Source organism: Mastigoproctus giganteus, chromosome 2, assembly GCF_048544385.1.
Source record: "Mastigoproctus giganteus isolate SK-2022 chromosome 2, ASM4854438v1, whole genome shotgun sequence".
In the NCBI taxonomy this organism is placed as follows: Eukaryota; Metazoa; Arthropoda; class Arachnida; order Uropygi; family Thelyphonidae; genus Mastigoproctus; species Mastigoproctus giganteus.
Window position 1 is genome coordinate 191,475,829 of NC_143576.1, and position 121,896 is coordinate 191,597,724.

Sequence of the window (121,896 nt, forward strand, 5' to 3'; positions counted from 1 at the left end):
TCTCGCATTGTTTCAGCCAACAGGAGAGCGGCAATGACACAAATCACCGCCGACTTCAACAAGGGAGATACCAGAAGCGTATCCACCAAATTCATCAGTCGATCATTAGCTGCAATACGTCATGGGAGCCGCCGACCCACCAGATTCTCATTGCTAACAGCAGGAGACAGGACTCTATGCCTCAATTGGGCGAAAGAACATCGACACTTGACCTTGGATGATTGGAGACAAGGTTTCCTGGTCCAATGAGTCCTGTTTCCAGTTATTTCGAGCGGACGGGAGAGGGCGTATCTGGTGTAAACTACAGGAAGCTATGCACCGGTCATGTCAACACGGAACTGTTCAGGCAAGTGGAAGGTCGGCAATAGTCTGGGGTGTGTTCAGCTGGCACACGACGTTAATACGTCTAGACGCATCTCTGAATGGTCCGTGTCCATCCTTTCAGACTAACTGCATCCCTTTATGGTCATTGTGCACCCACAGTGCAGTGGATTCTTCCAGCAGGACAATGTGCCTTCCTACAGAGCCATCGTGGCTAGAACATGGTTCGACGAGTATTCTGCAGATTGTACCACCATGGAATGGCCTTCCCGTTCAGTGGACACGACCCCTGTGGAGCATTTTTGGGATGCTGTGGAAAGGTCCTTTCGAGCTTTCGATCCTCCACCCAGGAATGTGACGGAATTATAGACAGCGTTGCAGCAGTGTGGAACGCGTTCGTGAATTAATGGACCCATTGCTTCGTCGTGTGGCTGCCCTTATCCGGGCGAAAGCTGGGTTTCTGTTCCATGATTTCTGTCCACTCAGTGTATATCATATCGACGAAAACAATAAATAAAAAAAAATAATAATTTTCTGTTTATACTCCGGGACAACCACACGGTCAGACGAGTTTAAGATATATATACAAGAAAAAAGAGATATATAATACAAGAAACAGCACCGTATTTAGTGATTATTATTATTATTATTATTATTATTATTATTATTATTATTATTATATTATTAGCCATATAGTACAAGGAAGCCTGAGGCTTATGCTGCATTCAGAAAAAAAAATTCCGAGTTACCCTGAGAGAGAGAGAGAGAGAGAGAGAAAGAAGTAGAAGAGAATCACCAAGAAAGATAAGAATGATGATATCCAGCTCAGAACCCGGTGTGTGCCACGCCCATATTCACCAGATGTGGCCCCTGGGGTAAACACGCAGGCTGGAACAATGGTCACTCGAAGCTCGTGTATTTACTTTTTGCCTGAAACGTTGAATCGATAAAAATATCGAATGGATTAAATCTGACAGTAGCTTTGGTGCGAATTTTGTCCTATATTACCATAGGTTGTAGGTTCTCAAACTGTCCTGAACTCACTCAATGATCTATTGATCTTTAAATTACAAATTTATTGTATATAAATATATATATATATATATATATATATATATATATATATATATATGAACTCACTCAATGATCTATTGATCTTTAAATTACAAATTTATTGTATATAAAATATATATATTCCCCCCCCCCCCCCCGAAAAATGTCTGTGTCTTAGCTTGGAAGGTCTAATTGCCACTGATCAGCCGCAGTTGTTCACTAGGAATAGCTTAAAAAATTATTATTAAAAAAAAATAATATATATATATATATATATATATATATATATATATATATATAGAATTTAAATATAAATGAAAAATATGGCAGTCATATATGCTTCAGAGTACTGATCTGGGAATAAAATTTTCATTTTCTTGGCTTCTGTGTTAAATTTGGATTATTTCTATTATTTTTTATAAAATGCAACCACATTAAAAGATGTTAGAGACCTGGCGAAGCAGATAAATTGTGTGATGTAGAGCACAGAGTAGTACTCTGTGGTGTAAAGTTGAAAGATTTTAGTGTGGTGGAATGAATTCCTTACAGAATGACCACCGGTCTCTGCGATAGTAAAGAAAAAAATATGGCTCTAAAGTCTACGTGATTTTTTGCTTATGCTGCACTTTGTTTATATATATGTATGCGTGTGTGTATATATTTTGAATTTTGATTATTCAGGTTGTTTGCTGTATCCATCGTTGATGTCAATTGCGTTTTCCTTGCTATAATGTTTGAGTGAAGTCGGTATTTAGACTTTTGCATTCGGCCAGTTAAAAACAGATAATTAATATCCCACCCACCCGCACCAAAGAAAAAGATTTGGGACCACCAGTGAAGCTGGGATATTTCAGGTAAATAAGGCCTGTTTTTATTATTTTTATTTTTTTCGTGTTTTTAGCAATTTATGTAAACTGGGTTGTAGTGAGTTTTGGTACTGCTCAAGGAAGAAAATATTTTTAATTTCATCAAGCTCCTCTTCAATTCTGGCAGGACTGTGTTAAAAGAATTGCCACCCATTTTTAGAAAGTTTCAGATTTGAATCCCTGTGTCTGGTGCAATTTTTTTTTTTTAGGGGGATTTTTTGTAGTTATTTTCATCCTGTAAACTGATAAACAAAACACATACATACAAACTCATAAATGGTTTATCTTATACCATTGCTATATTATGGCATACTGAATTACTGCCATTCATCTTCCAGCCAAGCTAATCACTGAACAATGCATCTGCAATGACTTTGTAATGAATATCCTTGAGACAAAGGGTGACCCAAGAAAATTAGCAGCTGCAGCTTTGCCCACCCAAGAAAATTAGCAGCTGCAGATCCTTAGCTGGATATCATCATTCTTCTCTTTCTTGGTGATTCTCTTCTACTTCTGACACTCTCTCTCTCTCTCTCTCTCTCTCTCTCTCACACTCACAGGGTAATTCAGAAAATTTTTTTTGGCTGGTGCAAAAAAAGCCTCAGGCTTCCTTGTACCATATGGCTAATAATAATAATAATAATAATAATCTTTGGTAATCAAAATCTTATATGAATACAAATATCTTTACTGTGTATCACTGCATAAGGATTTACATGGTAATGTTTTTAGACACATTAGCTGTATGTGTGAAGTGCTTATTGTCTTCACCAAGTCCATCCATGTCTATCTGTTTGCAATTAAAAATTTGATTCACAGTGAATGGATTTACCTGAAATTTTTATTGTTTGTATTTTTGGAAAGATTTGTTGGGCCATCCCCAATTTTATTAAAATAGAATTCTGGCATTTATTATTTCTTTTTTTCATACACACCATGTAGCCTGGATGTTATGAAGCACTGAATATTATGTTTGTTGACATGCACTGATTGGAGGAATGAATAAGCAATGTGGCCGATGCACAGAAATGAAATGTTCTCAGTTTGTGCACAAAAATTATCTTTTGTTTGTTTTTTATATTAGTTCACTAAATACATAAATCATGAATTATTACTGTTTGTTTATTATGTTAATCACAGCAGAAATTTGCTAATTCCCACTGTGATTGTTTAATTTATTAAATCATTTTATTAATACAGAGTAAACAAACGAAAACTATGGGACATATTGAGTAATAAAAGATACCCAAAGCATCTTACAAAAATAAGAGTTTATATCAAGGAATAAAAATAGTAATAGACACAGGTAATAAATTAACAGAAGAAATAAATCAAGGAGTTAGACAGGGATGTAGCTTGTCACCAATGCTGTTTAACATATATATCGAGGATATTATATGTAAATGGAAAGAATGAATTAATGCAGGTATATATTTAAATACAAAGAATAGGATTAATACACTGTTATTTGCGGATGATCAAGTAATTATTCAAGATAGTGAAGATAATTTACAAAGAGCAGTATTTAAATTAAATCAAATAACAGAAGAATATAAAGTTAAAATATCAACGATGAAAACTAGAACAATGGCTTTTAAAGGGAAAAATACGGTGAGAACAAAAATAGTTATAGACAATAAAATATTAGAACAAGTAAAACATTTTAAATATCTAGGATGTGATATAACATGATGTCGAAGAAGATATGAACCAGAAATTGGCGAAATTTCAAAATATATGTGGAACAATAAAAAGAACTCTGTCTAAGAAAATAAGGAAAGAAACACAATTGAAATTTTACAAAGTAATGGCAATACCAACACTTCTTTATGGTTCTGAGACATGGATACCGAAACAAAGAGACATTAACAGAATACAAGCTGCAGAAATGAAATTTTTAAGATATGTTAAAGAATGTACAAAATTAGATAAAGTACCAAACGTAAATATTAGAAAGGAATTAAAGATTTACTCAATGGAAAAATTATAGAATATAGACAAAGATGGAAAGAACATGTAGAAAGAATGGAAGATAATAGATTCCCTAAATTAGCTTATACATATAGAGGAAGACCAAAGAAAAGATGGACAGACCTCTTCGAAATCGGAACAGGCGGATCACCTAATCCATGAAGGAAGATAAGGTTTTATTAATAAATTAAATCATAGTGCTTGAAATATGTGTTGCATTTCATGTACGGTTGATTATAAAGTATTACAAAATGTGGAGTGAATATTAGGTTGGTAGGTTATGTATAGTGAAACTTTTATTATTAGTTAATCAGTTAGTAATTATGTAGCATTTCGCTATTTTTATATTAATTATGTAGCTTAAATATTTTATTGCATATATTGGTAACAAGATAATTAATTACCATATTTGTCAGACCTAAGATGCACCCAGCATTTAGAAGGCGAATGTGGGAAAAAATATATTTAGAATTAGCCATATAGTGCAAGGAAGCCACAGGCTTTTGTTGCACCGGCAGAAAAAAAAAAGTGGATAAGAAATTTTATTGCATATACTTTAAATACATATTCACAAATAAAGATATAATTTTTCCCATTGGAGGAGGCCCAAAAGTCTTTCAACTGCCATATTTCCATGTTCTTTGTCATAATTAACCATTTTGATTTGAACACAACAGTGTATGAAAACCTCTTCTGCCTTATACCAATTTGTCAGAACCACAAATATATAACAAATTAAAACTATCATACTGCAAGAAATACAGAAACATAATCTATTAAATAGATGATTTTCTCTCACCACTGGCAAATCATTGATTTGTACAAGAAATTATTGATTCTCGAAGGTAGTAGATGATGGCAATCAAATAAATGCAGATGTTGGTAGTACAGACTGATAGTTTAGGTCTCAGTGAGAAGAAGTAGGATGGGTGGGGAGGGGATGGTAGCTGTGTCTCATATATTAAAGATAAGGAAGAACTATGTGGTAATTCCCTATAACCTGAAATCCTTTCCAGAAAAAAGCTAGAAGGAAGTAGTTTTTTTATTTTTTTGTAGAAACAAAGGATAAGTTCTAGTGATATTCGATAGATCTTATTTTTGTAAACTAAGCAATAACTGGAAGTGGCCATGCTTTTCCTGTAGCATGCCACATATTATGTTGAAAATGCAACACATGTCGCTTAGGGGCTTATATACTACTACTTCATGCCAACAAATGTTTTTTTACTAACTACATAATGAAATTATTGTATATGCTAAGTTCTTGTAATAAAAAATTAAGTAATTTTACATTTCTACAATAAATTTAATATAGGTTGATGAATAAATATTTGTCTTTACGGAGGCAATGTAATGAGGAGGTCACTAATCTGCAACAGGATGTAGAAAAGTGGCAATGGAAGTTTAACATTGCAAATGCAAAGTACCACACATATGGGTAGCATTAACCCTGGAGTAACGTACCAACTGTGTGGTACTACACTCAGGGTAGTGGAAGAACATGGGAGTAATTGTACAGTCAGATTTGAAGTTCTCTGAGCAGTGAAAACAGGCTGCCAGGAGAGCTCGTTGAGTTTTGTCAATGATATAGAGGAATTTTTCTAGCAGGGATAAGGAGGTAATTATCCCTTTGTATAAGGCAATGGTCAGGCCACACCTTGAGTATTGCATACAGATCTGGAGGCCTCATTTTAGGAAGGATGTAGAGCTCAACAAAGGAACAAAGGGTGCTCTTACCAAAAAAGGCTTGAATTCTGCAAATTGCAACACCTGGAGACTAGGCACTTGCGAGGTGATCTGATTGAGGTGTTTAAGACTAGGAATGGTTTGAGCAACCTGAGTGCTGATGGTATTCTTCCCCTTGTCCAGATTACCCACTTGAGGGAGCATAAATTCAAATTGAGGAAAGATGACTGCTGAATAGATGTGCAGAAATTTTCTTTTAGCCAGCGAGTGGTTGATTGCTGGAATGAACTGCCATCTGTCGTTGTGGAAGTTGATAGCTTAAATAAATCCAAGGAAGAAATTGATATCGATGGGTTGACTGTTGATGATCCTGCTCGGATTAGTAGGGAAAAGGAGGTGATTATCCCTTTGTATAAGGCAATGGTCAGGCCACACTTTGAATACTGCATACAGGTCTGTAGGCCTCATTTTAGGAAGGATGTAGAGTTGTTTTAGCATGTATGGAGAAGGGCAACAAGGTTGGTGAGGGGAGAATGAAGGGGTCCTATTACCAAGAAAAGCTTAAGTTCTGCAAATTGCAGTGGCTGGAGACTAGGCACTTGTGATGTGATCTGATTGAAGTGTATAAGGTGTATGGGTTGAGCACGCTGAATTCTGATGGGATTCTTCCGCTTGCTCAGATTGTGTACCTGAGGTGGCATAAATTCAAATCGTGGAAATAAATTGTAGAATATATTTGTGCGGAAATTTGTCTTTAGCCAGCTGGTGGTTAATTGCTGGAACAAACTTCCATCTGTCATTGTGGAAGTTGATAGCTTAAATAAATTCAAGTAGAAACTAGACAGATTTTTAGAGGGAATGGATGTGCAAAATTGTTTTTTTTTTTTTTTTTTTTTTTTTTTGGCTGATGCTACATAAATTCACACACTAGCTTTCTTGCATCACATGCCCCATTACTACTACTACTAGAATTATACAAACTTTTGTATAATTATGGTAATCTGAAGGTGAAATGGGAATTTCACCTTCGGATTACTAGGAATTTTTTTTTTGTTGATGCTGTTTAATTGCTTGCTTCCTTGCATCTTATACCACTACTAATGCTAATACTAATGCCTCATGTGCAATAAATTAACTTTGAAAAGCAATGAATGTGAACAGTGGGTTTCGTTCATGTTGAAATCTGGGTTATAATTTTTGGCAATAGAAGTGGAATTTAAACTGTTTATTTGTTTCTGATTTTTTAGTGTTTTTTTTAAATTTTTCTACATTGGTAAATGTGTCATTAACATGAGCTGCATGCTGCAGAGTTTGTACCCATGAAGTATGCAGTCTGATTTAAAAAAAAAAAAAAAAAAAAAAAAATTGCTGTATGCTCCTAATATAAGTTCAAATCTAAGATGCAGGGTATTGTTAGGCAATATTTTCCAGGAAACATTAATTTAAAGTGGCACACTATGGCCATAGAAATTTTTGAGAGAGAGAACAAGGATCAGAAGTAGAAGGGAATCACCAAGAAAGAGAAGAACGATGATATCCAGCTCAGGACTGTGTGTGTGTGTGTGTGTGTGCGCGCGTGCGTGCGTGCGTGTGCCAAACCTATGCTCACCAGATGTGAGCCCCTACTTTTCAGAATAGGATGACACATTTCTGCTTATCAACCTCTTTTCTACTGTTTGATTGTTTTGCTCTCTGCTACAATGATAATGAAGTGGATAGTTTAGCAATAATTTCTTTATTTTTTTATCATATTTTTTATTATTCTTATTTTTCTAATCCTAATTAGTTCTCATCTTGTTTTCGTTATATTCGTAAGGAAAGATAATCCTTCCTCACCATTAGACGAATTGAAAACATGTCAAGATATAACAGTACCGTCCAATGTGGTGCTGTCAAGTAATGTCAGATGACACCCACAGACCACACTAACCATCTTTTCTGAGAATGTGTTTCAAGGAAATTCTAGGATGCATATGTCAGAAATTAATTATTCTGGAATGAAATTAAATGCTTTAAGCATTTAAATTTCTCTTCTTTCTCTTTACCTGTACTACAAAAATAATGTTCTGTTATTGAAAATAATAAATTTCAAACTACATAAATAAATCTGTCCATAAATTTGCACAAGCAAATTCCAAGAAAGTTCCAGTTCCTGATGATATTTCTCCACTTGTTCTCAAAACCTGTGCTTCTGAGTTTACCCTGTTCTGTGTCACCCTTTTTCACTTTCTTATTCCACAGATTTTCCCTTCTGCTTGGAAATTTGTTCACATCCAGTCAGTTCCTAAAAAGGGTGACAAATCCCTCCCATCCAATTATCCCATTGCACTTTTACATTTTCTAAAGTAATGGAGAAATCAATAAACCAATTCTTAAACTATCTAGAAACCTTCCATCTGATCAACGATCACCAGTATGGATTCCATCAGTGTCACTCTACTGGTGATATACTGGCTTATGTTACCAATCTCTGGACAGATCAATGGAAAAGTTTTATGAAACTCAAACAGTGGCTTTTGATATTTCAAAGGCTTTTGATCATGTTTGGCATAAAGGTCTTCTAAATAAGCTTCCATCTTATGGTTTTCCAACTGTTTTTTGTAATTGGTGATCCATGGTAGATGGCTTTCTGTCTTCTAACTTGTCCGCTAATGCTTCCCAAGGTTCCATTCTTTCTCCTACTCTTTTCCTCTTGTATATTAATGATCTTCTTCCATTGACCAGAAATCCTATCCACAGTTTTGCTGATGATAGTATGTTGCATTCCAGCTTCCAGTTTGAGAAGCCTTGCTCTGCACAAACAGCTTCAACTTCTCAAATGTCCACTGCCAATTCCTTAAATGCTGATCTCCAGATTATACTCCATTTGGGCAAATCCTTGTAAAACTCAGTCCTGTCATATCTTGCAAAACAAATTCTTCAGCTCCTATACTTATCTTTGATGTCACACCTGTTTGTTTTAACTTTTGTTCCATGGAAAATAATGGAGTCACTGGTGAAAGAAGCATTGTAGGGTCATATAGACAAGACTGCAGTTATAGTTCAGATATACCATGGGTTTATTAAGGGGAAATTTTGTCTCACCAATTTGATTGTATACCACGATGTAGTCACAAAGGAACTGGATGCAAAAAATAATTTTGATATTGTATACAATGGAACCCTGATAAGAAATTTTCCCAGCAACTGGAGGTTTAGAACTTCTCACGAGGGAAAACTTCTTAGAAGGGAAAATGACCTAAGGTTATGAAATATTAACTACACAAATACAAATACATAAGTTAAAGATGATTTTAAGTACTATTTCAGAATTTATAAATATTTTACTCTGCCTATGGGGAAACATTTTTAAACTGAGGATTTATAAACTTATAACCGAGTTGGAAGGATGAACTCCAAAGAGTTCATCCTTCCAACTATAACCCTTCAAATTAGAAAAATATAATATAATTAGTATAATTAATAATTATTATACTCATATAATCAGTATAACATAATATAATATAATCAGTATAATTAATATTTGTAGTGTTAAAATAAAACTGCCAAGGAGGGATGAATAATTAGGGTCAAAAATATATGGTTATTCTTTAAAGAAATACCAAAAATACTAATGATAATCTACAGAAATAAATAAAGTATTATAAATTCAGCTTTCAACGTACCTTAAAAGGTCACAATTACAATAAGACACAGCAGAAATCCCCTACGTACTTCCGAACTGTTCAAAAAACCATCAGCACTTAATGGCAAATGCTTCACATGGTCGATGATATCCAATTATGGATATCGATGAAACAGTTGCAATATGTCACTTCCATTATATCAAAATCTTTATACTAAAAAGGTTTTAGAGCTGAAAGCCTCAGACTATGGAAAATTCACTAATTGGACAAATTAGTGCATAACATTATTTTAGTTCATAGTAAATCACCGAAGTAGGTGAAATGGCATCGTTTTTGTTACATCTCATATTGTGAATGACTTCACAATGAGTTGCCCTGATATTGCACTACCTTGAATAGGCAATGTTTCACCAGTAGAGAAGACTGTGTTACTTATTCTCTGTGAATACCACCACCCAGGGATGGTGGTGGTGGTGCTGGTGGTATCCGGTGGTATCCTTCACAACGAGTTGCCTTCTCTGCTTCACCAGTGGAGAAGACTAATGTTACTTATTCTCAGCAGATACCACCACCCAGGATTGGGTTGTTGGTATTTTGTCTTAATTGTCATCATCTGAATCTTCTGCGGATTTCTCCCTCTTGAAATACTCTCCCTTGAACTTTACACACTTTCACCACTATCATACCCACACATTAAATGCTTCTTGCAAGTCATTTTTCAAAAGAATACGAAGTGAATACTAAATGATGAGCTACAACAGAAGCACTTCACATTCATCATTGTGTCGGACGTGAAACACTTGCCTTTCAGATTCGCTAGCACCTATGGCAGCGAACACTGCCTGCACAATATTAGCTGTATGGGGCCTGGTATTGTTTTGATGGAGAAACCACTTCACACCAGAAATTTCAGCCACACTGGAATATGGCCATCCTACCAAGGCACTAATGACCATAAGCTTCATTCATCTCTTTAACTGTTTCTGATGCATTTAAGCCCCATCTGACACAGTAACAAATCACATATTGCTGTTCAATCTTTATGTCTGACATGACACTTGCTTCAAAACAAATGTCAGTAGCACAGATAAAAAAAAAAAACTCTTCATGCAACACTAGCTTGACAAGTACTGGCATGCACATGCAGAATCTGCTCAGTAGCAATTAGGGAGAGTGCCTCTATTATTATTAGCCATATGGTGCAAGGAAGCCTGAGGCTTATGCTGCATCAGCCAAAAAAATTCCCCGAGTTACCCTGAGAGAGAGAGAGACGGGGTTGTTGTTGTTTTTATTTAGGAGCATTAGCAACTAAGGCCATATTGCTCCGGGGATATGCTGTGGTCATTCCTGACCTTTCCACATCCTCCATATTTGGTGGCTCACAGGCTTGAACCCCGGTCTAATCAAGAAGCATGTGCTATGCACTGCTGCTCCTGCCCACCTGGCTACAGAGGCACCTAGAGAGAGGGGGGGGAGATGGGGAGGGAAAGTAGAAGGGAATCACCAAGAAAGATGAATGGTGATATCCTAGCGGCAGTTATGGAAAGTTCGTGCAGCAAACATAAAATTTTGCCCCAGTCTGCAAATTAAATGATCACCCCTCATTATGTTTAACATAATGAAATAGCAAGCCTAGTATATAAATGATACTGCATTATTGTCAACATTTTGGATCCAACATTGGATATCCATTGTTAAGACAGTTGAGCAGGTAATATGACTGAGTATTTCACATAGTATATTACATAAACTACTAGAAGGGCACTTAAGTTTTATTTTTATTATATTTTAATAAAAACGAATACATTTATTATTATTTTTTAATAAAACTTCATAGTGTGCAAATTAATTTGTTAAAAGTTCATTCTTGAATGAACATTTTATCTTAAAGTTATGTTTTTTTTTTTTTTTTTTTCTTTTCAAAAAGTGCATCATCTCGTACTATGTATTGTTTTCGAGTCATTCATAAACATATCTAAATGATGAAATCGACAATTAAATATTCAATGACAAAAGAGTTCTGTTAAACTTCAATAGCTCTGACTGAGTTCTGCCAAAAGCCTAAGGCAGGAGTGTCCAACCTTTTTTTTTTAACTAGTGTGAGAAATAGCAAAATGCTGAAGGTTGTAGGCCGAATGAGTTCTTAAGAAGAGCAAGTAATGAGCTGCAAGAACAGTTCTCATCACCAGTTATGCATTTTTCAAAATAGGATTTAATTTTTTTTATCAATGTTTATAATTACAGTTTAATTTTTTACATGTAAAAAATTAAACTGTAAATTACGTTAAATACAACATTGTTATTATACTAAAATTACATGACACTAGTAACCTTATGGTTGGTTGGTTGATATGTTGTTTAATGGCACAAAGGCTGCTAAGGCCATATTGTGCCTTAGTAACCTTATGTGGTTGTAATAATATTGTTAAATATTATTACAACCACAATAATATTAATAAAAAAAATAATAATATTGTTAAATATTATTACAACCACAAGGTTGTAATAATATTTAACGTAATAATATGATGTAGTAATAATTTAATGTAATAATATAAAGATATTACAACCACAAGGATGGTATACAAATATGTATACCATCCTTGTGGTTGTAATATCTTACAACCACAAGGATGGTATACATATTTTGTGTATCCATATTTATAATATGTTTTATATAATAAAGCAAAACCTGTGTAAAACAACCCAGCTAACTTTAAATTGGAATTACCAGTAGTTGAAACTGATATTGCTTTGAACTTTGAAAATGTCTACTTTGAATTTATTGATGCAACTAAACAAAACAGAAGTTAAGAATAAATGAAATTGATATTTTTCTGAGGTTTCCTGGCCATACTACTTCTGCTGTTAAAGTGCATATCAAAAAATGGCCTGTTGCACGTATTTGAGAAGTAGATAAGAAACATTGTGAGAAGTGAATTACATTATTTTAAAAGGAAGCTGTTCTGAAAATTCAGATTCAGAAACAGGTACATTCTTAGAACTTTTTAAATATCCCTTGCATGTTATTCAAAACATTTGAAGTTTACATTGAATATATATGGTCTGTTTTCTATATTATTATCACTTATTCTCTTATTTTTTAAAGCCATGGATTTTTCAGAATCTTGGGATGATACTTGTTCTTCGGTTGGACATGCTGCTAGAATTGGGAGTTTAAAGGATTTAAAATATCTTATAAATAGTGGATATCCTGTTGATGCTAAAGATAACAGAGGTTGGAGGCCAATACATGAAGCTGCAGCATCACATGATTTAGAATGCTTAGAGGAACTTATTAAACATGGTAATTTGTAAAAGTATATATTGTTATTAGTTTTAGTTCTTAATTTAAATCAGAGTGGACAACCATATAATAATTCTAGTTTTTCTTTCTACTCAATTCAGACATATTCACATTTAATTTGCTGATCTGGAGCTTATTAGAACACTCATGCCAAACTTAATCAGATGCCTTTGAAATATTAAGAGCAACCGTTTGTTTCACCAATCTTTATGTTGAAATTTGTAATTGTGCAAGAAAATCCCTTGAAGATTAAGTGACATACCCATTCTGGTAATCATAAATTAGATTAGTTTTAAGGTGATGTAAATTGGCTGGTAATGTAAGAGTCTGTCAAAAGAAACGTTTGAATTTTATACAGCGATTACAAATTCTAGATTACAAATTTGGATTCCTAATAGTAAAAGAAATTTGAAATATTCTTAGAAATCTTTCAAAAATGGCATAGTTTTTAGGAAAAATGATGTTAAAGTTTTGAGATGCTGTTTCCAGTATCAGATAAATGGATCCAAATGACACAATTGTACTGGAATAAAGCAAATAATGTGAAACACACACACACACACACACACACACACACACACACACACACACACACACACACACACACACACACAAACTTGACATGAATTCAGAAAATAAAATTTATTAAAAAGAATTTTTTTAATTAATTTTGATTTTGAATTCAAATAAATTTATATTAATGTAAAATAAATATATGTGTATATATTAAATTATTTATTATTACTTATTTATATTAACTTATTAAATTAATACATAAAATTTGTTGGCTACAAACCTCATGTTCTGTGACATTATCAACTTATCTTTATCACAGCCAATGCTTTATATACTTTACAAAATAATTGATTGTCATTCTACTAGAATCCAATTGGAAACACTGAAATTAAAAATTTGAGAGCTGTAATGAGGATCTTACAAGTTTCCATCTTCCTGCTGACTGTGGCTGAAACATTTTAAGAGAGTAATTTAAGTAACCTAAGGAATGTTGTGTGTAAATTTCCTAGTAGATGTAATTTCTTGACTCTGAAAGTGATGCATTTAAATTCCATATTTTTGAAAATTGATTCAGTAATCAGACATTTAATAAGTTCATTTGGTAGTACTATTGACACTATTGATTTGCTGATTGTTTGTATAATTGTAGAGAGTTGATAGTTCTGTTTGTAATGAGCTGTTCCTAATGCTGTTTTTATGGTAATAAGTTCATATGTGTGTGATGGTTTCCATTCTGAATTTACACAATGTACTACCAGTATAAACATCATGAACGGTTTACCTGGCATGATATTTTATAAACTATATTATTCCTGTTCCTGATGTCCACTCATGATAAGCTGTATTATTTGTATTCCTGATGTCTACTTGCGATAAATTTTGTACCTGTCAAACATAGCGTGTAACTTATAGAATGAAAAGACAACATGAATTTCAGTGTCTTTGAATACTTTTTTGATTCTATCACAAATTGATTTTGGAATGGAAATCATGTTTCATAGGTGTGAATTCTGTAACTTATTTTTTACTTTTTGAATAACCTGAGTTTATTAATTGGGCGGGATATAGTCTGTTTTTATAACACTAAGAGCTAAACTTAGTGTTATAAACCTGGTTATGTAATACTGCTTCTTTCATATTGAAAGAGTGATGTGAATGAAAATGTAAATATCTACCACTGTGCATTTTTTCCTCCCTGAGAATATTAGTTTGCCGACTGTAATTCTCATTCCAAATTTTAAGGTTTAAGAAAGATGCTGAAAACCATAAGGGGCACTATGATTTTAATCGAATGTGAAAAAAGATTTGTATAGGCAGGACTTATGTGATGTCACTGATCTCAGGGGTTGGTCTGGTTTATGAAGCTTCACTCTCCCAAAGATGCATGGCATTTTGAAATAGCTTATTCCTGTCCTGGAACAGGAGAATAATATTACCTTTTTACCCTTAAATTGAGAAAGAGAATAACAGTGTGAAGACTAGCATTTTCAGAGAAAGAAAATGCATACAGACAGATATTTAATTTTAAATTGTAGTAGCCCTTTCAGTGTGTAAAAGGCAGTATTATGTAACCAGGTTTATTAATGCTATTAAGATTAGCTCAGAAAACTGTGGTTGACAAGCAAGCTGAATTATATTTTTTATGTAAAACCTTTAAAAATAGATTATATCCTGCACACAGTTAATAACTCAAGATTATTCAGTAAGCAATAAATAAGTCATTTGCCACGCACAGGAATTTCACTTTAGGAGCATGATTTCTGTTCCATACCACAATCATGTGCACATAGAATTGAGCAGGTATTCAACGATACCAAATTTTGTTTTGTACTTTCATCTTATAATAAGTTACATGCTATGTTTAACAGGTCTTAAAATTTGCCAGGAGTTAGACATCAGGAATATGAACATTGTCATTCATAAAATATTTTGTCAGGTAAACTGTAACACTGTTTATATTTGTATTACAGTGTCCAAATTTGGAATGGAAATCATCTCAGCATGCAAGTTATTACCATAAATAGAGCTCTCAATTCATTGTCATTATATAAAACATAATCTGCAAATTAATAGAGGAAATTGTAATGATTATGTATTCAGATTTGATATTAAATGTTTGAATTGTTAGTTGTTTCTTGGTATAAGCTGCATTACTGCCAAATGAATTTGTTAAATGTCTGATTACCAAGGGATTAAAAAAATATGGAATTTATAACTATCACTTTCAATCAGTCATAGAGTCACAATGACATCTACATACTAAGAAATTTCCCGACATCTCTTAGGTCATTTAAATTACTCTCTTCAAGACATGGTCAGCATGGAAATTGAAATTCAAAAGCTTGTCATTAGATTCCTGATTATTTTTATTTATTTATTGTTTTTGTTCCAGTGTTCCAATTGGATTTTAGTGGAATGGCAGTTTAAAAAGGAGCACCTTCATGAGGGGTGGGGGGGGTGTAGATTTATGATTCATAGTTTCTTTACATTCTTACATCAAGTCAAATTGAATTGGAGGTGTTTTGTAAAGTATATAGAAAGTGTTGGCTTTGGTAATGCTAGATTAAATTAAATAACATAGGTTAATAAAAATAAAAAATAAATTAAAAGACTATTAAATAAATAAATAAATTAGTATTATTTTTAACTCTATTCATCCATGTTATTTGGACCTAATATCAAAAATCTGGAGTTCCCCCTAACTCTTGTATTCTTGAATTTGACCCATCTTAACCCTTGTATTCTTGAATTTGATCCATATTTCTCAATTTTGTTTTTTTGCTTGCACATGGCTTGTCTTTATAAGTAAATAAGTAATATTAAAAATGATAAGAGCTGCTTTTTAATATTTTATTAGTAAGACACAATAACTAGCAGCCATTGTGCTGTGATTAATGTCGGTATAGTAAATAACATAATTTTCACTTTCTTGCTCTTTCTTTCTTAAAGATAAAGACACTGCTACTGAATTCAGTTGCATAGCAAATATTAAATTTTAGGTATAGTAGTAAAATAAGTGGGTTACCTAGCTTTTTAAATGGGGAATTAATTGAATAACTATTTATTTTTTTAATTCAATGAGTGCACCAAATTGTCTGGCCATCAGTGTTTTGTGCTTCCATAAACCATTGCCATTCTGTCTTCTTGAAAAGATAAGATGTGCAAATTTATTTAATAATTCACTTGATCTTTATTACAGCATGATTTATTACAGGTGTACACATTTTATTTCCTTCTTTTTTCTTTCTTATTTTAATTGCTACAGTGCATCAGTAATGACAGCTATCTTTGCTGGGTGGAACAGTATTATGCAAGTGGTTATGGTATTCATTATTTGTAAAATAATAAGAGAAGTTTACCTCAATATAATACATAGAACACTTCCATATGATACTCACCAGCAATTAAAACGAAAAAATTGAAAATCTTACATTATAGTAAAAAATAATTAAAAATCAATTGAACGCAATTAAAAATCAATTTAATGTAATTAAAAATTAAATAAATTAATTAAAAGAATTTTAACGAAAAAATTGCAAAACGATTTTCCTTCTGAAGCTGACAACGCTTTTCGACCATATTTCGTGATCACAGGAATGAAAATTACCGAATGCAGGAAAACTTAAATAGGGATTATTTGTCTTCGCGTGTGCACATAAAAACCCAGAAATCAGAGATTAGATGTGGCCGGCGAACATTAACATAATTCTCATGTAATTTTACAAATATTGATATCAACGTAGAATGTATTGAGCATTACAGCTCTGGTTCATACTATCAGATATTCATTATATATTATTCAATAATATTTTTGGAAAAAAAAAAAATAGTAAAGAAACTTTAAATAAAAGCAGTGGCTTATTTTTATTTCATTATTTTAATGTTCTATTTATAATTGTTCCCCTGGAGTTTGTCATGGAAATTTTTTTTAGTGACGATAGCTAGTAACATTACTTAGAAGTCTAACATGCTGATAGAGTCTATATTCAGGTTGCACTTTGTCAAGTGTGATAAACTTTGGAAAAGTCTATAAGTGATTTTGTGGCAGCAAAATAATTCCCTGCATGTAACTTCATGCTGGTAGTTCTGTTAGTAACTTGGTATATTTTCCATGTGCAAAGTCGCATAAAGTTGTTGTTGTTATTTGGTTTTTAGGAGCATTAGCAACTAAGGCCATATTGCTCCAGGGATATGCGGTGGTCATTTTCTGACCTTTCCGCATCCTCCGTATTTGGTGGTTACGGGCTCGAACCCCGGTCTGATCAAGAAGCGTGTGCTACGCATGGCTGCTCCTGCCCACCTGGCTATGGAGGCGCCTCACATAAAGTAACATGAATGCCTAGTATTGCTGGATGTAACTGCCCAGGTGCAAACTATCGTAAGCAGAGTTAAGTTGTATTTTCCATACCTCACAGAGAAATGGCTGAACCCAGATAGTAAATGATTCTCATCACCACTTTGCTTAATGGAGGCTTGAAGTGCTCAAAATTATGTTTAGCTAGAGAAATCTTTGATATCCCCCCTCACCTCCCATCTCTTCTATTGTGAAATACAAGTTACGTTTTTAGGGGGTATAGTGGGTATAATGGTCCAATATTCCTTATGTTACAAGGGTACAGCTTAACAACAAATTTTCACACAACCAACAACATGATAGTGCAATACATCTAAATAGTGTTTCTAACCTTAACTGGCATAACCTTTTAACATTAGCATTAGTAGAGGCATATGATGCAAGAAGGCAAGTTTATACAGCATCAGCCAAAAAAACCCCTTCCCATTTCACCAATCCATTCCCTCCAAAGGTTTGTCCAGGTCTGCCCTGAATTTATTTAAGCTATCAACTTCCACAACAACAGATGGAAGTTTGTTGTTGCAGTCAGCCACCTGCTGGCTAAAGGAAAATTTCCGCACATCTATTATATAACTGTCTTTCCTCAGTTTGAATTTATCCTCAGCTGTCTTTCCTCAGATGGTTAATCTGAAAAAGAGGAAAAATCCCATCAGCATTTAGCTTGCTCAAACTATTCAAGACCTTAAACACCTCAATCAGATCACCTTACAGGTGCCTAATCTCCAGATACCGCAGTTTTCAGAACTTAAGCCTTTCTTAGTAAGAGTAATCCTTTATTCCCCTCCCAATCTCATTGTCCGTCTCTGTACTCATTCCAGCAGCTCTACATCCTTCCTAAAATGAGGCCTCCAGACCTATATGCAATCTGTGTGGCCTGACCATTGCATTATACAAAGGGATAATCACATCCTTATCCCTGCTAGCAAAATTCCTATATATCATTGACAAAGCAACATAAGATGCTCTGGTAGCCTGTCTGCAATGCTCAGAAAACTTCATATCTGTATGCACAATCACTCCCCAGGTCTTTTTCATTCTCCACTACCTTGAGATTAGTACCGCATTTATCAATGTTAAACTTTACTTGCCACCTCTCAGCCCATCTGCCCAACTTTTCTAGATCCTGTTGCAGTAGCATACTGTCATTAACATCCTAATAACCTTCATATCATCTGCAAACTTGGACATTAAGCCTGATATACCTTCATCAATATCATTGATAAATTCAGAAAACAACAATGGGCCCAACAACGAACCCTGGGGGACTTCACTGATAACATTAGTCCCCGAAGAGCAGTGTCCATTGATTACTACTCTCTGTCTTCACCCACTCACCATCGTTTCAACCATTGTAGCAACTTGCCCTTACTGCATACTTATCCAATTTCAAAAGTAGTCTTCCATGTGTAACATTATCAAAAGCTTTCCTATAATCCAATATAGGATTATAGGAAATAATCCTATATTGGATTATAGTTTACGAACACTTGATTTACAAACATTTGCTATAACAAACGTCACCATTCATTCAAAATATCTTAAAGGCCCCAATAGATAGAGTTACTTATAAAACGAAATGCCAAATGTATATTGAACATAGTAGTAAGATTTAAAAAAATAAACATTTTAAAAAATATATTTATTACAATAATTATCAAAAAAATATTATATGATAATTATACTGAACTGTTCTTGATTAATAAAACTAATCTAGCCAGTAAAAAAAACATTGGTTTACATGCCACGCCGAGTAGAATGTTTTCTCGTGAGAAAGAAATCGGTGATTCCCCCCATAATGAACCCCTGTCTAATCAAGAAGCATGTGCTATGCACTGCTGCTCCTTCCCACCTGGCTATGGAGACACCTAAGTCCTCAGTGCTCCTACTCTTAATGTCATTAGTGCCAATGTGTACAACAGTATCACTGTTTGTGCTCTGCTCTATGTCATCAACTTTTGTCCCTGGCAGACATACCCTGGTGCTATTCCAGCTATTCTTTTTGCACAACTTATTTCATATTTCCCTGACAATTGAGCCCCCGGACAATAACTAACTCCCATGGGAGTTAGTTATTGTTGGGGGCTCATTCTGCCTTGAAAATTGCCGCTGTGTTGCCTGATGCACAGGAGTGATTTGTGGCATTCAGCTTGGAAGCTGAGAGCTTGATGGGCCCTCCATTTTAATTCCTTCAAGGGCATATACCCTACTCTTCAAACCCTCATAGATGGCCATCAGAACATTGAGTTGTCACCTAATTTCTCCACATTGTGTTCACTACAATACATAATGATATCCTCCTTGGCTAGATAATGTCATGTTCCAGAAAGTCTGCAAACATTTCACAAGTTGCACATTTTTTTAGAATGTGATGCATCAAAGGATCGCCCCCCCTTTGGTTCCCCCCAACCCACAGCACTCACACTGCTTTGTGTCCGTTGCTTTGCTGCTCTAGTCTTGGGCATGATTTCTGTTAAAATTCAATTTAATTGATTAACATTGAAAATGAATAAGATTTATAAATTTAATTGATTAATTGACAATACTACGCTAAGTTAACAGATTCCTAAGTGCAGTGATACATGTTACGTTATCTAATTTTATGTTATTCCTTACACTATCAAGTTTGAGATATATGTTACACTATACCATAACAATCACAATGTTAAATTAGTTATATCCTTTAGCTGAACACAAAAAATATATATATTTTTTGGAATATGTATTAGGTGGTACCATTACACTTGAAAGTTTTTTAATTTAATTAAAATATATACAAAAAAATATCCTACTAACTCCAACCTACGTGATCCAAACTTTAGAGATACGTATTTACCACAATTAAAAAAATTGAATTTCCTCTTCCAGTCACTCTACAATACTACAATAATGGTGGCAAGTTTTGAGTGATAGAAAGGTTCTACGTATATTAAGTAGTAACCTACAAAATCTCTAACTATATGATAAGTGGAGGGGAATTTACCGTGGGGAACAAAATTTTTAAATAAACTAGATGATCATTATTTGTACCTGCATGTTAGAGAAAATACTAGGGGAATACCCACGAATATACCCACAAATTAGATGACCATCATAGAGCTTGCAGTACAGGAAGCATTGGCAGTAGTGATCATGTTAGTTGGAAGATGGGCCGACCGGGCTAGCCAGTGGGAAAAGTGCCTGCCTGACAACCCAAAGGTCGCGAGTTCAAATCCCGCCTCGGGCTTGGATCAGAGTAAAATGCGAAAACTTTGGAAGGTGCATTATTGCCACAGAAGCTGATGCGCCAACAACTAACAGAAAAAAGGAAAAAAAAAAAGTTGGAAGATGGTAAAGATATTGCAGTAGTTAAAGGTAAAGGCATGGGTTTTAATTCCAGAAACGGGGATTATGACAGTTTAATGTGCTACATGGTATCTATCAATTGGGCAGATTGTAGAGGAAGGTGAATACATAGAATTATGGAATATTTTTTAAAGCAATAATCACAAGAAGCCATGAATGTATATATACCATTAAGAAAATATAGTGTGAGGAGGATGCTAAGATGGATGAATACAAGCTGGCCAGTATAATAGTGGCACACTATGGCCACTGAGAGGGATTAGTAAAATGAATGAAGGCAGCATTTTCACTGTTAATAAAGAATTCCAGAACTTGGGGCCATAAATTCAAATTACAGGCAAAGAGATTGTCTAGATTGTAGGAAGTTTTCTTTTAGTCAGAAAGTTGTTGATTACTGGAACAAGTTGCCTCCATAGGTATTAAGGCTGACATTTTGAAGAAATTCAAAGGATAACCAGATAGTTACCTTTAGATTTCTTCAACTGGATGGTTACTTTTGAATTGTGAGGAGGGAAGTGCATAATTTGTCGTTTTTTTCTTATGTATTTTTTCCTTTTCTTCTTTTTTTTTTTGGCAGGTGCGGCAAAAGCCTGTGACTTTTTTTGCACTATATGGATAATACTAATTCTGACGTAGGGAATTGCATACCATTGGATGTTAATAGAGGAGTTGCAGCACACAAATCAAGCATTACAGCATGCAGTGCCAAAACTCACCTTAATTGGTGAGTTTTGAAATTCAGAAAACCTTGTTACAGAGTAATGAATAATGGTGATCGGTTTTCTGATTTGATGGTGGATACTGGGAGAACATTATTTACCACAGCATGCTATCCCAGTAGTGATGCAGTTACTGCCTAGGGTTGTGCCTTGTGCCTTAGGCTTGGACAATTGGCCATTTCTCCTGGAACAATGAATACTATGTGGTAAATTGGCAATCTGCATAATTTTGTTTTTCCTACACTGGGCACTATGGGGAGACCCTTTGCTGTTTCAGCATGACAATGCACTATGTTATACTGTAATTATTGTTGAATACTTTTGGGATGAACTGGAATGTCAGTTTCAGGCCAGGTCAACACACCTGCAGTCAGTAGCCAAATTGACCATTGTGTTGAAGGCAGAATGGATTAAATTATCAGCTTCCTGTTATCAAAAATTGGTTTAGAATGTGCTGTTGAAGATACAGTGTATAATTAAGGCCAGACATGGGAAGACTATTACATTTTTTAACAATAAAAGGTTCTTTAAAAATGTAGGTGCTCAGTTACTTTTTGCAATATAGTATATGTGTTCATGAGAACTAAGTTTTTATAGACCTTTTTTCTTTCATTTAAGGTTATGTGCAAGGACTTAAGATTGGGATTAATATTTAAAACAGTAGTATTATAATTTTTGAGAATGATATTTGGATATCATTCTCATAACTTTTGGATCTCCTTTGTATAAAAGCAAAGGCATGTGTTACAATTTTTACATGGTGTGTAATAAGTAGAATTGATATAAGTTTATGAATATTTGTAGAAAAAACAGATGTTAATTGGCAGACACATGAAGGAGAGACTCCCTTACTTCTGGCATGCAAAAGAAGATGTGGAACCAATGCTTATAATGCAGTTGAAATGCTTTTGCAACGTGGAGCTAATCCAAACATTCCAGATAACGAAGAAGAAACTCCTCTCTTAGCGGGTGAGATTATATTTTATCAGAAGTCATGCCCCTTCTGCTCTGTTTTGGTATTAATAATACAAAATCCTGATAGTGTTATAGGCTATGCATAAATACAGAATTAATGGCCATAAAGATTTATTTTATTCCAAGGTACCACTGAATTTCATTATTTATGGCACTCTGGCCTGCACCTTTTTTTATTATTCAGTGGAGCTTGGATAATTTGAAATTGCATAAATGTGAAATATTGGTTATTTTTAATAATTTTTTGCCCCTTCAATGTCTTATTTATATAATAAAAAAAATGTCTATATATGTTTAAGGTGGTTATTCGCATTAGGCATTTTCTGCATTTATAATTTCTAAACATGAATTTGCCATTAAAAAAATAAGCATTCTGTTTCTCTGTGAGAGAGTGTTGGTAAACATTGTAACAGTATTTGCTAGAATTGAGTGCATACTCACAAAATGTCTAAATGTTGTACCTACATAAGTCTAAATCTTATCAAAAAAATAGAAGTGATTAACGAAATAGACAAAGGGGAATTTGGGTATCACTTTGGCATTATGCCAAATGCAATATTACCTTAAGAAAAAGGAAACAATCATGGAATACACAAGATGGCAGATGGTAGACATGATATACAGAGGCTGCACACCCTAAGTCATGAATTCAGGTTATTTTTTATTGAATTCTTGTAGATTACAATTTTCAAGAAATACATTTGAAGGCAAGTTGTTCCAGAAAATGAAAATTGAAGGAGTGGTTCCTTTATCTGCAGATTCTTAATGCATGAAGAATTACTACTAATAATCAGATCAAGAGTATTACTCCCTCTAGTTGCCTCCCGAACATGCTGATGTAGAAAATAATCATCTAATAAATTCACAAAAGTCTTGCTAGTGTGTGAGTGACCAACCCATAAATTCCAGTCAGTATCTGGGAAATTAAAATCCCCCATTATAAGACTCTCTGATTTACTGGCCCACTCTATTTCCCTGTACAGTTTCTTATTATACTCATCAGAGTCATTAGGCCTATAGTACACTCCTACTCTCAATTTTGATCTCCCAATGCTTATGCCACACCAAACTGACTCAACACTGCACTGTCCAGCGATGTCGACTGGCTTCACTTCCTTGGATTTTATGTGTTTCTTAACTAATAGCATAACCCTTCCTCCCTTCCTATCCTGTCTATCCTTTCTGTAGATGTTGTACTCCCCAAATTCCAGTTCTGCATTACTTATATCTGTGTGACACCACGTCTCTGATATCCCAACAATATCTGCCTTTGATGCTTTGAGCAATACCTTAAAATTCATCAAATTTATTTACCAAACTCCTAGCATTGGTGTACATGCAAGTATACATGCACCTGTTCTTTTTCTTAGCTACCCTAACACAACCCATGTGTTTACTTGTACCCCAATGACTCCCAGCAGTCTCTGAAATATCCTGCATCTTATTTTCCAAGCTGCTGCTCATTCCAATAGAAGCAGTGCAAGAATCACTTTCACCTCTGCCAGTGGCTACTGTTAATCTATTAGTCCTTGCATCCCCCCAATCTAGCAGTTTTCCGACCCACCTAACACTGCCTCGATAGCATCAGCAAACATTCTTGCACCCTTTCTATTTAAGTGTATCCCATCCCTGTAGAAGCAGTCTCACCTGTTAACAAGTACAGACCAGGCTGAAAAAAATTCTACCCCTTGAGCCTTGCACAATCTTTCCAGGGCCGAATTGATCAACAAGGCTCTCATCATATACTCCTTCCTATCGTGTCTGGGCAGAATTGCAGACACTTTCAAATTCAACCCTAATTCACGGCTTTTTTTCAACAGTGACCATTTTAAGCCAGAAAAGATTGAAAAGCGGAGATTCCAAATTATTAGGTCTCAAATATATGCACAAGTACCACCCTTGAAGAAAAAGGAATTGTACAGTGAAAAATTAGAACAGCTGAGATGACCAGTCGAATCAACTGAAAATTGGGATTCTGTCAGAAAAAGTGTTCTTAGCAGACTGTAAGTGGAAATGGACATAACTGAGATTGGAACTGAGACCACATATATTTGTGAAATGAATGAGAAAGTGTTTTGGAGGTTTAGATCTTTTTGCAGATAAATTTGTTCTGTTAGTTTGACTCTCCATGATGCATTCAGTAGAAAGAAAAGGTATAGAGGACATAACGTATGAAATAATGAAAATTTTTGGATATGGCATACATACAACAAGAATATACCCTGCTCCTTGACATAACATGTCCTTGATAATGACCCTTGCATGTACACTACTCAGACTACCTCCAGTCATTATATGGTAGAGTAGAGGCATCGAGATATACACTAGCTGATCCAGAAGCCTCCTAGAAAGTTGCCAATCTAGCGGCTGGCCTGTGAACACTGTTCTATAGCTGTACTCTGAAAATGTAAGGAAGATTGGATCTTGCTATGATGCCCATCATAACATTTAAAGGCATCATTCATATTGCATGATGGGAGAGATTGGGGGGTTGCTGGAGTTTTGCTCTGGAGACTAAACATGGATTCCACCACTTCAAGCCTCTGATAAGAAAAGTAGTGGTATTGCACCAGTTTATGAGAGTTATCTACCACCTAGTATTGCCTGGTAACACAGAAGGGTGTTACCATATTCCTCAATAAGATGTGGATGCCACACCTCAACTTCCCTGCTTAAATTGGTTTGCACCTCAGTGGTCACCTGCAGTATACTAGGTGTCATATTTCAGTACTTGCACATGGGACTTAACCCAGAGTTACTAACAGTCTCAGCATTTTGATGGTGCAAGCAGTGGATTTGGTTGTTGCAGAACATTGGAGCATGACAGCTTCCTGTAGGCATTGGTCCCCTTTGTAAAAATATTGGTTAACATTTGGATCCTATGGAACTTGTTTTTTCAAATTCATCCTAATAAAACAATTTGTAAAGAATACTCATTACAGTCTTGCTCAGAAGCATATAAAATAACATTGAACCAAGTGAGATGAGCCTGGTTGGTTTTAAATTACTCGCTATCACTACTACATTATACAATCATCCGTAACAAAGAGAATCAATCTTTTGGGTAGTGCCCTTTATGTGTTTGCTTTTCTTGTAAAAACAATGTCATGCCAGTGTGCAAAATTTGTTTTTAGTAACAAATTTTGGTAACAAAGAATCCAAACTTTTTTAGTAACAGAAAATCCAAAATTTCCTCAGTTTTTATGAAAAAAAAAAAAAAAAAGTTGGAGCCTTTCACTAATTGCAAATAATTAAATGCAAGTTAAGTTTTAATTTAAAAGTTACAAAATTTTCCTTTTTTTTTAAAATTATTATAATTTTTTTGTTCTTATGCAAATCCCAAGCATGAAATATAGAACCTATAGTTTTATTACATTTCAACTGAGAATGCACGAATTTCTGTACTTTGTAATTTTCAGGAAATTCATGTGAAGGAAGGTTGTTCAGAAAATAGAAGCAGAAGGGATAAATGAGAACCAGGAAAAGTTGGTTTTGTGAGTTTAGAGGTGGACAGCGAATGGATGCTGACTGCTTATGACACATGTTCAAAATAGTTTGGAAGAGATTGGGGGAATTACAGTTGCCTCAGAAGAATATAGCCCATGGAAAAGTACCTATAGAAAAAATATAGCAGAAACTGAATGTTCACGAGCCAAAAAGTGAAGAGTCTTTGTAAGATATGTGTTATTAATTAACCCCATTCTTTTGAATGGAGTTAGGGAGCTTAAGAGAGCTTCTAGAGGAAACCACCCCAGATCTGGGAGCAATATTCCATGGTAGGGTGGATTTGAGATTTGTACAGAGTAAATGGTTGTTTAGAAGAAAAGTAATGCTGAGAGCAAAAGAGAAAACCCAGTTTATGCAGTGGAAGCTATATTTGTGATATGCTTATTCTAAGAGAGATCATAAGTCAGCTTAATCCTTAATAGAGATATATGGGATCTTGTTTAAAAATCTGAGTGTCATTGAAGATGAGCATAGGCATAGTAGACTTTTTTTTTTGTAAGTAATGAAGACAGGACTGAGTTTTAGAAGGATCGAATTTAACAAAGTTTTCTTTGCCCCATTGGAGAATTGCCAAGGTATCATCATTTAAGGAATTGACAGTGGATATTCTAGATGTTGCAGTCCTCTGTGAAGGGAAGAGTTTCTAAAGCTGGAAGGGAGAATGTAGTGTGCTGTCATTAGCAAAATTATGGATAGGATTTCAGGTGAGTGAAGAAGGTCATTTATATACAAAAGGAAAAGAGTAAGAACTGAACTGTAGGGAACACCAGCATTAGTGGAGAAATTAAAAGACAGAGAACTATCTACTATCACTCTCAGTGAGCAGCATTCAGAAAGAAATCTAGATACCAGTTGCGAAAAAGAATTGGTAAGTAATAAGTAGGGAGCTTGTTTAGAAGACCTTTATGCAGAACATTATCAGAAATGTCAAGAGCAATTGTTCGAGTTTTGCCAATTTTTTTTCCATTGAATTTCTCCAAAGATGAATAAGATTAGCTAACAATGGATCGATTGACACCAGTGGAATCTATATTGGTGATCATTAATCAGTCTGGATAGTTTAAGAGTTCGTGGTTGATGAAGAAATCCTTTAACCACCAAGAAGTTAAGTGCGGTGGGTTGATTTTTTTTTGGAAGGAAGGGATTTGTCATCACTCTTTTTTTAAGGAACTGGTTGGATATGAGAAAATTTCCAAGCAGAAGGAAAAATACCAGTGGAGTAAGAAAGTAGGAGTATAAAAAGGTGACACAGAACAGGAGCATATGAGAAATAGGAAAATTCATTGCCCACAATTACCCACCACCACAATTCATTGTATGCACAATTCATAACCCAGTTCACCTGGAAAATTCAACCTGATTAAAAATATTGTGTAACCTCTGATTATTGTGATTATGTTTGTAAATCGATTTTTGGTTCTATTAAATGGTGATTCTAATAAGTGAATCTTGTCCACAGGCTACAGATATGAAGATATAATGTATTTAAATATGTATAAATTTAAACCTCATTACTCAAGTTAATAAAATTAAACTACATTCGGAAACCAGTAGAATGTTCACAAGTAAGCAAAATGAAATTTTTGGTAGTAATCTGTAAAATACAATTGCCGCCAAACAAGATTTAACAGTCATGTTCAGGTAAAAAATTGATGAAATATATATCGCTGTCAATTACAACAGATTTTGAGAGGGTAATGATTAGTGCACACAAAACAGAATTTCCCAATGCCAAACACAGAGGTTTTTCTATTTTCCACAGTGTATTTTTCGTGCAGTTCAGAGTTGTGGGTTAAAGCAACGATACAAACTGGATGCAAATTTTGGGTTAAATCTCCATATGTTGGCAGTAATTGCATTTGTACTAGCACATACAGTAGTAGATGTGTTTGAACTATTGTGTGAAAATGCTCTCTTTCCTTCAGAAGCTCAAGAAGTTGTTGATTACCTCAAAGCTACATGAATTGGACATCTCGATGGAAGACAGTGACAATGACCACCACAGATTTTTACAATCTGGAACTTATATGACACAGTTTACCCAAAACCAACAATTCTGTTGAAGGGTGGCATAGAGGGTTTGAAGAACAAATTGCAGTCTATCATACAAACATATGGAAATTCGAGTGTATTAAGAAAGAACAAAGCTTAAATGAAGTGCATTTTGAACAATATATAAAGTTTGTTTGTTTGTTATTTGGTTTTTAGGAGCATTAGCAACTGAGGCCATATGGCTCCGGGGATATGCGGTGGTCATTCCCCGACCTTTCCGTATCCTCCGTATTTGGTGGTCACGGGCTCGAACCCCGGTCTGATCAAGAAGCATGTGCTACGCACTGCTGCTCCTGCCCACCTGGCTACGGAGGCACCTTAATATATAAAGTGGATGTAGATCACAAAAACAAAAGAAAAAAAAATTTTTTTTAAATATCGTGATTGTGCTGAATGAGTGAGAAAAATTGTGGAAAACTGTGATCCAAACAATATTATTGATTACATTTAGAGGTATAGCTGATAACATTTGCTATTAAAATATAAATATTAATTTATTTTGATTTCTATTATTACTCTGTTATTGCTAACAATATATGTCTGTGGGAATTTAATAAAAATGTTAATTCCAATTAACATATTTCTTTGTATATCTAGAGAGGTGATATTTTCCAGGCAGTGAATTGTGGGCTATGAATTATCCACGTGATGAATTGTGCATGATGAATTGTGAGTTAACTTTCTGGATACAGAGCAATACCATCAGAACCCAGAATCTTCTTGTATCAAGATTGTTCATAATTCTTCTAACATATTTTTTGTGGAAAGGCCAAGGAAGCATTGAGTGGAGTGCATAATAAATGTAAGGAGGTGGTTTACCAAGATTGCAGATAAAAAGAGTTAGAAGGAAAATAGGATGCTAGTAAAGTCAGCTTTGTCTTTAGCCGAGGATGTAATAGAATCATCAGGTTGTTAACAGAGATGCAAGTATTGATGGACAGAATTTGTAGCCAATAGCATTCTTGTCTAGGTGGTAGTTGAACAAGTTTTCTATTCTTAGTCTGTTCAAAATAGAGTTTTGAGTGATTAATAAGTGTTACAGTTGTTATGAGCTTTAGTAGGCAGAATAATAATGTTTTACAATTGTTGAAATCTTTAGTATATGCAGAAAATGAAGATGGAGATTTGGATAGATGCCAGTTGTTATATGTTACATTCTTATCTTGAATAGCCATTTTCTTCTGAGATGTAACTGCAAGCAGTGCTCTATAGCTAGTTTAGGTGTATCAGTATATGGGCTTTGTTGAATTGGATCTTTATAGTTTGGTTTTAATTTAGTGATATGACTAGTTGTAAATGCCTCTGGTCTAAGTGGCTGTGGAACGTAAACAGAAAATGTATTTTATGCCTTTTTTTTTTTTTTTATTACAAAAGTTTTGTAGATGAAAAATTTTTTTTGTTACAAATGTAATAAGATGATAAACATGTTATCTGATATAACTATAAATTTAAAATATAAATTTTACCATTTATATTTTTATATATTTTTCAAATATTTTATAAAAATTTCTTTATTTTTGTATAAAATTTACTTTATTATTCATTATAAAAATATGTAACTATTAATATTTTATTCATAGCAACTCGCATAGCACACACTGATTTAGTTGAGCTCCTCATTGTTAATGGTGATGCTGATCCAAATGTTGGAGATTGTAGTGGATGGCGGCCACTGCACGAAGCAGCAACACATGGTCATATAGGTATGCTAGAGTGCTTACTTAAGGCCAGAGCCAAAATTGATGTGCAGGATGAATGTGGAATGACACCAATATTTACTGCAGCCCAACATGGTCGTGAAAACTGCTTGGAAATTCTTTTAAAAACTGCTCAAGAAAGAAGTAAGTTATATTTTTATATCTTTGTTGGAGCAATATGGCCTTAGTTGCTAATGCTCGTAAAAAAAAAAAAAAAAAAATATCTTTGTTAATGTTTTAATTGAAATTAGAATTCACTTACCTCTTTGATCCCTGCTTCAACAAGATGGGTGGTCCTAGATGGGTAGGCCAAGATCAATCGGCTAGTGGGTTCGCCTGCAAGGGTCAACCATGTCGATGCCCTGCCCTTTCTCTCATAGTCTGAGAGACAGGATTCAGGCTGGCAGAGGTGCACGTATAGCATTTGGGTAGCCCTGGCATTCCATTTGGGCTCTGTGGTGGGTGGGGAGCTTGGGCACTGAACAGAAATGAAAACCAATATGAATCCTGATAAACTAAACTTTTGTTTTCTTCTGGAGGCCCAACATGGCCCCTACCTGAAAATAATGAAAAAGAAACAGACAACACCATTTCAGCAAATAGGCCCAGAACTGAAACAATATCAGGCCCTAAACATAGATACTTGATAATCCATTCTAATGGAGAAAAACTCATAGGGAAAATGTCACCCTTCTTTATCCAGAAGTGTGACATTTGGAAGGGCATTAGCAGGCTTCCCTAAATTGGTAAAGTGGCTACATTCTTGGGATATCATTGTTGAACCAAGTGTGACAAACACTCTGAACACCTCCTCAGAGCAACATCTATTGGGGGAATGCCAATCATGGTAATCCCCACCCCCAAGACACTCAACTCATCCTAGGCGCCTCCATAGCCAGGTGGGCAGGAGCAGCAGTGCATAACACACGCTTCTTGATTAGACTGGGGTTCGAGCCCGTGACCACCAAATACGGAAGATGCGGAAAGGTCAGGGAATGACCACCGCATATCCCCGGAGCAATATGGCCTTAGTTGCTAATGCTCCTAAAACAAAAACCAAATAAAATCAACTCATCCTGAGGTGTGATCTCTGAATGGGATCTCTTCCAGAAGTGTCTGAAGAGGCGATCTGTTCAGAATTAAAACTGCAAGGAGTGGCAGCTGCATAGCGAATGTTATATGTAGGGATGGGAATCGAGTCCAGTTAGAAAAAATCATCCTTACTTTTAATATGCCAACATCACCTAATGAGATTAAAGCTGGCTACTGAACTACACAATATGTCCATATACTCCAAACCCATTAAGGTGCTTCAAGAAATATGGACATTCACAAATGGCCTGCCATGGTGCCCTTGCTTGTGCTTGCTGTGGTTCACAAGACCATGAAATTACATTATGTAAAACTAAAAAACCCACCTGCATTAATTGTCAAGTCAAGCACCCTGCAAACTCTCAAGCATGCCAGAGATGGAAAGAAGAGAAAGAAATATGACTTAAAGTAGAGTTAAATATCTCGTATCAGGAGGCCAGAAAAGCAGTTAAACCAGTAAATGGCAATAAGGCAACATATACTGAAAAGATTGTCAAGTAATGTTTTATAGGTGCTCAAACCGAATTGACTGTACTACCAAAAGAGTCATGATTGTACTATCAGAAGAGTTGCACCTATCACTGCTATTATTTACTGGTTCAGAAAAACCAGCACAGAAAACTCTGTCAGCTGCTACACCAATATCTATACCTTCTTGTGCCAGTAATACAAAGTCGAGCCGAGCAGTAATGTAACAGCACAGGAAACCCAACTGCCAAAGGCAGTACAAAAAAAAATGGATGTTGAAACCAAGGAGGTACCTGATGAAACTGTCTTGGGGCTCTTTGTAGAGGAAGAAATGGACAGGGGACAGCTCCATACTTCCCCAAAAATGATAAATCCAGGACTGAAAAAATTAAGCACTCAGCACTTTGGAAGCTGATCGACAGATCAACCACACACAAGTAATGGCTAACTTCTTACAGTGGAATTGTTGTGGATTCCAGCGAAATGCAGAAGACATCAAGGCGCTTGTACAAAAGCATGAACCAACCTGGTTTTGCTTACAGGAAACTTATCTAAAGGCAAATGATAATGATCCCACCATGATAATATCATGATTATTCATAAGGATAGAATTGTGGATGGCCATGCTCGTGGAGGAGTTGCTATCCTCATGGGCAACCAGACCCCATTTCAGTCTTTGCAACTTATAGCCAGCATAGAGGCTGCAGCAGTTCACATTATGGTGCAGTTTTTATTAACAGTCTGCTCCATTTATTTTCCACCTGGGACTAACAACCCCCAGAAAGACCTTGATGAACTTGATATGCAGTTGCCTCCCCCTTTCTTACTTCTTGGGGATTTTAATAGGCATAACACTCAGTGGGGGTAGTGCTGATATCAGTGGAGGGGATGAGTCAGAGCATGTGCTCACTGACAGTGACTTCTCCCTCTTAAATGTGGACACAAACACCTTTTTCCAGATGCCTACCTGTACGTTTTCTGCCATTGATCTTGGAATTCAGATTGCATAGCAGCAAAAAAAGATGCAAAACAAAGCCTTGGGGGATATTCCAGTGATATCCTACCACAGCTAATCTCATAGCTTTTAAACATGTGTGTGTGCCAAAGTGTGTTTTATCTGACATCAGAGCCCAAAAGAGTCTGGATCCATTTTGCATCTTCTATTGGCTGATATTGCAGCTAATTTGGAAATAATTTGGCTGATAAATCAGCAGCCCTGGTGAATAATCTCAACCTGTCAGTCCCCTGTACAGACTACAGGCAAGTAATCCTTAGTAAGTTACATTACCACTTTGCTTATTGGAGGCTTGAAGTGGTAAAACCCATGTTTGGTCTCTAGAGCAAAGTTTCCGGCATCCCCCTCTCCCCATACTTCTCCTTCAACCCATGCACGGTACTAAGTACTATAGGTTTTGATACCTTCGTGTTTGGGGTTCTCATAAAAAAAAAAAAAAAAAAAAAATTCTCAGTGGCAAGATTTGTGGCACTGCAGATTACAAACAAACTTGATCAGATTAAGTCTGTAATCAAATTATGGCATTTTGGTCTGCACAGGGATCATAAAGAGGAAGTTGTTTTTGCTTGGCTCTGCATAGGACACAGTCATCTGACACTCTTTTCTGCTGAAGGCTGATGACCCTCCTATGTGCAAGCAATGTGACACTGTTTTTATCTGTTAAACATATTTTATCCGAATCTACCAGTTTTAGAAATGCTTGTTTTACTGCTTTTAGCCATCTAACTGAGCATTATACACTCAGTCAGATTTTATCAGACAATGACCATGTGTCAGCAGTTTTTAATTTTTTACAAGCCATTAATAAGTGTACACTTATATAATATCAACAATTTGCTTTTACTTTATATTGAATTTTATTTATTGATTTTGTGTGTGTGTGTGTGTGTGTGTGTGTGTGTGTGTGTGTGTGTGTGTGTGTGTGTGTGTGTGTGTGTGTGTGTGTGTGTGTAACCTTTCAACGAGGTAACCTTTTTAAAGGTTACCAAAATCTTGACCTTTTTAAACTTTAACTGTGACTTGATACCTTATAACCCTAGTCATTTTTGTGCAATAAAAAACCAAAAACTAGCCAACCTAGTAGCAGTTCTGGAATTGTTTTCCCTGGATAGAGTGGAGAGCATCTTGAGTTGCATCAGCAACCTTGTTCACTACAGAAACAACAATATTTTACATGTTTCATTTTTGAAAAAAAAAACATCAAATTGTGTAAAGTCAGGTAAGTAAGGGAGGGTGGTAGTACAGCAGTATGTTTAGTGAGCTTTTGTTGCACAGAAAATAAGCTGTGTGTGTGGGCGCAAAGCCATGCAGCAACTTCCAGTCATTTTCTTTCCAAGCTGTTCTGGAATGCTTTTTCTGAATTGACTCTTGTATTCAGCATAACACCTGTAAATATCTTTTGTTATTAATATGCACAATGGAACCTTGAGGAATGAATCTGTAGTGCACAATACCACAATGATTAAAAAAATTTTTTTTTTAATTTTAACATCACTTTCCTCCTTTTGACATTTCATGCCAAAATTTTTATTGATTGGAGTGAGTGAGCTGATTTCTAAGTCAATAATTCTTGCTTTGTTCATAGGTCTCTGTTATCCCGTGACAATGGCTGTAAGGCCATTATCACTGGGGGATCAGGATTATTTTCAGATGCCATAATGAGATTACTAGAAATTGTCCCTTACTCGTTGGGTTTAATTGGTAATCATTTCAGGTACTACATTACTGATATGTTAAAATTATTGCATAAACTACTGTGTATTTGTGTCATACAAAAAAATATGCATATATATATTGTCCAGAGACAATTACAAGGGCAATAACTGAAGTCATGAGTACAAGTCAGTTTTGTCCTAAAAACAAAAAAAAAAAAAACCAATGCATATCCATTTTTGCCACCAACATGACCTACTCCCAATTTTCAGTTTGATTCAATGGATAACCGATATTAGCATGCACAGGCATTTTGCTTTTATGAATCATATTGGACTGTAAATCTCTTCTTTTTTAACATATTAAAAAACTAAGAACATTCAGCAGAAGTTAAACATTATTCAGATTCTTTCAGCAGCTTTGTTGGGGGAGCCAATCCTCTTACCTTGTTACTGTTATAAGAACCTTGTTCTTGAATCTGAACTCAACTACTGAGCACCACTGTATAGTTTAGTAAGACTCAATATCCTCTGCTGACTTTTGATTCCATTCATGAAAGCACAAAACATATTGCCCAAAGTGTATACCATACATTTCATACCTCGTGTATAAAGTGAAGCATGTGACCATCGCCTCAGTACAGTACCAAAACTGCCTGCATTTTAATAACGGTGCAAATACCCCCCCCCCTTTACTTCTCCTTGGAGCAAGGCTCCATTTCCATGTGATTTATACCTTCCATAAATGGGAAAAATCTGCTCTACACAAAGAAATTTCTTGCAACTGCATCATGCTGTAGTAGATCAGTTTCCCAACTATGTCATAAGTACATACAATACATGTGTTGGATTAGCAACAGTTTTCCCAAATTAACAGTAGTTTTCTGCTGAGCTAACAGTAATTCAAGTAAATCTGAAGTATATTTCTCTATCTAAAAGAGCACAATTTTCTCACAGTCTTTATGTGCATTCTATACCTTGAACAACACCACGATTATCACCCAGTTCTAAAGAAGATGACCATCTTCTCAAATACCTTAATTGAACTTGGGAGAAGCTCATACTTCTGTTGGGTTCTGGGATGTGTGATTCCCAGGCATTGAATTAGCTCATAATGCTACAAAATTGGCTGTCTCAATACCCAATGATAATTGTAAAGTTTCACACCAGTAATCTGAAAAAAGCTTTCACACCAGTAATCTGAAAAAAATGCATGCCTTAGTTGTAATTCTGGCAAAATCAGTATAACAACCGCATTCAATTATCAAACCAACCCTTGAAGAGTGGCCTTCAAGTCTCAGATCAAATCTTCAACAGGGGGTAATATTAGCTTGTCTGTGAATGGGTCACAAATATTACCCATGTTTATTTTTCAATTGAGGCAGTCACACTTCTAAAATTATTAGAAGGAATGTTCAGAATTGGGTAAAATTTATTTATTTTATCTACCATTCCTTTTGCTCATTCCTTCTAATAATTGGTCCACTCCCTTAACTCTATTGTCTCACATTGATTGATTAGAAGTATTTGTATGCGACTGCTTATGTGTTAAGATTATAAGAACCCATGTCATCTCTGTGACACAGCACTTATGTTCAGTCATATGATTGAATTCACAAAATTTGCAAGAGAACTACCATAATCTCCTCACTCAAGACATAAAAATTCCACACTTCTCACTTTTGGATAATGAAATAGACATCTCAAACATTTTCACTTTTCTAAAAATGCAGGCGCCTCCATAGCCGGGTGGACAGGAGCAGCTGTGCGTAGCACACACTTCTTGATTAGACCGGGGTTCGAGCCCATGACTACCAAATACAGTACAGAGGATGTGGAAAGGTCAGGGAATGACCACTGCATATCCCCAGAGCAATATGGCCTTAGTTGCTAATGCTCCTAAAAACCAAATAAATAACTTCTAAAAATGCTGCATACTACTTACTTTAGCTGGAAAACCAAAACTCAGTTTTTGATAATAGTTTTGCAAGTTTATCCTGTCCTTGAGCTTGATAACCTACAATTTATCATGTGTATGGGCCATAGAAGCTGATGTACCAAAAATTCCCCCCCCCACAAATTTAATTTCTTAAAGAACTAAAATTAGGCCCATCAAGCTCTCAGCTGCCCACCTTGATGCCAGAGCTTGTGCAAATCGTGAATTATGGCACTTAGCACACTGTGGGCAACCACCCAGTTGTGACCCAATGTAAACAGGGGTCGAGGTGTGGCACCTACACCACACGGAGAAATGTCACCTCTCTGTATTGCCAGGCAATACTGGGATGACTCTCATCAACTGGTGCAATAAGTAAGGTGGAACCCATGTTTAGTCTACAGAGCAAAGCTCCAGTAAATCCTTCCCCATCTCTTCCATCATGCAGTATGATTGATGTCTTTTGAGGTGATGATGGACACCATGGTGAGATCCTCTTTTCCTTACATTATGAGGGTACAGCTGTAAACTGGCGTTTGCAAGGCAACAGCTAGTTAGTACTTTGGAATGAACCTGTTGGCAACTCTCTAGGAGAATTTCGGATCAGCTAGTGTATAATCTTACTGCCTCTACTCTGCCAGACTGACTAGAGGGAGTCTGAGTAGTGTGTATGTGGGGGGGGGGGCATTGTTGAGGCTACATTATGTCAAGGAGCTGGGTATATTCTTACCATGTGTATGCCGTATCTAAAAATTTCATTACTTCATACAGCATGTACCCCCCCCATCTTTCCTTACTACCATATACACCATGAATTGTCAAACTAATAGAGCAAACTTATCTGCGAAAAGATCTAAACCTCCCAAATACTTTCTAATTCACTTAACAAATATATGTTATGTGGTCTCAGTTCTGATCTCAACGATGTCCATTTCCACTTATAGTCTGCGAAGTCCCATGTACTTTTTCTGACAGAATCTCAGTTATCGGTTGATTCAACCACTGCTCATCTCAGATGCCCGAATTATTCGCTGTATAATTTCCTTCACTTCAAAGGTGTTACTTATGCATATATCCATTCTGATATTCCCTGTCAGAGACTTAGTAATTTGGAATCTACTCTTTTTGATCTTCTCTGGCTTAAAATCTCTCTCTACCACATTCTGTCAAATTCATCTGTTGCCTCTGTCGTTCTTCCAACTCCACTAATCACTTGAAACTCTTTTACTTCCTCTCTTTGATTTCTCCAGCCCCAATTTCCTAACAGTGAGGTAATTTTCCTTGGTGATTTTAATGTTCACAACTCCACCTGGTTTCTATTTTCTAGTCACACAGACCGAGCTGGTCTAGATGCTGAGGCTTTTGCAATTGCTAACAACCTCACACAGATGGTTCGTTTACCTATCAGAATACCAGACAATCCTACCCACAGAGCCAACACGCTTGATCTTTTTCTCACAAACAGCCCTGTTAATACATGGACAAGGCGAGTGATCCGCAAGGCATCTCAGATCACAACTTGGTGATGGTCTCTCCTCCAATGGAGCCGTTCTCTCATGGTCTTTCTCAACCTCATGTTGTTCGGCATTACAAGAATTCAAAATTGGATTATCTGGGAGATTTCTTTTCTTCTTTTCCTTGGTCGGATTATTGTTTCAAATCTTCTGACATCAAAGTTTTCTCAAATCATGTCAGTGAAATTATTTCTGTAGGGATGAAATCCTTTATTGTACACTCCACCTTAAAATCTCTTCCCTTTATCTAAACCTTGGGTTTCCAATAAATGCACTAAGGCTGTCCAAGAGAAGAATGTTGCATATTGTAATTGGCTTGTTTCCAAATCTCCAAGGTCATTTTCTGCCTACATCAAAGCTCACAACAATTGAAAAGCAGTTATTAATAAATCCAAACTAGATTTTGAGTGGACTAAAAGTAGAAAACTTGCTTCTTGTCCAAATGGTAGCCGAGCATTCTAGTCTTTTGCCAAAGCTATTGATTGCAACTTTTGCCCATCTCTGTTCCCACCTTTGTCTAAACCAGATGGTTCTATTGCCACTTCAGCCAAGGATAAAACTGACCTGCTAGCAACCTATTTTCCTTCCAATTCATGTATTGATGACTTTGATAAATCACCTCCCAGTACACTTCATTCAAAGCCTCCTGTGGCCTTCCATCAAATGGATGTCAGAAGAATTTTGAACAATCTTGAAGCTAAGAAAGCTCCAGGTCCTGATGATATTTCTCCACTTGTGCTCAAAACCCGTGCCGCTGAATTTACAACTGTTCTGTGTCGCATTTTTTTCACTTTTTTATTCCAGAGGTGTTTTCCCTTCTGCTTGGAAATTTGCTCATATCCGGCTAGTTCCTAAAAAGAGTGAGAAATCCCTCCCAGCCAATTATCGTCCATTTGCAATTACTTCTACTCTTTCTAAAGTAATGGAGAAATCAATTACTGCCAACTCTTAAACTATCTAGAAACCTTCCATCTGATCAACAATTGCCAGTATAGATTGATTCTGTCAGTATTGATTCACAGATAATATTCTGGCTTATGTTACCTATCTACAGACAAATTCAATCGAAAAGTTTGGTGAAACTCAAGCAGTTGCTCTTGACATTTCAAATGCATTTGATGAGGTTTGGCATAAAGGTCTTCTAAATAAGCTTCTATCTTATAACAACAGTTGGTTTGCCAACTGATTTTTGTAATTGAGTGTCCAGTTTTTCTCTCTGACCGCTGACTATGGGTGATGGTAGATGGCACTTTGTCTTCTAACTTCTCCGCTAATGCTGGTGTTCCCAAGGTTCAGTTCTTTCTTGCACTCTTTTTCTCTTGTATATTAATGACCTTCTTCCATTGACTGGAAATCCTATCCATAGTTTTGCTGATGATAGCACATTGTTTTCTACCTTCCAGTTTGAGAAGCCTTACCCTGCACAAACAGCTTCAACTTCTCAAATATCCACTACTAATTTCTTAAATGCTGATCTCCAGATATTTCTTCAGTGGGGTAAAGATAGCTTAGCTGATTTTAATCCTTCTAAACTCAGGAGTGTCTTATATTTCACAAAACGAATTCTGCTCCTATGCTTATCTGCAGTGACACTATTTCTATGCAAGATCATATATCTTACTCTGACTTCAAATCTCTCTTGGCATAAGCACATTACAAATATTGCTTTTTCTCCATCTAAAAAACTGGGTTTTTTTCTGTCGCTCTCAGCCTTACTTTTCTTTCAAACAGCTGTTCATTCTGTACAAATTGGAAATCTGCCCTACTGTGGAATATTGTTCCCACATCTGGAGCACTACCCCTAAAACCTCTCCCAGGCTCCTAGATTCCATTAAAAAGAGGACAGTTAAGTTAATTAATGACTCATTTCTAACAATCTCTCCAATCCCTGTCTCATAGACATTCTATTTCTGCTGCATGCATTTTCTATGGATACTTCCATGGGCACTGTTCTTTTGAATTGGTTTCTATAATTTCCCCCACTCTCTTCCACAGCAGTCCAAACACATGCCACAACCAGTTAGCATCCTTTTACTGTCCAGCTTCAAACTCACAGAACCAACTTTTCTTCTTCCTCATTTATTTATTCTATCTCTGTTTTCTGGGACAACCTTTCTTCATACGTATTTCCTGAAAATTACAGTCTACAGAAGTTTGTCTAATGTAAACAAATATCTTCTTGATTAAAGAGGCCTGTGCGCTCTGGATTCATTATTATTATTTTGGATTTTTACTTTACACAGAGCGAAATGGAGACAGAATAAGTAATGACAAGTTTAATATTAATTGGAAAACACTCATATATTAAATTAAATACATACAAAAGCTTTCAGTTAGTTTGCTAACCTTCATCAGTCAAACTGACAGTTAAGGGTGTGGAACATGAGGGCATGTATTGTCAAACAACGTTTGTCATTGTTTGATGCATGTTGGCAACATGGGTCACAGCTACAGGCTTCAACATCCAACAATTAACCATCACATCATGCAGTACATGACTGGCAGTACATGCCCTTGTGTTCCACACCCTTAACTGTCAGTTTGACTAATGAAGGTTAGCAAAATAACCGAAAGCTTTTGAATGTATTTAATTTAATATATGTATGTGTTTTCCAATTAATATTGAACCTGTCATTACTTATTCTGTTTCCGTTTCGCTCTGTGTAATGTAATAATCCAAAATAATAAATATCTTCTTTCATCATCTCAATCTCCAACCCATGCACGATACTAAGTACTATAGGTTCTAAAACCTCTCATGCTTGGGGTTTTCATAAAAAAAAAAGAAGTTTATTCCTGGGACCAGACAACATGGTGACAAGCCCAAAGGGAGAATGCACTAGCCTCATGAGGGAAGAGGAACTGTTTTTGTTGAACTGGTCCAGGGTAAGTCTGCTGGTACCAAAAGTTAATGATGTTGTAGAACAATTATCCTCTTTTTAAGGGTACGAAAGGAGATATTGTTGTACATGTCAGCACTAATGATATTAAGAATAGGAGATCTGAGGAATTACTTAACAAGGTAATGAGAAAAGTTGTGAGTTATGATTAAATTTGTCTGTGTCTGCAATTTTGCAGTCATGGTTTTGTTAAGGGGAAGTCTTGCCTGACCAATTTGATTGGATACTATGATGCAGTCACAAGAGAACTGGATGCAGGGAATAGCTTTGATATTATATACTTGGATCTTAGAAAGGCTTTTGATTCTGTTGCACATGGAAGACTGCTACACAAATTGGAGCAGTGTGGCATTGGAGGCAAATTGCTGCTATGGATAAAGGGGTAGTTGAGGGGGAGAAGACAGAGAGTGGTAATCAATGGACACTGCTCATCGTGGACTAATGTTATTAGTGGAGTCCCTCAGGGCTCAGTGTTGGGTCCATTATTGTTTTCTGTATTTATAAATGATATTGATGATGGTATATCAAGCTTAATGTCCAAGTTTGCAGACGATACAAAGGTTGGCAGGGTTGTCAAGGACACTACTGACACTATGCTGCTGCAACAGGATCTGGAAAGGTTGAGCAGATGGGCTGAGAGGTGGCAAATGAAGTTTAACATTGACAAATGTAAAGTACTACACATGGGAAACAGCAACCCCAGAGCAACATATCAGCTCTGTGGTACTACACTGACAGTGGTAGAGAATGAAAGGGACTTGGGGGTGGTTGTGCAGGCAGATATGAAGTTCTCTGAGCAGTGCAGACGGGCTGCAAGAGTAGCTCATGGAGTATTGTCAATGATATACAGGAATTTTTCCAGCAGGGATAAGGAGGTGATTATTCCCTTGTATACGGCAATGGTCAGGCCACACCTAGAGTACTGTATACAGGTCTGGAGGCCTCATTTCAAGAAGGATGTAGAGCTGCTGGAACGAGTACAGAGAAGGGCAACAAGATTAGTGAATGGAACAAAGGGGTGCTCTTACGAAGAAAGGCTTAAGTTTTGCAAATTACAGTGTCTGGAGACTAGGCACCAGCGAGGTGATCTGATAGAGGTGTATAAAGCCTTGAATGGTTTGAGCATGCTCAATGCTGATGGGATTCTTCCTCTAGCTCAGAATAATCACCTGAGAGGGCATAAATTCAAATTGAGGAAAGACAGATGTAGGATAGATGTGTGGAAATTTGCCTTTAGCCAGCGGGTGGTTGGTTGGTGGAACAGACTTCCATCCCTTGCAGTGGAGGTTGATAGCCTAAATAAGTTTAAGGCTCAGCTGGACAGGTATTTTAAACGAACAGAGGGATGAAGTGGAAGTGGGTTTTTTTTTTTTTTTTTTTGGCTGATGCTGCATAAGCTTGCTTTCTTGCATCAAATGCCTCTACTAATGCTAAAGGAGTACGCGGTATTAAGAATAGGAGAAGTGAGTGAGAAGTGGAAAACTGATATCTTGGGAGCATACACGGACTAATAGATTAACTAGAGCTGCAGACAGAGATTATTATTATTATTATTATTATTATTATTAGCCTTAAGGTGCAAGGAAGCCCGAGGCTTATGCTGCACCAGCAAGAAAAAAAAAAAAAAAAAAAATTTCCCGTGTTACCCTTGAGAGAGAGAGAGACAGAGTCTGAAGTAGAAGGGAATCACCAAGAAAGCAAGAAAAAGAATGATGATATCCAGCTCAGGACCCTGGGTTTGCCAAGCCCATACTCACCAGATGTGAGCCCCTGGGTTCATGCTGTCCACAAGGGTGACAAAAACTGTACTTATAAGCTTACTGTACGTTGCCTTTGCCATCCCTGATAGCAAGCCCTCTGCCGATCCGTAAGTTTGTTTGTTCTGACATTCATGCAGCTAATTCAACTTACTCTACAGATCTTCAATTATTACTTATTATGCAAGAGGAACTACCATCAGTGGTAAAAAAAAATATTAAAACTTCTAAATGTCCTTGCCTGGATCTTCTGTGAAATGTTTTCATATTTAAATTTCATAAGTTAAAGCCACAGATATTTCTCCTGTTATTTGACAAGCGTTTACAGGAAAGCATCATTCGGACTGTAGTTGCAACATTTTATACAATGCGATAGCAGACAACGAAAGAAAATCAAAACCGTTTAAATTTTTAAAATCGAACAGCTAGAACCCAAGTTATGAACGATGTAACGTTTTATGCTCACGCCTGCTACTTACTCTACCGAATCAACGCTAGTGACCGAGTTAGCGTCATTAAGGAAGCATCGTCATTTTCGTCTCGCATTTTCGTTACAACTCGGTTTTACTTCAGTCCGAAAAATTTAGTATGTGCTGCCAAAGATATTTTCACATCAAAATAGACAAACTTCCTTCAGATGCTAAATTATACAGACAGTGCTTTGCATGCTAACTTAGCAAAGCTTTTAGAACCCTCATGGCCGTCAGGATTCTTCTCCTATTTCGGAGACAGGACCTTCTTTCTCCAAAACAATGTGGCTTCTGCATTGGCAGGTCCTATGAAGACGCACTGGCTGATTTCATTGTTCATATTGAAAATTACAGTACCAAATAAGAGTTGGCTATTTAAGTTAGCATTAGCATTAGTAGAGGCATATGATGCAAGAAAGCAAGCTTATGCAGCATCAGCCAAAAAAAAAAAAAACCCCTTCCACTTCATTCCTCTGTTCATTCGAAATACCTGTCCAGCTGAGCCTTGAATTTATTTAGGCTATCAACTTCCACAACAAGGGATGGAAGTCTGTTCCACCAACCAACTGCCCGCTGGCTAAAGGCAAATTTCCGCACATCTATCCTACATCTGTCTTTCCTCAATTTGAATTTATGCCCTCTCAGGTGATTATTCTGAGCAAGAGGCAGTATCCCATCAGCATTGAGCATGCTCAAACCATTCAAGGCTTTGTACACCTCTATCAGATCACCTTGCCGGTGTCTAGTCTCCAGACACTGTAATTTGCAAAACTTAAGCCTTTCTTCGTAAGAGCAACCCTTCATTCCGTTCACTAACCTTGTTGCCCTTCTCTGTACTCGTTCCAGCAGCTCTACATCCTTCTTGAAATGAGGCCTCCAGAACTGTATACAGTACTCAAGGTGCATCCTGACCATTGCTTTATACTAGGGAATAATCACCTCCCTATCCCTGCTAGAAAAATTCCTGTATATCATTGATAAGACACCATAAGCTACTCTTGCAGCCCATCTGCACTGCTCAGAGAACTTCATATCTGCCTGCACAATTACCCCCAGGTCCTTTTCATTCTCTACAACTGTCAGTGTAATGCCACAGAGTTGATACGTTGCTCTGGGGTTGCTGTTTCCCATATGTAGTACTTTACATTTGTCAATGTTAAACTTCATTTGCCACCTCTCAGCCCATCTGCTCAACCTTTCCAGATCCTGTTGCAGCAGCATAGCGTCAGTAGCGTCCTTAACAACCCTGCCAACCTTTGTATCGTCTGCAAACTTGGACATTAAGCTTGATATATCATCATCAATATCATTTATAAATACAGAAAACAACAATGGACCTAACACTGAACCCTGAGGGACTCCACTAATAACATTAGTCCACGATGAGCAGTGTCCATTAATTACCACTCTCTGTCTTCTGCCACTCAACCATCCCTTTATCCATAGCAACAATTTGCCACCAATGCCACACTGCTCCAATTTGTGCAGCAGTCTTCCATGTGCAACAGTATCAAAAGCCTTTCTAAGATCCAAATATATAATATCAAAGTTATTCCATGCATCCAATTCTTTTGTGACTACATCATAGTATCCAATCAAATTGGTCAGGCAAGACCTTCCCTTAACAAAACCATGCTATGTCTGAGCTATAACTGAATTCTTGTCAAGATGATCCTGCAGTGCTTCTTTAACCAGTGCTTCCATTAATTTTCCTGGAACAGAAGTTAAACTCACAGGTCTATAATTACTTGTGTCAGCCTTTGATCCTCCTTTGTGAATTGGTGTTACATTTGCACATCTCCAGTCTGTGGGTACCTCCCCTGAGTCCAAGGAAGCTCTCATAATTATGGCTAAAGGGTTGATTGCTTACTTCCTTTGCTGCCTCCTGTAATATAACTGGATAGATCCCATCCACCTTTCTTGTATTTATCTTCAACAATTTCTCCTCCACTTTACTTTCAATTATTACAAGATCATCTAGCTCACTGCCAGTGTTTACTTCATCTATGGCATTCCCCTTCCTGAATAACTCCTCATGTGTGAATGTAGATGCAAAATATTGATTTAGTTTGTTAGCTGCCTGAGCAGGATCATGAACAGTTGAACCATCGATATCAAGTTAACCAATCTGATTCCCTTCCTTCAAGAGTTTACATAAGTAAAGAACTCCTTGCTGTTTTTCTTTGCATCCCTTGCCAAAGATTTCTCGTAATCTGCCTTCGCCTGCCTAACATCCTTTGTAACTTGGTTACAGATCAACTTATATCTATCATAGGCTTCTGTATCACATGTTAATTTGTATGTATCCCATGCATTTTTCTTCTCTGCCATATGTCTCATTAGTTCAGCTGACTTCCACTTAGGCCTAAACCTTGAACAATATTTCTTAGTTGGTATGTAAAGCCTAGTAGCTTCCAAGATAAGTTCTTTGAATGCTTCCCATTTTGAATCTGCTGTTGGTAACATCATCAGTTGGTCCCACTGTATAGAATTTAAATACTGTCTCAGTCCATCGTAGTCGCCTTTACGAAAGCAAAACCCTTCCCTTTACCCCTAATGGTAGTTACCTCTTTCAGTAAATCCCACTTCAGCACACTGTGATCACTGCCACCTAGTGGTTCCTGTATCTGCAGATTCTTAATGCATGAAGAATCACTACTGATAATCAAATCAAGAGTATTACTCCCTCTAGTTGCCTCCCGAACATGTTGATTTAGAAAACAATCATCCAATTAATCCACAAAAGCCTTGCTAGTGTGTGAGTGACCAGCCCCAAATTCCAGTCAATATCTGGGAAATTAAAATCCCCCATTATAAGACTCTCTGATTTACTGGCCCACTCTATTTCCCTGTACAGTTTCTTATTATACTCATCAGAGTCATTAGGCCTATAGCACACTCCTACTCTCAGTTTTGATCTCCCAATGCTTATGTCACACCAAACTGACTCGACACTGCACTGTCCAGCGATGTCGACTGGCTTCACTTCCTTGGATTTTATGTGTTTCTTAACTAATAGAATAACCCTTCCTCCCTTCCTATCCTGTCTATCCTTTCTGTAGATGTTGTACTCCCCAAATTCCAGTTCTGCATTACTTATATCTGTGTGACACCACGTCTCTGATATCCCAACAATATCTGCCTTTGATGCTTTGAGCAATACCTCAAATTCATCAAATTTATTTACCAAACTCCTAGCATTGGTGTACACACAAGTCTACATGCACCTGTTCTTTTTCTTAGCTACCCTAACACAACCCATGTGTTTACTTGTACCCCAATGACTCCCAGCAGTCTCTGAAATATCCTGCATCTTATTTTCCAAGCTGCTGCTCATTCCAATAGAAGCAGTGCAAGAATCACTTTCACCTCTGCCAGTGGCTACTGTTAATCTATTAGTCCTTGCATCCCCCCAATCTAGCAGTTTTCCAACCCACCTAACAGTGCCTCGATAGCATCAGCAAACATTCTTGCACCCTTTCTATTTAAGTGTATCCCATCCCTGTAGAAGCAGTCTCTCCTGTTAACAAGTACAGACCAGGCTGAAAAAAATTCTACCCCTTGAGCCTTGCACAATCTTTCCAGGGCTGAATTGATCGACAGGGCTCTCATCATATACTCCCTCCTATCGTGTCTGGGCAGAATTGCAGACACTTTGAAATTCAACCCTAATTCAACGCTTTTTTTCAACAGTGACCTGTACTTTTTTTTTTTACATATATTGCATATACAAAATATATGTATCTAAGAAAATAATTCTTACTGTTTGTAAAAAAAAAAAAGCTATATGTGATAAATATAAACAGTTTCGATTTTTAGAATTAGCACTAAAAGTACACCCAGAAACACCATGAATTTTGGAAACATCAAAATCTATGCAGACCAGTTTTATTAGAGGGGATGGACAGGTGAAGTAGGTAGTTTTTTTGTTTTTTTTTTTGTCTGATGGCTTATTCTACTTCATGCATCATGTGCCACTACTAATACTGATACTAAATATCCTCCAACAACCAAGCTAAATACTAATATCTCTCTTTTCCCCCCTCCCTATGGTTTTCATCTGAACAGGACCCTCTTAGATCATATACTCAAAGTTGAATTTACCATATTATCAGAAATGAACATCTAGTTATAGAAAGCATTTAATACTATATGGGATTCTTAGTGATCTCCATGCTCTTAGTATACGAGGAAACTTTCCCACTTTCCTCAAGAATTTTTTCTGGTGGTAGTAGTAGTAATAGAGGCATGTGATGCAAGAAAGCAAGTGTATGAGCTTATGTAGCAGCAACCATAAAAAAAAAAAATTTCACACAACCATTCCCTCTAATTCCTTAATTTGAATTATGCCCCCTCAAGTTCGTAATCTGAGCAAGCGGACGAATCCCATCAGAATTCAGCATGCTCAACCCTAGTCTTCAGCCACTGCAATTTGCAGAACTTAAGCCTTTCTTGGTAAGAGCACCCTTTGTACCCCCTCACCAATCTTGTTTCCATTCTCTGTACACACTCAATTAGCACTACATCCTTCTTAAAATGAGGCCTCTAGACCTGTATGCAGCACTCAAGGCATGGCCTGACTATTGCCTTATACAAAGGGATAATTACCTCCTTTTCCCTGTTAGCAAAATTCCTGCATTCTTGTCTAGTTGGTGTTGCTTCTTTCAGGTGCAACAGATTTGTTCAGGATGACTGCTCTTAGAATAGACTGTATCACAAATAAATTTCCAAATACAGTTGAAACTTTATTATAAGTTATCAACATACCTTTATGCTGAAAATCTGTCTATTTCTTGCCAACCCAGAATAGCAGATCTGTACAGATGCTTATGAGTTCCCTTTGCTCTTCCAGTGGAAAAGGTTGTTACTTATGTATGCAACCAATTACAAAGTTGCTGTTCACATCCCATTTATCCATACCCTTTTTATCCACAATTTGAAACTCTTGAAAAATTAATCTATTTAATAAATATTGCTACCCCAATCAATGATTATAAACTCATCACACAAACAGCATTGTCTTGCTCTGTGAAAAATGCTCTGCAGTCCCAAACTGATAGCAAACCCTATCAGTTTAAACAAAACTTTGGCACTCTGTCATGCTGGTATGTTGTGAGAAGTGATCCTTGCACAGACAGGAATAGGACATACAGGGGGTCCCCGCTATCTGAGTATTCATTATCCGAGTCCCACAGTTACGAGGATTTGAAAATTAAAGAATGAAAGCTTTTTCCCTTGAGAAAATTGACCATTTTTTTTTTTTTTTGTGAGATCTATCTTCATGATCGCATGACAAATGTTAAGCACGAAGTTAAAGACATAACTAAATGCTACCGCACAATTTTATCTGAAAAAATACGACAAAAAAATAATAATAAAACACGAACAACTGTGGATTCATTCTTTATTCATACAACTGAAAAATTTGTGTAACTTCAATAAACTTTACTTAACCTTACATTGTGTAACATATGTCTAAAAAAATAATTTTCTCATTTTTCAGTTCCTTCATCCATTTTTTACTATGTACAAATACATAATAAACATTACTGTATAATATTGGTGTAGCTACACCATATCTACTTGTCCTTCACAACGAGTTGACCATGTATTGCACTATCTCGAATAAGAAACACTTCACTTGCAATACCAGTGTACCTGCCCACTCACCAATGAAAAGTCAACTAGCTTTGAAAAAATGGTGCCATCTGGGTGGTGCTTGTTATTGTTATTTGGTTTTTAGGAGCATTAGCAACTAAGGCCATATTGCTCTTGGGATATGCGGTGGTCATTCCCTGACCTTTCTGCATCCTCCGTATTTGGTGGTCATGGGCTCGAACCCCGGTTTAATCAAGAAGCGTATGCTACGCACTGCTGCTCCTGCCCACCTGGCTATGGAGGCACCCTGGGTGGTGCCCACCGAGAATAAGTAACAATAGTCTCTATTAGTGAAGCGTTACTTATTTGCGGGAGTGCAATACATGGGCAACTCGTGATGGATGAGCATAATATGAGATACAGATGAAATGATGCTTTTCACACTACTATCATAATTTTTCTTTAAGAGTTGTCTATGGTGTATCTACACCGATATTATATAGATAGAGAATCTTAAACTCTTAAAATATTATGCCTTGTTGCATTTAGTTTTATTTTAATAATAAACATTACGAAAATTGGTCCCCGTTTTAAGTGGAATTTTCTGGAACCAATTATCCTCGGATAACGAGGATCCCCTGTACTTACTTAACTTGTTTCAATCTACTCACAGATGAGGATTCACCTTAATGCCAGTGTTGTTTAGCTGCTCACAGTTAAATATATTCAGTGTTATTAACATTAACTAACTAGGAGCCAGTGACAGTGCAACATATTATTGGTAATTGGGCTAGTCTTATGGAATTCTTCTGCTCTGTGGTTAAAACAAAAAAAAAAATTTCTCAATTCTAAATTTGATTTTTGAAATTAATGTTTATAGATCCTAACCATCACAAATCATATGAAGTATAGTATAGGAGATGCAGCTTATGGACCACACACACACACACACACACACCTACCTCTTACAGAAACTGTTGCAGGAATCAAGAATATAGCAGTAAAGTATGGTTCTAATTTCAAATTATAGGCTGGAAACTGAAAAAATATAATTTTTTTTTTGTAAGTGATGGTCTCTACTTTTTTTTTTTTTATTCCAAATACTTTTCAGTATATTAGTAATAATCATATTTAAAATGGCTTACTTACTTGCTATGTGCTCTATAAATATATATAACTGCAATTAGGTAGTAACTAGGGCTTGCATAAAACCGAGAAATTTCAAAACCAAGTTTAACCGAAGTTTACTCTTAAAACCGGTTTTAAAACTGATTTTCTCAGACTTAGGGAAAATAATTAAAAGCTTATAACACAGGTATTTATTTTATCTTGGGTAGATTGTACAAATCGTAATCAAATATTTTAAACAAAATCTATCACCTCTTATAGTAAAAAAAATAAAAAATTAAAATGCTCCAAAAAAGTAACCAGCTTGAGATTATACAAAAATTACAAATTGTATTCAAATCCTTTGAATAAAAACTATCTTCTCGTATAGTAAACAAAAAAATAATAAGCCCTATAATAATAAATAAATAAAAATAATGTGAAAAAAAAAACAGCTTGGGGAAATTACTATTTATTGCTCAGCTTTTTGCTGAAAATGATCCTTTAAAAAACACAGTATATTAAGCATTTTTCCTGATCGATTTGACCTTATTTTTGTGTTAAGGAGACCAGTGATCGAAAACACTCTCTCAGATTGGACACTTGTTGGTTTAATGGTCAGCAGTGCTCTATAAACTTTCTCCAGCTTTTCATTTCTACTGCTAGTTGCCTCCAAAATTTTAAATTCTTTGCTGATTTCCAATTCACTCAGATATTTTGAAGGCTCTTCAGTTAATCTCGTTATTATACTATCATACTTTCGCATGAGTGTATCTCCAACATCGGAACTAGATGAGTCTTTGTTTTCTTCTAAAGGATCAGTTCGTTTATTTTCAGTTTCTTCATTCAACACTAAGACTCCTTCAGAATGTTTTGCAAATAATCTCTGATAAATCTCTTCAGCATCCTTTTTCAAAACTTGCTTACTTGGAAAATCAAAAGTTCTTGAACCTGAATCTTATTTCCTATACTTTTTGGGGTTGTGTAGATAGCTCAGCAAAGCCACAGTTTGGCAATTTCGTCTTGCATTGTAACGCTGCAAAAGGCTTTGGTGAAACTTTAAAGCAAATGGGTTTTCTGCTGTATCAAGCTTAGCAAGCAGAAATTCTATTGAAGACTTTGCTTTAAGTAAGTCTATCTTCTGAGGTTGTAGCCTTCAGAATCATTTCAACTGGTCGCTAAGTTTCACATAGCAATTCAAGTGTTTTCCAGTCATCATCAGACACAGCTTCAGTTGACAGTACTGCACATAGAGCATTTGGAATGCAATTTTTCAATTTCAAAAATCTCTCAATCATATAGAATGTGCTATCCCATCTAGTGTTGCAATCTAATATAAGTTTATATTCTTTCCCATTAAATTTTGCTTTAACAAAATTTTGTAATGTCATTTTTGGTAGGCGATTTTCGAAAAAGCTTGCAAATTTTTCTGACTTTGTTAATAGTTTGTGCAATATTGGCCATTGGATTGAAGAAATAAATGAGCTCATCGGTAAAGTTGGTTTGATAAAGCATGCCTTGCTGTCTTTCTTCAACTTCTTCATCATCACTACTTTCTTCATTATTTTCATTTTCTTCATTGTCTTTGGGAGACTCAGAGACTGTGGCACCATAATTGATTGCTTTTTCATAAAGTACATCTATAACTGACAGATGTGTGTACAATGGGCTATACATTGTTGATGATTAGGTGTAATTTTCTTGCCAAACTTAATCATCATTGCTGCTCCATCGGTGGTGCAGGCAACAATATCCTCATCCAAGTTCAAACCAAATTCCTTCAAGTGTCCATTCACAATTTGCTCAGTTCTTCTGCTATCAAGTGAACCATTAATCTCAATAAGACCTAATGACCAATTATCTTTTGAATGCACATTTATATTCATATACATTTTATTTTGTATAGACGTATATTCGTCAATGAATACCGTGTACCCAAAACCAATGAATTTTTGAAATGCTGAATGAGTTCTTCTTTAGTTTTATAATAATTCAGAACCATATTTTTAATTCCATTCACTGAGGCTGGTGGTAATTTATTGTATTTATTTCTCTGAAGGTGAAGGTTTGATTGTATAAACTCACTCTTGGCAATTGAATTAACAGAAAATCCATCTAAAGCAGCTAATTTTGAAATCTCTTCTTCCATAGATTTTTTTAACGATAAAGTTTTCTAATGTTCTTACCATTTTTACGGGAGGTTCACTGTTATCTTGTTTAATGTCAATCTGATGCATTTTCTTTAAATGCAACATCAAAGATGATGTAGATCCTCCAGACGACTTCATTATCTTCTGACATTTCGAACATTGTGCTTCATCTTTGCTTTTTCGAGCAAAATAATTCCATACATTTGATTTCATCTTAGACATATTAAGAGTAATAAATATTAATTAGTAGGAATTTATATCACCCACAATTTTAAATAAAAATATTGAAGATAACAAAGGCACAATACTATGCATCACTCCCGCAAGCACTGAAGGATGAGTCTAAACGAGGCAAGTTTCAAAATTTTCACAAAAGAAATTTTTTATTTATTTACTTGCAATTTTTTCTCCCCAATTAAATCTATTATATTTTCAAAATTACATAAAAGCTAAATTTGGTGAAGCTGCTTTTTGGAGAACATTTGATCGCAAATTTAATAGGAATACAGAAGCAAAAAACTTTCTACGATTGAAATTTGATGCAATATTCAGCGAATCTGTTCTAGTGGGTAACCATCAATAAGGCACGTTCCACAACTTGCCTGGAGAACAAGATAGATGGAACGGAGAAATGTTTAGCATTTTCTTTTACGCTATCGCTCCGACTCACTCGGTCATAAATGAGTACACCTGCATCGTGCCATGATACAGGTGGGAAGATAAAAGGTACCCCTCCTAGATTTGGGCCACTTGCCCATGAGATTTGTACTTAAACATAAAGTAAAATAAAATAAAATAAAAAACATGTTTAAAACAAAGCAGTTGAACGATCCAAACAAACGAAAGAAAATGTGCTTAACAAAAAACTATATTCGAGGGCTAACTAAAAAAATATTCGAATCCAGTTTTAGAAGCTCGGTTTCGGTTTTAACAACTTGATATGAAAACCGGATTTAATCGGTTTATAAAACCGGTTTGCAAGCCCTAGTAGTAACTAACATGGTTACTGTAAACTCACAATTATATTGATTTTTAATGTTTTGTTTTTTTTTTTAATTAAAAATCAATGCAATCAATATAAATCAATCAAGTGAAAAAAATGTATAAATTAATTTATACATTTTATTTTCAAATAAAAAAAAAACTTTTTTTAAAATTTATTATCTATGAATGCATTTTCTGAATAACCTATAATGTGTTTATTCTAAATGAAATAAAATGAATACTTTATAAATTTTTTCCCTAATTCTGTTGCCAGACTTTTACTATAAATATTGTTCTTATTCTTTCAGAAATTTATATTCCAGTCCTTTTTCTTTGCTATTAACTCAGTATTTTCTCTGTGGTGCTTTGAATTTGTCACTATTTCTCTAGATGAAATAGAGGAAAAAATTCCTCTATTTCATCCTTTTTTTGTACATTCAACTAGACCACACACTTCAACTTTCCATCTTAAATGTTATCCATATAATCTGACCGGATAATGCTTCTATTTCCTTAACCAATTAAACTTTCTTTGAAATTAGCTGAAAGTTATTGCTGCACCTTCCTTGCACTGTATCTTACTCCATAATAAATTAACTTATACTTAATTTTCCCATGTGTTTATCCTCTTGCTTTCTTGATACCAATTATTTTGAATGATTATACAGAATTTTAACATAGTCTTATTGCACCTCTTTGCCATTTAAGCTTCTAATTGTTGTTAGTACCTACCTTGATGGTTGTTCCTGTTATTTTATTTAGCATTGTATGTCCAGGTTTACTGAAAAGCACAGTGGAGATCAGCCACTATAAGTCTTCGTTGTTTTGTCCTGTCATGGTGATAAGGTTTAAGCCTGCAATTTATCCAATTTATTTGATTAGCTCTATAGTGGGTTCCCTTTTATCAAGACATACAAGAAGGTAAGGTATGGACATTGCATCTGAATCCCAGTCAGTTTCACTGAAAACCTAGCTTAGAAGATGAGGGGGGATCTCTTTCTTGTTAAATAATCTCAGACCATTCAGTAATAATCCTCTCTTGTTCACATAATTATATAGTTGCCCTCTTCCACAACATATTAAGCAATCATGTTACAAAGTTAACATAAGTAACTTTACCCGATTCTTTGTGGAGGACACAGAGTTGAAAACAATTTATAATCATTTAGAACTTGTTCTGTATAGTCAGAAATTTTGGATATGTGATCTGTTCCTTTGTTGTTAATTTATGTATTTGTTTTTTAACCACATTTATAATTTTGTATTTGCAGTTTAACTATTATATTTATGTGTGATGATAAAATATAACAGATAAAATATAATAGTTGTTAATAATTAAAATATAATAGTCATTATATTATTAGTTTTAATAGCATATTTTTCAGAATTTTTTTTTTTTTTTTGTCTCAGTCAGTTTTCCTCCCTCATTATTAGTTTCTCATTATTTCTTACTAATGTACTTTAAGCAGTACCAATTTATTTCTATTTTCTTTCAAGTTTATTCCCTTTACCCATTAAAGAGAACATGTTACCTTTGTCAGCTTTATTACTTAACAGTGTACGTTGTTTATGGGATAGTCATACACATTCATGCAATAAAAATTTTTCCTATTTTTTCTTTTTTTTCCCACAGTAATGTTATTTGTTTGGGAAACTGAAATTTATGCCAATTGGTTCTTGCAATGTTTTGTTTAGGTTGTGTGATGTGTTCTGAAATATTTTGGATATAGCTTTTGGTTATATAATGCTTTATATTTCCAAAGATCAGTCGAACTTGATAAATAGAGGAGCAGAAGACTGGGCTACACCTTTGATGATAGCTGCACAACAAGGCTTTACTTCATGTGTGAAATTACTTATCTCCTATCACGCTAACCCAGATCTTCAGACATTAGATAATGTTACTGCCCTTCATCTAGCAGTTCAGGGTGATCATGTTGAGTAAGTAGTTTTGTTAAGGATTCATTTAAAATGTTTTTAAAATGGATCATTGATCTGGTGAATGAAACAATGAATAAGCTTAAGTATTGAGCTTCAAAAAATTTTTAGACTTGTTGTCAGCTATATCTTTGGTTTCAAGGATCTTAGATTTCATGCTAGAAAACTCTTAAAAAATTATTTTCACAAGCCATGCACTCTTAATTATAAATACAGTATTTCAGCATAAGGATAGCCAGTTGTTTATGAGGAGGGATCATAATAGAGAGAAGAAAACCATAATTAACACATCAGAAAAGGATCTTACACAGTTAGTTGAAGGTAGAAGGGTTGCAATACAGAAGATTTGAGATTGGAGGTGAACCATCATCTCATATTCAGAAAATTAAAAATGGTAATTAGTGCCAAACATTCCCGTAAGATATAAAAAGTGTTAAAATAGACAAAATCAAAAACTCTCAGATTTGTCAATTACTAAATATAGAAATATTGTTCAAAACTCAAAGATCATACGAGTTGGCGAGTATTTAACGTGAGAAACAGTTTTTCAGAATTTTTCAATTTTTAAACAAATTTTTGATATACAGTAAACCCCCGCTATTCGCGGGGGTTACGTTCCTGAGAAATTCCGCGAATACCAAAAACGTGAATACTGAGTTATGGTTCCCATAGTAATAAAGGGGTTCCGTTCCAAAGAATGAAATATATAAGAAAAACTTAACGGAATTTTATTTTGAGTTCGGTCTTCTATCCACAGATTTAAAGCTTTTTCGATTTTTTCTAATTTAACATCACGAGTTACAGAGCGAATTTTTGAAGCAATTAGCGCGTTTTCACGGACACTATGGGGGGTTTTTTCTTCCGATTTCTTGATTGATCGTACCGTTGACTCATTGATTTTATAATGTTTTGCCACTGAGGAGACACTTTCACCATTAGAAATTTTGTCTAATAACTCAATTTTATTCGCTAATGTCATCACCACCACCTTTGATCTTTTCACATTTCCCTTGTTATTCGTAGCCATATTTTTGTACGGGTTAGAAAGAACTTGTCCACAATAAAGTCACTTTCTTCCATTAACACACTCGAAAAAGTCTGTTTTACACCGCAAAACGGTAGATTTATCACTTTTGTAAGCATATCAATTTATAAATTTATTCAATTTATAAGCGTATAAATTAAAAGCAAACGACGAAACCTTCCATGACAAGCGCATAACACATACTGAACAAGGATTAGCGAGAAACATCCACCCTCGCGATTTTGTCACCTCCCCCCCACTGAGCTCTGTTTTGACCGGGAAAGATAATTTTAGCCACGCCCATGTTTTTTTATGGTGGAAAATGTTCATGGCGCTTTAAAATTCACATTTTTTTAGGTTTCATTTTATATTAAATCAGCGACCGTGAATACAGATACCGCGAATAGCGAGGGTTTACTGTAATAGGAAATAGGATAGCATGGAGGAAAATAACAAATGGAAGTAGGTAATCATGAGAAGGTGGACTTTATGTTCATTATGCATGTCACAAATTAGCATTAGCATTAGTAGAGGCACATGATGCAAGAAAGCAAGCTTATACAGCATCAGCCAAAAAAAAAACCCTTCCCATTTCACCCATCCATTCATTCCAAATGTTTGTCTAGTTCTGCCTTGAATTTATTTAAGCTATCAACTTCCACAACAACAGATGGAAGTTTGTTCCAGCAGTCAACTACTCATTGGCTAAAGGCAAACATCTGCACATCTATTCTACAACTGTCTTTCCTCAGTTTGAATTTATAACCCCTTGGGTTTGTAATCTGAGCAAGAGGAAGAATCCCATCAGCATTGAGCCTGCTCAATCCATTCAAGGCCTTATACACCTCAATCAGATCACCTCGCAGGTGCCTAGTCTCCAGAAGTTGCAATTTGCAAAACTTAAGCTTTTCTTCATAAGAGCACCCCTTTGTTCCCTTCACCAGTCTTGTTGCCCTTCTCTGTACTCATTCTAGCAACTCTACATCCTTCCTAAAATGAGGCTTTCAGACCTGTATGCAGTACTCAAGGTGTGACCTGACCATTGCCTTATCCCTGCTCGCAAAATTCCTGTATATCATTGACAAGATCCCATTACCTACTCTGGCAGCCTGTCTGCACTGCTCAGAAAACTTCATATCTGATTGCACAATTACCCCCAGGTCTGTTTCATTCTCCACTACCCTGAGTGTAACACTACATAGTTGGTACATTTTCTCTGGGGTTACTGCTACCCATATGCAGTACTTTGCATTTTTCAATGTTAAACTTCAGTTGCCACTTCTCAGCCCCTCTACCCAACTTTTCCAGATCCTGTTGCAGCAGCATACTGTCATTACTGTTATTAACAACCCTGCCTGAAACTTTTTTTTTTTTTTTTTTTGCCCTATCATTTCTGGAAGCCAGAGTAATTTTCTATGGAGCAAAGTGTGTACAGACAGACAGATTAGATTTTTAATTTTGTTTTAAATCTGCTAACTTTGAAATGTGGAAGGGCAAAATTTAAAGGTTGAGTTGGCAATATTTTTGTTTATCATTTGCAGTTTTTTATTATTGGGAACAGTGAAACAAAATTATATTTAATTTGGGGAACCACCATTTCAGGAGTCCATGGCTGAAAAATTTTGTGATACTGGTCTGGAAGAACATATTTCCACCATCATAGTGACATTATACACCCACTGAGTATAACAGGTTTGAATAATGATGAAGGATTTTTCAAGAGGGTTGTTTTCATTTAATTCTTGATTTTAATTTTTAAGGTTTAATACATACTTGTCATTTCTAATTTAAATTATTTTTAATATTTAATTTATGCATGTCAAGCCCTAATCAAATGGTGTACAGTGTTTTTCATATAATATAAATATTAAATAACGTTCCTCTTGCCAAAAAAGATTTTAGATGAAGAATGGCAGAAATAGGAGAATTTCAGTGGAAGTTTCAGAAGTGGTCTCTGGGAAGTCCATAAAAAAAAAAAAGAAATGAAATTCACAATGCCATGGCAGACCCAAGAAGTTAGAGAAAAGATAAAAATATTATAAGGTACTTTTGATAAATGAAACTATCCACAGTACATGTTACTATAACAAGCTAACTTACAACGTGCATTTGAAGTTATGTGCAATATGCACATAACTTCAACTATTGCTGTTTGAACCTATTGCTGTTTGCCATTATGCACACAAAAATTAAAAGTTATGTGTGCAACATTTTCAAGCTACCATGTTGCACTCTTTTTCGCTGGCATCATTTCAGTTTATGGTTGTTTATGAGTGTGTGTTGCATACTTTGATTTGTTATATAGTTTTTGTGCAATAATGTACATAAAAGAAAAAAAAATACAGTCCTATATTTACATATTATTACTACCTGTACTGTAGACAATGAGGGCAAAAAAAAAAAAAATCAGAAAAAATTAAATAGCAAAATAAAAATGATTTCCAGTGTGAATCTGGATATTGAAAAAAGCTGTATGTTCAAAAGAAAATTGAATGATCCAGTGAGTGGTTTTATTTTAATGAGTTATTTTAGAAGAGGAGGGGAGATAAAAATCAAGCTAAGCAACCTGCCTTGTATCCATTCTTAAAAAAAAAATCTTATAATGCAGTACAAGAAGATTTCCACCTCTCCTCTGATTGAAAATTAGCCATCAAAAACAAAACAACTTTGCTTGCATACGTTTTTTTTTTTTTTAAATAAATTTTTATTTACTAACTTTTGAGTTTTAATATGTACCAAACATGGTACATATTAAAATTTTAATATATTTTAAACATATTTTACATATTTTAATACCAAACATGGAGTAATATGTTTTGATAAAAATAAGTTTGAAAATGGGGTAGTTTTCACAATTTATAACTTTTATGGAACCTATTGCTGTCTGCTATATGAAAATGTGCATAACATAATGTGCATTTTTACTGCCCCATGTTTTCAGAATGCATGTCTTGTGTTATAGCAGGGAGAGCTGTATAAATATAACCTACACAGTCGAATCCCGTTAATACAAAGTTCAAGGGACATAAATTTTCATGTTTTGTGATAACGAGGTCCCCCCAAAAGTGTTAAAATTTTACCTTTTTTTTTTTTTTGGTACATACTATATATCTAAGAAAGAATAATAATAAATAACTAGGGAGCTTCGCTCACCCCCGTGCATGCTTTTCCACATAAAATATAGAGGTATACGGAGTAAGGCAAATCTTTTCTACGTAAAAGACACCTATCGATATGCACTGATCGATAGTAGTGCTTGGCATTCTCAAGGGCAAATAAATATCACTATATAATTATTTACCTGTGTTTACATAGGTCGCTTAGGAAAAGGCCTTTTGCTTCGGGTTCCATAATGCATGAGGAATATTGTTGCATTTAAAAGAGCAGGACTAAAATATTTAACTGAAATATTTACAAACTATATAAATATTTAAATTATTTACAAAGTGCTAAATTATTTACAAATACTGTATACAATATTCATTAATATACAAAAAATGTTACAATGGAACATCAAATGTTAGACAGGGAAGCACATAAGGTTGGTGAATGTTATGGAGGCAGTTGTCAATAATTAATTTCATTGTAGTGACGGAATTGCCTCACCTTCTTCTCCCATTGGCTCAAATAAATATCACTAGGAGGAAAACATTTTTAATGTATAGAGAGATAATAATATCAAAAAATCAAAAATAAATGAAAAAATAAATTAATTTAAATTAATAAAATAAAATAATAAAAATAAAAATAATAAAAACAAAAGCCTTGTCTAACACACAGTAATAGGAATAACACATTTTTTAAAGATTTTATTTTATTTGTAAGTCGATAATTGTAGATTTTTTAAAATACCATTTATAATTGACTTAATATGATAGCATAGCTTAATTAATTTATTATGGTACTCACCTTTTTTTATATAATCTGCAATTGATGTTTTACATGTATTACTAGTAACACATGTAAAAAATACCCATATATTATCCACCAAACCTGCATTAAAATTGTACAAAAAGAATTACGGAAGAGATATAATAAAAAATACCACTTACTATCCTAAATACACTGATTAAGATTTTGCCTTAAAAGAAATATAACACCACAATCTTGGGTAGATTTTACTACATATAATGAAATACGTATAACAGCTGCTATTAAGGACATTGAACTTAGACATAACAGGAAATGGAGAACCCTCACACACCCCAAAAATATTCCACAGTAAACATTTCATCATACCCCTTTTCCCCTACCAAACTCGCTAGCCTCGATTACGGTTTTAATTTTGCTATCAAAGATGACCAATATCTATATAAAGAATGTATAATAGAACTACAAACTAAATTAAATAACCACCCGGATAAATGGAGATTAATACACCAAAGCAATTCAATTCTTAATTCTAGACTTAAATTTCAACCCAACCGTAAATAAACAACAGTTAAATAACTTACAAAAAAATATGTAACAACCCAAATATTATAGTTCAAAAAGCCGACAAAGGCGACATCATGGTAATAATTAATAAAAATAAACACATAGAAAAAATGGAATCGATACTCTCCGACTCAGAAACATATAAACTAGACAATACATATATTTCTAAACATAAAAATAAACTAGACATCATTCTAAGAAAATTAAGGTCAAACAATGAAATCAACTTACACATCTTACAACAAATTGGCATCCGGAACAACATTTTACCGCATATGTTTGGAATTACCAAACTTCATAAACCCAACCACCCACTACGACCTATAATATCTTTCAGTAAATCAGCCTTCACTAATTTATCTTATTTCCTAGTTAAAATCATCTCCCCCTCACCAGATTTTCGAAATTCAAAGTAAACAATACTTCCCAAACATTTGATAAAATAAAACATATTACAATAACCAACAATGACATAATAGCATCATTCGATGTAGTCTCATTGTACACTAATGTACATTTACCTTCAACATTACAAACTCTACGTAATTTCTTAACAGATGACAATACCTTATCCAATCGCACTTCCTTTTCAATTAATAGTATACTAGAACTTACAACCTTTTTATTAGATGCCAGATATTTTCGATTTCTCAATCAGATATACCAGCAAACATACGGATTACCTATGGGATTAGGGATCTCAGCCCCCTTTCTGAAATTTACCTAGCTTCAATAGAAAACTATGTACTACAACCATACCACCCCAGATCTAAAATTATTTATAAGATATGCAGATGACATCCTTTTAATAGGACCAAAATCCACAATAGACTATCTTTTCATTAAATTTATCTCAGTACACAATAGATTAAAATACACCCTAGAACTTGAAGAAAATGGACAAATCAATTTTCTGAACCTCACCATATATATAGGAATGACACCAAACTAGGAACAAGAATTTTTAGAAAAAATACCCGTACTGGCAAGTACCTACATTTTGATTCGCACCACCCCCTTAACATAAAAAAAGCCGTTCTTTATAATCAGATTTACAATGCTATAAAATACAGTTCTACACAAAATGATCTCAACTATGAACTTCAATATCTTACAACAAAATTCATATCTAGAAGGTACCCCACTCAATTAATTCAACAAACCATATTCACCGTCCAAAATAATATTAACAATCCACCCAAACACACCTCTAATAATAATTTACGTATTATCCTACCTTACCATAGTAATTTTTGCAATCAGTTCTGCCGCGTATTCAAAGGTACCGACATCACCCTCACTTTCTCAACTTATGATAAACTTGGCTCATTATTTAATTCATACAAAGACACACAAAAATATCATATCAAAGATATGAACAATATTATTTATCTAATAAAATGTCAACCTAACTGCAATGCATGTTACATTGGTAGCACAACTTCAAAATATGGTTCTATTAAAACATCAAACACGTGCGTACTACCACTACAGTAGTTTTAAGACAGGCCAAACCAACACAGAACGTGTTCAATCTCACAATCACAACCCCTTAGTAGACTCAGCCATTCCCATTATCAAATTAAAATCCAGTTTTAAAATTTTCCAATATGAAGCCCTAGTCATAGAATGGTTCCACCGCCATTCCAATCTCCAAATATTAAATACCAAACTACCTTACAATGTTGTACCAGCTTGGAATCTCATGCACCTGAGATTTCCACATGTAACCAGGAACATCATGGGAACTTAGCTTTCTTAAATACATGTGTTCACTCTCAACCCATCATTGCCAATTGAAGACGTGGCTAACGAAAGCCACTTGTTATGGCTATTGGCCTCCAGTATTAACCATTTATTTTCAACTTTAATATTGACTACCAAGGACGAAGACATGCACTTCTACTTCCTTGTGCATATTTTAACTTAAACCCCAACTTACTTACTCCCAATTTAAATTAAAATTATCATCCACCCTATTCAAACATCAATTTCAGATTATATAAAAAGAGGTGAGTACCATAATAAATTAAGCTATGCTATCATATTAAGTTTTAATTTATTTTATTTTATTTTTTTTATGTGAACCCCAAACACGAGAGGTATTAGAACCTATAGTACTTAGTACCGTGCTTGGGTTGGAGGTTGAGAAGACGAAAGAAGATATTTGTTGACATTGGACTTGAACTTCTGTAGATTGTAATTTGTATTCCAGAAAAATGTATTCCAGAAAATGGCAGTTGAATGAATAAACGAGGAAGATGAAAAGTTGGTTCTGTGGGTTTGAAGTTGGACAGTAAATGGATGTTGGCTGGTGGCGGCACGTGTTTGGACTGTTTTGAAAGAGAGAGCGGGAATTATAGAAGCCAATTCAGAAGAACAGTGCCCATGGAAGTATCTGTAGAAGAGGCATGCACCAGAAACAGTACGTCTATGAGAAAGCGAGTGGAGAGACTCTGTTAGAGATGAATCATTAATTAACCTAACTGCCCTCTTCTGAATGGAATCAAGAAGCCAGAGAGAGGTTTTGGGGGCACCACCCCAGATATGGGAACAATATTCCATGGCAGGGCGAATTTGCGATTTATACAGAGTGAGCAGCTGTTTGGAAGAAAAGTAACGCCGAGAGCGAAAGAGAAAACCAAGTTTTTTAGATGCAGAGGAAGCAATATTTGTAATGTGCTTGTGCCAAGAGAGATTAGAAGTCAGGGTAATCCCCAAAAGAGATATATCATTTTGCCTAGAAATTGGAGTGTCACTAAAGATAAGCATAGGAGCAGAAGAATTCTTTTTGCGAGATATAAGACAAGACTGAGTTTTAGAAGGGTTGAAATCAACTAAGTTGTCTTTGCCCCACTGGAGAATTACCTGAAGATCGGCATTTAAGGAATTGGTAGCAGATTTTCGAGAAGTTGAAGCTGATTGAGCAGGACAAGGTTTCTCAAAATGGAAAGTGGAATGCAATGTGCTATCATCGGCAAAACTATGGATAGGATTTCCAGTCAATGGAAGAAGGTCATTAATATACAAGAGGAAAAGAGTGGGGGAAAGAACTGAACCTTGGGGGACACCGGCATTAGTGGAGAAGTTAGAAGACAGAGAGCCATCTACCATCACCCACAGTGAGCGATCAGAGAGAAAACTGGATAACCAATTACTAAAAACAGTTGGCAAACCATAAGATGGAAGCTTGTTTAGAAGACCTTTATGCCAAACATGATCAAAAGCCTTTGAGATGTCAAGAGCAACTACTTGTGTTTCACCGAACCTTTCCATTGAATTAGTCCATAAATGGGTAACATAAGCCAGAACATCACCAGTGGATCGACACTGACGGAATCCATACTGGCGATCGTTGATCAGATGGAAGGTTTCTAGGTAGTTTAAGAATTGGCAATTAATTGATTTCTCCATTATTTTAGAAAGAGTAGAAGTAATTGCAATGGGACGATAATTGGATGGGAGGGATTTGTCACCCTTTTTAGGAACTGGCTGGATATGAGCAAATTTCCAAGCAGAAGGAAAAACACCTTGGAATAAGAAAGTGAAAAAAGGTGGCAAAGAATAGGAGTAAGTTCAGGAGCACATGTTTTGAGAGCAAGTGGAGAAATACCATCAGGACCTGGAGCTTTCTTTGCATCAAGATTCATCAAGATCCTTCTGATATCCTTTTGACGGAAGACCACAGGAGGCATTGAATGGAGCGTGTTGGGAATGGTGGGAGGTGTTTTACCAAGATCATTAATATATGAGTTGGAAGAAAAATGGGATGCTAGCAGGTCAGCTTTATCCTTGGCTGAAGTGACAACAGAACCATCTGGTTTGGACAGAGGTGGGAGCAGAGATGGGAAAAAGTTGCAGCCAATAGCTTTGGCAAGAGACCAGAATGCTCGGCTACCATTAGAGCAAGAAGCAAGTTTTCTACTCTTAGCCTGTTCAAACTCTAGTTTGGACTGATTAATAACTGCTTTACAATTGTTGCAAGCTTTGGTGTAGGCAGAAAATGAAACTGAAGAATTAGAAACAAGCCAATTACGATATGCAACATTCTTCTCTTGAACAGCCTTAGCATATTTATTGGAAAACCAAGGTTTAGATAAAGGATGAGATTTTAAAGTGGAGTGTGGGATAAAGGATTCCATTCCTGCAAGAATAATTTCACTGACACGATCTGAGCAAACGTTGACATCAGAAGTTTTGAAACAGTAATCCGACCAAGGAAAAGAAGAAAAGCCCACAGGTCATCCCATTTTTTTATTATTATTATTATTATTATTATTATTGGCCATATGGTACAAGGAAGCCTGAGGCTTATGCTGCACCAGCCAAAAAAAAAAAAAAAAAAAATTCCCGAGTAACCCCCTGTGTGTGTGTGTGTGTGTGTGTGTGTGTGTGTGTGTGTGTGTGTGTGTGTGTGTGTGAGAGAGAGAGAGAGAGAGAGAGAGAGAGAGAGAGAAAAGTAGAAGGCATCACCAAGAAAGAGAAGAATGATGATATCCAGCTCAGGACCCTGGGTTTGCCAAGCCCATACTCACCAGATGTGAGCCCCCGGGGTTAAATTTTGCATTCTTGTAATGCCAAATAACACGAGGTTGGGAATAGCCATGAGATAAAGGTTCCATTGGAGAAGAGACAATCACCAAGTTGTGATCTGAAGTGCCTAAAGGACCTCTTACTTCGACCGTGTACTTAGTACGCAGTACTTCGACCATGTTGTTTGTGAGAAAAAGATCAAGCGTATTGGCTGTATGATTAGGATTGTCCGGTATTCCTGTAGGAAAATGAACAGTCTGTGCTAGGTCATTAGTAATTGCAAAAGCCTCAGCATCTCGACCTGCTGGGTCAGTGTGACTAGAAAACGGAAGCCAGCTGGAGTTGTAAACATTAAAATCACCAAGGAAAATTACCTCACTGTTAGGAAAGTTGGACTGGAGAAAATCATGTTGCAAAGAGAGGAAGTCAAAGAGCTCCAAGTGATTAGTGGAGTTGGGAGAACGGTAGAGACAACAGATGAATTTGACACAATCAGGTAGAGAGATTTTAAGCCAGAGAAGATCAAAGAGTGGAGATTCCAAATTGCCAAGTCTCTGACATCGAATATCAGAACGGACATATGCACAATTACCAAATTTGAGGTGAAAGGAATCATACAGTGAATAATTTGGGCATCTGAGATGAGCAGTAGTTGAATCAACCGATAATTGAGATTTTGTCAGAAAAAGTACATGGGGTTTGGCAGACTGCAAGTGGAAATGGACCTCATTGAGATTAGAATTGAGACCACGTATATTTGTGAAATGAATTAGAAAGTGCTTGGGAGGTTTAGATCTTTTCGCAGATAAGCTTGCTCTATTAGTTTGACAATTCATGGTGTGTTCAACAGTAAGAAAAAGTGGGTGGGACATGCTGTATGAAGTAATGAAATTTTTGGATATGGTGTACACATGGTAAGAATATACCCAGATCCTTGACATACGTGGCCTCGGCACACTACTCGGACTTTCTCCAGTCACTATCTGGCAGAGTAGAGGTAGCAAGATTATACACTAGCTGATCCGGAAACCTCCTAGAGAGTTACCAATAGATTCGGTCCGGTGTACTAACTAGCGGCCGGCCTGCGAACACCGTTTTAGAGCTGTACCCTCGAAATGTAAGGAATATTGGATCTCGCCACGATGTTCATCATAACCTCAAAAGTCATCAATCATACTGCATGATGGAAGAGATAGGGAAGGATTGACCGGAACTTAGCTCTAGAGACTAAACATGGGTTCCACCACTTCAAGCCTCCAGTAAGCAAAGTGGTGGTATTGCACCGGTTGATGAGAGTCATCGACCACCTTGTACTGCCTGGTAACAGCGGGCGTTCCTCCATGTGGTGTGGGCGCCACACCTCAACTCCAGCTTATGTTGGTTCACACCTGGGTGGTCACCCACCATGTACTTGTGCATGGAGGTTATACCCAGGATTACTAACAGTCCCACCATCGTGAAGGTGCAAGCAGAGGATTTGGCTGTCACAGGCCGTCCGGACTTCGCCGAAATTGGGTCCACTTGACTTGAGTGTCACCCGAATATCAGTTCCATCAGCGTTTTAGACTCCCAGGTAGCAAGTACAGCTTGTCTGGCATATCTGAGAGAATGTCTGTGACAACCTCAAGAACCTATTTGTAAGATAAACTAAGAGAAAAGCAATATATTTTGATATGCACAATATTTTTGTATCACAGTAAAAAGAATTGCAATCTTAATATAAAAGGAGACATACAAACTATTAACTTTTTAATAAATTAATCTAATTTAAAGAAAGAATCTAATGTTGTTTGCACAGTTTTTGCCCATTTTTAACTACAGCACAGACATTATCAAATGCAATAGTTGTTTCTTTGTCAACATTACTGCAGGCCAACACATTCTTTATTATGCTCCATGCATTTTGGGCATCTTTTTTAGATGGCAATGTGTGTATGTTCCTTCACTGTCTCTGGTAACAAAAACATCATTGTTTTGCTTGGTGCTCAGCAGCTCTTCAGGTGTTGGCATTGCTGTAGTAGAAACTTCATCATCCACCTTCACAAACTTTTAAATTTGCCAATAAAATCCATATGTTCCTTCAAATTCCTCAGTGTTGCTATCACATTCATCTGCTGGATCATGTTTTTCGATGATATTCTCTCCAAAGCCACTCTTTCTGAAGCATTTGATTATTACACTTGATGCAATACTGTTCCAAGCAATAACAAGATTACGGATAGCATCCAAGACATTCCAGTTTGGCTGCAAATTGTTCCTTCCTTCTATGTTGTGGATCAACTATCTTATCATGTGGGCTCTATATGCTCTTTTGAGGTTATAAATAATTGCTTGATCTAATGGCTGCATAAAACTGGTGGTATTGAGAGGTAAAAACAACAACTGTATATTTGTCAACTTAAGTGTCTCAGCAGAATGTACAAAAATCTCGAATCATCAAAATGTTCCTCTTTTCTGAAGCCATTCTTCTGTGCACTTTTGATAACCAAGAATAAAATATTTTGACCATAAGCCAAGCTCTTCTATTGGCCTCATAATCACAGGGAAGTTGGTTAACTTCTTTAACACATCTTGGCTTGGAAAACTTACCAATCACAAGTGGGCATAGTTTTGTACTGCCATCTGAATTGTAGCATAACAGAACAGTGAGTCTTTGTTTACTTAATTTTCCACCCTGACAAGACTCTCCTTGAACAGCAAATGTTTTGTTTAATAGCAGATTATAAAATAAACCTGTCTCGTCAAGATTAAAAATATTCTTTGCCTCATATTTTTCAGGAATGGTTTGTGCAGAACACAACCAGTCTATAGCCTTTTCTTTGTCGACTAATCCAAACTCACCACAAACATTTTGCGAAACCAAGTTATTCCTGTTTTTAAATCAATCCATTTTGAAGTCACTAAATTTGAAGTCACTAAATCTATGTTTCTGAGCTTAGATAATTTGCCTTTTCTTGCAAAATCGGACCTTGATATTGGAAAATTAGATGCACGCATTTGTTAGTACCACTGAAAAAGTTTTATTTCAATGTTCTTGTGTTTTGCACTGCAAATTTGTTTCCTGTTTTTTATCGCTGCTCTAGTATCACGCACTTCTTGAAGTTTTTTTTTTGTTTTGTTTTCAGTATTGTAGATAAAGTAGGTAAAGGGATGTTATATTCCTTTGCAATGTCCGGTTTATTTTGATCCATCCTAGCAGCCTCGTATATAATTTTCAATTTAATTTCCAGGCTTAATTCCATCTGTTTATGTTTTGTTGCCATAACACTGCTAGATGAGATTTAATATAAACAAACATTAAATTAATTTAATGGCACAAGTTCCCAAAAAGACATCAGCTCAGATAAAATGACACAAAAAATAGATTATACTGTAGCAAAAGACTCTTTGAACTGGCGTAACAATTGCAACTGACCTTAATCTCATGTAGAGAGCAAGGGAGTGTATGTAAACAACTTAGAAACTTAGAAAAACTGGTTTTATTCTTTTGTTAATTTAACAGCTCATCTTTCACAAAGATGTTTTTCTGAGTGCACTTAAGTTGTAGCTACCATAAACTGGTTTTGTTTACACAAAAGTAATTTCTAATAAATCAGTGCCATCCTTCAGGAAGCAAGGAACCAGGTGGCTAGAGGCAATAATAGGGGCAGTAATCGGACAGCTGTGCCAAGATTTGAATTAAACATACAAAATAATAATATATATTTCTTGCAGGGTGAAAACGAACTTTGTAATAGATGTTAAACGAATTTTGTAATAAACAAATATATTTTCATAGAAAAGCCTATCCTTTTGCAGGGGAATGGTATGTACTTCATATAAATGAGTACTTTGTATAAACCAAGTTTGTATTATTGAGATTTTACTGTATAAATAAATAAATCTTTATTGGAATATAGAATTATGAATCAACAGGGATTACCTTTATTTTAGATATATGAAGCTTCTTTTCCAACCAACTCTCCTAGTCCAACTCGCTAATAATTCTTGGGGAAGGCAATATCAATTTTGCAAAACATGTGGGACATCTTCCCCACTGTCAGAACCATAGTGTTCAGACCGTACAGTCTCAACAATGAGCGCTCAAGACTTCTGTCTTCAAACACCATACCTCTGGCAGCAAGGAAACCATTATGTGGATTGACATAAAATTAGATTTTTGAAGGTCTAAACTGCTTAATAAATATGGACCGATTATTTCTTTTGGTCCTGTAGCTTGACTTTAGAGTTAAATTTAGGGGTCTAAAAAAGTTTAATGGATATTGGGGGGGGGGCTCAAAATTCAAAATTTTATTGCCCCTTTTAGAACTATACTTCACGCATACGTGTATACTGACTTAATTGACCACTCAAGTTATACATTAATATACAATACTATGGCTGAATGGTTAACAGGGTTAAAACAAGACTATACTAGAATTACATTGAAATATGTGGCCCAAAAATATCATATCCAGTTTTTAAAACAATGTCTTTCTGAAAATTTAATACTGAAATTTAGCACATTTCGGTATTAAAAATTTCGGCTAGGTTTGAAAATCCAAGGAATACAAAAATTTGTTCTTACCACGTCAAGCAACATAGTAAAACTAGCTTTAAAATCTCGATTTAATGTAAAAAATATATATTTTAAACAGATTCAACGATATCGCAATATTTTTAGAAAACACCTAAACAGTATTGATTGGAATACTCTAAAGCAAGCCATTCAATTAAAAATCGATGCCCAATCCACCACATTAGAGAATAGACATACCTAAAATTACAAGCCCTTAGGGGTTTTCCACACAACAGAGGTCATCATTCGTTACACAATCGTTTTGAGAATCAGAGTGCATACCGAAACACCAAAAACGCAGATAAAAATTCTCACACCTTTCTCAATAGAAATCTACCACATATTAATGACTTCTGGGTCTATTTAAATACTGGTTTGCATAACAACCCAAATCCATCAGATAATGTAAAGAACTTATCTGTTACGCTAACTTCTCAGCAAATAGCCCTATTAAATAAAGGTTTAAATTATAATTTACCGCTGATTCCCCCCCCCCCCAAGAAACAAATGATTGTTGATCTTGAGTTCGCTCTTAGAGATTTGCCTCAAAAAACGTATTAATCCAACAGACTAATCGAATCATAAACCAAACTATCCCCTCAATATCAAAACGACATAGAGAAGAAGCTAAAGCTTTACACACACTTAGACAAAACCAAGATATCATTATTCAAAAGGCCGACAAGGCAATACAGTAGTTATTCTCAATAAAGGAGACTATATAAATAAATTATACACCACCATTTCAGACACAACGACATACGAAGAGGTTGCATCATCAGAGTTCAACAGCTTAGTTAACAAATATAACAAAATGCTCACCACCTATAGGAAAGATGACCACATCACTATGGCTCAACTTAAACAAATTAAAGCCCGCACATACAATATTCCAACCTTATTCGGCCAAGTAAAATTACACAAAACAGGATACCCAATAAGTCCAATCGTGTCATATAAGAATTCAGCTTTTGCTTTCTTAGCCATGTTCATCTACCCAATTCTAAAACCACTCCGAGAACTCCTAACATATAACATAAAAAACTACGATGCTTTATTCATGAACCTCAAAGATCTCCATATCAAGGAGGATATGAAGTTATATTCGCTGGATGTGACTTCACTATACACTAACGTAAATGTACCTTAGGCCTTAGACATAGTCTGGGCCTACTTAAACGATGGTAATATAAAAATTAATAACACCAGACTCCCCAAAGACAGAATATTCAAACTAACAAAACTATTAGTAAATGCTAATTACATTCTCTTTCAAGAAAAAATATACAGACAGATTTTTGGCCTCCAAATGGCTCTAAACATCAGTGGACTCATTGCTGAACTATACTTAGACAAATTAGAAAAGATCCATTTATACCACAGATCACATATTACGGAAGATATCTGGATGACATCCTAATTATTACAGATCATTTGACCATAAACAATATTCTACAGGTTTTTAATAACATCTATCAGAGATTAAAATTTGAATTAGAAATTGAAGCAGAAACCCACTCCATTAATTTCCCTAATTTTACCGTACACAGATTAGACCAAAAACTAAATTTCAGCATATATAGAAAACCCACTAATAAGGGGATGCTTTTGCATTTCCACAGTTATCATCCCCAACCATACAAAAAATTGGTCATGCTGAATCAATTTCTTAACGCCTTTAAATATTCTTCCACCCAGATTTCTCTAACCACTGAAATAAATTAATTAACTAGAAGATTCTCAAAAAGGGTTACCCGCTAACCTATATAAACAAAGTTAAAACAATAGCCCGTGATAAAATAAATAACAACAACCTCACAACAAACACTGCACAAAAATCTGCCAACACCAAAATACATTTCATCACCATTCCATATGTCGAGTACTGGTACAATAAACTTAACCAAATATGCAAGGGAACCGACATGAAAATCATAGCAAAACCCATGAATAAATTAAACACATTCTTCAGAAATCGACCTTCAAACAACACATTCCAATCACAGCATGACCTAGTATACAGCATCCCATGCAAAAATTGTGACGCTGTTTATGTAGGCTCTACCATGGGAGTGGCACAGCTTCGAGCAAAACAACACAAAGCTTCTGTGCGGGCAGGTTGTTCAAATGCATCGGAACTTTCGTTCCATGCAATAAATGAACGACATTCATTCAGCTTTAATGAAACAAAAATTATAAATATTCAACACAGCTACTACAAACTACTTATTGCGGAAACCTTAGAGATGAAACTACATGAAACTTCGATCAATATCCATAGACCATTCCTATTGTCCGATGATTGGTCACTTATACGCATGCGTGAAGAACAAACACTACAACACAAGACAAAAGTTTCGGATTAATTGTGAGTTGCTCTATTCCTGTGAACATGACGCCCCGAAAAGTTCTAGTCCGACTTAAGGAATGTAGAGAATAACCCCCGCATATCCATTAAACTTTTTTAGACCCCTAAATTTAACTCTAAAGTCAAGCTACAGGACCAAAAGAAATAATCGGTCCATATTTATGAAGCGGTTTAGACCTTCAAAAATCTAATTTTATGTCAATCCACGTAATGGCTTCCTTGCTGCCAGAGGTATGGTGTTTGAAGACAGAAGTCTTGAGCGCTCATTGTTGAGACTGTATGGTCTGAACACTATGGTTCTGACAGTGGGAAAGATGTCCCACATGTTTTACAAAATTGATATCGCCTTCCCCAAGAATTATTAGCGAGTTGGACTAGGAGAGTTGGTTGGAAAAGAAGCTTTCTATATCTAAAATAAAGATAATCCCTGTTGATTCATAATATAATAGAATATAGGAATTATCGAGCACTTAATAGCTCTCTATTATCAAATCTATGGAATATAGAATAAACTGCAAGAGTAATATTTTGGAAAATACATGGAAAACAGTTCCTTCTGTTCCTCACATAACTGTTTAGCTGTTGCTAAACAAGAGACGTATCCATTTTCCCTATACTTTTGAAAGAAATTAATTAACTCTTCCAAATGCCTCGCTGCTATATCTACATGCATTGTTGAACTTTGCAACAATTTACTAACAAAATTAACTTTTTTAATTCATACCAAATTACAAGACTTAAAATAAATTAAAATTCATGCATATGTTTCCCAATGCTCCTGATTTCTACTTTTAGATCATCGTCAGAAACTTTTTCTAGAATTTCATTCAATGCTGAAAAAAAATTATACCAGTTGAAGCCGTATATCTTTAACGCTATTCATATGACACTCACATCTAGTGTCTGACAAAGGTTTTGGTATATACTGTGCTACATGTTTTTTCACTAGATCCCAATGAGATGTCGATGATGAAAATAAAGTATATATTCATTGTATTATCTTGGAAGATTTGGTAATATCACACAAAACAAGGTTTATATTGTGACATGCACAGGGAGTGTATATTGCTTTAGGGTTTTCTTATTTGCGATGAACTGGTGACCATTCATGTTCTGGAATTCGTGGATTTAAGTGAGACCAGTCATTAAATCCTTTGCTACAAAAAGTGACTTCTGAATAGGAAAAGAGTTTACAGGCACAACACCATATGCTGTCCGAACTTGATGAGTATAATAACCACTGTCGTTGAATTTCACTATTTGGTAACTGCTTTGTATAATAGACTTGGAAAAGCATCTTCCATTGCTATTTTGTGGAAAATTATCAGATTTTATTTGAACTGGTCCTTTTTTAATTATTAATGTTCTCATTTGGTCAGATATTATATATTTTGGCCAAGTTGCTGGATTTTCATCAACACCAGGAATGAGCTTCAGAAGCTTCATTTTTACTTTTACATTCTTTTATTTCTTGACCTCCTATTTCTTCTCCTCCCATGTGTTCTTTTATTTCTTGATTTCCTATTTCTTTTTCTCTTGTGTTCTTTTATTTCTTCATCTCCTATTTTTTTTTCTTTCATGTGTTCATTTTATTTCTTGATCTTCTATTTCTTCTTCACTAGTAACTGCTATGTCGTTGGCATAGTCTCGACACTGAGCTTTTCGTCATTGCTCGGTGTTTCCAAATTTGATACAGTAACAAATTTAAATATTACATTTTGCAATTTAGATGCTTCTTGTTTCTTTGCCAATTTTTTTTCTTTTTTCAGATCCACTAGGATATTTACAATTCTGGTCTCTATCTCGCTTGCCCATTTTACTGTAAATGCAAAAAACGTTTTTTCAATTTTCATATAACATATGCAATAATATTATCAAATCTTGTGCAAATGCATTTTTGATCGTCACACTTGTGGTATAATCGTTCACAGATTAAATAATTTATTAAACATAAACATAAAATTAACACTTTAACTTACCAAATTATGTTATTGTTGTTATTTGATTTTTAGGAGCATTAGCAACTAAGGCCATATTGCTCTGGGGATATGCGGTGGTCATTCCTTGACCTTTCCGCATCCTCCGTATTTGGTGGTCACAGGCTCGAACCCCGGTCTAATCAAGAAGCATGTGCTACGCGCTGCTGCTTCTGCCCACTTGGCTATGGAGGTGCCACCAAATTATGACAGTCTATATATGGAATATAGGTGGAATAAGGCAACCATCATAAGAGGAGCCAGACTGGTACAAGAGAAAATTTAAATAAGTACTATGAATAAATAACGAAAGACAGGTATTTAGTAAACTAAGTGCAAAAACTTAAGCCACTTTGAAGGAGTCACTTAAGACACAAAATATTCTTCAAAAGACACCATCAGCTGAGCTGACACATGACAAGTATAGACCAATCAGGGCATTGGTCACGTGTCAGTAAGCACCAATTAGCAATTACCACATAGCCAACATATCGACCAATCAGAGACCGCCACATCAAGCAAGAACAATTCTTTCATTTCTTGTTGATTTTGTGCAAACCATATAATTTATAATAATTACTTCATTAACCATTTTGTATTGTGTATTGTGCAAGTGGAGGGCCCAGCAAGCATGGGACCCTAGGCGATTGCCCCAGTTTCCCATGCCTCAGGCCAGCTCTGCAGATGCTATGTGAATATCTGTGTTTCAGTTTGAGAACTGAGGGATCTTGTAATTTCTAATACCATAATAATGAACATTCTTTATTATTATTGATGGTTTCTGTTGTTTATTTTTGTTTGGTACTTTGTAATCGGATTTTGTAAAATAAAAATTAATAAAACACTGTTTTCAATTCAATAAAAAAGCTAAAAATAAATTTTTTATAATTAAAATGAAAGTGTCTGACAGATGCCAAGCTGTGAGTAAATTTGGTTTAGCAAGTGACAGAAGGATAAATTGGAAATAGAAAAAAGGTTGATTCTTACAGGACAAAAATATCAACTGATTTTGAATGAAAGGACATCTGATATAACTGATGAAGTTGTGCAATGGATGTAGAATTGTTGCATTAGTATTAAAAAATAATAATAATAAATAAAGGTACTTGCCATTATGGGCTGTGTTTGTCAAATAATTTGTTTAGCTGCAGAAAAAATGCAACAAGTTTACAAGTAAAATTTGATGAAATTCTTGCACAATTTATTGGAGAATAAAATTTACCTCCAACAAATTGAACATAATTTTTCGTGGAGAAAAGTACTAAAAGGCAAGAATGGCAATCAGAAGTTTCATTATCTTCATAACAGAGTCCAAAAATACTAAAACATATATGCACAAGGAAACTTTTGAAAATTAATTGACCAATTGAAAAGATTAATTGACCAATTGAAAAGATTAATTGACCAATGGGAACCCTTGCTTAGTTTTTGAAGAAGGAGTAGTAACTTGGAAACCTCCATCTGTGTCTCAATTCTTCATTATTTTCTTCCTCTTTTTTCATCCATATATTTAAATTTATAGAAAATCCCAAAGTGAACAAACTGCAGTCATTCTCTGAAGAGGAAAATTAGAATCTTGCCAAGATAAATTAGAATGAATGTTTATTTTCAAAAAAAAAAAAAAAAAACCCATGATATCAAATAGAAAAATCCAGTTTTAAAATATCAAAGTCTTGCTCTGATTTATGAGGTTTGTTTGTTTCTTTCTTTCTTCTAATATGATCAAGCGATCTTTATATTTCTGTATATGTGCTTAACATTCTATTTATATCTGATTTCTTATCATACCAGTATCAGAGAAATGTAATTCTGATCTTCAGGTAGCATTTCCATAGATTTACAGTTTAAGAGAACTGTTAATGGATTTGCCAGTCTCAAAATTTTTGAAGCTAAAGTTTAGTGTTATGAAGAGTAGTCCATTGCTTAAAGTACATTAGCATTTAATTAATAATGTACTTCAAGCAATAAAGTGGTCAAGTTGCCAAGTGCTTATTTTCAACAGAAAGAAAAGTACCATATCATAAAAAAAAACAATTTTAAAATATCAGAATGTTTTTTCTAAGTTGAGATGAATTCATTTTTTTTTTTTTTTTTTTTTTTGTTCTAATATGAACATGACATTCTGTATGTACTATAAATTCTTTAAAATTTGGAACCTTTGGGGATCAAGAGGTGTTGAGTTTTAAAACATGATGGATTTTAGAAAGGTATGTCAAGTGGTTGATTAGCTTTAAAGGAGCATATTTCAATAAATAATAAGCACAAACAACTGAACTTATATCTGTAAACATTTATGATGACTATCTTGTCCTTTCATCTGTTTTTGCAGCCAGCATGATTTAAACTACATGGATAATGCAATGGTCTTAATTCTCGCAGTAATATAAACTTTCCTTTTTATTGATTAGCCCTGGGTAACATCTAGTTTTAGTTATATTACAACTTTTAAAACTGATTTTGTGTATCACATTGCAGCTCACATTGAGCAAATTTTTTAGCAACTGCTTTGCCTGCATGCTGTCAGAGACCACTTCCTAATGAAACCAGTTAGTCCTGAAACAGGCTGTTATGGCATCTCATCTTTTAAGAATATTTTTGGTTGGCTATAGATCAATTTAGAAAAAAATTGCCTTTATTTTTTTTAGTGTAAGTGAAGAGCAATTCTTTTTTATCTTATAGTTCCAGAGCTTGAAGATATTCTCTTGAATTGCAGGATGCAGTTCCTTTTAGTGCTATGACCAATTTTAGTTATAAAGTCAAATGCTATCCAACTAAACTGAATCAGTCTTAAAAAAAAAAAAAAATTCTCGCAAAATAAATAGAGATATCCATTGAGATTCTGCAAAAAATCACAATAACCAGTTGCTCTGAATTAGGAAACTATTAAAAAAATGGGTTTAAACTTTTAATGGTTTTAATGGAACCATTAAAAAAAATACTCCACGAGGAGGATTCCAAGTTGGATGAATAATGAAGTTGCAGATTACTTGGGCTGAAAAAGACGGCATGGAAAAGTTACAGGAGCAATAAAAAGTACTGAAGCCTATAACAGCTACAAATTGATCTGTAATAGTGCCACAGAAAAGGTTAGGTTGGCAAAGAGATAAGGAATTCTTCACATATATAAATGCAAAGAAGAGAAGGACAAACCATATTGGATCCTTATGTAATGGACATGGGATAACATTAGATACCCCAGCTGCAGTTGCAGATGAACTCAACAGTTACTTTGCATCGATATTTACAGAAGAAAAACTCTTTACATCAATGAGAAATTATGGGAGTGAAGTTGAAAAAAAATGTAATTAATGATATTGAAATTTCACATGTTTATTTAATGAAAAAACTTTCGAGCCTACAGGCCAGTAAGGCTCCTGGGGTTGATGGCATATACCCTATAATCTTAAGGGAGGTGGCAAGTTGAGTGCATTGAACCATTGAGGCTAATTATGAGAGCATCACTGGACTCGGGAGTGATTCCATTGGATTGGAAAAGTGCCAATGTGTCTCCACTACACAAGGGCAGTTCTAAGAGTGAAGTGGAAAATTACTAGTCTAACTTCAGTAGTAGGGAAAAATCGTGGAGACAATGATCAAGGGTGGAATTCAGCTTTATTTAGATTGAAATGGAATTCTGAAGGATACTCAGCATGGTTTTGTAAAGGGAAAAACATGTTTAATTAATCTGGTTAGCTATTTTGACAAGATCACTTAAGAGCTGGACTTGGGGAATAATTTCGACATTGTTTATTTGGACTTCAGCAAAGCATTTGACTCAGTCCCGCATGAGCGGTTACTTTATAAGCTGGAACAGGTTGGAATCATAGGGAAAATCCTTAGATGGATAGCTGGATGGCTTCAGGGCAGATTATTTCTCAGATTGGGTTGATGTAAGAAGTGGGGTTCCCCTAGGATCAGTATTAGGACCACTGTTGTTTTTGATTTTCATAAATGACATCGATGAAGGGATATAGGGCACAATGTCTAAATTTGCAGATTATGTAAAGATTGGTAGAGTAGTTAATGATCACTGCTAAGCAGAGCTTCTTCAGAGTGACCTAGATAGATTTCAGGGATGGTCAGAAAAATGACAGCTATGCTTTAATCCGGCAAAGTGTAAGGCATTGCACCTGGGCAACAATAACCCCAAAATAACTTGTACACTTGGCAGATTTGAATTAAAGCCAGTAGTGGAGGAAAGGGACTTGGGTGTTATGATATGGTCAGATATGGTTAGAGGAGACTTGATTGATGTTTTTAATGCTCTGAGAGACATAAGCAAAATGAATGAGAATGAAATTTTCATGGTTATAAATGATTCTAGAACAAGGGGCCATAATTTTAAGTTACCTGGGGGGGGGGAGATGTTTAGACTCGATTGCAGGAAGTTTTATTTTAGCCAGCGAGTTTTAAATTACAGTACTGGAATAAGTTCATGGGTGGTAGAGGCTGACAGTTTGGGGAAATTCAGAGTTCAGCTGGATAATTACCTACGGGAAGAGAGAAACGCTTAGATTGCCTTTTCTCTTATTAATTATTATTATTTTTAAAATTTTCTTCTTATTATTATTATTTTTTTTTGTTATTTTATTTTATTATTATTATTATTATTATTATTATTTTTTCTTTTGGCTAGTGCAGCATAAGCCATAGGCTTCCTTGCACCATGTGGCCATTGCTAATACTAACTCCTTTAACAAAGTTGTAACTACAAATTAAGGCTTTAACTTATTTTGACTAAGCTCCCACAGCCACTTTACAGTGAATTCTCTATATCTTTCTTTCTTTTCTTTTCTTTATTTTTTTGTTTTGAACACCTCTCTAATGTTTCTAGCAACAGTTGTCAACTGCTCTTTAAGTTGCTGTGAAACTTTCAGAATTATATCATGGTGGTTACATATGTAATGATTCTTCTAGTTAGCTGCATTTTATTTCTTAGCTAAATGTAGTACATTATCAGACACACATTATGTAGCAAGCTCAGAAATTCATTTTTTTGCAAAACAAAGCAGTTTTAAATACATGTTTTCATACAATTTAGTTCCAGAATTTAAGCATACCATACCAGGTAAATTCTATTATGAAATTGAGGGTTTAGTGTCAGACAACGTTAACTACAAAATCATTTTGTAGTAGATGTTGTTGTAATTAACCAAGAAAAAGTCATTTGACATTTTCTTGGTTTACCAGAAACATGCTTATAAGCCCAAGCTAACTTGTAAATTACTAGAGAAATACATTTCTTTGACATGATATGTATTGTTATTTGTATAAAGTTAAACTTGTCTGAACACAAAAATGCAATTTTGTAGTTAATGGATAAGCCCTCGAAATGATCATACATTTCTACAATGAAAATCAGTTTGAAAATACATGATATGTTGTAGTATAGGCAATAACAGTGTGTATGAATTCAGACTACTACACTTACTAAGGCCATATGTTTCATGATATATATATATATAATATGATTCAATCTCTGGAACAGCTATCTAAACAATTAATATATAATATGGGGCTCACATCTGGTGAGTATGGGTTTGGGACACCCAGGGTCCTGAGCTGGATATCATCATTCTTCTCTTTCTTAGTGATTTCTTTCTACTTTTGACTCTCTCTCTCTCTCTCAGGGTAACTCAGGAATTTTTTTTTTGGCTGGTGCAGTATAAGCCTCAGGCTTCCTTGCATCATATGGCTAATAATAATATACGTAGAAGAGACTTTTACAATTTCCTTCTTCTTCATGTCACATTAGGTGCTCTAGATAGTGCCATTTGCACCATTTCTGTTCGTTGATGTGGAACCTGGATACAGAACTTTTATACAGGCCTTTCTTGTGCTTCAATTCGTAATGGATATGGTGTAGGCAAATCTGTCACATCATTAACTGTCATATACCAATCTGTCCTGATGATGTTATCTGCAAAGAAAAAAATTTCCTCTCTGATGACTGTGTGAGCTTGCTCTTTCTTCATGGTAAAGATTTGTCTTTTTATACACTTTTTGTTATTTTTATTTTTTTTTATTTTAGCCATATACCAGTGAATGTCTGCTGGAGAGATTGTCCTCCACAATAAGAAACGGAATAGCATTGTGTTGTGCTAGTTTGGTTATACTTGACCCTGTGAATGCCATATTATTTCTGTTACAGTTCATCACTCCCCATATATACAGGACAGCCAGTGTGTCCGGTTGTTCAATTGAAGTGTTAATACCAATTCTTAAATTTATGCCCTTGACAGTGCCCTCTTAGGTTTTCCTTTGGAGAAACACAAAGTAGGTTGACTGAACTGTGCTGCTTTGTTTGTATTCACAAGTCACTTTGTTTTAAGCTTTTCAGCAAGATAGCAAACAAATCTAGCATTATAAAACTTATCATGATTGCTTTTTAGATTGTGAATTATCTAGCAAAGGAAATGCATCTCTCCAGTTATTTTTTTTTTTGTTGTTGAATATTGATTTTTACTGAATTTCTGCATTAGAAGATAGTGTTGATATAAAATGGCTTAAGTTTGTGTTCATGGAGCAATTGAAATTTTGATATATGATAGAATATCTAAAATAGTTTTGTCAATTGTTCCTTGTGTAGAATGGGAGTGTTTCCAGGAAAATAACAGAATGGAATTCAGAATTCATCCCCTTCTCATAATCTATTTCAGTTTAAAAATACAGAAAATTGTCTCTCAGGTTTTGAGTTACCCTCATAATTTAAAATATTTTTCAGTTGCCTTAAACTATTATTGGAGAGGATGGACCTCCAACAGTTAATTCAGTCATGTCAGTTGCCATCTGCTTCATCTTACCTGAAAGAAGATTTACAAGTAGTGAATCCTCTTCACTTAGCTGTAGAATGGAATAGGTAAGAGCTTACAAAAATATGCAGAAACCTGCTTGTTATTAATTTTAATCTTAAAAATTATAATAAAAATTTTAAATATTCCAACAGTCAGCAGCTGTTTTTGATACCATAATCATACCTTAAAAAGTGTGAAAAAGTAATAAATATGTGATTATGACAAATGTGAATAAATGTTTAAAATATAATTTTTTTGGAATACAGAAAGAGTGATAGATAATACACACATAATTGTTCTTTTATAATTATGAAAAATATGAATAAACATTTACAATATATGTATTTTTTTTTGAAAATATAGGTGGAGAGTTGCATTATCACGATTTTCATATTCACCCAGCTTTCACTGCTCAAAAATTAAAATGTACACAAGAAGAGGTCACACATGAAATTAATATTTAGCAATTATATATTGGACCATTTCTGGGAGTCACTGGTTACTTAGGTTACCAGTGACAACTTTAAAATACATAAAAATGAATTTTATTGCAGAAAGTAAGGTGGTCATTCCATGAATTGGATAAAAATTGCAAAAGAAAATAATATTAGCTCACTGTACTTCATGAAATTACATTTAATAGCCTTTTAAATATGATTACCACCACAGTGGTGGAAAAGTAACTATACTCACATAATGAAGGGGTGCCTCCGTAGCCAGGTGGGAAGGAGCAGCAGTGCGTAGCACACGCTTCTTGATTAGACTGGGGTTCGAGCCCGTCACCACCAAATACGGAGGATGCGGAAAGGTCAGGGAATGGCCACCTCATATTCCCGGAGCAATATGGCCTTAGTTGCTAATGCTCCTAAAAACCAAATAACAACAACAACAATGAAGGGCAAACTGATTCACTGTTGCTGGTACTCATGATGTGTGTTAACACAGTAGTTATTGATAGTTGAGCTGCTCACCTCTGAATACAACACCAAGCAGTCCAGGCTTCTTTCTTGCAGGATATTGTGGCTTGTCCTCTGTTATTTGGGGTGTAACAGCAGATTTCCTGATGACTGTGTATCACTAACAACTTTGATTTATATTGTGCCAAGTATATCACAGTAGGACAGTTGATAGCTGGAAAAAGATATTGGGGTCTAAAAACTCATTTCCTTTTGCACCATGCTAATAGTAGACTCTGAGCAGCAGAAACAGCACAAAGCAAGTGGTCCCAATGTGCATAATTCAAATAGTGCAGGATAGTAATGGTAGTGTGGTCTACGGGATATTTTGTTAGGCATGTTGAGTCTTCTGAGTGGTCTTCTGAGTGTAAAAGTATCCCTGTTGTTTTCTAATGGAGTAGCATCTTTCATAATTAGGCCAGTTGCACATAGATAAGTTTGCAGAACATCTGAAAGACTTTGTCTTCTTTGTTTAGCCTGCAAACTCAGATGTCAGCTCGCCCTCACTCATCTGCAAAACAAGAAGTCAGATAGTCTCTGTGATGTTGGATCTAGTTATTGTTGTGCATTTGTGAAACTCTTTTTAGAAAGCACAGTGGGCCATATGTCCAGATTTATTTTGTAATACTGTGTGTTATTAGATGTGATTATATTTTGTTATTGCATTAAGCCATCAGAATATTTCATACTGTCATCTGGCATCTTAAACACTTCTCCCTCCATTCCCCTTCCTATTGGATAAACATGTTGAGTGAAGTTTTTAGCATCAATTTTTCCTTTATCTCCCTATTTCAGGTCATAAGTATCTGAATAAGGGAGAGCATATTAAGAGTATCACTTTCCTAATTCTGTGATATACATAAGGTGTGTGTGTGTGTGTGTGTGTGTGTGTGTGTGTGTGTGTGTGTGTGTGTGTGTGTGTTTTCCTGTAAGATAAAAAGAGTTTTTGTTTTGTTTTTTCACGAGTCTTTGTTTATAGTTTGTTTATATTTTAAACTTTACATTCCAACATCATAATTATATTAATGAGATAAAATCTTATAAAATTGATTTAAAATTTTTTATTAATTATTTGTAGAAGAATGAGAGAGATCTACCTCAATATGATAAGTAGAACACTTTTTAAGTGTTCTACATATCATATTGAGGTAAATTTCTCTTATTCTTCTATAAATATTGATATCAATGTAGAATGTATTTAGCACCATAGCTCTGTTATATACTATCAAATGTTTATTAATTATTTGTAAAATTAATGTTAATAATTTAATTAAACTGTTTCCAATTTTGAGGTTTTAAAATGCTCTTAGTCTACCTCTGGATGAGAACTACTTCAACAATAGTGACCACATAAATTGTATCACTATATATATATCTTGCAAAACAAGAATTAGAACTAGGACAGTTACACCTGTAGCACAAATTTTCTTATAAAGTAACCAAAACAACTAAAAAACAATTAAAACGACTAAAGTGAAAAACTGAACAGAGTGGGCCAGTAATTCAGAATGTCTTATAATGGGGAATTTTAACTTCCCAGATATAGATTGGAACTTGTGGGTTGGTCACTTGCACACTAGCAAGACTTTTGGGGATTTATTGGATTGTTTTCTGATTGTTTTCTACAGCAGCATGTTCAAGAGGCAAGCAGAGAGAGTAATACTCTTGATCTGATTATCAGCAATGATTATTCATGCATTAAGAATTTACAGATAAAGGAACCACTGGGTGCCAGCAATCACAGTGTGCTGATGTTGGATTTACTTAAAATTATAACTACCATCGGGGTAAAGGGAAGGATGTTTGCTTTAGTAAAGGTGACTACAATGGTCTCAGACAGTTTTTAAATTCTATACAGTGGGACCAACTGATGATGTTACCAACAGCAAATTCTAAATGGGAAGCATTCAAGGAATTAATCTTGGAAGCTACTAGGCTTTTCATGCCAACTAAGAAATAATGTTCAAGGTTTAGGCCTAAATGGATGCCAGATGAGACTTGTGGCAGAGAAGAAAAATACATAGGATGCATATAAATTATCAGGTGACACAAAAGCCTATGGTAGATATAAGCTAGTCTGTAATCAAGTCACAAAGGAGGTTAGGCAGGTGAAGGCAGATTATGAGAAAGCTTTGGCAAAAGATGCGAAGAAACTGCAAAAACGTCTTTACTTTACTTGTGTAAATTCTAGAAAGAAGAGGATGAGTCAAATTGGTCCACTTGATACCAATGGTTTGGCTGTTGATGAACCTGCTCAGGTAACTGAAAGAGTATTTTGCATGTACATTCACACATGAGGAATTCTGTGGGGAAGTGGAGGCCAGACGTTTTTCAAACTCTAACAGGAAGTTAAATGATTTTGTAACAACTGAGAGCAAAATGGAGGAGAAATTGTTGGAGTTAAACATAAGGAAGGCACCTGGTTTGGATGGGATATATCCAGTTATATTAAAGGAGGGAACAAAGGAAGTAAGCAAACCCTGACAATTATGGCTAAGAGTATCCTTGGAGTAGGGGAGGTTCCCATGGACTGGAGATATGCAAATGTATCCCCAATTCACAAAAGGGGAGAGATCAAAGGGTGACAAGTAATTACACACCTGTTAGTTTAACTTCTGTTCCAGAGAAAATAATGGAGTCACTAGTTAAAGAAGCATTGCAGGATCATATAGACGTGACTTCAATTATAGTTCAGACAGAGCATGGGTTTGTTGATGGTAAGTCTTGTCTGACCAATTTGATTGGATACTATAATGTGGTCACAAAGGAACTGGATGCAAAAAATAATTTTGATATCATATACTTGAATTTCAGGAAATCTTTTGATACTGTTGGAAGACTGCTGTAGAAATTGGAGAAGTATGGCATTAGGGGCAAATTTCCACTATGGAAAAAGGGATGGTTGAGTGGGAGAAAACAGAGAGTGTAATCAATGGACAGTGATCTTTGTGGACTAATGTTATTAGTGAAGTCCTCCACTTGAGGTTTTCTGTATTTATCAATGATATTGATGAAGGTATATCAGGCTTAATGTCCAAGTTTGCAGACAGTACAAAGGTTGGCTTAGAGGGGCTTAGAGGGGAACAGGTATCCTGTGTGTTATCAGACACTCAGCCTAAAACACTGATGGATCCAATATCTCTCTATTACAGAAGATTTAGGAGAAGTCCGGTTGGCCTGCCTCCCTAAAATCCACTCATGCACACCTTCTCGATGATAAGCCCTGTTACGCCACTTAGGTGGCAACGAACGTGTAGAGTGGTTCTCTTCAAGACCTGGTCGGCGTGAAGAGGAAAAGACCAAACCCTCCAGCATATGACAGCACAACAAAAGAAATGGCCCTCAGTCCCCAGCAGCTTCCACTCTCCATCTTACGGCAGCGAGAGGATCACAGTGGAAGCAGAGGGTGCTAAGAATCTCTGGGTACGACCAGGCTGCCATGCACGGAAACTGAACTTGGCCTGTTATAACGTACGATCACTCATCAATGAAGACAGGATATTAGAGCTGGAAAAGGAATTAGAAAATGTGAATTGGAATATCATTGGTTTGGCTGAAACAAGAAGAAATGAATCACTTATAAGTTCATCAAGTGGAAATCTGCTGTACACCAATGGAAACAGTGAAAGGAGTGAAGGTGGAGTTGGGTTTCTGGTCCATAAAGATTTTAAAAACAACATTTTGGAATTCAAAAGTACATTGCCAAGGGTGTCAAGACTAATACTCAAGATTTCTAAGAGGTACAAGCTAAAGATTATAATGATTTATGCACCAACATCGAGCCATGATGATGAAGAGGTTGAAGAAATGTACACCAAAATTGAGAGTCTTCTAGATGAGCAGAAAACCCACTACACTATTATTATGGGGGACTTCAATGCTAAGGTTGGAAAAAGGCAAAAAAATGCTGAAAGAGGAACTAGAGGAAATTTTGGAATTGGTGAAAGAAATAAAAGAGGTGAAAGACTTGTGGAATTTGCAGAATCTCAAGGACTGTCAGTAATGAACACTTTTTTCAAGAAAAGGGTGAACAGAAAGTGGACATGGAAGAGTCCAAATGGATTAACAACTAATGAAATTGACTTCATCCTCACTAACAGAAGATATATTGTGAATGATGTTACCATCCTGAATAAGGTAAATGTTGGAAGTGATCACAGAATGGTAGGATGAACACTTGATATAGATGTAGGAAAGGAAAGGAAAGGAAAAAACTGACTCGAGTAAATAATACAAAGGTCTTTGAGATAACAGGGGAGGAGAAAAAGCAGTATGTACTGGAACTTAAGAACAAGTTTGAGCTTCTGCAGACTGCTCAGGACCAAGATATCGACGAGGAATATTACAACTTTCTGAAAGTGATAAAGCCCAAGAAACCTATAGGGAAAAAGAAATCCAAAGAATTAAAAATTAGTCAAGAAACACTTGTCATGATGAACCGAAGACAACAAATGAAGAGCAAGAAAAACACTGACAGGGAGAAAGTTGTGTATACTGAGTTATGCAAAGCCATTAGAAAGAGACTCAGAGAGGACATAAGAAGATTTAACACAAGAAAAGTAGAACAAAGCATTAAGGGAAAACAAAGGATTTAAATCAGCAGCCATGAGCAGTAATACAGAAAGACAAATGATACTGAAACTGAAGAACAGCGATGGTGTACTTATAAACAGCAGAGAAGGCATAATTCAAATAGCAGAAGACTACTATAGAGAATTATACAAGGAGCGAGGGAATGATGCCAGCAGTGGGGAAGATGGATTGCAAAGTAGCAACGCATACGACATACCCGATATTCTTCCTGATGAGGTAGAACATGCATTGAAGAAAATGAGGAATCAGAAAGCCCCGGGGGAAGATGAAGTTACTGTAGAGTTGTTAAAATTGGGAGGAAGAGACATAACACAAAAACTGGCAAGGCTCTTCACAAAATGCATTAGAAAAGGTGTGACGCCTAAGCAGTGGAATAATGCAATCATAGTTTTGCTGCATAAGAAAGGAGATAAATCAGAAATTGGAAATTATAGACCAATTAGCTTGTTATCCCACATCTACAAGTTGTTCACAAGGGTCATTACTAACAGATTAGAAAGAATACTTGATGAGAATCAACTGAAAGAGCAAGCTGGCTTTAGGACAGGATTCTCAACTATGGATCACCTTCACGTAATACGCTGACGAGGCTACTAGAGACGGTCGTGTTCCAAGCCGCTAAGTGGATTTTTCTTATTTATTGATTTGAAATTATTGTTTTTCTAAAACTTTGATTTAAATTTAGTAGTATAACATTATTTTGTGATTTTCTGATTAACTTGGTGTATTTATTCTTTACTCGGCCTTGTAATTGCATAAAAGTATCGGTAAAGGTTTCCACGTGTTTCAACTCCGATACTGTTCGTAAATTTCCCGCCATTGTGATACGATAGTTGTATGCCGTACTAGGTAGCGTTAGTTGAACTTCGTTAGCAGTTAAATTGTACGTTTAAATAAATACATATAACGACTTAGATTACAAACGTAATATAATTAATTATATATAACATAATTAATAACTTAACATTATAATTAATTAATAGAATCATGACTCAGACCAGAGCAGCAAAGCAAAAGGCTCAAGTTAATGGAAGCGCTGTGGCTCAGAGCAGAACTGAGGGGGGCAGTTGTCCTCTGACTCACAGCCTTATAAAATGCACTGTTTGCTTGATGTTTGCAGAGCAATCGGGTACGGGACATGATACTGCCAAGGGGATGTCTTTGTGTGTGCGCGATGCAAGGAGTGTATCGATATCAGGCAACAACTCGGCGTTCTTGTGGGCCTATATGAGAGCTTGAAGGACAGGGTGGATGCCCTCGAAGGAACTAAATTGAGTGGCCCATCAAGCTCTCAGCTGCCCACATCAACGCCAGAGCTTGCACTTGGGCATCGCGTGACACAGAGACAACCCCCAAGGCAGAATGCGCTGGTCCCGAAGGAACTAGTAGTTGTTGGTGACTCTATTGTCAGGGAAACGGGGAACATGCTTTGTAAAAAAGATAGGTGGAACAGGACCAGGGTATGTCTGCCAGGGGCAAAGGTTGATGACGTTGTAGAGCGAATATCATCTTTTAAGGGCACAAAAGGTGATATAGTTGTACACGTTGGCACTAATAATATTAAGAGAAGGAGACCGGCAGAATTACTTAACAAGTACAGGTCACTGTTGAACAAAAGCCGAGAATTAAGGTTGAATTTGAAAGTGTCTGCAATTCTGCCCAGACACAATAGGAGGGAGTATATGATGAGAGCCTTGTCGATCAATTCGGCCCTGGAAAGATTGTGCAAAGCTCAAGGGGTAGAATTTTTTTCAGCCTGAACTGTACTTGTTAACAGGAGAGATTGCTTCTACAGGGATGGGATACACTTAAATAGAAAGGGTGCAAGAATATTTGCTGATGCTATCGAGGCAGTGTTAGGTGGGTCGGAAAACTGCTAGCTTGGGGGGAGACAAAGACCAATAGATTGACAGTAGCCACTGGCAGAGGTGAAAGAGATTCTTGCACTGCTTCTATTAGAATGAGCAGAAGCCTGAAAAACAAGATGCATGGTATTTCAGAGACTGCTGGGAGCCATTGCGGTACAAGTAAACACATGGGTTGTGTTAGGGTAGCTAAGAATAGAAACAGGTGCAGGTATACTTGCGTGTACACCAATGCTAGGAGTTTGGTAAATAAATTTGATGAATTTGAGGTATTGCTCAAAACATCAAAGGCAGATATTGTTGGGATATCAGAGACGTGGTGTCACACGGATATAGGGGATGCAGAACTGCAATTTGGGGAGTACAACGTCTACAGAAAGGATAGACAGGATAGGAAGGGAGGAGGGGTTATGCTATTAGTTAAGAAACACATAAAATCCAAGGAAGTGAAGCCAGTCAACATCGCTGGACAGTGCAGTGTTGAGTCAGTTTGGTGTGACATAAGCATTGGGAGATCAAAATTGAGAGTAGGAGTGTGCTATAGGCCTAATGACTCTGATGAGTATAATAAGGAACTGTACAGGGAAATAGAGTGGGCCAGTAAATCAGAGAGTCTTATAATGGGAGATTTTAATTTCCCAGATATTGACTGGAATTTGGGGGCTGGTTACTCACACACTAGCAGGGCTTTTGTGGATTTATTGGATGATTGTTTTCTACATCAGCATGTTCGGGAGGCTACTAGAGGGAGTAATACTCTTGATTTGATTATCAGCAGTGATTCTTCATGCATTAAGAATCTGCAGATAAATGAACCACTAGGTGGCAGTGATCACAGTGTGCTGAAGTGGGAGTTACTGAAAGAGGTAACTACCATTAGGGGTAAAGGGAAGGGTTATTGCTTCCGTAAAGGCGACTACGATGGACTGAGACAGTATTTAAATTCTATACAGTGGGACCAACTGATGATGTTACCAACAGCAAATTCAAAATGGGAAGCATTCAAAGAACTTATCTTGGAAGCTACTAGGCTTTACATACCAACTAAGAAATATTGTTCAAGGTTTAGGCCAAAATGGATGTCAGATGAACTAATGAGGCATATGGCAGAGAAGAAAAATGCATGGGATACTTACAAATTAACACATGACACAGAAGCCTATGATAGATACAAGTTGATATGCAACCAAGTTACAAAGGAGGTTAGGCAGGCGAAGGCAGATTACGAGAAATCCTTGGCAAGGGATGCAAAGAAAAACAGCAAAGAGTTCTTTACTTATGTAAACTCTAGAAGGAAGGGGATGAATCAGATTGGTCCACTTGATATTGATGGGTCAACTGTTGATGATCCTGCTCAGGTAGCTAACAAACTAAATGAATATTTTGCATCGACATTCACACATGAGGAGTTATTCAGCAAGGGGAATGCCAGAGGTGTATTGAACTCTAGCAGTCAGCTACAGAATCTTGAAATAACTGGGAGTAAAGTGGAGGAGAAACTGTTGAAGATAAACACAAGAAAGGCACCCGGGGTGGATGGGATCTATCCAGTTATATTAAAGGAGGCAGCAAAGGAAGTAAGCAAACCCTTAGCCATAATTATGAGAGCTTCCTTGGACTCAGGGGAGGTACCCATAGACTGGAAATGTGCAAATGTGACCCCAATTCACAAAGGAGGATCAAAGGCTGACACAAGTAATTATAGACCTGTGAGCTTAACTTCTGTTCCAGGAAAATTAATGGAGGCACTGGTTAAAGAAGCACTGCAGGATCATTTAGACAAGAATTCAGTTATAGCTCAGACACAGCATGGTTTTGTTAAGGGGAAGTCTTGCCTGACCAACTTGATTGGATACTATGATGCAGTCACAAAAGAACTGGATGCAGGGAATAACTTTGATATTATATACTTGGATCTTAGAAAGGCTTTTGATACTGTTGCACATGGAAGACTGCTACACAAATTGGAGCAGTGTGACATTGGAGGCAAATTGCTGCTATGGATAAAGGGGTGGTTGAGGGGGAGAAGACAGAGAGTGGTAATCAATGGACACTGCTCATCGTGGACTAATGTTATTAGTGGAGTCCCTCAGGGCTCAGTGTTGGGTCCATTATTGTTTTCTGTATTTATAAATGATATTGATGATGGTATATCAAGCTTAATGTCCAAGTTTGCAGATGATACAAAGGTTGGCAGGGTTGTCAAGGACACTTCTGACAGGCTGCTAGGGCAGGTCATGGGGTTTTGTCAATGATATATAGGAATTTTGCTAGCAGGGAAAAGGAGGTGATTGTCCCTCTGTATAAGGCAATGGTCAGGCCACGCCTTGAGTACTGCGTACAGGTCTGGAGGCCTCATTTTAGGAAGGATGTAGATTTGCTTGAGCGTGTACAGAGAAGAGCAACACGATTAGTGAGGGGAATGAAGGGATCCTCTTATCAAGAGAGGCTTAAGTTCTGCAAATTGCAGTGGCTGGAGACTAGGCACCTGCGCGGTGATCTGATTGAGGTCTATAAGGCCTTGAATGGGTTGAGCACGCTGAATTCTGATGGGATCCTCCCACTTGTTCAGAATACGAACCTACGGGGACATAAGTTCAAATTAAGAAAGGATAGATGTAGAATAGATGTGCGGAAATTTGCCTTTAGCCAGCGGGTGGTTAATTGCTGGAACAAACTTCCATCTGTCGTTGTGGAAGTTGATAGGTTAAATAAATTTAAGGAGGAACTGGACAGGCAATTGGAGGGTATGGTGTGATTTTTTTTTTTTTTGGCTGATGCTGCATAAGCTCCTACACTTGCTTTCTTGCATCAAGTGCCACTACTACTACTACTACTACTGCTACTACTACTACTACTACTACTACTATGCTGCTGCAACAGGATCTGGAAAGGTTGAGCAGATGGGCTGAGAGGTGGCAAATGAAGTTTAACATTGACAAATGTAAAGTACTACACATGGGAAACAGCAACCCCAGAGCAACGTATCAACTCTGTGGTACTACACTGACAGTGGTAGAGAATGAAAGGGACTTGGGGGTGATTGTGCAGGCAGATATGAAGTTCTCTGAGCAGTGCAGACGGGCTGCAAGAGTAGCTCATGGAGTATTGTCAATGATATACAGGAATTTTTCCAGCAGGGATAAGGAGGTGATTATTCCATTGTATAAGGCAATGGTCAGGCCACACCTAGAGTACTGTATACAGTTCTGGAGGCCTCATTTCAAGAAGGATGTAGAGCTGCTGGAACGAGTACAGAGAAGGGCAACAAGAGTAGTGAATGGAACAAAGGGGTGCTCTTACGAAGAAAGGCTTAAGTTTTGCAAATTACAGTGTCTGGAGACTGGGCACCAGCGAGGTGATCTGATAGAGGTGTATAAAGCCTTGAATGGTTTAAGCATGCTCAATGCTGATGGGATTCTTCCTCTAGCTCAGAAAAATCACCTGAGAGGGCATAAATTCAAATTGAGGAAAGATAGATGTAGGATAGACGTGCGGAAATTTGTCTTTAGCCAGCTGGTGGTTGGTTGGTGGAACAGACTGCCATCCCTTGTGGTGGAGGTTGATAGCCTAAATAAGTTTAAGGCTCAGCTGGACAGGTATTTTGAACGAACAGAGGGGTGAAGTGGAAGTGGGTTTTTTTTTGGCTGATGCTGCATAAGCTTGCTTTCTTGCATCAAATGCCTCTACTAATGCTAATGCTAATATCACAGCTAATGGAGAAAGCAAATGAATATAAAACACCATTATACCTGGCATTTGCGGATTATGAAAAGGCATTTGACTCCCTACAGCATAAGGCAATGTTTCGGGCACTGGAAAGACAAGGCATAGATACCCCATATATTATGATTTTGAAGAAAATATATGAGAGTGCTACCTCCTTTATTAGACTAGACAAAGACAGTAGGAAATTTAAAATCGAGAAAGGAGTTCGACAAGGAGACACAATATCTCCGAAGCTGTTTACTGCTGCCCTTGAGGAAGCTTTCAGAAGATTAGACTGGTCGCAGAAAGGAGTCAATGTGAACGGAGAGTACCTAAACCATTTACGATTTGCAGACGACATTGTGGCCATAAGCCAAGATCCCAAAGAATTAGAGGAAAATCTTAATCAGTTATGCACAGTTAGTAAGGATTTTGGACTAAAGATGAATATGGCTAAAACAAAAGTAATGATGAACAAGTATTCCACAGAAAGGGAAATAAAGATTGAAGGAGCAGTAATTGAAAAGGTGGAGTCATATACTTATCTGGGACAAGTTATTAGCTGTAATAATGATAAATGGCTGGAAATCAAGAGAAGAATAAATTTTGGATGGATAGCATTCATGAAATATAGTCACATACTGAAGATCAATATCCCAGTTTGTCTGAAACAAAATAATGAAGCAATGTATACTCCCCACCATGACTTATGGAAGTGAAACTTGGGCACTCACCAAAAGAATGGAAGAGAAGCTGAGAACTACACAGCGAAGAATGGAACGAATTATATTGGAATCAGACTGTTAGATAAGAAGAGAAACACGTGGATTAGGCAGCAAACTCAAGTAAAGGACATTCTTATCAAAACTAAAGAACTAAAATGGTCTTGGGCAGGACACATAGCTCGAAGACATAATGACAGATGGACTAAGAAAATAACAGAATGGTACCCAAGAGGAGCTAGAAGAAAACCTGGAAGACCAAGGCGGAGATGGATAGATGAAATTCATGAGTTTTTGGGTAGTAAATGGATGGCCAGTGCTCAAAACAGAAGGAACTGGAAAGTTGCTGGAGAGGCCTTCATCCTGCAGTGGATTGAAAATGGCTGATGATGATGATGAGGCATAAAGGTCTTCTAAATAAGCTTCCATCTTATGGTTTGCCAACTTTTTTTTGTAATTGGTTATCGAGTTTTCTCTCTGATTGCTCACTGAGGGTGATGGTAGATGGCTCTCTGTCTTCTAACTTCTCCACTAATGCTGGTGTTCCCCAAGGTTCAGTTCTTTCTTCCACTCTTTACCTCTTGTATATTAATGACCTTGCAATGACTGGAAATCCTGTCCATAGTTTTGCTGATGATAGCACATTGTATTCCATCTTCCAGTTTGAGAAGCCTTACCCTTCAGGCGCCTCCGTAGCCAGGTGGGAAGGAGCAGCAGTGCGTAGCACATGCTTCTTGATTAAACGGGGTTTGAGCCCGTCACCACCAAATACGGAGGATGCGGATAGGTCAAGGAATGACCACCGCATATTCCCGGAGCAATATGGCCTTAGTTGCTAATGCTCCTAAAAACCAAATAACAACAACAACTTACCCTTCATAAACAGCTTAAACTTCTCAAATATCCACTACTAATTCCTTAAATGCTGATCTCCAAGTAATGCTTCAGTGGGGTAAAGATGGCTTAGTTGATTTCAATCCTTCTACACTCAGTTGTGTCTTATATTTCAAAAAAATAATTCTTCTACCCCTATGCTTATCTTCGGTTACACTATTTATAGACAAGATCATATATCTCATTTGGGGATTATCCTGACTTCTAATCTCTTGGCATAAGCACCTTACAAATATTGCTTTTTCTCCATCTAAAAAACTGGGTTTTTTTCTGTCACTCTCGGCATTACTTTTCTTCTAAACAGCTGTTCATTCTGTACAAATTATAAATCTGCCCTACTATAGAATATTGTTCCCACATCTAGGACAGTGCCCCTAAAACCTCTCCCAGGCTTCTAGATTCCATTCAAAAGAGGGTAGTTAGGTTAATTAATGACTCATGTCTAACAGTCTCTCCACTCTCTGTCTCATAGACATTCCCTTTCTGCTGCATGTTTTTTCTATAGATACTTCCATGGGCACTGTTCTTCTGAATTGGTTTCTTTAATTTCCCCCACTCTCTTCCAAAGCAGTAAAAACTGTCCAACTTCAAACCCACTGAACCAACCTTCCTTCTTCATTTATTCAATCAACTTCCGTTTTCTGCAACAACCTTCCTTCATACGTATTTTCTGAAAATTGCAATCTACTGAAGTTGAAGTTTAACGTGAGTATCTTCTTTCATCTTCTCAACCTTCAGCCCATGCATTGTTCTAAGTACTATAGGTTCCAATACTTTTCATGTTTGGGGTTTGCATAAAAAAAAAAAAAAAATTGTTCCTGCAACTTAGTTAAGTTTACAAGAATGGAAATTGGCATACTTCTGTCACTAGTTAGAAGCCTTGTTCTCAGCATGAGGAAGCAGTGTAGTTCCTGTATTGTAATCCTACGGAAATTATATACTATAACAGGGAATTTTTCTATGGATTATGAATTCTCTGTTTTTGGCTATCCATGAACTAATTGGCATAACTATGTAATTTCAGATTGAAGTTTTCCAGTCTTTGTTCATTATTAAAACATTTATTTCACTAGTGTCTCATTAATGTTTTGTCACAATAATTTTTTGTAGATACACTTTAGTATTTAATTAGTTTATTGGAACTGGATGATAATTATTAAAATAGACCCTAACAGTTCTAACAATCAAATAAATTGGTTTTACTAAACACAGAAATACATTTTGGATTTCTGTGTTTAACTCAGACTTCAGGCCTGGATTTTTGGTTTAGCATAAGTTTTAACGTGATCATGGAAGGCCAAACATCCTACTGTTGATACCAAGCTGTGCTACCTGAAAGATCCTCTTTGTGACACACAAACCTACAACAGGGTTTATCTGAGGGCATAGCTTACTATCTCCTGCAGCACAATTTGATCTTCTATGGTAGAATTATGACTTATCCTAAACCAAAAATTCAGGCCAGAAGACTGGATTTCAACTAGCCAATTTATTTGGACATTGGGACCATTTCACTCTGTTGTAATAATTGTCCTCTAGTTCCATTAAAATAATTAAATATTCTCTTAGCAGCATGGTGCACAGGTATATCAAGAACTGGAAATTGGTGAAATAAGGTGTACTTAAACCTGTGTGGAGTGTTTTATTAAAGGCAGATTACACTCCACGCAGGTTTAAGTGCTCAATATTTTACCAATTTCTAGAAATTAAATACTTCATATGGTAAAGTATCTTTACTAAGCCTACTTAGTAATAATTCCATGCCTTCTCAATGCAAGTTTAATTAATTTTTTTATTTGGTCATTAACTTTCTTTAAATTTTGAGTAGTAGTGTATGATATCCATTCTGCATTACTAAGATTGGTGCTATCAATTTTTAGCCACAGGTGTTTGCAATTGCTACTTAAATCTGGGTTCCCAGCAGACAGTGTTTATGAACAGTCATTGCCACAGGATTCCAAGCTAAGTAGTCTAAGGCTACCCTCCTATGAAACAGCTCTTTCATATGCTGTAGTTAAAGAGGACCAAGACTCTATGGAAATTCTGCTGAAGGCTGGTTCACCGTGTACTGCCACGCATGATGATATGCTACATCCTCTCTTGCCAGGTAGTAGTCTAATGAAAGCATGTGTGTGCATGCATGCATGCATGCATGTGAGAATGTCAGAATATATAATTATGCTAAAGATATTTTTTTACATTGTTGAGCACATTATTACTATTTTAATCTATTATGTTTGGAATTCTAACTGCATAAATGAATTTTTATGTCATGAATAGGGTTGAGTTGTTATAATAAGACTAGTAGGACCAATGAAAAATTCTCGTTAAATCTGCTACTTATTCAACCATAATAGCATTTTTCAAAAGTTTTGAAGACATATGCACAAAGTTATATGCCACAGCAAAGTTACCTACAGGAAACTTTGCTGTGGCTTTTTGAAACAGATTATTTCCTGGTGTCAAAAACTGTTATGTATATCTCTCATATGTTCCTAATTGCAACTGGTTGCTAGCTGCTATTTTTTCCCAAATGTGGCATATAAAATTTTTGCCACTTGTGATTATCATGATTATTGAGTTCATCCCACCAGGCACAAAATGACTAATAGCAGGACATATTGTCCTGCGATATTGACATATTCAACATTACAATTGCATAGTTTAAGTTTGCTGCCACCAGATACGTGATCTAATATTAGGACAAATAAACAAACATGCAAAATATGCCAACAAAATGACTGTCAGAAAACTTTATTACTGTTACAAACTTTACAACGTTCCTTGGATAATGAAGACTGTTAACATCTACATTATGCATATAGCTGATAGTAAATGAAAATAGCTAATGAGAGCATTTTGCATGGAATGTTTGTCAAAGCAGGTCTGGTGGGATTGTTTTGGAAAACTCTGTAAAGTTGTGGGCTTTTTTTAGGTATCCCATAATTAGAAATTTGCTTATGTTAAATCTGGTTACCTTGTAGGCCACATGCACAAAAGCCGACCGGGCTAGCCGGGTGGGTAAAGTGCCTGCCTGGCAACCCAAAGGTCGCATATGGTTCGAATCCCGCCTCGGGCTTCGATCAAAGTACTGCAAAAACCTTGGGAGGTGCATTATGGCCACAGAAGCCGATGCGCCAACAACTACCAAAAAAAAAAAAAAAAAAAGTGCACAAAAAGTGAACAGAAATTGTTCTGTCAGGGAAATGTTGGTTTAGTAGAGTACCACCTTGCATGATGATAAGTTTATGCATTGCTTGTCAATCCTGCAGAGTAGGTGTAACTTGTGTAGATAATAACTTGTAGTACCATAAAAATGGCACCTCCGTAGCCAGGTGGGCAGGAGCAGCAGTGCGTAGCACACACTTCTTGATTAGACCGGGATTCGAGCCCATGACCACCAAATACGGAGGATGCGGAAAGGTCAGGGAATGACCACCGCATATCCTCGGAGCAATATGGCCGTAGTTGCTAATGCTCCTAAAAACCAAATAACAAACAAGTACCATAAAAAATTCTGCGTGGGTTCATTGTATTAAATCTGCACCCAACATGCACTGACAGTAACTGGAACTGCACCCAAACCTGACCTGCATTTTTTGTACCTTTGAAGAAATTCAAAGGTCAACTGAATAGTTACCTACATGAGGAGGGAAGTGCATAATTTTCATTTTCTTATCTACTTTTTTAAAATTTATTTTATTTATTTATTTATTTTTGGCTGATGCAGCAAAAGCCTCTAGCTTCCTTGCACTGTATGGCTAATACTAAATACTATATTAAAGGCAAATTTTATTACTGAAATATTTGTTCGGTTCTGATAAAATTATACTATTTTATGTGATGTTTTTACTAATTGATATGCTTCATCTATCCACAGGATATAAAGATTTTATTATTCACCTGGTTCTTTCAACTTGGCAAGAAATTGCAGTGTAGTCAAGATTCGTGCCATAGTCTGCTTAAAGAGCTTGAACATTGGAAGTTTTATACAAACTCATGTGCTGACCGGGCTAGCCAGGTGGGTAAAGTGTCTGCCTGGCAACCCAAAGGTCATAGGTTCGAATCCCGCCTCGGGCTTGGATCACAGTAAAATGCAAAAATTTTGGGAGATGCATTATGGCCACAGAAGCCGATGTGCCAACAACTAACAAAAAAAAAAAAAAAATGCTCATGCCAAAAAATTCTTGTGAAAGAAACTTCTGTACCTTGGATATAGGCACTTCCGAATGATGAAAACCAGCATGTCTTCCCTTGAATTTCTGCTCTTCTCCTGTAGTATTGACTTCAGCAGCAGTTTCCATACTGGCACAGAGTTATCATCTGCAATCTATTGCACCATGTATAACCTTGTTGAAGCTATCAACATCCACAACAGATGGAAGTCTGTTCCAGCAATCAACTACCCGGTGGCTAAAGGCAAACTTCCGCACATCTATTCTACAACTGTCTTTGCTCAGTTTGAATCTATGCCCCCCTTAGGTTCTTAATCTGAGCAAGCAGAAGAATCCAATCAGAATTGAACCTGCTCAAACCATTCAAGGCCTAATACACCTCAATCAGATCACCTTGCAGTTGCCTAGACTCCAAACACTGCAATTTGCCGAACTTAAGTCTTTCCTCATAAGAGCACCCATTTGTTCCTCTCACCAATCTTGTTGCCCTTCTCTGTACTCGTTCTAGCAACTCTACATCCTTCCTAAAATGAAGCCTTCAGATCTGTATGCAGTACTCAAGGAGTGGCCTGACCATTGCCTAATACAAGGGGATAATCACCTTCTTATTTCTGCTTCCAGTGCACATAAGCACTGGGAGAGCAAATTTGAGGGTAGAAGTATGTTATAGGCCTAATGACTCTGATGAGTACAGTGAACAACTGTACAGAGAAATAGAGTGGGCCAGTAAATCAGATTGTCTTATAATGGGGGATTTTAATTTCCCAGATATTGAACGGAACTTGTAGGTTTGTCACTCACACACTAGAAACACTTTTGTGGATTTATTGGATGACTGTTTTCTACATCAGCATGTTCGAGTGGCAAACAGAGGGAGTAATACTCCTGATCTGATTATCAGCAGTGATTCTTCATGCATTAAGAATGTGCAGATAAAGGGATCACTAGGTGACAGTGATCACAGTGTGCTTCGTAGGTTTGTCACTCACACACTAGAAACGCTTTTGTGGATTTATTGGATGACTGTTTTTTACCTCAGCATGTTCGAGTGGCAAACAGAGGGAGTAATACTCCTGATCTGATTATCAGCAGTGATTCTTCATGCATTAAGAATGTGCAGATAAAGGGACCACTAGGTGACAGTGATCACAGTGTGCTGATGTGGGATTTACTGTTGTTGTTGTTATTTTGTTTTTAGCAGCATTAGCAACTAAGGCCATATTGCTCCGGGGATATGCGGTGGTCATTCCCTGACCTTTCCTCATCCTCCGTATTTGGTGGTCATGGGCTCGAACCCTGGTCTAATCAAGAAGCATGTGCTACGCACTGCTGCTCCTGGAAATGGAGGCACCTGGGATTTACTAAAAGATGTAACTACCATCAGAGGTAAAGGAAGAAAGGGTTTTTGCTTTCATAAAGGTCACTACAGTGGTCTCAGACAGTTTTTAAATTCTACAGTGGGACCAACTGATGATGTTACCAACAGCAAATTCTAAATGGGAAGCATTCAAGGAATTAATCTTGGAAGTTACTAGGCTTTTCATAGCAACTAAGAAATATTTTTCAACATTTAGGCCTAAATGGATTTCAGATGAACTAATGAGACTCAAGGCAAAGAAGAAAAATGGATGGGATGCAATAAACTATCAGGTGACACAGAAACTATGGTAGATATAAGCTGGTCTGTGATCAAGTGACAATGGAGGTTAGACAGGCGAAGACAGATTCCGAGAAATCCTTGGCAAAAGTTGCAAAGAAAAAACAGCAAAGAGTTCTTTACTTATGTAAACTATAAAGGAAGGATCACACTGGTTCATTTGATATTGATGGTTTGACTGTTGATGATCCTACTCAGATAGCTGAAAAACTGAATGAGTATTTTGCATCTGCAGTCACACATAAGGAGGTATTCAGGGAGGGGAATGTGGTCACAAAGGAACTAGATGCAAAAAATAATTTTGATATTATATACTTGGATTGTAGGAAATCTTTTCATACTGTTGCACGTGGAAAGCAAGGCGCCTCCGTAGCCAGGTGGGCAGGAGCAGCAGTGCGTAGCACACGCTTCTTGATTAGACTGGGGTTCGAGCCCGTGACCACCAAATACGGAGGATGTGGAAAGGCCAGGGAATGACCACCGCCTGTCCCCGGAGAAATATGGCCTTAGTTGCTAATGCTCCTAAAAACCAAATAACAACAACAACATGGAAAGCTACCGTACAGATTGAATCAGTTTGGCATTAAGGGAAAATTGCTGCTATGGATATAGGGATGATTGATTGGGAGAAGATAGAGAGGTAGTAATTAATGGACACTGCTCTTCGTGGACTTGTGTTATTAGTGGAGTCCCCCAAGGTTCAGTGTTGTGCCCATTATTCTTTTCTGTATTTATCAGTGATGTTGGTGAAGGTATATCAGAGTTAATGTCCATGTTTGCAGACAATACGAAGGTTGGCAGGGTTCATGACACTAATGACAGTACGCCACTGCAACAGGATCTAGAAAAATTAGCATTAGCATTAGTAGAGGCATTTGATGCAAGAAAGCAAGCTTATGCAGCATCAGCCAAAAAAAAAAAAAAAAAAAAAAAAAACCCACTTCCACTTCATCCCTCTGTTCGTTCAAAATACCTGTCCAGCTGAGCCTTAAACTTATTTAGGCTATCAACCTCCACCACAAGGGATGGCAGTCTGTTCCACCAACCAACCACCCGCTGGCTAAAGGCAAATTTCCGCACGTCTATCCTACATCTGTCTTTCCTCAATTTGAATTTATGCCCTCTCAGGTGATTTTTCTGAGCTAGAGGAAGAATCCCATCAGCATTGAGCATGCTTAAACCATTCAAGGCTTTATACACCTCTATCAGATCACCTCGCTGGTGCCTAGTCTCCAGACACTGTAATTTGCAAAACTTAAGCCTTTCTTCGTAAGAGCACCCCTTTGTTCCATTCACTAATCTTGTTGCCCTTCTCTGTACTCGTTCCAGCAGCTCTACATCCTTCTTGAAATGAGGCCTCCAGACCTGTATACAGTACTCTAGGTGTGGCCTGTGACCATTGCCGTATACAAGGGAATAATCACCTCCTTATCCCTGCTGGAAAAATTCCTGTATATCATTGACAATACTCCATGAGCTACTCTTGCAGCCCGTCTGCACTGCTCAGAGAACTTCATATCTGCCTGCACAACCACCCCCAAGTCCCTTTCATTCTCTACCACTGTCAGTGTAGTACCACAGAGTTGATACGTTGCTCTGGGGTTGCTGTTTCCCATGTGTAGTACTTTACATTTGTCAATGTTAAACTTCATTTGCCACCTCTCAGCCCATCTGCTCAACCTTTCCAGATCCTGTTGCAGCAGCATAGTGTCAGAAGTGTCCTTGACAACCCTGCCAACCTTTGTATCATCTGCAAACTTGGACATTAAGCTTGATATACCATCATCAATATCATTTATAAATACAGAAAACAATAATGGACCCAACACTGAGCCCTGAGGGACTCCACTAATAACATTAGTCCACGATGAGCAGTGTCCATTGATTACCACTCTCTGTCTTCTCCCCCTCAACCACCCCTTTATCCATAGCAGCAATTTGCCTCCAATGTCACACTGCTCCAATTTGTGTAGCAGTCTTCCATGTGCAACAGTATCAAAAGCCTTTCTAAGATCCAAGTATATAATATCAAAGTTATTCCCTGCATCCAGTTCTTTTGTGACTGCATCATAGTATCCAATCAAGTTGGTCAGGCAAGACTTCCCCTTAACAAAACCATGCTGTGTCTGAGCTATAACTGAAGTCTTGTCTAAATGATCCTGCAGTGCTTCTTTAACCAGTGCCTCCATTAATTTTCCTGGAACAGAAGTTAAGCTCACAGGTCTATAATTACTTGTGTCAGCCTTTGATCCTCCTTTGTGAATTGGGGTCACATTTGCACATTTCCAGTCTATGGGTACCTCCCCTGAGTCCAAGGAAGCTCTCATAATTATGGCTAAGGTTTGCTTACTTCCTTTGCTGCCTCCTTTAATATAACTGGATAGATCCCATCCACCCCAGGGTGCCTTTCTTGTGTTTATCTTCAACAGTTTCTCCTCCACTTTACTCCCAGTTATTTCAAGATTCTGTAGCTGACTGCTAGAGTTCAATACACCTCTGGCATTCCCCTTGCTGAATAACTCCTCATGTGTGAATGTCGATGCAAAATATTCATTTAGTTTGTTAGCTACCTGAGCAGGATCATCAACAGTTGACCCATCAATATCAAGTGGACCAATCTGATTCATCCCCTTCCTTCTAGAGTTTACATAAGTAAAGAACTCTTTGCTGTTTTTCTTTGCATCCCTTGCCAAGGATTTCTCGTAATCTGCCTTCGCCTGCCTAACCTCCTTTGTAACTTGGTTGCATATCAACTTGTATCTATCATAGGCTTCTGTGTCATGTGTTAATTTGTAAGTATCCCATGCATTTTTCTTCTCTGCCATATGTCTCATTAGTTCATCTGACATCCATTTTGGCCTAAACCTTGAACAATATTTCTTAGTTGGTATGTAAAGCCTAGTAGCTTCCAAGATAAGTTCTTTGAATGCTTCCCATTTTGAATTTGCTGTTGGTAACATCATCAGTTGGTCCCACTGTATAGAATTTAAATACTGTCTCAGTCTATCGTAGTCGCCTTTACGGAAGCAATAACCCTTCCCTTTACCCCTAATGGTAGTTACCTCTTTCAGTAACTCCCACTTCAGCACACTGTGATCACTGCCACCTAGTGGTTCATTTATCTGCAGATTCTTAATGCATGAAGAATAACTGCTGATAATCAAATCAAGAGTATTACTCCCTCTAGTAGCCTCCCGAACATGCTGATGTAGAAAACAATCATCCAATAAATCCACAAAAGCCCTGCTAGTGTGTGAGTAACCAGCCCCCAAATTCCAGTCAATATCTGGGAAATTAAAATCTCCCGTTATAAGACTCTCTGATTTACTGGCACACTCTATTTCCCTGTACAGTTCCTTATTATACTCATCAGAGTCATTAGGCCTATAGCACACTCCTACTCTCAATTTTGATCTCCCAATGCCTATGTCACACCAAACTGACTCAACATGCACTGTCCAGCGATGTCAACTGGCTTCACTTCCTTGGTTTTTATGTGTTTCTTAACTAATAGCATAACCCCTCCCCCCTTCCTATCCTGTCTATCCTTTCTGTAGACGTACTCCCCAAATTGCAGTTCTGCATCCCCTATATCTGTGTGACACCACGTCTCTGATATCCCAACAATATCTGCCTTTGATGTTTTGAGCAATACCTCAAATTCATCAAATTTATTTACCAAACTCCTAGCATTGGTGTACACGCAAGTATACCTGCACCTGTTTCTATTCTTAGCTACCCTAACACAACCCATGTGTTTACTTGTACCGCAATGGCTCCCAGCAGTCTCTGAAATACCATGCATCTTGTTTTTCAGGCTTCAAATTGAGCAGATTGGCTGAGAGGTGGTAACTAAAGTTTAACATTGACAAATGTAAAGTACTGCATATGGGAAGCAGTAACCCCAGAATAACATATCAACTGTGTGGTACTACACTGACTGGTAGAGAATGAAAAGGACCTGGGGGTAATTGTGCAAGCAAATATGAAGTTTTTTGAGCAGTGCAGATGGTCTGCAAGAGTAGCTCATAGTGTCTTGTTAATGATGTACAGGAATTTTTCTAGCAGGGATAAGGGAGTGATCATCCCCTTGTATAAGGCAGTGGTCAGGCCACACCTTGAGTACTGCTTACAGGTCTGGAGTCCTCATTTTAGGAAATATGTAGAGTTGCTAGAACGGGTGCAGAGAAGTGCAACAAGATCGGTGAGAGGAACAAAGAGGTGCTCTTACCAAGAGAAGCTAAAGTTCTGCAAGTTGTAGCATCTGGAGACTAAGCACCTGCGATGTGATCTGATTGAGGTGTATAATGCCTTGAATGGTTTAAGCAGGCTCAATGCTGATGGGATACTTGTTTGCTCAAATTAAGAACCTGAGGGACATAGATTCAAATTGAGGAAAGACAGTTGTAGAATAGATGTGTGGAAGTTTGCCTTTCGCCAGTGGGTAGTTGATTGCTGGAATAGGCTTCCATCTGTTGTTGTTGTGGAAGTTGATAGCTTAAATAAATTCAAGGCAGAACTAGACAAAAATTTGGAGGGAATGGATGGATGAAATGGGAATTTTTTTTTTTTTTTTTTGGGCTGATGCTGTTTAAGCTTGCTTTCTTGCATCATATGCCTCTACTAATGCTAATTTATTTCATTACTGGAAATGAGAATAAGGGAATAAGTTCATGTAGTTCATATGTTTTAATATAGTTGGGGATGAACATTACATGGTTGCTTTCCATTAAGATTATTACTATATTTGATACCACTCATATACTATGTGAAATTAATAATATAGTTTATTAAGCTATTCACCTAAACTACTGTACATTAAGTTGACGTTTCAGTCATCTTACCGATACCCATAATCAGACTATGCTGCTGACAGATTCCTTTTGCTGATGGTCTCAGGTATGCACATCAGGTTTCTAGGATTATCGACAAGAGGAGTCTGTCAGCAGCATGATCTGATGGTGGGTATTGGTAAGATGCCTGAAACGTCACCTTTATGTATAGTAGTTTAGGTGAATAGCTTAATAAACTATATTATTAATTTCACATGGTATGTGAGTGGTATTAAATATGGTAATCATCTTAGTAGTTAATTTGGTTATGTAAAAGTTCACAATTCTCCACAACAACAATTTTGTGAAATAATTCTTTTCAAATTCTTGGAGAATGGGAAAAGAAACCTGAGTGTGTATTTTTACTTGTTTATTTCTTTGCATAAAAAGTTAAGCAACCTTTGCAGGATGGTGGTTGATTTCCTATATGACATATGTAATATACCTATGTATCGTGCTATTCAAAGAGATTATGAGCTTATCGATATGGAACCAAAAAAATCAGTTTTATATATAATATCAAATATAGCTCTGAGGAACAAGAAGTTATTCAGGAACTTAAGTATATAATCACAACTTTTTGGTGAAGACAGTATCCAAGAAGTATTTAGTTCATGGCATTAATAGTTCTGTTCTAGTTGCAACAAGTTTTCAGGGCATTAAATATTATTTTAGTCTTCTCTGTGTATCACAGAGTGGGTTCTTTTTCTTTTTAGTAACCATAGTGATTATTCCATGCAAGAGTAAAATAATAGCTCATCTTCTATCATGTAAGGAGGGGTATTTGTCAAATTTGTTGACAATACCTCTTCCCATTATAGCAGTTTTATTGGGGTATCAGTGTCAATAATAACAATAAGCACAGCCTACATCAATTACTGCAAGGCTTTTGACTCCGTGCCTTATGGCTGGCTAATAGAGATGCTGAACATCTACAAAGTCAATCCCATAGGGACAAACTTTATAGGTTCAATGATGGTGAAATGGACTACCACCATTAAGGTTGCGAACATCAAAATTCGACCAATCCCCACCAGGAGAGAGATCTTTCAGGGAGATGTCCTGAGCCCACTGTAGTTCTTTCTAGCACTTAACCTGCTTTCCACCATGCTCAACAGCAGTAAGTACGGATATAACCTCAAAGAAGGAAGGAAGAACCTGTACAACCTCATCCACCTGATGTATATGGATGACATCAAGCTCTATGCAGCAACCGAGAAGCAACTCCAGCAACTGCTCCAGATCACTGAAGAGTTCAGCAATGATGTAAGGATGAAATTTGGTCTTGACAAATGCAAGACCCATGGATTGCATCAGGGAAAATTAGTCGACCGAAACTACCAGTTTCAGACGGGTAAAGAGATCAAAGCTGTGACATAGGGAGAGACCTACAAATACCTGGGGATGATGCAGGCTCAGCAGTTAGAGCACAAGGAAATCAAGGCCTGCCTGACTGAAAAATACCATCAGAGACTTAGAAGCCTGCTGAAAGCAAAACTGAATGGAGGGAACACAGTTAAAGCCATAAACACCTGTGCAGTCCCAGTGTTAACATACTCCTTCTAGGTCATAGATTGGACTAACACCGAGCTGGAGGATGTCATCAGAAAGACAAGGTCAGTGATGATCAAGACCACCAACATCACCCTAAGTCAGCCGTGGAGAGACTGAAAATAGCTCGGAAAGAAGCAGAAGAGGCCTAATAGACCTCATTGAGCAACAGAAAACAGCGATGGATAACCTGAAAGATTACTTCCAGAAACACACAGTAAGGAAGATAATAAGAAAGATAGACAAGCAGTATACCCCATTCAATCTAAGCGAGGGGTCCACTCCCACCCGGATGGCACAAAAAAAGCTAGAAAGATGGGCAGAGGAACTCCATGGCAGACACTACAGTAACCTCCATCAAGATCACATAGATAAAATTGCTTCCAATGCATGGCTCACAAGCGGGATGCTCTTCATCGAGACTGAAGGATTCATGCTCGTCAGCCAAGACCAGGTAATTAACACCAGAAACTATAGAAAATACATCGCCAAGGAACCCGGAGTTCAGATGCCACATGTTGATGATGTCACCTGGCTAAGAAACAATCCAACACATCACTGCAGGATGCAAGATGATCACCGAGACTGGATACACTCGTAGACTCGACCAGGTAACCAGGATACTACATCAGAATCTAGCAAGGAAATACCAGTTGATGAATATCTCTTCCTTGTGGCATTTGTTCATTATTTTGTTTACTGCAAATAGTCACATATGACAGGTTTCCACCAGGTGACATGTGATTTTGCCTTTATAAATATCCTTTCTTGAATGCGTATTCTACTTTCTGCCATTCGAGGATATCCTTATTGAAAAGCCTCTATGCCACTACATAACTCGGATTTTTTATTGTTTGCAGTGCTGCCTTGACTTGAGCTAATATTGGTAGACCTATATTTCATCCATGATTATAAATCTTAGCAAATAATTTTGACAGGATTTACCATTTTTCAGAAGCCATGGAAACCATCTAAAAGGAATTGGCTTTATCAAAAAGCATTTGATAAACTCAGTTCCTTTCTCAGAATGTTTTATACCTGTTTATATGAAATGGCTACAACCTGTGCTATTTTGTTAATTTTGGGCTGCCAATGGCCACTGGTCACACACAGCTACAAGTAAGGAGGTTGTAGGTTCAAGCCTGTATACTGCCATGAAAATTGCATGGTCCATTGCAAACTGTTGTGCCAGAAAAAAAAATAAAAATAATAATAAATAATTTGCACTAAAAAAGGCAATATATACATGAAAATATATATAAAAATATATATTATATATCTAGTTGAGCCAAAAGTAGGTTTATATATATTTATAAAATATATGAAAATATGCACCAAATGTGTGTTATGTATAATAAAATTTTTACATTTATTACCAGTTTATTAAAATTTCCTTGTATTCATTATTTAAAAGTAACAAAATTAATTAAAAGTTTTAGAATAAGGGTCATCTTACAACTCAAACATGGAACAACCTTTGTTACAGTAAACAAAAATGAATTTTTCAATATGGTCAATTGAAAATTTGCAGCATTTATCATTCAAAATTATTATTTTAAAATCAGAGAATGATTTTTCAGATCAGTGTAAATAACTTATAGAAGTTCTTTTTCATTTCTATCATCTGTTTCTATTTCCCATCATTTAACAAAGATATCTATTTTCCTTAAAATATGAAATCATTATTAAATTTATTATTTTCTCTCCCATGTCTCCAGGGATGACTGAAATTTTTAATTGAACTTTCTCTACCACTTCAGTTGCTCAGAGAAAGCCCCCATGCCCCAAGTTTGGTTATAGAATTAGGTAATCGAGCAAAGTGTCGATGAACAGCAAATGTTTTCTAACCAAAGAATCTAACCAAAAGATTTGCCTTAACAGTGCCAATAGTTGCCATATCCACAATATCAAAACTTTTTTGTAGAATCAGAGTTTTTGGGCATTAAATAATACTGCATGTAACCATATCCAAATAGACTATGTTAGAAGAGGAAGATCAGGTTGCTTATCTCTGTGTAACCCAGTCATCTTTTACCTCTTTATAAAAAAAAAAAAAAAAAAAAAGGCACTACAAAGCTAGTAGGGGCTTTTTTGAAGATCTTTTTTACATTAGGATTTGTTTTAGATACACAACCTGTATTGTAGAAGCTGTTTTTTTTTTTTTTTTTTTTTATGGAGCAGAGTCACTAAGAAAAATACAAATTTTTAATCCATTAATCGATTCTTTGTCTGGTAGTAGCTACAGAGAATCATTCACAAATTTTATAGTTGTGGAGTGAGTCATGTTTTTAACAACTTACAAGTAAGTAAATGCAAATGAGAAGGTTGTACAACTAATTTCCCACATATCAAACTGAATAGTTTAACTTATTGAAAAGTATGTTGTTGCTTGCCAAAGTGGGATAATATCCTTTGAAAGATTATTTTTCTCTTCTCTTGAGGTACATGTCTTGGTTGAAAGCAACTGATTTAGTAGTCTTTCCTTCCTTTTTCTGTTTTTTTAGCCAAAAATGTACAATGTTGTTTTCAAACGTTGACTTATCTGGAATTTTTTCTGCACAAAATGTTCTTTCTGCAAAAAACAGCACAAAAGACAATACAGCCATCTGTAGAAAAATTTTTTCCATGGTTGACAACCCACCATTCCATAAAAAAGAAAGGAAAATTTCTCAGTATGTCAAAAATGTAAATTTTTTTACATAAATGCCACATTCATATTTATAAAAATATACTACAGAGTTAGATTTGACATAAAATTACTGTGTGCATATTTTTTGAAAAGGAAAACAATGAAATTTGTTTTTTCCCATGGTAAATGCTCCATGTAGTCAAGTAGATGCTCATTAAAATTGGCACTTTATCATTTTTTGTCAGTTTTATTGATGACCAGAAGTTTTTGTTCAATGAAAAGAACAGCCCTTTTCCATTTTAACATGATTGGTGCACATGGACTCAGATAAAAAGAAGACTTAAAATTAACCATACCAGTGTAAAACTGGAGGATTACTGATGCATGACTAGGGTGAGCTAGCAGAAAGCAAAGGAGGGGATGTTACTTCCTTTGAAATTCAAAGGTCTTGTCTACAGGATATTACAGAATGTAAACGAGCAATACCTATAACAGATTCAGCATATTTCTTCTTGTTATAGATTTCTGTAGGCCAAAAGTTGCTTTAAGTCTGCAACCTGGTTAATCTGCTTCCAGATAATTGGAGTCTGTTGTACTTTAATTCAACTATTGATGGCATGAGAATTAAAACAAAACATTGTTGATATGTTTTTGTTTTTTCATACTAATGTTATTATAATATTGTGATGTTTTCATTGATTGAAATTGTATTGTGTCTGAGTTTAATGTCCAAAAAAATTGATTAAATTAATGAAAAATGCAGTGTTGCTGTTAATAATGAATTAATGATTAAAGTGGCCACAATTTGCATGTACTGTGACATCTAGTCATCAATATATTATGACTACTATTCTGACATATAGTCATCACTATATATTATGTATTGCATCAGTGGTTTCTTGGCAGTTAGCTATTGTCAGTTCCCCACTGCAAGAATTATCTCTACTGCACTCTACTCCACTCCACTCCTCTCTCTCTCTCTCGCCAGTGAGTGGAAGATTGCTGGGACAAACTTCCATCTGTCGTTGTGGAAGTTTATTGCTTAAATAGATTTAAAGAAGAACTGGACAAAGTTTTGGAAAGAATGGATAGGTGGAATGGGAAGAGTTTTTTTTTTTTTTTTTGGCTGATGCTGATCTTGCTTTCTTGCATCATATGCCACTACTATGCTAATGCTGATCTTCTCTGTTTGAATTCTGCTGCTCATTTCCATCCTAGCATATGATGGAGTAGATGTATCCAAAGTGTAAACCACATTATCATTGATTTCTTTCAGCATTAAACCCTTTTTCTTCTGCAAGTATCTTTTGATGGATGGCATGATGTTCAGATTTGTACACTGAGGGGGAAAAAAAAAAAAAAAAAAAAATTCAATGGTACAGCATGTTCTCAAGCAAAACATGATAAAATTGAAACTAGATTCACATTTTTATTGTCATTACTTCTGTATGAAGCTATGAACCTTTTAATGCCATCCCCCATATTTGTCTTTGGTAAATTTTAGTTTTCACTGAGATTTATATGTGATAGAAGTTGTCAACAGTGATTCTCTATTACTGTATAGTGGTTTGTGACTTGTCAGTTGTATGGAAAGTTTTGGATTCTAATCCCTTCAAAGATTGGAGATTTCTTAAATGGTGCTTCTTTGATTGGGACTGTAAAAAACTGACCTTAAGAGAAGCAACTGGGCCCCTCCCCAGGAAACACATGCTTATACAGCTGTAATAGTATTTGCCATATAGTGCAAGGAAGCCACAGGCTTTTTCTGCATTGGCAAAAAAAAAAAAAAAAAAAAAAAAATCCCAAACAAGTAGATAAGAAAACACAAATTATATGCTTCCCTCCTCAGCAATATAAATCTTTGGTCAGCTTGTAGCAGTAGTATTATATAAGAACAATATAGGTCATGAATCAGAACCTACAGATTTTCAATGCAGTGGTGGCTGCATGCCACATCAGTAACCTGCAGTAATCATATAACTGCAGTTTTTCTGAACCTAAAGAAAGACACAGCATGAGTTTGTTAAAGGGAAATCTTGTTTGACCAATTTGATTGGATACTATGATTTGGTCACAAAGGACTGGATGCAAAAAAGTAATTTTGATATCTATACTTAGATTTCAGGAAAGCTTTTGATGCTATTGCACATAAAAGACTGCTGTACAAATTGAAGCAACGTGGCATTAAGGACAAATTGCTGCTATGGAAAAATGGATAGTTGAGTGGGAGAAAACAGAGAATGTAATCAATAGACACTGCTCTTTGTGGACTAATGTTATTAGGTGAGTCCCTCAGGGTTCGGTGTTGGGCCAATTGTTGTTTTCTATATTTATCAGTAATATTGATGAAGGCATATCAGGCTAAATGTCCAAGTTTGCAGATGATACAAAGGTTGGCATGGTGATTAATGACAGGAATGATGGTGTGCTACTTCAACAGGTTCTAAAAAAGTTAGGCAGATGGGCTGAGAAATGGCAATTGAAGTTTAACATTGACAAATGCAAAGTACTGCATATGGGTATCAGCAGTGGTTTTTTTGTGAAAGAATAGGTGCCGGTACTCATTCTTTGCTATCAGGAAAAATTTAAAATTAAAAGGATATGAAAAGTACTCTGAAAAATTTTTTTTCCCTGACATTGTTACTTTAGTAGTAATGTTTTTAGAATAAGAACAACAAATTAAGTGTGTTAACACACAGTTTATTAAGCATAAATTTTTTATTCAAGTATATAAAAAAATAAATAAAATGTGAGTGAAACCAGTAAAAAATAATAACATAAGTAAAAATGATTTCGTAATAAAGTTTTTGTAGAATATTCCAAATTTTTATTAAGTTCTCAGCAACCTTTTTTTAAAATCGGCAAGCCTAATTTTAAAAAAAAAGAGAGCATCTGAAGAGCTGCACCTCAGCTCAAGTTGGGAGGGGGGAGGGACGAAAGTTTTTAAGAACTGGAATAGAGTGGGAAGGTGTTTTTTAAAAATATATATATTTTTTGAAATATTATTTATTAATACTGAAAAAACGCAACAAACATCCAATTAGGTACAAATTAATGTGACTTTTTGCTGATGAATTTCTTGAGCAAGTGTCTCTCAACATCATGTGAGTATGTCGTAATTAAACATGCTCGCATTGTTCAGACGACAGTTTCTTGATTTATTTTTAATATAGTTCATGTTCAAAAATATTTGCTCGCAGAAATACGTAGAACCAAAAACTGAGAGAAGTCTAAACGCAAATATTTTCAAATTTATATATGGGTCCGGTAAGCTACTCCACGCATCGAACACAATTTGGTCTGCATTTTAAACTCATCTGTCGCCATCCATTTGTGTAGAATTGCAAGGGCAGCCTTTTGCCTCTCCAAATCCTCAATTTCAGTCTTAAGGCATTTTAGTTTTGCACTCCACATGTCCTTGATTTTTAAATCCTCTTAACTCCATTTCAAATTGTGCTTCATGTGAGCTGTAAAGTTAAAGAGCCTCAGTTACATGTTAAAAGAGCTGCATGCGGCTTGCGAGCCGCAGGTTGCTGACCCGTCCTATGCCGACTTCTTTTCTTCCACTTTGTGTGTCTGTTGATGAATGAAGTTTGCAAAGTAGCCACGAATCGACATATTTTGCTGGATCGAAGCGAGTAAGCGGTGGCCTACAATTTTAAGAAACAGTAGTGAAGAAACTGTTTTTATCATCAACGAAGCTCTGGTTGGACTGGCGATCAGATTCATTTGTGAAAATCCTCATTTACATTCACTCGATGAAATTGGTATCGTACTCAGAGCATTCATCAAATGTTTCAATTCTTCTCAAACCGTCTTATCAATTAAGTATGCCCGAAATCCACGAATTGCATCTCTTTCATTTAACTGTAACCTAATTGACAATTTTCTAACTTCACTTTCACCAAATGCCAACAATTCATTTTTAGAAGGATTAATACCTTTGTTGTCCTCGTTTTCCTTCTCTCGTCATCGGTATTGTCACTAGTTCTTAAATTTGAATTTTTTTTAAAACTGTCCAAAATGTTGGTGTCATTCGGATATTCAGGTACTGTGACCATGTAAACAGAGATAGGGAAAATTTACGGAAAAATGTGGATAAAATGCACTTCCGCGAAACAACAGATGATTATTTGTTGGGGTAAAAGAAAATCACTTTTCTTATTCTCGAACGGGTCGCTTACGCGTTTCACAAACAATTTATTCACAAACAATCTATGGCCTACGAGGAAAGTGAACTAAAACAGCATTTTAAATTTTGTTAATTATCAAAAAAATTTTCTCATTAAATGTTTTGTTCAGTAAATATAATTGTGTATTGTACTTAATAAAATTTTCGCATATTCTCAAATTTTCGCATATTTACTTTTACATGCAGCAAGATATAGAAAATGTAATACACTAAAGAAATCTAACTTTGAATTATTTTTTAATGTGGCCCCTGTATGGGAAAAGGTTGGACACCACTGCAGTAGAAGGTGGGCCAGAGCCCATTGGGAATACACACACCTTGATCTTCTCACTCTTGACTAGCACGACTCCTCTGTATGTAGGACAGGTAGTCGGATAGGTTTTACCAGGTACCACTAAGTTGTAGAATGCTTTAGCTCTCTTAATTCACGCAGCAGGACTAATTGCCTAAATTTCCTGAAGGTCAGAAATGCGAACAGTGCATACAGAGTTAATTCTCTCCTAATCCGTTCGCTATATGAAAATTTTCTTTGCTAAACAGAAACTATTTTAAATGTAACTTCCAAGGGGAATTCAAAATAATTCGCTGTAAAAGAACTTTGTTAAACAGAGGTCCGACTGAGTAATTTCGAATTATAAAAATGGTTATACAGTTTTATAGAGAAAATATCTTAAAAATAAACAGCAAAAAATGCAAATTTAGTTAAATAATTAAGCTTATTTGAATAGTAGGCAAACGTGAAAAAAATTTACGGAATATTATAAATTTCGAAGTGCACTGCATCCAATTGTCACACGTCACTGTTAATAAAGGTGCTGGTACTCTGTACTGTTGTGTACTGTCCCAAAAAAAAAGCACTGGGTGTCAGTAACCCCAGAGTAATGTACCAACTGTGTGGTATTATACCCAGGGTAGTGGAAAATGAAAAAGACCAGGAGGTGATCGTGCAGCAGGATATAAAGTTCTCTGAGCAATGCAGATTGGCTGCCAGGACAGCTCATGGGATTTTGTCAATGATATACGAAATTTTGCTACCAGGAATAAGGAGGCGATTATCCCATTGTATAAGCCAATGGTCAGGATGCATCTTGAGTACTGCATACAGGTTTGGAGGCCTCATTTTAGGAAGGATGTAGATCTGCTGAATCAGGTGCAGAGAAGGGCAACAAGATTGGTGAGGAGAACAAAGGGGTGCTCTTACCAAGAATGGCTTCAGTTCTGAAAATTGCAGTGTGCACCTGCAAGCTGATCTGATTTAGGTGTTTAAGGCTTTGAATGGATTTTGCAAGCCCAGTGCTGATAGAATTATTCCTCTTGCTCAAACTGCACACATGAGGGGGCACAAATTCAAATTGAGGAAGAACAGTTGCAGAATAGATGTCGGGTGAGTGAGCTGGAACAAACTGCCATCTCTTGTTGTGGAAGTTGATAGTTTAAATAAATTCAAGGGAGAACTGGACAAACTATTGGAGGGAATGAATAGGTGAATGGGAGGTGCCGTGTATTTTTTTTTTTTTTAGTTGATACCTTATAATCATACTTTCTTTTATCATTTTCCAGTGCTAACTGTGTGGATGTCATTCAAATATGAACAACCTCAATGATGAAAGAAAATTTGGATGGCCTAGCAAACTCACAGAATGTGTTCAAACAACCAGCAAGTAATAGTTCATGCATGCATATACCATTCGTGGGAAACCATGGTGCAGGGAGAGGCCACAGAAACAGCTCTCATGAAGTCAGTCATCCAAAGGGAGTTGCATGCTCTTGGGCTCAAGAGTAGGGCAGCTTCATATAAGCACAATATAACAGTCATCAATGTGAAATGGCATTTGTGGATTCTAAAACAGTGGCAAAAGGTGCTGTGGAGTGTTGACTCTCACTGTGCAATATTTTTGATGGACACTTAGAGGTTTTTTTTTTTTTTTTGGAGAAGACAAGATACTTGTTGACAGTTAGACTTAAATTCCTGTAGATTGTAATATTCAGGAAATACATGTAAAGGAAGGTTGTTTCAAATCTTAAAAACAAGTAGAAGGGAGGATAAAAGAGAAAAAGAAAAGCAAGTGAGGGAATTACAGATGTCAATTCAGGAGAACTGGATTGCCCGGAGGGCTTTCTTATCATCTCATTTGTGAAGTTTGATGGAGGCAGTCGTGGTAGAGCTGTTTCAGCCAGCTTGGATTTGGACTGGTGATAGTGCCTGAAGCCTCAGAGCAGGGGCATTCCCAGGATATGTGGCACCCAGGTGCCAATTGCAATTTTGCACCCACTTTAAAATTTTCTTCATAGGTGTATGTAAGTTTCAGGTTTTCAGGTGCCCCTTGAATGCCGCCCGGGTGCAGTTGGACTCGGGCAGCATTCAAGCACCCTTGGGACAGCCCACCCCTGCCTCGGAGTCCATGATCCACTTGGATGTTCTGGACAATTAGGCAATTACATACAGTGTGGTAGTGTTATGGAAGCTGTCCATGACGGTAACAACACAACAGCGCACCATGCTGTACAGCAAAGGTATCAAGGATTGTATCATAGGTAGAAGACACACGAAACTGCTGAATCTACATTTCCAGTATCTAATTAGAAATAAACAGACCAGATTACCCACATATTTCAAAATTGCCACCGAATAATTTTCTCAGCAGAAAATAAGTGAAAAAGATGGCATAATAAAAACTGTTGGCAGTGGATAACAACTTTTTTTTTTTTTTTTTTGCAATTTCCTTTCTATTCAAAAAATGGTGTCTTATTCAAATGTGCTTGGTATTTGAATAAATATGCATTATAATAGCAAGTGGCACTGGAGATGATTTTTGATATTTATACTTCTTCTTTGTTTTTTTTTCCAGCAATACTGAATACAACCACCTCTGAATTAGATATGTTGTTAAAACATGGGAGTGATATCAACTACCACAGACGAACAGTTAATTCTAATGAATGTACTTTAGTGGCCATGACAAATCAAGTGCGACTTCACTATCTTTTGACTTGTGGTGCAGACCCTAGACCTTGTTTCCCATGTGACGATGAAGTGTCTGTAAACCTTTTCCTAAATGTCCTGTTTTCAGTTAGACATGAACAGTCTGCTATTATTGGCACCCTTCAAACTTTCCTTCCTTTTTTAGAGGTAACTACAGCTGTACGAGCTGTTTATCAGGCTGCTAGTACCAGATGTCAAGACGAGTATTCCTCATCATATGATAGCACAGTGTGGGAAAATCTTCTGTGTACTGTAGGTGAGTGCCATGGTTAGTATTTTTCAATGTGCTAATTATCATATTTACCATAAAATCCAAGATTTTCTCATTAAAACAGTGGCTCATCTTATGTTTGTCAAAAATGAAAGCCATTTACAGTGCATTTGGAAGTCACTGCAGCAATCTAAAATTAGTATTAGTTTTTTGAGGTATCAAAAAATATCTTTAACATTTCTTTGCTATTTAAAATAAATAAATGCACAAGGCATAATACTTTAAGAGTTTGGTATCTATATAATATCGGTGCTTAAATAGAAAGAGCAAATGATGCCTACAACAACTACTTTGTAGTTTATTAAGAGTTATCTATGGTGTATTTAAACACCGATATTATATTTCTTTGCTAATAGATCCTGAAAACTGGAATAGTTAGGATATTAAAAGAGAAGATTGAGCATTTATTGTTAATAGGATGCCCTTTTCATTTTATTAATTAGTTTTCCTGAAAAGGAGGTTGTATACCTTCATACATTCCTGTGTGGAAAGTGGATGAATATTTGGTAGACAACCTGTGCTAAAAGGAAATATTGATTTAAACAATTTCAACTGATGCCACTGAAGTAAAAAAGATTTTAAACCATGTATATATACATTCTCTGTCTTTGGTTAAATTTATAACTAGAATGTTATGCAAACAGTGGCAATCTATGACAAGTGTGTTTAAAGAAGATGTTAGAAGTTATGAGGAAAAACTGAAGAACACTTTTTCAGAATTAGGAAAAGTACAAGTGAACATTACGTATAATATTCTTGTAATCACCAACCAAATCGGGAGGAGGGATGGAAACCTGTAAAATAGTTGCCCATCCACCTCAAACATTTTTGGATTGAGTGAGGAGTTATTGAAACACTATGCTCTTCCTTTGCTTGTTAGAGTCCCTTGTAGTTTTCCACAAAGAAATGGGGGTATTAGCAACCAAATCTTTCTTTCTACATTTTTTCTAGGTATAATTTTGCCATCCTTTCTCTACCCATGGTGTACATATTTCCACTCCTCCATTAGGGTATTTCTTTTCTAAATTCATTTGTTTGTGTCCAGTAAAATGGAAATATTGTCTTGCTGGTTTTCAGTTTTTAACTTCTGAAATTCTCTTCAAGTCCATTATATAATTTATTTAGGATAAATTTGTCTGAAAGGAGATTTACCATCTCGCCGATATTTTGTAGTTTTTCTTCTTTATCAAATCACTTCGTTCACTTTACGAGTTGTGTCTATTAAATAATGAGGCTGTTGTGATAAAATAAATATAATGAAATGTTTCCTACCTCATAAGTTATCTCCTTCAAAATTGCCTTGGGTTTGCACCCACTATTCATATATTTCTTCCAAACACAGAAACATTTTTGGAAGTCATCTTCTGTAAGCTCTTTTAACACTTTTGATGTGTTTTTCTGAATATCTTCAAGGGAGCGAAAATAGGTTCCTTTAAGTACACTTTTCAGTTAAAGGAAGAGAGTGAAAATGGGTTCCCTTAAGTACACTTTTCAGTTAACGGATGAGAAAAGTCTCTTCTTAGGTCTGACAAGTAGGGTGCATGTACACACAGGGATTTGTGTTATGGCCAGAAACTGGTGAACAGAGTGTGTTGTGTGCTGGTACATTGTCTTGATGGAGCATCTAAACATTCTTCAACAATTCAGCTCTCTTCTTTCAAATTTTTTCATGCAGCCTTATCAGAACTTTAATATAGTATGTTTAGTTGACAGTCTGGTTTGGGGGGATTTATTAAGCCATAATAATTCCTTTAATATCAAATAAAACAAGACGCATGGTTTTCATTTTTGATTTTGACATTTTTTTTTTTTTTTTGGTCTGGGTGATTTGTTTTGTCTTCCATTACATTGACTGTCTTTTAGTTTCTGGGATGGCCAACTTTCATCGCAAATAAATAGTGCTCAGAAAGTCTGAATCTTCAGTTTTTTTCAAAATATCTTCACAAACTTGGAGTCTTCTCATTTTTTTAATCTTCATTTGAAATTTTTGGCACCATCTTGGTACACACACTTTTCTCATGCCTAAATTTTCAGTTTAAATTTGCAAATGTATATATATCTTACTCCTGACCTGATGCAAACCCTTCTAATGCTTAAACAATGATCACTTCTAATCAATGTCCTTACCTAGTTTATATTTTCATCAGTTTTCGTGGATAGTAGACGGCCCAGTCATTCATCATCTCTCACGTTCTCTCTTCCTTCTAAAAATTTTTTATGCCATTCGAACCTGCAAGCTCTTGACGTATCTTCCCCATAAAATTGACATAACTCATAACTTTCAGCTGGTGTTTTCTTTAGTTTGGTTAAAAATTTGAGGTTGATTTGCTGTTCGATTCTTTTGTCTGTCATTTTTTTGGCAAACTACAAAAACACAAGGTAATGAAAACCTATCTTACTGCAAAGCAAATTAGCATGTTATAACATGGCAGAAAAACCAGGGAAAGGTTCAAGATGCAGTCTTGTTATTTAAAAGCCATGCCTTGTATATGAGGGCAGATGCTGTGTCCTTAAAATTTTTGAGGTTTTCACCCTTTCCTCTCCATTTGGTTGTGACCACAAGAATATTATATGTATCTTACTCCCAATCTAACAAAGGGCTAACAGTTAAAGTGATCACTAGTGATTGGTAATTAATTCATGTTCATATCCAGTTCATGAACCAAAATTTTTCAAAGGCGACTGCAATTGATCAACTCAGTAAAAATGAATTGCAAAACTCTGGTAAAAGCAATCCTAAACAGGCTAAGCAAACTGATAATGCTAGGTATGTTATTCTCACTTGTGCAGAAAGTCTGTTATGTTCTTTTTTTCTGGCTTGAATGAAGAAGTTCACTCATTTATTTTAAATGTTATTCTATTGTTTGATCTAAACATGGCTCTTCAGTCCAGTGTACTTCATATCCATGTACAGTGGTCATTACTCCTAGTTACATGCAGATTTATTATACCAACAGTTTTTAAGCCTTTCACTTCCATTTTGTAAGTTGATTACCATAGCTGTAGACTAAACTAAAAGATTGATTCTGGCTTAGTCGTAGGCATTTCTTCTGTAAAAAGTTATGGAGAGTCTAAAACAAGAGGGGAAGAAAGATAAAGCAATAGATGTTTTGCAGAATCAATTCTGCCAGTTTGAGAGAACCTCCTTGTTCTCTCCAAACTTCCGGGTTTGAGAGAACAAGTGCACAAAGGAAGCATGAATATAACAAGTCATGCTTAGCATTTTTGCAATTCTTCATAGCAGTGCTGAGTGTAAGAGAATATTCAGCCAGGTGAGAAGAAAAAAATCTGTGTTCAGATATTCTTTTTGGTTAAACTTTAGAAATGCTTTTGACAGCCAAATCTAGATAGCAGGTCCATTGTTATGAATAAAACTGCATAATTTCTGAAGATTGCAAATCTCTGCAACAGTACCTTTCCTGAAGCAGTCATAATCGTCTAATGTCTAAGAGAAAATCCAAAAATATATCCTTTGTGACAGTATAGGCATTTATACCTATACTGTCACAAAGACTGATAAGTGGTAAAACCACTTATCAGTCTTTGTGACAGTCTAGTTTTCGGGTTTCAAAGATGACTGGAGGAATTTTTGAAGGACTCTTCAACCAAGGTTGTAGTTCTCAGGCAGAGGGAATAGCATTTCCCCCCCCCACATGAGTTATTCTGTGTTTTTCAGCCTGTAAAACATTAATATCGACTCATGGACACACAGTAATACAGATATAATGGTGCTATATGGTCAGTTGCTGATGACAACCAGCAACTGACTACAACAACCAGGAATTTTTGGAGGAATTTTTGAAGGACTCTTCAATCAAGGTTGTAGTTCTCAGGCAGAGGGAATAGCATTTCCCCCCCACATGAGTTATTCTGTGTTTTTCAGCCTGTAAAACATTAATATCGACTCATGGACACACAGTAATACAGATATAATGGTGCTATATAGTCAGTTGCTGATGACAACCAGCAACTGACTACAACGACCAGCCAAGAGGATTTGCCACATACTGAAATAAAAGTTAGACACAAAGGAATTTAAAAGCCTTTTAATTTTGTTCCTAAATGCTCCTGGACTGATTAAAATATAGCTTGCCATGGAACAGCAAATTTTTACCAATTACCCATGGAATAACTTACATCACATGTTAAATTAGAGCATAGTTAGCACATGCTCTTTGAGTTGACCGGGGTTCAAGCCCCTGCCTGCTGAATACGGTCGATCTGCCAACCCGCACTGGACCAGCGTGGCAGATTATGGTCCATTTCCCTCAGCATGAATTGTTGAGGAGGCTTCCACCCTGCAGTGGGTTGATAATGGCTGCACTTTACTTTTATTTGTCAGAAAGCTGATTTATCTACAGCTTGCATAAGAATTAATTTTTGATACTATTTTTTTTTTCTCTCACTGGTTGCATCTACTAAACAAACATTCATCACAGTTCACAGTCACTGTCTCTTAATGCCTACAGCTGTTACAACCATAATGATAACCTATACATTCTGAAGTGAGCTGGAGAGAAACAACCATCAAAATCCTAAAAATTTGTAATTTTAAAATTCCTTCAATTGTTATTTAATTGTCCTGTTTTGAAAATAATTTGAAACGGTAGATCTTTACACAGATTTCATACAAACTGAACATATTCATTTTAACCAAGAATACCACCTCATTATAATACTGTACTATAAAATATTTAGTTTTCACTATCCTACCATGCTGTTCATTTGCATCACCTATTTGGAAACTCTGTGGATGCCAAAAATACAGTAGTATTTTTGGTTTAGTATTTTGCTTGCCTTCAGTACTTTTTAAATAACACACACATAGTAAACTTTTGTTATAGCACTCCCACTTATAGTGCTCTTTTCTTCCAATCCCAATTCTATCAGTCCTATATTGCTCCCATTTAAAATGCTTCTCCTTATATTACTTTTCATAAGGTTCCAAGAAGTAATAATGCTGGATAGACTCCTCGTTTCTCTTGTGTTTTGATTTTGAGAAACAGATGATGATAGACAAGGCTAAGAATCATTTATGGTGCAGTTTGCTTATTGTGTAGAAAATGTTTCCAGTGCAGGAAATGTTTGTTTATTTCATATTTAATTTAAAGCTTTGAGAGTAGAAAGGCTGCTCTTTATGGCTCATTGCCTTTCCATTTATCAGTGCATTTTTTTTTTTTTTTTAATTAATATACACTTTTTTTTTATATATATATATATAATATTGTTCTGCTTTCCTTGCTAATACAGCAGCCATTATCTTTGTGTGTGTGTGTGTGTGTGCGCGCGCGCGTGGGTGCATGCGTGCATGCACTCAATTACTTCTAGATACATGCAGATGTTCATGGCATCAATAAATTTCATTAACAACAGTGTTTTTTATATCATTATGTTAATACTACGTTCATTGCATTTATACAATAATGTTGAACATATGTTTAATTAATTTAATAAAATCTGTTTAAATTTTCATTATTTTTTAACAGCATCCAAAGGAAGGTTGAAGGTAGCAAAAAGAGCAAACATAGTACATTACGCAAGCATAGTATGGGTTTTAAACTTACATATGAACTTACATCATAAGCACTGCAAAAAAAAATGATAAAAAATCAATGTTATCTACCAAAATATTGATGAAAAATGAAAAACAGCCTCCAAAAATTGGTTCCTATTTACTGCTTTTTTGCAGTCAGTTCTATCAAAATCATCCATATAACAGATATAACAGGAGTTTGTTGTATATATTTATTGCTGACCTACATTTTAAAATAAAAACAGGATTTATTGAAGTAGTATATTTTGAAATTAATGTACTTATTGATAGCTAGATTTTTTAAAATAAAATTGTGAATTAAAACTTTCTTTAAATGTTTTCTTGCAGATAGTCCAAGTTCTTTACAGAATCTCAGTCGTATCACAGTTCGACAGTATCTGTACCAAATCCACAAAAATGACTTGAACTCGGCTGTTAAACGTTTGCCTGTACCAAATACACTGATCAATTTTTTGATGTATGTTTGACCTAATCTTTTGGCCATTATGTTTATAGATATATGCTATTCTGCAAGAGGTATGTAAACATCCTGTAAATGAAAAATTTATAGCTTAGTAATGTGGTAGTGCCACTGTAAGCTCAGGTGATAACTTGAACTGTCCAAGTTTATCCTCTGTGACTAATGGACATGTGATTTTAATCTTATGTCATGACTCCTTAAAAGGTATGTGCTGAGTGAAGTCAAAGCTGTGATATATGCCAGTAAACATCTCTTCATAAGTTTTCAACCTATCTGCAGACATAACAAATTCTCTTAATGTGGCTGCATGGAAATATAAAAATATTGTAACATAAAACAATTAATAGCATAACAAGATTATAACACCAATATAATTTGATAGGTGAGTAGTATTCAAAGAACTTTAAAAATGAGATATATTCATATTGTTAGTATTGAGCCTCTTATATCTTAAAATGGTCAAGTTCCAAGGTGTGTTCAGATGAGCAGCATCAAAGTGATACTCATTGTATAATGGGTATCACTTTCAAGAAATTAACATTTTAAAATATGCAATAAAAGTAATAAAACAGAAAAATATATTTAAATGAA

At 36.0% G+C, this 121,896-nt stretch overlaps 1 protein-coding gene across 1 annotated transcript; it reads left to right on the plus strand.

Annotated features, from left to right (window-relative positions):
- The first annotated feature begins 2,133 nt into the window (after positions 1–2,133).
- On the plus strand, positions 2,134–121,572 carry LOC150089862 (ankyrin repeat and SOCS box protein 14-like). The gene is made up of 9 exons (XM_090368868.1): positions 2,134–2,228; positions 12,633–12,830; positions 22,566–22,730; positions 29,876–30,136; positions 54,399–54,576; positions 80,194–80,328; positions 94,882–95,108; positions 114,887–115,276; positions 121,173–121,572. Exons 2-9 carry the CDS (start codon positions 12,635–12,637, stop codon positions 121,310–121,312), a joined length of 1,692 nt encoding a protein of 563 aa, XP_090224994.1. The 5' UTR covers positions 2,134–2,228; positions 12,633–12,634; the 3' UTR covers positions 121,313–121,572.
- The last annotated feature ends 324 nt before the right edge of the window (positions 121,573–121,896 follow it).

What these genes read in the sequence shown, in the direction of transcription:
- LOC150089862 (XM_090368868.1), top strand. Translation starts at nt 12,635, where the DNA reads ATGGATTTTTCAGAATCTTGGGATGATACTTGTTCTTCGGTTGGACAT. An exon ending in AGAAACTCCTCTCTTAGCGG is followed by an intron (nt 22,731 to 29,875) that starts GTGAGATTATAT and finishes TTTTATTCATAG; the next exon opens with CAACTCGCATAGCACACACT. An exon ending in TTAGCTGTAGAATGGAATAG is followed by an intron (nt 80,329 to 94,881) that starts GTAAGAGCTTAC and finishes ATCAATTTTTAG; the next exon opens with CCACAGGTGTTTGCAATTGC.